Here is a 144179-nt window from a genome sequence, read left to right on the forward strand (position 1 = left end):
ATGGTTCCTGGACGTAGTTTCTACGTCCAGGAACCAAAATAGGCTAAAAGACTTCCGAGGCCAAAATCTGCCCTCAAAACGTAAAAAAAGTTAACTACCTGCAGCTCTAGGGCCAACCCCCCACGTAACAGGCAGCGTGAATCGGAGGGTTGGCCCTAGAGCTGCGCAGCCACAGTAGCGGCTATGCGGACTGCGCAGCCGTGGCCAGCTCTGGCGGCCATCTTCATGCAGGCTGCAGATACCGACCCGGACCATGGGGTCGCAGCCTTTCGGGGGGCTATTGAGCAGAGGGGACCAGGCGATATGGCACGGAGGGCGCGGACGGCGTCCTCCGTGCCTTACAAAGTCATGCAGGTAGTTAACTTTTTGTACGTTTTGGGGGCAGATTTTGGCCTCGGAAGTCCTTTAAGAGGCCAGAGTCTGCCGGTACGGAAGGACTCCTCAGAAAATCAGCTGACCTCCAGCAGAAATGACATCCACATTTATTAGGGATCATTGGCAATAAGTGCCCATCAGCTGATCACTTCCATTGTGGATGCCTCTAACTCCATTTACATTAATGAAATGCAATGAGGGAGTGTGTGCGGTGGGGGTGATGGATTCCTGTCTCACACATAAATCGTCAGCTTGGCTCTGACTTGGGCTATTGCTGGGGGAAATTTTGACACTTGGTGGAAGAATAGCTATATCTGTATTTATTATTTTGTGCACGATCTTCTCCTGACGATGCCCCTTATGGGGGTGAAACAATTGTTGAGAGCACTGTATACATGTTACACTTATGCACCCACTGTATACTTGATACCCCAGTATCCCTTCCGTGAAGGGCAGTTACCTATACCTTTGACCCCTATGGGGTCTCCTGTGTCTGGCTGCCTACAGATATGACCTGTGTGTGACATACATTACCCCAATATCAGGGGGATACACACTCAGGTTGCAGAAGAAAGTTGTGATTGCTATAGGTTATATTTAATTTGAGGAAAACAGAATCGTGACACAAGCCTTTTTGGTAACACTGGGGAAGAGATAGCTGCACCCAACTGTAATAAGTCGATCAGTGTGTGTGTGTGGGGGGGGGGGGGGAGCAGCAAAGACCCTCGTTCCTCAGTGTACGCATTACCATAGACTATCTATACGGTTTATCATTCCTCACAATTTTTGTACAGGAATTCCTACACAAATCATGGCAAGAGAAGTGACGGTTTATGTGTGGGACAGGTTAAAAGGCAACCATTGTTTTTTGATACATATGGTCAAGCCCTTTGGGCAAAGTATAATCATTGATTTATTACCAGTACCCCCATTCGGTGGTGTGGCAAGGTGTGATGGACTCACCTGTGCAGGATGGGCCCACTGCATAATTCAACATTGTGACATAATTTGAGGCATATTTAGGAGCTGCAGGTGATCGCGGCTCACAGTGAGTAACATGCCAAGGTCAATACACCTTTGAAGAGGTTAATGGCTCTTCTAGCTGATCCACAGCCTCAGATATCAATACCCCGACTAGGGGATTGATATCTCAGGCTATGGACCAGCTAGAAGAGTCATTAACCTCTTCAAAGGTATATTGACCTTGGCGTATTACTCACTGTGAGGTGTGACCACCTGCAGCCATGCTGTTCCTAAATATTCCTCAAATTATTCACTTACCAGCTCTCAGCATTCCAGTGATGGGATCTTCATCCGCCTGTCCAGTGTCCTGAATCTATGGCTACAGCAGTGCCTTGTGTGACTTGTTACGTGCTGCCGGGTCACATAAGGCGCCGCTGTAGTCAGAGAGGAAGCAGGAAGTCACATGTGGCTGGCAATCCCATCGATATTCTGCTGAGAGCAGGTGGTTGATGCAGTGCCGGTGCAGCACATACCCGGCATCCTGGGGATCATATGCTGCAGCGGACAGGGCCGGATTTGTGACTTTTTTGCCACCCAAGGCCGACTATCACCACACCCTCCCCCATACACAAACACATAATTTATATGTATCATTTCACCTAACCAGTTTACATAATTTAATAGCCACTCCACCCATAGATTAAAAAAAATAAGTTATGATTATGTGGCCAAGGCTACAGTCTAGAGTTACCTGCGCTCAGTTCTACAAGGCGCCCTCCCCCCTCACAGCTGAGTTCAGGGGAGGCGCTATTGTGCAGCGTTAAAACGACGCTGTATCAGGCTTAGGCAGCGACGATTGCGGCGTAGTTTTATCTACACGTGGTCCTGAAATGGTTAAACAGACCACAGACCACAGTGTTATAATTTAAGTAGGCCTCAGTTACTTGGTCTGAGTTTTATGTAAAAGGCTTGTCCGCAGTGTATGCCTTTAAAATAAATAGAGGTTTTGTGATGCAGGCAGAGGCATCTCAGGGTCTGCGTGTAGCAGAGGATACACGCAGATACTGAGAACATGTTCCTAAGAGAAGGCCATCGGACTACTCTGACCTCAACCACAGGAACAGAAAACATTGGCCATGTTTACTAAACATCCACGGTCCTGCATATAGGCCAAATGCCTCACTGATTATTAATCAAGTAGGTGTGTATGATGACACCACAAGTGGGTCCACCAATAATCTGGTCTAGGGGGTGGCAAGATGATGTCATATTTAACTCTTTCCTAGTCGGTATTAAATCTGGAGCGAGCAATGGAGAACTCACTTCTGCTTCTTCCTTCTGCACTAGCTCGCAAAGCCGACTTGGACCTCTAAGCATGTTATTCCTTTCTGTAATCTGATATAATGTATGCTGTACATAGGTAGTCTAGATGTAACATAGAGTAGATACAAGAAGACCTTGGTATATTCAGTAGGAAGATACTCAAGCAGCTGTAACGCAACATGGAAGTCTGCTTTGCCAGGAGATGAATGTATCTATCTGTATTCCTGTTTCCTGAATAAATAACGTAAACATTGAAGAAGCCTGAGAAAGTCTATATCCTGTTTGCGGTGTGGAGAGTCAAGTGATCTCACAGTCTGTGAGACGATGGTGTCGAAGCAAGGTGATAAGAACAGTTTATAACAGTGGCGCTGAAACCCTTCCCTGCCTAGCAAAACAGGCAGACGGGGCCGGGGCCGAAGAAGTTTTCAAGATATTCCACAGCAAAACAAGCGGAATAGACGGACGCGGACTGTAAAGCTTATCAAGCTGATATTGATAAGCTGGGGTGCGTGTGTGGGAGCCGAGCACACACGGGCTGCAATTCGAGGGAACCAGCGGCGACACTCGTGGATGTTAAACTTTGACTGTAAGTGCACATCAGTCATAGCCTAAACCGGATCGCAGGTGACTGGAACGCTCCGAGGCCGGCTGGCAGCTGCCGCTGGATATCGATCCGCTGAGCCAGTGTGGGTACACAGAGATGACGCTCAGGAGTTCCAGAGATCCACTCAGTGTCGTGAAAAAGTTGCCTTAACCTGGTCGAATTCACAGGCTTACGAAGTCCTCTGCTCAGGCAAGTATGTTTTACGTTGTTATGTTGCATTATCTTTATTGTATGAGAGGAGGATAATGTGTTAATGTGTACAGTCTGTGTTAATTGCAGCGTGGAGGCTGCGTGCTTCATTTTTTTTTGTTCCTCCTATGTTGCTTTTGTTTTTTCTCCCCGTCCAGAGACTGGGAGTGATGCCAGCTGTGTTTTCGCCTAGCAGAGAGCGCCCCGCGGAAGAGATAGGGGGGGGCGGCTGTCGAGCAGGTGGAGGGGGGAGAGAGGGGATAGAGGGAGAGAAGAGGAAAGCGAGTGTCTTTCTGTTTGTGAGATGTTCTGCACGTTTCTCGCATTTCCAGTCGGTGCTGCTGCTAACATGTTTTTTTCAATGTCTGTATTGTGTTGAAGTTCTAGCTGGGATGTTAACAGTTAAAACAGTTACAGTGGTTTGGAGTCGTATAGCTCGCTCGGGCGGTTCTTAGTTATGGCTGAGATAAGCTGCAGGTGATTTGTGGAGAGAGGGAGTTTTCCACGTCCCAGGGATTTCTCCTTAGGTTTTTACGGACATCCAGGAATGTATGATTTTTTTTTTTTTTTTTTACTCTGCATTGTGGATAGATGCTTTGTAATTATGCATAAAATGTTTGTTCTGGGGGGCGCATGCGCGGCGCACTAGCGGAAGGAAGCAGCCCGATGTAGCTCCGCTCAACCCACGCTCATTTAACCGCTTTTTGGGGTGATACAAGCACCGAACTGAGCCCTATCTTTTAGCCACCCCTACCCAACAACCGGGTGTATGTCACAGAGGAGAAAAACGGGCGCAACATCACGGCAGAGAGTGGTAACCGACTACCTCCTTAGGCCGAGAGCCTCCACGATGTCTACCCAAGATGGCCGCGCCTCTCCTACGCACTCTCAAGATTCGCTATCCGATGCTGGAGCTGACTGGCCTAGTGACAAAACAGAGCACCCTCATAGCCTTACGAAGCAGGACCTGGAAGACAGCCTGGAGCGTATGTATACCAAGCTTGCAGGGAAGTTCCAAGCCGAACTCAGGAGAGTTGAAACATCCCTAACTCAAGAGCTGGCTTCTCTCGGTTCTCGAACCGACGTGTTAGAAACGAAGCATGATGGCTTACTCCTGTCGCACAAAAAACTACAGGCGGACCACACTAACCTCCGGGAAACTGTTCGGGAGCTACAGAATCAATCCGAAGACCTGGATAATAGAAACAGGCGTAACAATCTCCGCGTACGCGGCCTGCCCGAGTCATACCAGGATCTAATCCCGCATGTCACCGCCATATTCAAACTCCTACTGCCGGACGCAGCAGCAGAAGCATTCACCTGCGACAGAATTCATCGTGCTTTACGAGTACAACCACCTCCCGAACAGCCACCCAGGGACGTAGTTCTCTGTTTAAAGGACTACCTCATCAAGGAACAGCTCCTGCAGGCCGCAAGAACCACTACCGACCTGAAATATGAGGAACACTCCATACAGATCTACCAGGATCTATCGCCTATAACGCTGGAGAAAAGAAAGAGGATGAAACATATTACAGCTGCACTTTCCAAAGCACAGATCCGTTACCGCTGGGGCTTTCCCTTTAAATTAATTGTCTTGCAAAATGGAATCACCGATATCGCTTGTTCTCCAAAGGAGGGGTCTGAACTCTTGCAAAAGCTGGGCCTCGAACCGCCTTCCCCATCATCGCAACAAAAGAAAGCCCAACGTCCACTATCTCCAATTTGGACCTCACGCTCTCCACAGAAGGACAAGCAATGGAATAGAAAACGGAACCTGGGAACCCCGACATCGGATGGGTGATATATAACCTCCTTCGATTCTCTTTTCTTTACCTCCAAATTCTCGCAGGCACTTTGATTTTAATGCACTATATGATGAAGCTTGTCACTCTCACTTTGATTCTCCTCTTAACAGAAGCTTTTTAGAGCACTTTTTTGTGACGTTTTATATATCTAAGCACACCCGAACAGCTCTGGATCTATATAGCGGTTGCTCTGAAGCTGGGCCCTGTGCTTTCTTGCCTCCCCCCTCAGCCTAAACTTCCAACTATCTGGGCTGCGGTATCTCAGGACTTTTTCCTCACTAATAAGGGGGACTGAGCCTGCAGAATAACACTCTTTATAATATAGAACAACTGAACTTTCAGTTCTAAGTTTAGAAATGTTTTTTGCCTTATATATAGCATTAGGATTGTTTTGTATCTTTAAGTTTTTAGAAGCTGATATCTGCTGTCTGTCTTTTGAGTACACAAAACCAAGTATAACGAAATTGCATGTCAACCCACATTGCACTAGGGATTTGATAGAGAATATCTTACTGGGAAGGTCAAGTCAAGGAACGGTCACGTCCCCTGTTAATCTCAGAAACCCAAAAGCTACCTTTATTCTCCCAAAATATGGCCCTGAATTTAATCAGTCATAATGTCCAAGGGTTCAATTCCCCAAATAAAAGAGCTACCGCCTTTAAACAATATAGGCAGTCCAAGGCGGATATCCTATTTTTACAGGAAACCCACTTCTCAAACTCAAACCATCCTACTTTTCTTAACAGAAACTTTTCTAGGAGTTATTTTACCACATACCATAACAAAACAAGGGGCGTGGCCATTCTTATCCGGAACGGAGTATCTTTTGAGCCTAAACACATCTATAAAGACCCTAACAGCAGATTCATAATAGTCACAGGCATACTGTCTGGCAAGGAGGTTACCCTCTGTAATGTATATGGCCCACACACGTCACAAGCCCAATTCTATAGGGAACTATTTAACAAGCTGCAGAACTATGTTACTAATCATTTAATACTAGCAGGAGATTTGAACTGTGTCTCTAATCCTATAGTAGATAGAAGTTCTAACACAGAATGCAGTAGAACATTCCCAAAGGCCCTGAAAAAGACACTATCTTCATCACAGCTCACTGACCTATGGAGAGCTTTCAATATGGGTGACAGAAGCTACACCTACTACTCACATCCACAAAATGCTTATGCTAGACTGGACTATATGTTCCTGTCACCCATTTTGATGGCCAACGCTCAGTCAGCCTCAATTAATACCTGTGTATGGTCAGACCACCAGATCCTACTAGGCTCCCTGAAAACGCTCGGCACCCCATTCTTGCCCGAAAACTGGAGATTAAATGACCTTTTGTTACAGGATCCCAACATAGTCAATGAAACCCAAGCTGCTCTAGAAGAATACTTTGTGTTAAATGATACAGAAGGAATCTCTCCTTCTACACTATGGGCTGCACATAAGACAGTCCTCAGGGGAAAACTGATGCACTTAGCTTCAAGGCGTAAGAAGGACAGATTAGCCTCCATCACCTCACTAACAGCAGAATTGGAAAGCCTATATAGTAAACATAGTTCCACCCTCGACCAACCAACTTTAGCATTAATTAAAGAAAAGCGACAAACGCTGAATCAATTGCTGCTAGACTCTACCGAAAAAACATTAAAATTCTCCCGGGCCAAATTTTTACTATATGGCAATTCTACAAGCACTATGTTTGCTAGAAAACTCGCTGCCTACCACTAGTGTTGGGCGAACACCTGGATGTTCGGGTTCGGGCCGAACAGGCCGAACATGGGCCAGATGTTCGGCATGTTCGGCCCGAACGCCGAACTCAATGGGAGTCAATGGGACCCCCGAACATGCCCATTTTGGGGGCCCTATGGGGTCGCAGGCATAAGGGGGGAGCATGCCCCGGTCGCGGGGGGGTCGGAAATTCCCCCCACCCCCTCCGCTAGCGCTCCCTTCTCTGCCCGCTTCTCCATACAAAAAGTTTGAAACAAGTTCAATAGTACCTGGGCTGGTGGCACTGGCTGGCAGTGGAGTGAGGAGGAGGAGGAGTCCGAGTAGCAGAGTGACGTTGAGGCCGGGCAGCGGGCGGTTCAGCGCTAGTACCCTTGTGGTACTTCCGCCCTTTCTCTGACCTCACGTCCTCTGCGTGATGACGCATACGAGGGTACGCGTGATGCGTACCCTCGTATGCAGAGGACGTGAGGTCAGAGAAAGGGCGGAAGTACCACAAGGGTACTAGCGCTGAACCGCCCGCTGCCCGGCCTCAACGTCACTCTGCTACTCGGACTCCTCCTCACTCCACTGCCAGCCAGTGCCACCAGCCCAGGTACTATTGAACTTGTTTCAAACTTTTTGTATGGGGAAGCGGGCAGAGGGGGGAGCGCTAGCGGAGGGGGTGGGGGGAATTTCCGACCCCCCCCGTGATCGGGGCATGCTCCCCCCTTATGCCTGCGGCCCCATAGGGGGCATAGGGGGCAGTATTCGGCCGAACAGGGCCCTGTTCGGCCGAACAGGGGCCCTGTTCGGCCATGTTCGGCCATGCATTCTGCAGTTCGGGCGAACCCCGAACAGTTTGGCCGAACACCACCAGGTGTTCGGCCGAACTCGAACATCACCCGAACAGGGTGATGTTCTGCAGAACCCGAACAGTGGCGAACACTGTTCGCCCAACACTACCTACCACAAGCCCCCACATACTTATAAATTACAAAGCCAACAAGGCACAATTGAAACAGTGCCGCATAAGGTGATGGATATCTTTGAAAAATTTTATGCGACACTGTTTTCTTCACAACCCTCCCAACCCACCAATATCATGGACGATTGGCTAAACTCACTTCCTATCCCCTCACTTTCAACTATGGACCTGGAATCACTCAATCTCCCATTCACAGACAGTGAAATCTCTAAAGCAATAGCCTCACTTAAAAACCTGAAAGCACCAGGCCCCGACGGTTACACTGGCCTCTATTATAAAACCTTTGAGCAAACATTACTACCCCACCTAAAATCCTTATTCAACTCAGCTCTTGAAGGAAATAGATTCCCTGGAGATTTAACCCAAGCCTTTGTAACTTTAATACCAAAGCCAAAACTCGATCACACTCTTCCTCAAAACTTCCGCCCAATATCATTAATCAATAATGATATTAAAATATTCTCTAAAATCTTAGCCAATCGTCTATCAGGTGTCATCACAACACTCATATCCCCGGCCCAAACAGGATTTATACCGGGCAGGCAGACAACGGATAATACCAGGCTGGCATGCAACATCCTTCAAGACGCCAAACGCCACAACCAAAGATTTTTAATGTTAGGCCTTGATCTCCACAAAGCCTTCGACTCGGTTCTGTGGCCATACCTGTATAAAGTCTTAGGAAAAATGGGTGTACATGGAGCTTTCATAGATGGAATAAAGGCATTATACCACACTCCCTCAGCTAGACTGAAACTCCCTGGTATTCTATCAAAGCCACTGACTATAAGCAGAGGGACAAGACAGGGATGCCCCTTATCCCCCCTACTATTTTCCATAGCAATAGAGCCCCTTTCCCTAGCCATTCAGCAAAATCCTAACATAAAAGGATACATCAAAAATGGTAAAGAGTATAAAATAAGTCTTTACGCGGATGATGCGTTACTATTCCTCTCCCAGCCTATAACCTCAATGCCCACCTTAATACCACTATTGGACCAGTTTGGCCTTCTTTCAGGCCTGAAAGTAAACATGGCCAAATCCCAAGCCCAAACCATTAATTTGCCCCCTCAGGTAGTAAAATTATACAAAGCCAACTTTGACTTTAAATGGGTCTCTTCACAAATGTCCTATTTGGGCATACAAATTACACCCTCCTATGACTCTTTAATCAGAGCAAACTACCTACCATTGCTTAAATCAATGGAAAACACTCTTAAAGAATGGGATAAATACAAGATACCCTGGCTTGGTAGAATCACGGCTATCAAGATGGTAATCCTCCCTCGCATCTTATACATCATGAGAGCTCTCCCACTTAATCCAACCAAAACTTGGATAATGAAGATCCAAAAAACTATAAACAAATTCATCTGGTGTGGAAAACCAGCCAGATTCAAGAATATATATCTTTATAGATCAACGCACAGTGGAGGTTTGGGAGTCCCAAATCTTTGGTATTATCTGTTGTCTGCACGCTTCTCTCAGATGCTCCCCTGGTTTAACCCTACAAGCCCCTTATTGTGGGTTCAATTTGAAAGAGAATCCGTCTTACCATATAACATAACGATCACCCCCTATATCACTATGAATCAGGCTAGTGGGGTGAAAGAAGGTAATCTATTGGTGTATGATACTTTACTTTTGTGGTACAAATACAGAAATATCATGAAACTGGGCTCCTTAAAACCCCCCAGACTTTCATTTATAGGACACCCTGCTTTCCCTCCAGCATACCCTGACAGCTCTGCATTCTCATGGTGGATAACTCACGGATACACTACCTCCAATAAATTTTGGATGTCAGATAAGTTTATCCCATTTTCACTACTACAGATGAACAGAAACATTCCTAACTCTGAATACTATAGATATCTACAAATTAGAAATGTTTACTCGACCTCATCTGTTCCTAATGCACAACTCAACTGCACCTTTTTTGAAAACCTATATTTACACACAGAACCAGTCACAGGGACTATTTCTAGAATATATTCCTATCTGATAAACCTTGCACAGGAAGACAAGACAAAGCCTATGACTGATTGGGAGGAGGAACTGCAGTTTGACCTACCCCTATCTGAATGGTGCACCCTGGCCCAAAATTTGCACACACTCACTAGAACACCTATGATCAGAGACACCGCTATGAAAATATTTACCAGATGGTATAGAACCCCTCTAAAGCTGCACAAAATCTTCCCTTCTGTTTCAGCACTCTGTTTTAGAGGCTGTAAGGAGGAAGGATCTCTTTCCCATATCTTTTGGGACTGTATCAAAGTTCGCCACCTCTGGGACAAACTGAAGGAAATAATCTCCAATATCTCCTCTACCCAAATTACCATTGAAGCTAAACAAGCTCTACTATTTGCCCCAAATCAAAATGTCCCGAAGAAATTTAGAAGAATCTACCATGTATTTATATGCTCAATTCTTTGGGCCATTGCCCGCCAATGGAAGCAAACTGCGGTTCCTCTCACCATGGTAGCCAATAGAATAGAGGAGATACGCCTTATGGATTACCTATTTCATACTCTACACCACTCCACCCTGAAATACCACACTGAATGGCAATATTGGACCCCTATCTCTGTGGACCTAAATCCAACTCCAGGACCTAGTACTTCTTGACCTCCCAATGTTACTATCACCAGTTTCTAGTGTCATCACACACCCCAGTTATGATAGCCTGTGTAACTTAACATCATTGTGTACAACAGACCTACCGAATCCTTTTTATATGACATACAACTTCTCTATTTGTATAAATATATGTAGCCTCAATTACTGTATTTAGACCAGATTCTATGTAATGCCCACATTATGCCTGTAATACTTGGAATCTTTTTTTTGCAATAAAACAAAGTGAAAGAAAATGTTTGTTCTGTTTGTATTTTGTTTTATCTCCTAAGATATAGGAACGAGAGGCTGCTATGGGAGCAGCCATCTTAGCTGGCAGTCCAGGACTCAAAATGGCGGCAGTGGAGAGAGCCCGCCCCCGAGAGTCATGGCCCCCACACGTCATGGCAGGGGGGGAGGAGGGGCTGGGGGATCCACGTCACGTCAGGCTGTGCTCGCGGCTCCGGGCAGAGCAGCTGAAAGGGAGGGGGGTAGAAATACAGAGACATGCTACGGTGTGTCTCGGGTCTCAAAGTATTTCCCCAGAGGTTTTCCCTGAGTCCGTGGAAAGGAATGCCAGGATACGTGCAACAAGCTATTACTGTATGATTAGCAGGAGCACGGATAGGAAAAGTGTCCCAGCTAGGTGCAGGGACACACGTAGCAGTGCAGGTCAGGAAAGTGTCTGTACTGAGTTGCTTACGGGATTATTCCTGTAAGTGGGGAACCTTAATGGGTGGTGCAGCATGAGTTCCCAATAGAGTATAGGGGGGGACTGTGCATCAGGGGGGTGCCGGAGTTGGAAAAAAGGGAGTTGACCAATTCTGGTTTCCGTCGCCGCTGCTGCAGAGTGGTAGCGATTTTTTCCGGTTTTTGTAGTGGACAGGGCCAGAGCTTGACTGGGAGGTCTATGCTGGGCTGGGGCTGTTTTTTTTTGTGCGTTTTTTTCGTCCACTGATTGGTCAAATATGTTTTTTCCAGCTCCTATCAATTGTAGCACAAAGAACAAAAACTGACCGCAGTTCTTGGGGCAATTATACAGATGATAGAATTGCCATGTACAGAGTGACAGTGTATCAGTACGCTGTTTGCCATGTGACTACCTACCATGTGGGCATTCAGGGATCTGCATACAGGCATGCGACGCTGGTATGCTTAGCCCTGCACCCTGTGTAGTTTAAGTGCAAAGTGCTCCTTCCGACAGGGAGGCAGCCGTTTTTTTGTGAAGTCTGGGGGTAGTGGCACGGCAAACATTGGTCAGGGGGTACAACACACAGAACTTCTAGCAGAGCTGGTATCGCGATGAAGTTCTAGATAAGTAAATGCGATAATGAGTAAGAGCATTGCAGGCTCACCTGCAAAGCAGCATCAGGTGTGGCATCCGTAATCTGGGCATGCGACGGCCGCGCATGGACAGATAAGGGGGGATGTGGAGTGAGCTGCAATGGGGTGAGAGCTTCCAAAGGTGAAGCGAGCTTCCAAAGGTGAAGTCCGCGGGAGCATATTGTAAACAGGTAAGTACTGAGGATAGTACTGAGGTAGGGGGGTGAAGTTTAACTCCAATCTACCAATAAGAGTAAACAGAGTTCATGAGAACCATAAAACAACGAGATCAATTACGGTATATATTGATCATTTTAAAGGGTAAAGAGTACAAGCCGCAGGGCGAATCCCAAATCATTAATAAGAATTGATTTGTTTGTATTTCGATTTCAGGGGTTTGGCAATATGGAATGGAGACAGCTGCAGTGCTGGCAGCAAAGCTGGAGATGTCAGTCGGATAAGCGAAAGGTTCCAGATGCCAATCTAAGTTTGGAAAAACACGAGATTCCTGAAATTGGAAAGAGACTAAAACACGAGATTCCTGAAATCGGAAAGAGACTAAAACCCGAGATTCCTGAAATTGGAAAGAGACTAAAACACGAGATTTCGGAGATCGGAAAGAGACTAACAAAACTGTCTGAGCAAAGCATAATGCAAAGTGCTAATGTTTTTCTTTCCCAAGGTGGTGCTTTTATAATGAAGAGTACCGTGCTGATGGTGATCCTAGGTTGCCATTTCGTCTTAGGAGAACGAAGAGAGGACATTCTCATGTATAATAAGGGGTTAATGAGAATGCAAGGCCCAAACATGTTGATGTTGGGTGACAAAGGTACTGATCCTTTCACACCTCCCTCTGATTGGCACAGATGGACCATGCAGGGACGGAGGAAAAGAGCACTTGTGCCAGGAGAAATCAAATTTCATGGCACAATGTGGGTGAAAGGTCTGAAGGGTCAGGTGTGCGGGCAGTGGGAATTGAATGGCAGTGTAAATCTGCTATTGAGTACCACACTCCCAGAATCGACGCGCCGATCCAAAGGTGTGTTAAAAGGTACATTGCAGTACAATGGGTACATGCAAAAGGTGGAGTGTGTGATTCAGGGGTACCTTGTCTTGGTTATGCAGAGTGAGATGGTTCCAGATTGTAGAGGAACGAGCAGGAGGCGTCAATTCTCTTACCAGAGAGACGCAGGGGACAACATCACACTCTGGAGCTACCAACAGAGAGTGCCTCTGAAACAACTATACACACGTAAAGGCTGGAAAGCCGAGGGTGGGTGGTTCTCGAAACAAGAAGTAAAAATCGAGATCAAGCCACATTTCTAGGTGACAAAGAGGGTGGGGAGAGCGGTCCCGGGGGAGGGAAAGCCCACACAGGGAATCCCATTCACACCACACGGGTCACAACAGGGGACGATATTACACAGTCCATATGCAACAGCTTATCCTCATGATAGTTGGGTAAGTGAAGAGGTACTCTTAATCAAACGATTGCAGAGAGTACAGTCTTCCCGACCTCAGGTACATAGTGTGCCTCAGGACATAAGGGGGGAAGAGGTCCAATCAGGACAGCTGGGGACATATTTTTGTCAGCGAGAGATTGGACAAGGGGAGGTATATTAATTTTTCTGGAGAAGGATCTTTTGCATGGCAGCTTCGAGATGTTTGGGTGAACAAAGGGAAACGGTGCAAGATTCCTTTAAGCACCGCTACTTCCTTAGTTCCCACCTCAACCCGTGTCTTACACCAGGACCTGAGAGGTCAACCTTTTTTGGTGCTAGACGGGGAGGTGAAGCAAGTAGAGTTGTCCTCATGCGGGCAATTCTTGCAGAAGTACCTGCGTTGGCCGGGGCAAGTCAAATTTAGTGAAGAAGCCTGCAGGATCAATAACGCAGAATGCGAGGCTACCATTCAAAAGATCCACCCTGAAGCCCAACCGATAGTTCTGGTGGCTGAAGGAAAGGTTTGGTTTTTTAACATAAGTTCTAATGATACATTCAAGGTATATTCTCATAATTGTTCCGATAAGGGGGAGTTTCCAAGGGGAACATATTGTGGGAGCGGAGATCCCATATGGATCCAGTCATCCAGGTTGGATGATGTTGTTTCTCAAATTGTTAAGAGAACTCTAAAGTGCAAAGTTTCACGGGTAGTTCCCGTCCTGAAAGAGAACACGACATGGGACAAAGGGGAACAGGGTTTGATCCAAGACGACCACATTTTGTTACAAAGGTTAAACAAACAGTACGCTAAGTTAGAGGTAAGATTTCACCATGATACAGGTGATCTTAACGAGGTAGAACACAAAAATAAGCAGGTGAGTGCCAGTCCGACCTGGTGGACAAGGGTTCCGGTGATGTTCCAGGGACACTCGGACTGGGCCTCTGCAGTTCCAAAGTTCTTTCTACACCCACTGGTCGTCTGGATGGGGATGACAACTTTAGGCATCATTATCCAGGTGAGGTTGCGTGTTAAAATTACGTAAAACAAATTAACCTGGTCCAGAGATTGGTGCCTCATAAACAATCTCCTGAACCGATATTTTCAAATTAAGGGATATACAGGGTTACGGGTATAGGTTTAGTAGTACCTGTGATGGAGCTGATTGTATAAAGGCGCTCTTTTAGAAGGCACCTGGCACTGCTCCCTTGAGTAACAACCAAACGAGTTTCACTTTTCTGTGGTCATGCAAGTTTGTGAGTGATACGGAAGTGACGCAAATGCTGAGCATGTGGTATAGAGGGACTTAGAAGTAGGGCCTCCCCAGAGAGCCTGGTTACAGGAAGACCAAGAGGTCTTGCTCTCTCTCTTCCAGGGGTAACCGCCTAGAGCAGAGAAGTTGTGTGAGCACGAACATCGAAAAGTGAAACATAAAAGAAAAGAAACCAGGTACTGGGAGGTTCAGACGCTGGGATCTGCGGGTCAAGCCGTTTTAGGGGGGATTGTTATAATTTAAGTAGGCCTCAGTTACTTGGCCTGAATTTTATGTAAAAGGCTTGTCCGCAGTGTATGCCTTTAAAATAAATAGAGGTTTTGTGATGCAGGCAGAGGCATCTCAGGGTCTGCGTGTAGCAGAGGATACACGCAGATACTGAGAACATGTTCCTAAGAGAAGGCCATCGGACTACTCTGACCTCAACCACAGGAACAGAAAACATTGGCTATGTTTACTAAACATCCACGGTCCTGCATATAGGCCAAATGCCTCATTGATTATTAATCGAGTAGGTGTGTATGATGACACCACAAGTGGGTCCACCAATAATCTGGTCTAGGGGGTGGCAAGATGATGTCATATTTAACTCTTTCCTAGTCGGTATTAAATCTGGAGCGAGCAATGGAGAACTCACTTCTGCTTCTTCCTTCTGCACTAGCTCGCAAAGCCGACTTGGACCTCTAAGCATGTTATTCCTTTCTGTAATCTGATATAATGTATGCTGTACAAAGGTAGTCTAGATGTAACAGAGTAGATACAAGAAGACCTGGGTATATTCAGTAGGAAGATACTCAAGCAGCTGTAACGCAACATGGAAGTCTGCTTTGCCAGGAGATGAATGTATCTATCTGTATTCCTGTTTCCTGAATAAATAACGTAAACATTGAAGAAGCCTGAGAAAGTCTATATCCTGTTTGCGGTGTGGAGAGTCAAGTGATCTCACAGTCTGTGAGACGATGGTGTCGAAGCAAGGTGATAAGAACAGTTTATAACACACAGCATTAAAACTTAAAGAGAACCTGTAACAAAAAAGTTCCCCTGGGGGTACTCACCTCAGTAGGGGAAGCCTCAGGGTCCCAATAAGGCTTCCCCCTCTGCTGTAGCTGCAGGCAATCCAGCGCTGGCTCCCCCAAAGTATCCTGCAATCCACGCTCGACAAACCTTCCCTAGCTCAAGCGGGCCGCTGTTGCAGCTCTCCGCACGGATATAGGCGAAAATAGCTGATCTCTGTCGAGTCCGCTCCACTACCCAGGTGCAGGAGACTTGCGCCTGCGCAGTAGAGCGGCCTGACAGCGATCGCGTATTTCCGCCTATGGAGAGCCAATACTGCGCCTGCGCTGGAGCCGGGAAGGTACATATTTACATTCCTGCTGTTCGGGAATGAGCGAGACCGCCGTGGGACACAGGAGGACGGGGGAAGCCTCGATAGGATCTGGAGGCCTCCCCCTACCGAGGTGAGTACCCCCCAGGGGAACTTTTTGTTGTTACAGGTTTCCTTTAAGCATTAACATACCTGTGTTTGTATGTACGCCACAGGTGCGCTTTAAGCCAAGGGGGAACTTACAAGCCTCCTGTGTATCACCCGTGCTCCTACCAGCAGCATCCTCTATAGCAGGACATGCTGCACAACAGTCGAGCATACCAGAAAATAATTACTACAAAAATCACAAATGGCAGTCAATTCTAATTAAAAGTATATTTTTATTAACATTAAATTATAAAATGGCTTGCTTAGCGATTAAAGCTTTTTTCCTTAATTGTATCACACTTTTAACACAGTGGGGGAGGGGTGATATTGGGTGCACACATTGGGAGAGAAGTATATAAATGGCGACACACAATGGGGAGGGATGATATTGGGGGGCACACAGTGGGAGAGGAGTATCTTATTGGGGGGCACACAGTGGGGTATGATTGGTCATATGGTGATGCACGGTGGGGGAGTAGGGGGGCATACAGTAGAGTAGAAGGGGTGATATTTTACTCAGTAGGGGAGGGCTATATTACATTAGTGGGTAGGAGCTTCTCTTTCACCAGTCGAATTTGGCAGCCTGGTCCTCGTACATAGTTACCTGCTGTCCTGCTTCTTCATACACAGCTGAGCACAGTCAGCAGTAACCAGTACGCCGCTGTGGTGTCTGATTTAGCTACGTCGTCTGATTTAGCTACCTGTAGCTAAATCAGACAGCACAGTGTGTCCGGAAAAGCTACTCTGTCTGAATTAGCTACAATGGCAAAAAACAAACCCTGTGTATATGCTGCATAATGTTGTTTGCCCTTGAGTGATAGGTTACAGATCTTATTTATGTAATAATTATTATGTTGGATATGAAATAGCCAATGTATTGTTCTTCAAGTTCAGCTCATTCTTCTTATTATTATTAATATTGTTATTATTAGCGCTCCCCATTTTCTATACGCTACGCCTCCCACAGTTTTAGGGGTACAAGCGCCAAACTTTCTACACTTATTCGTCCTGTAGCGAAGTATATTGCTTGTGCTTTAATAAGCGATCCCACCCTCCGTGCCCCTGCGGCGGACCCCGGAAGACCCCTTTTTCCGTGTTGACTTTGACAGGGAAAAATTTTAAATCACTGCCACTCGTACAGTTTTGAAGCTACACTCCCCAAACTCGGACCACATATTGTAGGTGTAACCCCAAATAAAAATATGTATTTTGGGGGGGTCACCCTGAAGTGGGCGGAGCTACCAGCGGCCAATGAAAATTTGAAGTTACATTCACCAAACTTGGGTCATTTGTTAATGGAGTGAAGCTGAAGCATTCTGTCTCATTGGGCTCTATTCTCAAAGAGCCAAAAGTTCCGCAAAATTTTACCGCTATATTCCCGCCAGCGGTAAACTCCGCATTTTTTCCACATTCACTAATATTTTCCGCATGTTTTCCGCATGCGGGAAAAAAGATGCGGAAACAGGCATTATTCATGCGGGAATCATGCGGTAAAAAGGTCGCATGAAAAAGTGTTTAAAAAAAAAAGTTAAAGTCCACCAAGCACAGCCCTTAAAGGGGAACTGAAGAGAGAGGTATATGGAGGCTGTCATGTTTATTTCCTTTTAGACAATACCAGTTGCCTGGCAGCCCTGCTGATCCTCTGCCTCTAATACTATTAGCCATAGCCCCTGAACAAGCATGCAGCAGATCAGGTGTTTCAGTGGTTCAGACTTATAAGTCTGATCCGACAAGACTAGCTGCATGCTTGTTTCTGGTTTTAATCAGATACTACTGCAGAGAAATAGACCAGCAGGGCTGCCAGGCAACTGGTATTGATAAAAAGGAAATAAACATGACAGCCTCCATATACCTCTCTCTTCAGTTCCCCTTTAAGCCTCCACACTTCATTAAAGTCAATGGGATGCGGAATATATCACCTACTACTTGTAGGTGATAAAAATTCGGTAATTAACGAAGAAATGATGCGCCTGAACATCTTTGAGAATTGATCTTTTATTGCGGAAAATACCGACTTTTGCGGAAATTTTACCGCATGAATCCCGCACTTTTATCACACTTTTTCCGCATGCGGAAAAAACATGCGGAACATTTTGAGAATTCCAACTTGCCGGTATTTTGGGTGCAAACTTCCCGCATGTACTTTACCGCATGCGGGAAGTCTTTGAGAATAGAGCCCATTTTGGGGACTCCCAAAAGTGGGCAGAGCCATAATCAACCAATCAGATTTTCCCTATTGACTTCAATGAGAAAATGTAAACAGCTGTAATTCTCACTGTATTAAAGCCAGAGTTCCCAGACTTGGCACACTGGGTGACTGGGGTTAAAATTTGGCAAGGTGGGCGGAGCCACATACAGCCAATCAGACACATAGCCAACATCCTGTGGTTTCTTCAGAAACGACACCATCTATTTAATATTATTATTGGTGCCCCCCCCCCCCCCATTTTCTATACGCTACTCCTCCTACAGTTTCACAGGTACAAGCCCCAAACATTCCACACTTATTCGTCTTTAAAGGGAACCAGAGAGGAATGATTTTATAACATATAAAAAGAGTTTATACATACCTGGGGCTTCTTCCAGCCCCATAAGCCTGGAACGCTCCCATGCCGTCACTTCCGGCGGACGCGGCCAATTGTCCGCATCACAGGGGCTCCCTCCATACCCGTACGCATGCGGCTGCGCAGTAGGCAGCCACACGCGTACCTGTATGGAGGGAGTGCCCTGTGATGTGGAGAATTGGCCACGTCCGCCGGCCGACTGGCGGTAATGATAGGACCCGGTATCAGCGGTTCCAGGCAGCGGAGGACAGCGGCGTGGGAGCGATCCGTGCGTATGGGGCTGGAGGAAGCCCCAGGTATGTATACTTCATCCTCTCCGGATCCCTTTAAGCCCCACCCACATGCAGAGTAGCACAGAAAAGGATTAAGATGAAATAGGGCCCTAGACAAGATAGTACTTTTTTGAGCGCTACTCTACTTTAGGGGACCCAGCAGGAAACCTCATAGGGAACTGTTCTCCAATCACAGCATCCTTTACCGCACAAAGCATTGTGAATGGCTGAATAGGGTGGGTGTAGTTTATTACAACCTAGAAGTTCAAGAGCATGCCGTCCCCCCAATCACATTAGCTAGATTTCCCTACTAGGTTTTCCTAGTGCCCATTTTTGTGCACTGCTGATGGTCACCTGACTTTTTTAGTTAGATTTGGTGGGGGTAGCATCCACCAGGCCCCTAGACCAGACGCAAATACTGCCGCTCTCACCGTTTGAAAGCCAGAGGTCCAAAACTTGGCACAGACCATGGCATGGTGGTTAATGTTAAAATTTAGAAAAATGGGCGGAACTTAAAACAGCCAATCAAATGTTACCTATTGCTAATCAATGCCAATATATACGTTGCATGTGCAGAAAGCTCCTGGCGGCAGGAGCGTGATTAAGGATGTGTAATCCCTTCCACCCCAGATTAGATTCTCTTTTAATAGGAACGGTAGTGACAATTACATAATGAATAAAATGGCTCATTGTTTACAATATTCATTTTAAGATTATTTGGTCAGTGTTTGTCATTTGGAAAAAATGTGCAGCCCGATGTACATTCTTACATTTATCGTAGTTAAATTTTTTAGTTCTGCCAGCTGATCAGTGCCAAATGTTTGTTTCTGAGAGTTTTATGCACAGAGGGAGATATGGCTGGCTTGGCAGTTGGAAAAAGCCATTATTTCCCACAATGCAAAAAGGTGCATTCAGCCTCATGCAGCCGCAAGTACTGGGTCCTGGCTTGATGATGTCATCAACCCATGACACGTTACATGAGTCAATATGTAGCTTGGTGTGCTGTACTTCTGGCATGGAATTACTCATTGTCAGTGCAGTGTCTTATTCTGCTCACCTAAGGGTGGGGTGCATGTTGGCCACTACAAATCGGGGAACTACAGTGGAGCAATAATGACCAGTAGGCACCACAGAACACTATAGGTGAGTGAGGGTGCCATCAGAGAATTTTATAAATTAAACATGTTGAGGCCTGCAAATAAAATTGTGACCTTGCTTAACCACTTGAGGACCACAGTCTTTTCGCCCCTTAAAGGGACACTAAAGTCAAACAAAAAAAATGGGTTTTACTCTCCTAGGGCTTCAAATAGCCCCCTGCAGCTGTCCGGTGCCCTCGCTGTCTCCCTCCGATCCTCCTGGCCCCGCCAGCAGCCACTTCCTGTTTCGGTGACAGGAGCTGACAGGCTGGGGACGCGAGTGATTCTTCGCGTTCCCAGACACATTAGCACCCTCTATGCTGCTATATGGTATATGATATATGCTATAGTAGCATAGATGGCACTATTGTGGCCAGGAACTTGAAGAATCACTCGCGTCCCCAGCCTGTCAGCTCCTGTCACCGAAACAGGAAGTGGCTGCCGGCGGGGCCAGGAGGTTCGGAGGGAGATGGCGAGGGCACCGGACAGCTGCAGCAGGCTATTGGAAGCCCCAGGTGAGTAAAACTCATTTTTTTGTTTGACTTAAGTGTCCCTTTAAGGACCAGAGCCTTTTTTTCCATTCAGACCACTGCAGCGTTCACGGTTTATTGCTTGGTCATACAACCTACCACCTAAATGAATTTTACCTCCTTTTCTTGTCACGAATACAGCTTTCTTTTGGTGCTATTTGATTGCTGCTGCGAGTTTTCGTTTTTATTATTTTCATCAAAAAAGACATGAATTTTGTCCAAAAAATGACTTTTTTGACTTTCTGTGCTGACATTTTTCAAATAAAGTAAAATTTCCTATACATTTGAGCGCGAAAGTTATTCTGCTACATGTCTTTGATTAAAAAAAAAAACATTCCGTGTATATTTATTGGATTGGGTAAAAGTTATAGCGTTTACAAACTATGGTGCCAAAAGTGAATTTTCCCATTTTGAAGCATTTCCGACTTTTCTGCCCACCTGTCATGTTTCATGAGGTGCTAAAATTCCAGGATAGTATAAATGCCCCCCAAATGACCCCATTTTGGAAAGAAGACATCCCAATGTATTCACTGAGAGGCATAGTGAGTTCATAGAAGATTTTATTTTTTGTCACAAGTTAGCGGAAAACGACACTTGCAAAAAGTTTCCATTTCTTCTAACTTGCGACAAAAAAAAATGAAATCTGCCACGGACTCACTATGCTCCTCTCTGAATACCTTGAAGTGTCTACTTTCCAAAATAGGGTCATTTGTGGGGTGTGTTCACTGTCACCAGAAAATCGCAATGTGGGCAGCAGACACCAGAAAATCATACAGTGGGCAGCAGTCACCAGAAAATCGCAATGTGGGCAGCAGTCACCAGAAAATCGCAATGTGGGCAGCATATTACTAAGTACTGTGCATATCGTTCATTGCGGCTTTTAATATTGGTGCTTATGGCAGCCCTGTTTTTCACCTGCTCTGCACCTTACCCCCTGCCCTTCCCCTCATACCATGTGCTATCATTTTTCCACCAGAAAAGTTTGGCCAGTACACCTTAAACCCCCCCCCCCCCCTGCAAAGTGGCCAGTATGACTATCCCTCCCAACATTTTATGTGTGCCCCCCCCCCTCCTACTAATCTAGTGGTCGACTTATTCCCCTATGTATAGCCAGGATTTCCCCCCCCCCCCCAAGAAAGAAACTAAGTGGCCAGCATTACTGACCCTCTTCCCTCACCTTCCCCATGTATATTACCTTTCCACAAAGATTGATGTAATTTGAGGCCAGTCTCCCCCCCCCCCACACACACTTTCCGTGGCTGACGTCCCCCCCCCCCTTGCAATGTGTGTGTGCCCCTCCACCTTTGTATGCACAGCAAAGCAGTTTATAACTACATTACACCTTGTCCCCCTCCACCTTTGTATGCACAGCAAAGCAGTTATAATGACATTACACCTCGTCAAGCGCTGTGCATTGCTCCTCTCCTACACTTTCATCAGAGGCGAGCTGCCCAGTGTACTTTGCAGTTCCCGAGTTTGTCACATGACTGACAACTCAATCAGGAGCTGCACAAATACAAATGTGATTGATAGCAGAGGAGCTCTGATGAAAGCAGAGGAGAGAGCAGGGAAGAGGAATGCACAGCACTAGACTAGGTGTGTGCCAGAGATATACACCGCTCTGCTGTGCGAGGAGGACATACATTGCAGCCTTCAGAGGAAGCAAAGCACGTCAGCCTGAGTGTGGGAGTATCAGGTGCCCTGCGAGTCGCGCAGCTGTGTAATAAAGCACAGGAGATGAGCTCTCGGCAAGCCTGCACAGCGGCTCATAGCCACTTCTTCTTTAGCAAAAGTTCTGCACTAGGTTTGCTAGCTTTTCTATCTGTGCGGCAGAAAAGTAGCTATTTTGGACGACCCTCCCCCCTCCTATGACGCGCTAATGGATGTGGGCATGCGCACGCATGCGCAGTGCGGAATGTAGCTATTTTTCGGACGGATAGCTTTTTCAGACGGCACACCGCCACCACACTGTTTGTCTGGAAAGCCAGGCTGAGGAGGGGCGGGTTTATGGGAGCTAGTCTACTTTAGGGGACCCACCGTAAATCCCCATAGAGAATTTAAACTGCTGAAAACGGAACGAATCTCCGCTTTCAGCTCTTTTAAACCCCCACAAGCCATATATCTATGGAAAGCTGAGAATCTGCTCTACCAAATGATGTTACTTTCGGTGAGTAAAAAGTGAAACTCACCGTGTACGAGCCGCCGATCGCGGCTCCGTCGGCCATCTTACATCTCTGCTGCTACTATTTTTCTCCCTCCTCATTGGAGGGATTGTTAGCTGGGGGCGTGCCAGAGGGAAAAAAAAACGTGAAATGTAAACTTCTGTTCGGTAGTTTTAATTTCAGTCGGCCAAACTATTATTTTCTCAGCCCTGAAGGCCGGTAGAGGTGGTAACTTGTGAGTCTTCTAATCCTAGCAATGCCTAGCACTTATTCAGTCTTATTCAGAAGTTGCTGATATTTCCAGGGAGGGAAAGTACAGTCAGTAGCTACTTGTGGGTTTGAGCCTTGTCCGGGGAGAAGGGACAGCACTTTCTGGCACGCCCCCCCAGCTAACAATCCCTCCAATGAGGAGGGAGAAAAATAGGAGCAGTAGAGATGTAAGATGGCCGACGGAGCCGCGATCGCGGCCGTTCGGCGGCTCGTACACGGTGAGTTTCACTTTTTGCTCACCGAAAGTAACATCATTTGGTAGAGCAGATCCTCAGCTTTCCATAGATATATGGCTTGTGGGGGTTTAAAAGAGCTGAAAGCGGAGATTCGTTCTGTTTTCAGCCCAGCTCAAATTCTCTATGGGGATTTACGGTGGGTCCCCTAAAGTAGACTTGTGTAGATTTGTTCTGTTTTCAGCCCAGCTCAAATTCTCTATGGGGATTTACGGTGGGTCCCCTAAAGTAGACTAGCTCCGGGCCGCCTCCGGGTTCTGTACTGTCAGTCAGGCACTGGGAAGGGCAGCCCGGTGGCTCCCAGCATGCAGCGCGGGGTCCTCAGCCTCCTCCACGTGCAGCCGCTGGAGGGACACATGACCCGGAGACACCAACATGCCGAAATCCAAGCGGGACAAGAAGGGTGAGAGAAACCCTCAGCTTGCCTGTATCCTGCACTACTACAACCCCCAGCCTTCCTGTATCCTGCACTACTACAACCCCCAGCCTGCCTGTATCCTGCACTACTACAACCCCCAGCCTGCCTGTATCCTGCACTACTACAACCCCCAGCATGCCTGTATCCTGCACTACTACAACCCCCAGCCTGCCTGTATCCTGCACTACTACAACTCCCAGCCTGCCTGTATCCTGCACTACTACGCTCCTCCCCAGCCTGCCTGTATCCTGCACTACTACAACCCCCAGCCTTCCTGTATCCTGCACTACTACAACCCCCAGCCTGCCTGTATCCTGCACTACTACAACTCCCAGCCTGTCTGTATCCTGCACTACTACGCTCCCCAGCCTCCTGTATCATGCACTACTACAACCCCCAGCCTGCCTGTATCCTGCACTACTACAACCCCCAGCCTGCCTGTATCCTGCACTACTACAACTCCCAGCCTGCCTGTATCCTGCACTACTACGCTCCTCCCCAGCCTGCCTGTATCCTGCACTACTACAACCCCCAGCCTTCCTGTATCCTGCACTACTGCAACCCCCAGTCTGCCTGTATCCTGCACTACTGCAACCCCCAGCCTGCCTGTATCCTGCACTACTACAACCCCCAGCCTTCCTGTATCCTGCACTACTACAACCCCCAGCCTGCCTGTATCCTGCACTACTACAACTCCCAGCCTGTCTGTATCCTGCACTACTACGCTCCCCAGCCTCCTGTATCATGCACTACTACAACCCCCAGCCTGCCTGTATCCTGCACTACTACAACCCCCAGCCTGCCTGTATCCTGCACTACTACAACTCCCAACCTGTCTGTATCCTGCACTACTACGCTCCCCAGCCTGCCTGTATACTATGCGACTACAACCCCTTGCCTGCCTGTATACTGCGCGACTACAACCCCTTGCCTGCCTGTATACTGCGCGACTACAACCCCTTGCCTGCCTGTATACTGCGCGACTACAACCCCTTGCCTGCCTGTATACTGCGCGACTACAACCCCTTGCCTGCCTGTATACTGCACGACTACAACCCCCAGCCTGCCTGTATACTGCGCGACTACAACCCCCAGCGCGACTACAACCCCTTGCCTGCCTGTATACTGCACGACTACAACCCCCAGCCTGCCTGTATACTGCACGACTACAACCCCCAGCCTGCCTGTATACTGCGCGACTACAACCCCCAGCCTGCCTGTGTCCTGCGCGACTACAACCCCCAGCCTGCCTGTGTCCTGCGCGACTACAACCCCCAGCCTGCCTGTGTCCTGCGCGACTGCAACCCCCAGCCTGCCTGTGTCCTGCGCGACTACAACCCCCAGCCTGCCTGTGTCCTGCGCGACTGCAACCCCCAGCCTGCCTGTGTCCTGCGCGACTGCAACCCCCAGCCTGCCTGTGTCCTGCGCGACTACACCCCCAGCCTGCCTGTGTCCTGCGCGACTACAACCCCCAGCCTGCCTGTGTCCTGCGCAACTACAACCCCCAGCCTGCCTGTGTCCTGCGCGACTACAACCCCCAGCCTGCCTGCTTTATTGCACTATTACATCCCCCCAGCATTACCTATACTGTACAACTACAACCCCCAGCATATTGTACAACTCCCAGCCGGCCTGTATACTGTACTACTACTACTAGCATGTGCCTAGACTACTACAGCTGTATGAGAACTACTATACTGTATGAGAACTACCATCATGTCCCTATACTGTACAACTATCACCCATACCATGTCCTATGCTGTACTGTACTAGCTCATCTCATGCTGTCAACAACCTGTCCTCTACTGTATTGCCACCACCTGCTAACCCAGGCTCCCTCTGCTGCCCTTTTGATACTGATTTCTGTTTTTTTTTCAGTGTCACTAACCAAAACTGCCAAGAAGGGCCTGGAGGTGAAGCAGAATCTGATAGAGGAGGTGAGGACTGGGGTCGCCACACTGCTCATTGGCTGCGTCACTTGCGGGAAAACTATCCTATATAATAAAACCCTTTTGGGAAAGGAGGACGTGGACGGACGGCTGGCTTGCCACTGTCAGAAATAACGCCAGTTCCTAAACTTAGCACAGTTTGTCGCTGGGTGAGCGGGATTTATATTCAGGACAGTGGGGGTGAGCCAATCAACCTTCACCTATTGATTTTCAAGGGGAATATTTAAATTGCTGCCATTCTTACACTGTTAATTGCAGAGGCCTCAAACCTGCTACAGCCAATCATAGGGTGACTGGGGTCCAAATGTAGAAAAGGGGGCGGAGCCACAGCCAATCTAGGGTTGTTGGTTTGTTTTTTTTAAAGATAAACTGCTTCCATTGTTACACTATTGATGGCAAGGACCCCAAAGCTTACAAACGTCATTGGGTGACCTTGTCAAGGTTACAAAAAGTGGGTGAAGCCATAAACCACCAAAATTTTCAATGGGAAAATTTAAACTGCAGCCATTCTGACACTGTTAATGGCAAGGCACTAAAACTTGGCACAGTGGGTGACTGGGATTTATATAAAAAAAAAAGTGGGTAGAACCTACATCAGCCAATCAAGTCATCTATTGATTTTCAAGGGGAATATTTAAAAAAAAAATTTGGCTGGGGCCGCCCTTTCCCTGCGCTGGGACAAACTGATCCTCCGGTCCCCCGCAGTGACGTTTTCTATTCCGCTGACTGAGCCAGTCGCTGGCCACTGCGCCTTGCGGCCCTAGCTGCGCACGTCCTTCATCACGCTCCCGCCGCCAGGAGCAGCATCCTGTGCATGCATAGTACAAGATTTTCTCTCGCAAACGTGACCTGTGTGGTAATATTTTTCCACAACGTATACATTGCTATATAATGGCAGACAGCCCCTCATCTGTGCAGTGCGTACGGCGGACACTGTGCGGGCCACCAGAGTGGACAGCATGTCCATGCTACGCACTAGTCACGTGAATTCAGGGAAGGTGTGCACTAGTAGCTGCCGTCTCCTCCCTGTGCTGCTGATAGCAGAGCCAGTGGCTGAGTGCTTCAGTTTCATGACTGACTGGCTGGAGATTGTTGTTACATGACCCTTAAAGGTGAACATACTGGGGGGGGGGTGCATGGTGGGGCTGTGAGTTGGGGGTACACAGGTATATTTGGGGATGACTGGGAGAAATGGTTATAAAACAAATCTCAGCAAATCAGCTTTAGGAGTGGTCGTTTGTCATTTCTCTCCAGCTACGGAAATGTGTGGACACCTACAAGTACCTCTTCGTCCTGTCGGTGGAGAACATGAGGAACAACAAGCTGAAGGATGTCAGGAACGCCTGGAAACACAGCCGGTACGTGCTCCCACCCTCCCTCTGTCCTGTCAGCCAGTGTAACCTATCCTCATGGACACAGTGTCAGTCAGTATAACCTACCCTGATGGACAAAGGGTCAGTCAGTGTAACCTACCCTGATGGACAAAGGGTCAGTCAGTGTAACCGCGTACATGTGAATTTGGCGCTGGTAGACTTGGGCGCAGGATACAGCGGTATATGGCTGATCCTGCTTCTGCACAAGTCCGGGGCGTTTTAATTACTGTTCCCCCTCCAGGCCGCCATGGATAGTGGGGGAAGGAAATAATTCGGCTTCCAGCGATTGCTGGAGGCCGAATTATTGTGTTTTTTAAGCAACTTCGGCTCCGTCTTCTGACGGAGCCGACCTTCCTCACTGAGCGCCGCTATAGACTGATTCCCATTACAGTCTATGGCGGCGCTGGCTGCGCCCAAAGTTAGCAGCGCTGAAAAGCACTGCTCCGGTGTAACCTACCCTGATGGACAAAGGGTCAGTCAGTGTAACCTACCCTGATGGACAAAGGGTCAGTCAGTGTAACCTACCCTGGTGGACAAAGGGTCAGTCAGTGTAACCTACCCTGGTGGACAAAGGGTCAGTCAGTGTAACCTACCCTGGTGGACAAAGGGTCAGTCAGTGTAACCTACCCTGATGGGACAAAGGGTCAGTCAGTGTAACCTACCCTGATGGGACAAAGGGTCAGTCAGTGTAACCTACCCTGATGGACAAAGGGTCAGTCAGTGTAACCTACCCTGATGGACAAAAGGTCAGTCAGTGTAACCTACCCTCATGGACAAAGGGTCAGTCAGTGTAACCTACCCTGATGGACAAAGGGTCAGTCAGTGTAACCTACCCTGATGGACAAAGGGTCAGTCAGTGTAACCTACCGTGATGGACAAGGGGTCAGTCAGTGTAACCTACCCTGATGGACAAGGGGTCAGTCAGTGTAACCTACCCTGATGGACAAGGGGTCAGTCAGTGTAACCTACCCTGATGGACAAGGGGTCAGTCAGTGTAACCTACCCTGATGGACAAGGGTTAATCAGTGTAACCTACCCTGATGGACAAGGGGTCAGTCAGTGTAACCTACCCTGATGGACAAGGGGTCAGTCAGTGTAACCTACCCTGATGGACAAGGGGTCAGTCAGTGTAACCTACCCTGATGGACAAGGGGTCAGTCAGTGTAACCTACCCTGATGGACAAGGGGTCAGTCAGTGTAACCTACCCTGATGGACAAGGGGTCAGTCAGTGTAACCTACCCTGATGGACAAGGGGTCAGTCAGTGTAACCTACCCTGATGGACAAGGGGTCAGTCAGTGTAACCTACCCTGATGGACAAGGGGTCAGTCAGTGTAACCTACCCTGATGGACAAGGGGTCAGTCAGTGTAACCTACCCTGAGGGACAAGGGGTCAGTCAGTGTAACCTACCCTGAGGGACAAGGGGTCAGTCAGTGTAACCTACCCTGATGGACACAGGGTCAGTCAGTGTAACCTACCCTGATGGACACAGGGTCAGTCAGTGTAACCTACCCTGATGGACATAGCTGCAGCTAGGTGTAACCTATCCTGATGGACACAGTGTCAATCAGTGTAACCTATCCTGATGGATATGATGGTCTGGTGAGAATAGACTGGTTACCCTGGCTACTATGAAAGAGGGTGCCAGGAGAAGCCGCTATTGTCTGCTTAACCTTTCTCTCGTACTAACCATCACTCTCTACTCCTAACGCTAACCGACCGCTTTCTAAGCCTAACGCTAGCACTCCTTAAGCTAAACGACCCCTATCTAAGCATAAATCTAGTAGCCTACCACTAAGTATAACACTAACCTACCCCCACCTACTCCTTACACGAATTTGTAACTTGCGTAAGCCGCCGCCGATATCTGCAATGCAATCTCCGCTGATTTTAGCTCTTCTGGCACTTCGGGCTACACTCATTGCCTCCCACGCCCAGATTGTCCAATGGGATGCTATTGCTGTTTGTGCGGCGTTCAAGTTTTATTTGGCATGTTAGCATAGAAATGTCCCAGATCGATAACAGACCCTCGGAAACTGGATGGAGGAGGCGTTTGCGCGCATTAGCAATGTTTTTGCATGTTTCAGCTTAGGTGCCTGACTTTAAATTGTGACATCGGTGCTGGGTTTGTGGGTATTGGATCTCCTCACTTACACATTTTAAGAAAACTATTTATAGCTGGGCCATTTATAGTCCAGCTATATTTTTCTTAAATTTGTAAGTGAGAAGATCCAATACCAGTTGTAATATTTATTATTTAAAACTTACAGAAGTTGACTTTTGAACCATTTTCTCTTATGGCCTCCCGTATCTAGTCTGTTCATCAGACATGTGACCAAGTGCTAGTAGTAGCAGCAGCGGCAACAGACCTGTATGCGTCGCTCAGGCAAGAACGTGTGTTTTGTGACAGAAGGGGGCAGGGGTTGGTTGAAATTACAATTGGTTGGCTATGTTGGTGTATTATCTGGCAGATTTGATTATAGTAATCAAATCCACCAGGTAAAACAGATTAGTGTGTGGTCACCTAGTGATCGTAATCAGTAACGTGCCTTCCACACTGTATGTAGGCACAATGGGTATCTTCAATAGAGGTACTGTAATGGAGTGGTTGTGAATCTTACTTAGCCCTTTAGCAGCTAATTTATTTAGAGGCTTGTAAGTACTCCAGGCCAATTTATTTTAGCACTTTTTTTTTGTATTCGTTACATTTCCCTGCTTCTAATTAAACCGCTGTGATGTGTATTTATGGCCACGTGTCACTAGGGGGCAGTGTGAGACAATAACAGAGGACTTCTGCTTTCAGTTTCTATATTTTCTGCTAGTAGAGAGACATCAAAGCATTCCAAGAATTTACAGCACAAGGAGTTCTGCCGACTGAAGTCAAAAGCATTACTGAACTAGCCAGCACAGCCCAAAAACTCCTTTCATTGTTACTTGAAATGTTAAAAATGCAACGTTTTGGAGGCACGGAGGGCCCCTTTATCAAGGGGTGTACTGCTCTCGGCAACAATCTGTCTGCCGCTCAAAGGTGGATGCAGCTGATTGCTGGAGACACGTCACTGTTAGTGAGTGCAAAGAGGAGCTCAAACTCCCCATCTGACTAAGGCCAATCCACCTCTGAGAGGCGGATAGATGGTTGCCTAGAGCAATTTATGACTTTATAAAGGGGCCCTGCATGTCTCCAAAACGCTGGCTTTTTAACATTGCACGGAATGTACCCGCTACCTGTCTTCTGTTTCACAAGGGGCGTCAACCTCCCCCCCCCCCCCCCCAACTGAAACACACCCATCACAAAAAGGCCCAATCCTATTGTGAGTTGCGAAACCCACCGCAAGTATAGTGAAGTTAAAAGCAGTGCATTTATCTCTAACGAGATAGCTCTATTGAAGTTGCTAATGTGTTAACTATACTCCTCTGCACATGGACTTGACTAATGGTAATCTGCTGGACTTTATGCATTCAGTCTGCAGTCTTATTTGCAATCCATACCTTAGAGAGAACTTGGAAAGGAAATAACTTTTTATGGTGAATACAGAAGTTCCCATTTGAATCAGCCTCTTGTTTCCTGTAGGTTATTCTTCGGCAAGAACAAAGTGATGATCCTGGCTTTGGGGAAGGGGCCATGCGATGAATATAAAGATAACGTGCACCTGGTGAGGCCTTGTGTGAGTCCCTAATGTGACCCCTGACCTTCATCAGCCCTGAATTAACTGATTTCTTGTCTTATTTCAGCTCGGCAAGTGTCTCCGGGGGGAGGTGGGGCTGCTGTGCACCAGCCGCACAAAGGAAGAAGTTACAGAGTAAGATTATAATGTGTATATAGTATACTATATAATGTATAAATGACTCCCGTTTGTCTATTGAAAAGTTAAAACCGATAAATACACAGAGGTGTACAATACAGGCCCTGCTCTGCAAAACACACCCCAGGGGGCAGGAGCAGCGCAGACAGCACCACCTGGGGAGACCATCCACAACTGCCCCCACCACCAAGGAGATTACCCACAAAACTACCTCCCCAAATCATATAAAAAACGCACAGTAGTGAAGAGCATTTCCAAGCAGCACCTGCCTTATAAATGGTGTGCAGAAGCCCATCATAAAATTAGAGGTACATTACGTGCATTCAAACTGCAGTACCAAATAATTCAAGGGCTGAGCTGACCCCAATAACTCCTCAAAATTTAAGGGAGACCCTCAACTTACACCTAATAGGTTAAACTCTAATGAAAAGTTCAATAAGTCTATCGAAAGGTTTTATACCCTGGGCTTCCTCCAGCCTGATTGCTCCCTCGTCCTCAGTTGCCTTCTCTTTCGCTTGCTACTGGCCGCAAAAAAATCCTCCAGTCGGCGCAGTCCGGCCAGGTGCACTCCCCCATCTCACTCCCGTCACCTGGAATATCCTGCACTTGCACAGTAGTACGGCCCAGGAGCAGAACGGTCAAGGCGGCATGAACACAGCGGGACCGCGCGGCCAGGCCATGCATGCACAGTTGACTCGGAGGACTTTTCGGGGCCAATCGCGGAAAAACTGGGAGTCGGATAAGGACTGCGTGGGAGCGATCGGGCCGGAGGGGGCTTGAGGAAGCCCCGGGTATGTATGTTTTATTCATATTCGCCTATCTCAGGTTCCCTTTAAAAAGGCTTATGCCGCAGACCACTTTGCAACCTAATCTGACCCTCCTAGAGTTGGCAGCTTTGGATAATTTAAAAAACAGAACCGATATTATCATTAGCAATGCCGGCAAGTGGGGGAGCAGTTGTAATCCTTAATGTAGAGGGCTATAGATCTGAGAACTTGCGCCAAATCATTGTCCCTAAAACCTATACTCCCTTGTAGTCTGATCCTACTTATCATCATAAATCTGACTACAATCAATTTATTTCAATAGGAGAAACTATGGGGGTCATTAACCTCCTTAGCGGTAACCCCGTGCTACACACGGGGCAGCCGCCGCGGAGGATCACATGGCCCCAGGACTTTGAAAAAAAAAACTGGTGCAATATGCTTTAGCTAGCGGTTCGCTAGCTAAGCGTATGCACAAAGTTTCTCCGGGGTCCCCCGTGATCGCCCGCAATTACTTCTGGTATACGTACCCCCCAGCTTTCCCACGTCAGCGCAGCCGCCCAATCGGCTCCAGGCTTCGCGATGACGTAGATGACGTCATCTCTGATCGTCGCCATAGCAACGCTAGAAGCCGATCGGGAAACTGCGCTTTTCGTGGGATCGTGGCCAGGTACGTATAGCCGGCGACGATCGGCGGGCAAGGGGGGGATCGGAGCAACCTTGTGCATACGCTTAGCTAGCGAAATGCTAGCTAAAGCGTTTTAAAAAATTTTGGGGGGCAAAAAAAAACCTCCTGGCGGACGCAGCCTCAAACTGCGTACCGCCAAGGGGGTTAATAAAAATATGACATCATTTTTGAAGGTGCGTTGTCTAGTCATCCCATTTTTCTACCACCTACCCAAGGTGCACAAGCCAGGCCCCCCACCCCAAGTTAGACCCATTGTTTCTAGTATAGGCTCCCTTGGGGGCATACGTATGAAATCGCCGCCAGGAAACTTGGGCGCAGAATTCAGCTGATATATGGCTTATCCTGCTCCTGCACATCCCGGCGGCGTTAAATACTATTCCCCCTCCAGGTCCATGTGGATGGTGGGGAATGATGTAATTCGGCTTCCAGCGATTGCTGGCGGCTGAATTACAGTGTTTTAAAAGTAGCTTCAGCTCCATCTTCTATGCAATGGGGAGAAAATGAAATGGTCGCGCATCTAACCAAGATGCACCTGATAGGTACTCACTGCATAGGGCTAAAAAGCCTCTTAAAGGCACAAGTGTGCTCATTGCAGTGAAACAGGTGCATTAAGAACTAATGCATCTCACAATACAAACAATGGAAGCAAATCCATGCGTTACACATTATCCGGGGACCTTACCCTTCTCTTATTGAGAGAGACATCTGTTCCACGCTGCAGAGCATGTTAGCAGGGGCGGCTCGTGCAGCCTTCTCTCGGGGTCTCAGCTCCGTCTTCTGACTGCACCGAAGTCACTCACTGTGCGGCGCTATAGCCATAATTCCTATTACGGTCTATGGTGGCGCTGGCTGCACCCAAATCTCCTGCACTGTTATTACAGCGCTCACCCTAGGAGAGCATCTATGGGAATGGCTGGACTCTCACCTTCAGCCCATTGTCCTGAGACTTCCCGGGCTCATAAAGGGCACAAAACATGTCCTCTACAGTTTAAAGCGGAACTGTAGATATAAAATAAACACATTGTTTCACTTCCCCAAGCCCCCAGCAGCCGTCCTGTCCCGAGCCTCCGTTCTCCCGCGGCCAGCTACTTTCGGTTTCGCTGCCGGGCCACTGCGCGGCTTTGGCCATACGTATCCTTCGCGTTCCCCGCTATTGCAGAGGGGAACTTGAAGAAAGGATACGCTTGGAAGGGCTGCACTGGCATCGACGGACGGTGCGGTGGCGGGAGAACAGAGGATCGTGCAGGAATGGCGCGGGACAGGACAGCTGCTGGGGGCTTAGGGAAGCCCCAGGTAAGAGAAACAATGTGTTTATTTTATATCTACAGTTCCGCTTTAAATTCTTTCCAGTGATGTCCGAATTATTTTTGAGTCCTACTGGCTGTAAATGCCTTGTATTCTTAAATACCCAATAGACTGGCTCTCTGGTTGGAATCCTGGCTAGGGGTCAGTACCTATTCAGTAAGAAGTCCATGGGCAAGACTTTTGAACACTGCAGGGTGGCCCAATTAGCGCACCCTTAGTGCCTGCTGTTCTTGAGCGCTTTGAGTCAGACAGGAGAAAAGCACTATACAAATATCGGAATTATTATTATAGAACTCTGTACACACATTGGATGAAACTCCGCTGATAAATCAGAATCCAATGCGTGTATGGCAGACACCAACCGGTTGGCCAGCGAGTCCTGGCGGGTTACTTTGGCTGAGCAACAGCCAAGAGGATTATTCTCCCCACATAACCCACCAGCCACCTGACACAGTGCTGAACAAGGGCAAACAAAGGGGATTTCTTTCCCTTTTCGGCTGGAAACAGTCTGCTAACCGCGTTCGCGACAAGCAGGCTGATCACGGAGCAGAGTTCCGTGAAACATCGCACAGGCGCGCGTGCTTTCACTGCTAAACTACAGCTCCAGGACTTGACGCCAATCGTTAGGCAGTCCTGGGGCTGCTGCCATGTTCATGCCCATGCAAACAGGGCGTAGATTTCAATTCACCGCCACAGCGCGCATCCACCATTTTCGTTGCTCCCCGCCGATTTTGCCGCTGTGTCCCGTCGCAGCTCACTTGCTCTGCCTATCTCTGTGAGAGGGTCAGTAAACCAATTTAATTGGCTCCTGGCCGTGTTTATCAATGTAAGCAACTCTCATAGGCTTGATAGACACGGTCAGGAGCCAATGAAAGCGGCTCCTGACCGGCTCACATGACTCTGCCGTCATAGAGACAGCAGAGTGGGTGTCCTCTGGATCCCGGCGTGGACGGCAGTTGCGGCATGTATATGCGGCGATTCGTCTGTATTCCATCTTTATGTTACCAGTGGTCTCTGGTGCTTAAGGGGGCAAAGACTGTTGGTACTTAAAGGGGAACTTCAGCCTAAACAAACATACTGTCATTAAAGAGAGTCTGAAGCGAGAATAATTCTCGCTTCAGACCTCATAGTTAGCAGGGGCATGTGTGCCCCTGCTAAACCGCCGCCATCGCGCCGCTAAACGGGGGTCCCTTCACCCACAAATCCCCTCGGTGCAGCGTGGGAGCGCTTCCTGGTTGGGGCAGGGCTAACCGCCGCAGCCCTGCCCCACGCACGTCTGTCAGCGCGTATCTCCGCCTCTCCCCCTCCCCTCTCAGTCTTCCTTCACTGAGAGGGGCGGGGGAGAGGCGGCGATGCGCCGCTGATAGATGCGACTGGAGGCAGGGCTGCGGCGGTTAGCCCTGCCTCCAGGAACGACCAAGTCTTGCGGGGGTGGGTTTGGGGGTGAAGGGACCCCTGTTTAGCCGCGGGATAGCGGCGTTTTAGCAGGGGCACACATGACCCTGCTAGCTATGAGCTTTGAAGCGAGATTTATTCTCGCTTCAGAGTCTCTTTAAGTTACATCAGTTATGTTAATTAGAATAGATAGGTAGTATAATTTTTTTACCCACCCTGTTTTAAAAGAACAGGCAAATGTTTGTGATTCATGGGGGCTGCCATCTTTGTCATGGGGGCAGCCATCTTTTTGGTTGAAAGGAGGTGACAGGGAGCATGAGATAACCTGTCCTGATAACCTCTCCCAGTTGCACGCGCTAGGCTTACAATGTCAAATTCAAAATGTAAAAAAAAAAAAAAAAAAAAAATTGCACCTAAACAGCAGAATGAGAACAACATTAAAGGGGAACTTCAGCCTAAACAAACATACTGTCATTAAGTTACATTAGTTGTGTTAATTAGAATAGATAGGTAATATAATCTCTTACCCACCCTGTTTTAAAAGAACAGGCAAATGTTTGTGATTCATGGGGGCTGCCATCTTTGTCATGGAGGCAGCCATCTTTTTGGTTGACAGAAGGTGACAAGGAGCAGGAGACACAGTTCCAACTGTCCAGTGTCCTGATTACCCCTCCCAGCTGCACACACTAGGCTTCAAATGTCAAATTATAAATGTAAAAAAAAAACAATTTGCACCAAAACAGCAGAACGAGAACAACAACATCAGAAATCCCATCATGCTTTGCACAGCATCAGGGGAAAAAAAGCCCGGGCAGTTTTCTTCTGTGCAGCCAAAAATGAGGCTTGTATGAAACAAAGTTCTGATGCTGAACTTTGACAAAGAAACTCCAGGCCTTTTCAGTGCTGCTGAGTCGATTTTTAGTCCGGAGGTTCACTTTAACAGAAATCCCATCATGCTTTGCACAGCATCAGGGGAAAAATGCCCGGGCAGTTTTCTTCTGTGCAGCTAAGAATGAGGCTTGTATAAGAGAAACAAAGTTCTGATGCTGTGAAACTGTTAAATAAACACCAGGCCTTTTCAGTGCTGCTGAGTCGATTTTTAGTCTGGAGGTTCACTTTAAGTGGTTAAATACATTAGGCTGAAATTATGCACCCAACTTGCCTCTCCCAGAGTTAAAGGACAACTATTTAAAGTCAACTAATTCTAAATGCCATATATATTTCCAGTAATTACTAGCAAATAGCAATGTGAAGGCTTTATTTCATCTTCATTTACATGAAGAAAATGACATTTACAGAGAGCAGTTTTCACTGTGTGTCCAAAATTGCCTCTGACCCCTCTCACCCAGCTCACTCCATCTTCCAGCGCATGCCTTCAGGAGTAAGATTCCGGTCAATCGCTACCAAAACCTCCAGACACAGGAACAGCTTTTTTCCTCAAGCGGTAGCCATACTTAATGCTGAACCACGTTAGAGTGGCTAGGACTTGATAGTAATCAGCACAGAACTGTAAATGAACAATTCTCACATTGCTTACTGCCACTATACTTATGTCCTTGACTTGTAATATACACATTGTCTGCCCTTGTATTGTTTTTGTTTGTGTTTGTTAAGCAACTGCCAAGACAAATTCCTTGTAGGTGCAAACTTATTGGCGAAATAAAATTGATTCTGATTCTGAGCACATCCAGCATACAGAAATGGTCCTCACTGGCATCCTGTGACTGAAATGTCTTCAGAACAATAGAAAGCAGATATACAGCATCATATAATGTGTAAATAACTCATCAGCTGCTGCCTGGTTCCTGTGTCTCTCTGCCTCACTCAGTGTAAAGTAAACAGACTGCAGCCAGGAAGAGCTCATTCTGAATGGTGGTTGTAAGCATGCAAGAACAGGAATAAAGTATGGGTCCTTCTCTTTAGAGCCTTTCTCTGTAGTAAAAAAACAAAAAAAAAACCTCTCAACCACCTCCGCTCATATGATTTGTGAGAAAGTAGCGTGTGTGGGGGGACAGGGCAGAAACAAACCGTAAATAATTCCTTTATGAATAGTGACAGGGAAGTGGCACCTGTCTACATGGTACAGCTCTGGCCTAGACGCCGACTCGTGAAGCAGGGACCTGATAGACAAGGCATTCCCTTCACACAGGCTATGATAGGTGGCTGGATAGTGTAATGGTTAAGGGCTCTGCCTCTGACACAGGAGACCTGGGTTCGAATCTCAGCTCTGCCTGTTCAGTAAGCCAGCACCTATTCAGTAGGAGACCTTAGGCAAGTCTTCCTAACACTGCTACTGCCTATAGAGGGCGTCCTAGTGGCTGCAGCTCTGGCGCTTTGAGTCCGCCAGGAGAAAAGCGTGATATAAGTGTTTGTCTTATGATAAGAGACTTCTGAAAAGCCTATTGTTACTCGCTAATAGCTCTATAGGTATGTGGGGTTTATAGAATGACAGATTGATAGTTGTCCTTTAAAGGGCTGAATTCATTATCTATCACTGTAGTCAGAGAAGAGGCAGGAGGTGTATGATGTATTAATCACATGATCTGTGTATGATGGGCTAATCTCATGATCTGTGTTGCAGATGGTTTGATCAGTTTAAAGAGACGGATTTTGCCCGGGCTGGAAATAAAGCCACGTATGATGTGGTGATTGATGCCGGTCCACTGGAACAGTTTACACACTCCATGGAGCCACAGTTGCGGCAGCTGGGCCTTCCTACAGCGCTGAAGAAAGGTGCGTCAGCAATATATCTTTGTCAAGTTGTCACTGTTTTTAAGTAATGTTAGTGCAGCAGGGACAGCCATACAGGAAAAAACACATATCAGTAGATAAATACTTGTTCTACTTAACCTCCTTGCCGGTCTAAAAAATCCGGCAAGGAGGCAGCGCCGCACTTTTTTTTTTAATCTATTTTTTTTTTTTTAAATCATGTAGAGAGCCCAGGGCTCGCTAGCCGCTGAGCGGCGGCATCCCCCCACCCACTCCGATCGCCTTCGGCGATCAGAGTATGCAGGAAATCCCATTAAGAACGGGATTTCCTGCAGGGCTTCCCCGGTCGCCATGGCGTCACCGACGTCATGGACGTCACAGGGAATCCCGATCCGCCCCTTAGCGCTGCCTGGCACTGATTGGCCAGGCTGCGCAGGGGGGTGGGGGGGGGGGCGCGGCGAGCGGCGGCAATTGCGTACTACACGCAGCTAGCAAAGTGCTAGCTGCGTGTAGGAAAAATAAATTATGCAAATCGGCCCAGCGGGGCCTGAGAAATCCTGCGCAGGTTACCCCGAACTGAGTTCGGGATAACCGGCAAGGAGGTTAATATAACCTATGTATTGTACACATTTTGATTTCAGTGAATTTTGTTTAGTAAATAAACTGTTCCAGGCATTTTCCATCTTTACTGCCTCTGAAGCCAATGCTGATGTCCTCTCCTCCCTCTCTCTTTTTAGTCTCTTGGAAACTGCACTGTCATATCTAGCTTGCTTTGGTAAGCAAGCAGCAGTTCTATCTAGCTTGCAATTTTGGTAAAAGCAGCAGATTTCTGGCAGCACTACAGGACAATTACTTGACTCAAATGGTAACTGAACCAACTAGGGGGAATGCGTTACTGGATCTGATCATTTCTAATAGACCAGATAATGTATCAAATGTGCAGGTTCAAGAACATTTGGGAAATAGTGATCACAACATGATAACGTTTGAGCTGGTGACTGATAGGCCAAGGGGCAGCGGGACCACTAAAACTATGAACTTTAGAAAAGCAAAGTTCACTCAAATTAGGCAGGCACTAAGTTTGGTGAACTGGGATAATGTACTACAAGGGGAAGACACTGAAGGGAAATGGCAAGCTTTTAAACTTATACCCAATCAATACTGTAGTATGTATATCCCATATGGAAACAAAATGTCTAGGAATAAAAAAAGGCCTCTATGGATGAATAGAAAGGTTAAAGATAAAATGAAGAGGAAAAAAAATGCCTATAAGGTCTTAAAACAGGAGGGGACCGAGGCTGCACTAAGCAATTATAAGGAGTGCAATAAAAATTGTAAAAAAGAAATTAGGCAGGCAAAGATTGAAGCTGAAAAACAAATCGCTAAGGATATCAACTCTAACCCAAAAAAGTTTTACAAGTACATTAACTCTAAAAAAAGAAAGGTTGACTGTATAGGACTCCTAAAGGATGAGGATGGGAACTCAATGGTGGATGACCAAGGTAAGGCAGAGTTATTAAATGCTTTCTTTGCTTCTGTCTTCACAAAAGAAACAGCACTGTTGCAAACTACAGAGGCGGAAGAGTCTCAATCTTCTAACTGTAATATTAAATACTTAACGCAGGAAGAAGTGAAGGCAAGACTAAATAAATTAAAAATAGACAAGGCACCTGGCCCGGATGGCATGCATCCTCGGGTCCTAAGGGAATTAAGTTCAGTTATAGATAAACCCCTTTATCTTTTGTGACTCTCTTGCAACTGGCAGAGTCCCAGTGGATTGGCGTACAGCCCACGTTTTCCCATTATTTAAGAAGGGCAAAAAATCTGATCCAGGAAATTATAGACCTGTAAGTTTAACATCAGTTGTATGCAAACTATTTGAGGGGTTACTAAGAGATACTATACATGACTTCATAGTAGAAAATAATCTTATTTCTCAGCATCAACATGGGTTTACTAAAGACAGGTCCTGTTTGACTAACATGCTCAGCTTTTATGAGGTAGTGAATGCTAATATGGATATTGGGAATGCTGTAGATGTGATATACTTGGACTTTGCAAAGGCCTTCGACACTGTTCCCCACAAAAGTCTGGTGCAAAAGTTGAGGATGCAAGGACTGGGGAAGAGTCTGTGTTCATGGATAGGGAACTGGCTAATGGACAGAAAACAAAGAGTTGTGGTCAATGGATCATACTCAAAATGGGAGACTGTTAGCAGTGGGGTCCCACAGGGGTCTGTTCTGGGTCCAGTGCTCTTCAATTTATTTATTAATGACCTAGTAGATGCAGTAGTGAGCAATGTTGCTATTTTTGCAGATGATACAAAATTGTGCAGAATCATTAACTCTCAGGAAGATAGTGTCATATTGCAACAGGATCTGGATAGGATGGCTATATGGGCACATACATGGCAGATGAAATTCAATGTTGACAAATGTAAGGTCATGCATTTTGGACGTACTAATGGTCTAGCACCATACAAAATAAATGGGATACAGTTGGGGACATCAAACTTGGAGAAGGACTTAGGAGTACTCATTGACAACAAGTTAAATAATCGTACTCAATGCCAAGCAGCTGCAGCTAAAGCTAACAAAATTTTGGGATGCATTAAAAGGGAAATAAAAACTCGAGATGCTAGCATAATATTGCCCCTGTTTAACTCTCTAGTAAGGCCACATCTGGAATATGGAATTCAGTTCTGGGCACCACATTACAAAAAAGATATTGCAGTTTTAGAGCAGGTGCAGAGACGAGCAACAAAATTGATGCGTGGGATGGAAGGTCTCACTTATCAAGAAAGGTTAGATAAACTGGGTTTATTTAGTCTAGAGAAAAGACGCCTTAGAGGGGATCTAATTAACATGTATAAATACATCAGAGGGCAATATAATACCTTGGCGGATGAGCTTTTTGTCCCTAGGCCTTCTCAAAGGACTAGAGGACATGATCTGCGCATGGAGGAAAAACGTTTTAGCCATTTATTTAGGAAAGGGTTCTTTACAGTAAGAGTGATTAAGATGTGGAATGCATTGCCACAGGAAGTCGTTATGGCAAACTCTATACCTGCATTTAAACGGGGCTTAGATGCTTTCCTTGCGTTGAAAGACATCCATGGCTACAATTACTAGGTAATGCCTAATGATGTTGATCCAGGGATTTTATCTGATTGCCATCTGGAGTCGGGAAGGAATTTTTCCCTTTAGGGGCTAATTGGACCATGCCTTGTAAGGGTTTTTTCGCCTTCCTCTGGATCAACAGGGATATGTGAGGGAGCAGGCTGGTGTTGTACTTTATACTGGTTGAACTCGATGGACGTATGTCTTTTTTCAACCAAAATAACTATGTAACTATGTAACACATGAGCACACCCATATATTGTGCTTCTGCAGAGGGGTGAGGTGTATTTCCCTTCTCAGCCCCATGCCACACTGTACTGCCCTCAGCCAAGGAGCAGTAATGTGGGAGGGGATATATAAAGCTTCCCTCTCCCTGGCAATGTAGCAGAATATAACCAGGCGGATGATTTTTGTACAGACTCCACAGCCCTGCATTTTACTCAGGAAGAAACGTACTTCTAATTTGTATGTGTTTACAAGTATTTAAAATTTAACATATTTGTTTTTCGCGATAGTGGTCCTTTAACAGGTAGTCCCTGGTAACGAAAGAGATGGGGACTGTAGTTAGGGCACCTAATAAATAAAGAAAACAGCAGTTTAACTTACCTGGGGCGTCGTCTAACCCCCTGCAGTCATCCTGTGCCCGCGCTATGATTCCACGATCCTCCACTCACCTGCATCACCCCTCTGTCAGCCGGGCGAGCCACTGGCCGCACGCGCCCTCAGTCCCTGCGCATGTGCAGTACACTGGTTTATGTACTTGGCGATCTATGACACCTATTCTAATAGGCCATCTACATAATATAGCCAGGGGCGTAGCAATAGGGGGTGCAGAGGTAGCGACCGCATCGGGGCCCTTGGGCCAGAGGGGCCCCGAAGGGCCCTCCCTCAACTACAGTATTAGCTCTCTATTGGTCCTGTACTGGTAATAATCACTTCTATAGATACTTTAAATAGTGCTAATCATTAACAAGCTGTTCCCCACCCCCTTCTTGCACCTCTGACACTGTAGTTGCCATTGGCAGGTTTTGGTGCGCCGTGTCAATTGTTGTGTATAGAGTGCTTGGGGGGCCCCATTGTAAAACTTGCATCGGGGCCCACAGCACCGTAGCTACGCCACTGAATATAGCCTTAAATTTGGACTTCCTTTGTAACCTAATAATATGATATCCTAAAGATGGGGAACAAATGCCCTTATTCTCCCATGGGGAACATGCTCTCTCTGAACTGCAAGTGCTCCCCATATGGAAGAATTTTGCAGTTAGTTTTACTCAACTGCCACATGCTTCCCACTCACTAGACATAATTTCTGTACTATCTGATGTCTGTTGTATCTGCCCATCAAGCGTGCGGTAATGCCTACCTCAAGCTTCTATGCTTAGAGATTTACACTTCCAAGGAACTCTTGTTTGTTTGATAAAGAAGTAAATGTAACCAGTAATGTGTGTATAATATTTGTATGTGTCTAATTTTTTCTTATGCCATCCATATAGATGTTATAACATAGCCTCACTTTTTTCTTTCAATAAACTTAAAAGTGAAAAAAGTTTTCTTGTGCTGCGCATGTGCAGAATGCGCCCGTCCATGGGAGCACAATCAGGAGCTTGTGGCCGATACTCAGATATGTTGCTAGATATTTTTGCTATTGGTATACTGTTTATAACCCTGTTGTGTGAAATTTTTGTATATTCTTTCTATAGAAGTACAAGATTACCTTTTTATATAAAAGGATTCTGGTTTAAGACATTAGACCAGAAGTTATTTAATTGGCGATAGCTGTGATACTACAATACATATTTGTTGGTATGACAGTGGCTGAGAGCCCATATCTGACCAACCCTAGGAGAACTGACGCTTAAAGCGGTATAAAACCCTGACATAATATTCAATAAAAACATGTTTTCCTACTTTCTATATGCCATACGTTTAGCACATTTGCTTTTGTGCATAAGTATTATTCATTTAGAAATTATACGTTCCTAAAGTACACTTATTTTACTCTGAGAGCTGACTTTGCATTTATTTATAACTGCTTTATTCATCCTCTAACTTAATCAGAAAGCAAGACTTTGTTCAGGGGACCCGGCAGAGTGAGAGAAGGCTTTGTTTCCATTTCTCACTTGATACAATTAAACACAAGATAACATTATGTAAAGTTCGGAAGCAGCCATCACTGCTGGAAGGGAAGTTTCTAAAGCCTGTGTTAACCCTTTGAATGCAGTTCTAGTAAAAAAAAAAATTGCTGGTTGTATATAATATGCTGTAAATATTCTATTAGAGCAAAATAGAAATGCTGGTTAATGATGATTATTACTCTCCACAGCTGGTTCACCTATTTTATATAGGCATTAAAAAAACAGAACGTCTGCAGCCAGTCAGAATGGTGCTTGCAGGTTCATTTAAAGTTCCATACACACACAAGGCCAGATCTATACTTTTCCCACCCCCGGGCCTAGGCCAACTTTCTTGCATCTTCCCTTCCATGTGCAGCAGCCCCTTCCTAATCCTTCTGCAGCCCTCTTCCATGTGTAACATTCATGTACAGCAGCCTCCTTCAGTTCTGTACAGGTCCCTTGGGCAGCAGCTCTCTTTCCATGTGTTAGTTCTTATTTACAACATTCGCAGCCTCTTCTTCCATATACTGCAACGCCTCTTCCATGTCCAGCCCCCCTCGGCAAGTTTCCGCCCAAGCCCTGTGCACACAGCCGATCAGGAGGAGGGGATATGATACCGTTGTATATGTGACGCCTGGGTTGGCTGATCAGTGATGAGACTCGCATGTTAGCGCTGCCTCATGGAACAGATTATCATTTCTTCGCCCTGACCCGCTCTGCTTCCCCTCTTGCAGGAGTCGTGACCCTCTTGTCGGATTATGAAGTGTGTAAAGAGGGCGACACTCTGACCCCCGAGCAAGCTCGCGTCCTGGTGAGTAACTCATTATCTTACATTGATTGTCCATTGCTGGTCTTAAAGGATACCCGAGGTGACCTTATGAGATGGACACATGTATGTACAGTGCCACGCACACAAATAACAAGGCTGTGTTCCTTTCTTTTTATTACTCTTCCTGATAGAGTTAAAAATCAGGTATGCAAGCGACAGTTTGTCTGGGTCGGGATCATGCCGGACTATAGAGTAACCCTCGCTGGTAAGGAATTACAACCATAAAACACTTTCCTGGCAGAAAATGGCTTTTAAGAGCAGGAAAGAGATAAAAAAGGGCCAATAGTCCATAGATTTAAGATATAAGTGTTATTTGTCTTGTCTAGTATGTATTTAGAGTCTAGCCTGTCTAATTCCTCCTCATTTGTGACTAATCACAAGTTGTAATTGGATCTCGCAGCTGTACCAGCTGGTTGTCTCAGCAGAGCAGCTAATTTGTAAACACAGTATGTGAACCCTATGTCTGCTTTCATGAAAGTAAAAGGTAGACACACTTCAGATTTAGGGCCTGTTTACACTCCACAAGGATTCTGGATGCAGAAAAACGGACTCCAATGAAAGCCTATGTTTACACTACACGTGATTTTTCTGATGCAGATTTCTCATAGGCATTCATTGGAGTCAGTTTTCTGTATCCAGAATCTGCGTGTTGTGGAAATAGGCCCTCTTTGCAGGATTTCTATCAGCTGTAACAAAGATGTTTTATTTAAAGTTTTTATTATGCTATTGCTTATCTTTTCGAGCAGAAAGGAAGTTCTGAGTTCAGAGCCACTTTAAAGTTTCCCAGCAAGCTAGCACTGCAAATAGTCACCTTACCATATGAAAAGATATTTTCTAATTTGCAGTCTAGACCATTTTGCATGGTGTGAATTGTGGGTTAAGAACAGGACTGGGGGCTGATGGGCTTGGTGAGAGGACAACTGCTGGTAGCGCAGCAAATGTATAAGGAGGGCGGAGCTATGTCTGCTCCCTCAGACAGACAGCTTCTGCAGTGTCATTTATAGTTCATCTCTGCCTGCTGTCATGGGGCAGCTGACTGTTGAATGCAGATCGGTTACTTTCCGAAGTTGCCTAATAATGCATGTTTTCTTTTTGTTTCAATACAAAAGTAATTAGTGACAAATGTAACATGATGAACATAATTTATAGAAAATTCTGAGGCATAAGGGTGAGAGAACCCTGTCCTTGTGAGCTTACAATCTAAAGGAAAGGGGGGGGGGGGGGGTCCAGACAGTAAAGCATACCTAGGTGACATCCTGCAGTGGACAGCAGTGTCACCTGATGTGGAATGTGATTGGAAACCAGCAACTTACTGCTTTCTGGCTTCCATGTGGATGGGTGGTGCCAGCACTGCTCTTCTATATGTGTACCAACAATATTTAACCGCCTGAGCGTTACGCCGCACAGGAGGTGATGCAACTTTGTGCCCCCCTGCTGAATAAATGTGCTTTAATACCTGCAAAACCTTCTGCTAGCACTAGGCTAGCTAGTAAATGTGTCCTGCACCCTCCGCTCCTCCCATTTCCCCGTTGGCTGCGCGATCGCTGGATCTAGGGGGGGTGGGGTAATGTATAAACGGGGGGAGCGGAGGGTGCAGGACACTTACTAGCTAGCCTAGTGCTAGCAGAAGGCTTAGCAGGTATTACAGGACATTTATTCAGCAGGGGGCACACAGGAGGACAGATAGCGGTATACCCGACACAGTGTCGGGCATACCGCTAAGGAGGTTAGATGTAGCTGACCGCATCTATAAGTAATACATTTTTTGTCTGGGGGGGCCAGTAAAAAAGCTTCAGGGGGCCACATTCGGCCCATGGGCCTTAGTTTGAGGACCACTGGTTTACAGTATACCTAGAGGGAGTATGTTCTTAGGTTATGTTTATTAACAAGCGCAGCTTGGACAGACATTGGAGGGGGAATGGTCTGAGTTATAGCGTATGCTTGTTGGAAAAAAGTGAGATTTAAAGTAGAATGATGGATGTGTTTTTATAAGGAGATTCCGGAGGGATTACCATGTCCACCTCTACTAGTTACAGGCAGTATGGAAGCTAAAGGGAGCTTTGACTAATAGCACTGCTACCTCTTCTCCTTTCTGTGACTTGAGGCAGTGGGATGGGGAGGCTGAAGATTATGGGACACTCGCTCAGCACCCAGTGCGGCATGAAGGTAGAAGAGGTATAGAGGAGGATGGGATTATCTCTAACTCTAGATCAGGGGTGTCAAACTCAAAATACAAAGTGGGCCGAAATTAAACACTAGGAGACAGTCGCTTGCCACCCTTAATGTCTAGTGACCTCTTCCCTTCCTTATAAAGTTTGCGGATGTCTAATGCCCCCCTCCCCTATACAGTTCCCTGGTGTCTAGTGGCCCTCCTCCTTCCCCTATACCAGTGCTGTCCAACTGGCGGCCTTCTGCTGCGGCCCCCCTGCTGTGGCAGTGTTAGCCTCCGTGTCCCCAGAGCTTTTTTTTTTTTTTTTTTTTTAAAAACCTTTTCCCCCATTCCTCTTATATAATGTAATAAATTACAGCCCCCCTCCGCTAATCTCCCCTAGTTCCCCCGTGCAGCCGCCGCCTCAACTCTCAGACCGGCGGCGAGCAGGAGATAGGAACCAGCTACACCGCGCACGGCAGCCGCACAAGGGACTTTAAATGCGGGACGTGACCGATGATGTCACTTCCTGCATTTAAATTCACCGCGCGGCTGCCGAGCGCTGGTGTGGCTGGTTGCTATCTGAGGTGTGGCGGCGGCAGCACGGGGGAACGAGAGGAGCGGAGTGGAGGGGGGCTGAAAATATTACATTACAGCAGGCAATCTGACAGCGATTTGTGGGGACATCTGCAGCCAATGTAAGTGCATTTTGTGGGGACATCTGCAGCCAATGTAAGTGCATTTTGTGGGGACATCTGCAGCCAATGTAAGTGCATTTTGTGGGGACATCTGCAGCCAATGTAAGTGCATTTTGTGGGGACATCTGCAGCCAATGTAAGTGCATTTTGTGGGGACATCTGCAGCCAATGTAAGTGCATTTTGTGGGGACATCTGCAGCCAATGTAAGTGCATTTTGTGGGGACATCTGCAGCCAATGTAAGTGCATATTGTGGGGACATCTGCAGCCAATGTAAGTGCATATTGTGGGTCCATCTGCAGCCAATCTGACAGCATATTGTGGGTCCATCTGCAGCTAATCTGACAGCATATTGTGGGTACATCTGCAGCCAATCTGACAGCATATTGTGGGTACATCTGCAGCCAATCTGACAGCATATTGTGGGTACATCTGCAGCCAATCTGACAGCATATTGTGGGTACATCTGCAGCCAATCTGATAGCATTTTGTGGGTACATCTGCAGCCAATCTGACAGCATTCTGTGGGTCCATCTGCAGCCAATCTGACAGCATATTGTGGGTACATCTACAGCCAATCTGAGTGCATTTTGTGGGGAAACTGCTGCTAGGGGGGGGGGGGGGGGGTGTTGTCTGCCGGCCCTCCACCATGTGGCCTGGTATCAATCTGACAGCATTTTGTGGGTCCATCTGCAGCCAATGTAAGTGCATTTTGTGGGTCTATCTGCAGCCAATGTGACAGCATTTTGTGGGTCCATCTGCAGCCAATGTGACAGCATTTTGTGGGTCCATCTGCAGCCAATCTGACAGAATTTTGTGGGTCCATCTGCAGCCAATCTGACAGCATTTTGTGGGTCCATCTGCAGCCAATCTGACAGCATATTGTGGGTACATCTGCAGCCAATCTGACAGCATTTTGTGGGTACATCTGCAGCCAATCTGAAAGCATATTGTGGGTACATCTGCAGCCAATCTGACAGCATTTTGTGGGGAAACTGCTGCTAGATTTTTTTTTGTCGGGGGGGGGGGGGGGGGGGGGTGTTGTCTGCCGACCCTCCACCATGTGGCCTGGTAAAAAATCTGACAGCATTTTGTGGGTCCATCTGCAGCCAATGTGACAGCATTTTGTGGGTCCATCTGCAGCCAATGTGACAGCATTTTGTGGGTCCACCTGCAGCCAATCTGACAGCATATTGTGGGTACATCTGCAGCCAATCTGAGTGCATTTTGTGGGTCCATCTGCAGCCAATCTGAGTGCATTTTGTGGGTCCATCTGCAGCCAATCTGACAGCATTTTGTGGGTCCATCTGCAGCCAATCTGACAGCATTTTGTGGGTCCATCTGCAGCCAATCTGACAGCATTTTGTGGGTCCATCTGCAGCCAATCTGACAGCATTTTGTGGGTCCATCTGCAGCCAATCTGACAGCATTTTGTGGGTCCATCTGCAGCCAATCTGACAGCATTTTGTGGGTCCATCTGCAGCCAATGTGACAGCATTTTGTGGGTCCACCTGCAGCCAATGTGACAGCATTTTGTGGGTACATCTGCAGCCAATCTGAGTGCATTTTGTGGGTCCATCTGCAGCCAATCTGAGTGCATTTTGTGGGTCCATCTGCAGCCAATCTGACAGCATTTTGTGGGTACATCTGCAGCCAATCTGACAGCATTTTGTGGGTCCATCTGCAGCCAATCTGACAGCATTTTGTGGGTCCATCTGCAGCCAATCTGACAGCATTTTGTGGGTCCATCTGCAGCCAATCTGACAGCATTTTGTGGGTCCATCTGCAGCCAATCTGACAGCATTTTGTGGGTCCATCTGCAGCCAATCTGACAGCATTTTGTGGGTCCATCTGCAGCCAATCTGACAGCATATTGTGGGTACATCTGCAGCCAATCTGAAAGCATATTGTGGGTACATCTGCAGCCAATCTGAAAGCATATTGTGGGTACATCTGCAGCCAATCTGACAGCATTTTGTGGGGAAACTGCTGCTATACAGTCCAGAAACTGCCCTATACAGTCCATTAGTGTCTAATGCCACCTTCCTCTCCTCTCCTATACAGTTGTAGGTGGCTAGTGGCCCCCCTCCCTCCTCTATATAATTCAGTTCTGGTGTTTAATGGTCCTCACTCATCCCTTATATACAGTTCCTTGGTATCTCAGGTGTGTGTGTCCCCCCCCCCCCCCTATACAGTTCCCTGGTGTCTTGTGCTTTCCCCACCCTCCCCATATGGATTCCGTGCTGATCTAGGGCTTCACCACAAATTTAGCTTGTCTGGTGGTCTAGTGTGGGCCAAACATAATGTAAAGTGAGTAAACCACTTGTGGTTGAGTTTGACATGTATGCTCTAGATTAATAAGATGAGGCTGATGATTGTGTTTTTCCATTCCAGAAACTGTTTGGATACGAGATGGCCGAGTTCAAAGTAACTATAAAAGCCATGTGGGCAGCGGAGACTGGAGAGTTCCAGAAGTTTACAGAAGATAAGAACGATGATGTGGAGGAGATGATGGAGGACAATGCGGAGGAGGAAAATGCAGAGCAGGAGGAGGATTAATATTTCATCAATGATCAGAGACCAGAGAGCTTCCTGCTTCAGTACAGATTATAATACCTCGTCTGGGGGCCAGATGCCAGCTCGAATCGTTCCTCTGAGGACCTCTGTGTGAGAACAAGCTGGAGACGCTGGCAACAGACTATATCCGTGTTCAAGTGGAACCTAAGAGACATTTACCAAGCAGGGCTGCTGCAGAACCGCTTCCAGTGCTGGTGTTTTTATACTTGGAGCAGACCTGTGTGACAAATGAACTATCGATCAGCCTGATCAGGACTTGCCGCTTCTCAGTTTTTTTTATTTGGCATTCTGTAGATTTTAAAAGCCATGTTTTCAGTCTCTTGGCTGGGAACAGGAAGTTGGTGGCTCTGTGCCCTGCCTTTGCCTTTCTCAGCGTATGTGAGAAAAATGATTGGTTCCCTAAAGGTGCCCATTAATATGATCTCCCGAGCTATCAGATTGGTGACCAATCGGATACAATCTTGGGCAAAAATATAATCAACGGGATTGTTCTGAAAAATGGGTTTACTGAATGATCTGTACATCGATAGTTTGTTGTCGGTTGATTAACACTGCCCAATCTGATTGTATGGTCAATCATTTGGAGTGTACTGTGAATGGGCAACATTAAAATGTTCATCTTGCTCCCAACTGTTTTACTGTACCTTTTTCAACTGTAACAAGAACTGGTTGGTTGCTATGGGCAACAGTCACACATCCCACATAGAAGGCCCCTGGGCTGCACGTGTATCTCTCTCTCACAGGAAAAGCCGTTCTAGGCTAACTGAAGACCAGGGCCCACAAATCCTGTCACAGCATCACATGACTTGAGTCCTTGGCCAATGGGAGCAGGAAGGGGCAGGAACAATTTGACATAAAGCAAATAGTCCAATCGTGTAGCAACTGCAGAATAGTTAGCATCTCACCAACCGTCCATCGCCCTACGAAACACATGGGCTTTTCAGAGCCTCTTCTGCGACAAATGTACTGGGAGTCCTTGAATAATGCAAACCAATAAGAGCTTTTGGTACTTGCGTATTATACTGTCTAGCTAGCACATACATGTCAATTTCTGGCCCGTGGTTAAGGGCTCTGTCTTTGACATGTGAGACCAGGGTTTGAATCCTGGCTAGGGTCACTACCTATTCAGTAAGAGTCCTTAGGCAATATTTTCTAACAGTGCAGGGTGACCCCTTGAGCACTCCCTTAGTGGGTGTAGCTTTTAAAGGAGTTATATTGGTAAAAAACAAAACTTTTACTCACCTGGGGCTTTCTCCAGCCCCTTGCAGCCGACTGACCCACGCTGAACTTTCCGCCGCTGTCCCGGTCTCCTCGCATGATGCGTAGCCCGAGGTACTTACTGCACCTGTGTGAAGCACGCTGTCAATCATGACCACTTCACGCAGGCGCAGTAAGGACGGCCTCTGCATTGTGCAAGGAGCCCAAGATGGCGGAGTGGTCTGCGTGGGACAGTCGGCTGCTAGAGGCTGGAGAACGCTCCAGGTGAGTAAAGCATTTTTTTTTTTATGTTTTGCCTGATGACTCCTATAAGTGCTTTGAGTCTAACAGGAGAAAAGCGCTATACAAATGTTAGGATTATTATTGGCTATTCAGGATTTTCTCCTTGAAAACTGAATACTTATGCCCTGTGAACACTGAATATGTATGCCCCGTTGTGTATTAAATTGTTCACAGTGAATTTCTGTATTAACCTCCCTAGCATTCTGAACGAGCTGAGCTCGTCCAGTGACGCTGGAGGGCACCTCTCAGGCCCTGGTGGGCCGATTTGAATAATATTTTTTGAAACATGCAGCTAGCACTTTGCTAGCTGCGTGTTTCTCCAATTGAGTGGCAGGCAGCGCTAAGGGGTGGATCTGGACTCTTTATGCGGTCGATGACGTCATTCCGTTCGTCGCCATGGCGATGGGGAAGCCCTGAAGGAAATCCCGTTCAGAACGGGATTCCCTGATTGGCATGATCGGAAGGGTGGGCAGGAATTGGCAGGTAGTGGGGGGGGGGGGGGGATCATGTAGCAAGCGATAGGCTAGCTACATGATAAGAAAAAAAAAATTAGGTTTAAAAAAACCACACGCGGCCGTGTAGAATCAGGACGCCAGGGAGGTTAAACTAATTTTTCCAACGTGAAATTATATACTGTATTTTAATATACTATTTCTAATACACGTTGCATTCATATGAATGTTTCACTTCTTTCCACTAAGAGGCGCCACAGCACCTGTATTGAACAAGAATGCAGGCTGTGTATGAAAGCGAATCTTCAGCCTCAAATAAAAAAAAACCTCCAGTCTCCCTGAAATAGAGAGTTATATCTACCTGAGAAGTCTTGTCCTGCGAAGCCATCCCGAAGTCCCTGCATCACCTGACTTCTGGCGCCTGGCCCCGCCTCCCCTCTCCGCAGGGAAAAATGCCAAGCTATTTAGTGCAGTAAAGGGGGAGGCGGGGCCAGGTACAGGAAGTCAGATGATGCAGGGTCTTCGAGATCGCTTTGCGGTACAAGACTTCTCAGGTCAATATAAAACTTTCTATTACAGGATTTTTGATTTGAGGCTGGAGATCTGTTTTACTGTAACTAAACCGGGAACAGAACAGTTGCTGTGTTGTGATCAATCAGCTGTTGAAGAAACATATACACTTTTCCAGGCTGTGTAACTGTCAAACTGTCTTCCTGTGTCCTGCTAGACGATATAATACTTAAAGGACCTCTGTCACAAAAATCTTAATTTAAAATATGTTAACACATACAAGTAAGTTTCTTCTGGAGATAGGCCTGGTGCACACCAGAGGAGTTTTTCTGAGCGTTTTGAGTTTTTAAATCTGCTGCTAATGTTATCCTATGTGTCTGTGCACACTGGAGCAAGGAGGTTTTGTAAAAACCCCATAGCATTACATTGGGAAGAGCTTTTAGGTTTCAAAAGCTCTTCCCAATGTAATGCTATGGTTTTTTTTTTTTACAAAACCTCATTGCTCCAGTGTGCACAGACACATAGGATAACATTAGCAGCAGATTTAAAAACTCCTCTAGTGTGCACCAGGCCTTAAAGAGAACCCGAGGTGGGTTCTAAGAATCCTGATAGCAGACAGAGGCTGGCTGTGCATATAATCACCAGCCTGTTCCTATATATCGTCCTTCCAGGACCCCCCTGCGCTCCGTTCTGCCCCCCATAAATCACAGCCGTGCTGTCGACATGCAGAATGTCACCAGCTGACTATTTACAATTGCCTATCAATTTCTGCCACTCCCCCGCTTCCTCCATAGCGCCTGTACCCGCTCGCGTCCCTTCCCTCCCCGCAAAGTTGTGATCACTCGACGCTGATGCACCGCTTTACAGGCCCCGCCCCCCGAGACCCCTTGCGCAGCCTGGCCAATCACCGACAGGCCGCGCTATGGGGTGGATCGGGACTCCCTCCGATGCTATGACGTCTGACGTCATCCCAATCGTCGCCATGGCAAGCCAAACAGGAAAACAGTTCTGAACGGGATTTCCTGTTTGCTGATCGCCCGAGGCGATCGAAAGGGGTGGGGGGATGCCGCGGCACAGCGGCTTTCATGTAGCTAGCGCTAGGCTAGCTCCATGATTTAGAAGAAAAAAAAACTGCTGCGCTGCCACCCTGGTGATTTTAATAGAATGCCAGGGTGGTTAAAAAAAAGTCAGCCTCCATATAACTCTCACTTTGGGTGTGCTTAAAGAGGAACTCCAGTGAAAATGTATAAAGTGCTTCATTTTTACAATAATGATGTATAAATGATTTAATCAGTGTTTTCCCATTGTAAAATCTTTCCTCTCCCTGATCTACATTCTGACTTATCACATGGTGACATCTTTACTGCTGGCAGGTGATGTCACTGGAAGTAGCTGCTGTTTGGCAGTTGGAAACTGCTGTAAACAGTTATTTCCCACAATGCAACGAGGTTCACTGACAGGAAACTGCCAGGACCATGGTCCTCAGTTTCCTGTGAAAGGAGTTTCACCACAATATCAGCCATACAGACTCCCCTGATGATCTATTGGTGAAAAGAAAAAGATTTCTCATGGGAAAGGAGGTATCTGCTACTGATTGGGATGAAGTTCAATTCTTGGTTAGTTTCTCTTTAAAATAAACACAAGATGAGTGTGATAAGAGAGGCTGCCATGTTTATTTCCTTTTTAACAATACCAGTTACCTGGTAGGTCTCCTGATCCTGTGTCTATTACATTTACCCATGGACATTGAAAAAGCGTATGCAGATCAAGTACTCTGACTCTGTTTTACTGGATTAGTAATATGCTTGTTCCAGGGTTTTGTATGAAAGATCAACAGGAGTTCCCAGAAACTGGCATTGTTTACAAAGCAATAGATATGGCAGCCTCCACATCCCTCTCACCTCAGGTTCCCTTTAATAAAGGAGGTGATCCACAGATTTGTTGGAATACAAGGAAGTCTCAGGAAATCAGCCGCTTGCCATATTTATGATATGGACATTTCTCCATATTTATTAGGGATCATCAGTATTAAAGGATACCCGAAGTGACATGATGAGAGAGATGTGTGTACAGTGCCTATAGAGGACCAGTGACTTGGTCTGGAATGCGAAGTGTGGATGCTTCTGGAAAGGGCACCCAGATGCCACCTGCAGGACTGTCCTCTCTCCACACGGATCTTCTCTGGCATCTTCAGCAGACTCCGCTTCCGGATGGTCTTCACTGCAATGCGGTGGCCTGATCGGGAATCTGCTGCCAGCAGGACCTGGAGGAGGTGAAATCACAGGTTACCATCTTGTGCTCCAGCCGCCACCAAACTGGCATGATTTAAGATAATAGTGACATACGTGACACTTTCTGCATAGCTCACAACTGTCCCTCTTTTGGAGCCCTGTCCCTCTGTCCCTTTTCCCTCCTCATTTGTCCCTCTTTCAGGACTTTGTCCCTCTTTCTATGTAAATATATATATTTCTCTACTAAAAAAATGTGTGTGTTTGACTCTAAACTTTATTCCCATCCTTTAAATTAATATATTAATAATTGTAAAATGTTAATTTGAAGGAAAATGAACCAGGGTAGGAAGGAGCAGTGTGGTTTGAATTATAAAACAACATATTTTTCTTATGAAATCTTTATGATATGCATGACTAGGGGTGTGATGGGGGCGTGATAAGGGGTGTGGCAGGGCGTGGCTTAAGTTTCCCTCATTCTCATCTCAAAAAGTTGGGAGGTATGCTTTCTGGGGTCACACAAGCATCTCCAAATATTCCCATCAGCCATATTATTTGTCATCACACCTCCCAACGTTTGATATAAGAAAGAGGGACACTTGTAAGACACACCCCTAGTCACTAAAACCAAAAAGAATTCAGAAGCAAAAGACAGTTTTATAATTCAGCCCACTCTAGTCCTCTCCATCCAGGGCCGGATTTACAGCTCAGGAGCCTATGGGCACAGAAGTTCTGGCGCCCAAAACTCCGCCCCTCAGCTCAGGCCACACACTTAAATGACACTTCCTTTTCTTAGGAAATAAATGATGATAATCTCAAGCCGCTCCGTTCACTTCATATCACTCCCGGTAATCTGGCCAGTCATGCGCTTCCACACATGCGCTGTAGTACTGCACAGGCACAGAATACTGCTGGCTTCGGGAGGACGGGGGAGGTGCACGGCCAGGCTGCGCATGCACAGAAGAGCGTGGCCAGCCAAACTACCAGGAGGCATATTAAGTGAACAGAGCAGACGGAAGGAAAGCGAGGGAACCCACACACCTTATGGGGCTGGAGGAAGCCCAGGTAAGTATAAATACACACAAATATCCAATCTCAGGTTCCTTTTAAGCAATTCGGCTTAGGAAAGGGACGTGGCACCTAGTGGAAATGAGCCCTAAAACACACACATACACACACGCTGTACACCCACATACATGCACACTATATACACACACACTGTACATATGTACACACTGTACGCCAGCACGGTGGCGTTGCAGTTAGCGCTCTCGCCTTGCAACGCTGGGTCCCCGGTTCAAATCCCAGCCAGGTTAACATCTCCAATGAGTTGTATGTTCTCCATGTGTCTGCATGGGTTTCCTCTGGGTACACCAGTTTCCTCCCACATCCCAAAAACATACAGATAATTTAATTGGCTTCACCCCAAATTGGCCCTAGACTATGATACATGCACTACATACATAGACATACGACTGTGGTAGAATTAGATTGTGATCCCCTCTGAGGGACAAATAAGTGACAAGATATTATATATTCTATCTAGATAATATTTATTTTCTGCTTTCCTGGGTCAAGTCGCCTGGTTCCAGCACTGTCTTTGTGGCTGGGGTGAAGGGTTTTCCCCTTGCTTCTAACTTTAACCCCCCCCCCCCCCAGCTAATCTTAAACCCTCCCCTTGGTTAACCATAACCCCCTACCAATACACTCCCAAAACATAGCCAAAATGCAAATTTTGGGGCGCTGCTATTGTCACCCATTGAAATAGCCGTATTTTACATTGCGGGTGGTCCCAAACCCAATGCCCAATATTGCCCAAATTTCCTCTCATTACTGATATTTCCTCCATGAGCCTACATTTGCTGCTAATCGCGGGTTTGGCAGCAGGCTAGGTGGCACTGGGCAGTTGCCCAGGTTGCACAACGGTAAGGCATCAGTGGAGTGCTGAGAGAGGTCTATGTAAGGTGTTTTCATAATTTATAAGACAGGAACTCTGTGTGACATTTCAGATGTGTGTATGTAATTATATACTGTATACAGCACAGTCCCTAACATCTGGCACCGGTGGGGAACGCCTGATGTTGGATACATGTGCTTGCCGTTTGCTTGAGCAACCAGCTAAAATAGCACAAACCTCCCCCCAAATACTTACTGAGACTCCAGTGATGTCTAGCAGCCTTTCCGCGTCACCTAGCGGGCTGCTAGCGGCTTTCCGTCTTCCCCTGCACAAGTAAGCCGGCATGTCAGCTGACCCGGATCGGGTCACTTGACACGCCAACTTGCATGCCCGGAGGTCGGAAGCTGCTAGGAGCCCACTAGGTGATGCGCAAAGGCTGCTAGACATCGCTGGAAGCTTGATAAGCCTTTAGCCTCAAAACCTCAAAAAAGCAAAGCCCCCTGTTAACAGGGACTTTGCTGTATAGTGTATACATGCTAATGAAGTGTTTCCACTTACTTTTCCATAAATCCCAGAGCCGAGCTTCCGCAGAAACTGGAGCCGCATCAGGTCGCTGGAGATGCGGTCTGGGATCCAGTGTGGCCGACATCCACTTGTTCCTATTGGGGTGAGAAGAGAATATCACAGTCAGTAAATGACAGAGATTATGGATGGAGGAAAGCTTTCTATAGACACAACATAAACCTTCTGTTGAGACAATCTGTAATCTGTATATGTAGATTGTACATCCTGCCCTCCCCTCTCCCCCAAAGCCGCTAAACCAGGGGTGTCAAACACAATCACATAGGGGGGCAATATCTAAAACATGGTCTGAGTTGTGGGCCACGTTGTTCATTAAAATTTAATGAGGGGGAGGGGGGAGTCTGAAGGGCAACCTAAAAATGTCAGGTGCAAAACCAGAATGTGGCCCCTTACAGCAAACCGGAAGCTATCATATTTTTAGGACAATAAGAATCACATTTTCTTCCCTAAACTTGGGGAAAAGTGGGTGCAGCTTATAGTCCGAAGATATGGTAAATAGATGCAGAGTGCGCAGGGAGGACTTATCCATCCAGTGCCGTGCTCCTCTTCCCCCTCTCTGGTGGTCTTCAGTGTAGTCAACAGGCTCCTTTTCTCCTCTTGCAGGTGCCTCAGCTTCGTCAAGTATTTCATGCTTCCTTTCGCTGCCACACTCCACTTCGCAGTGTCATTACTGTAACCACAGCGGCGCATGTAACCACTTTGCGACAGAAGATGGAAGCCCAGAAGCATGGAGGAGACGAAGGACCCAGTGGGCAGAGGAGACAGAGAAGCTGAACCGGGAACAGTGTCCTGCTGGCTGCAGAAGAGGTGCCTGTTGAAGACCACCAGAGAGGGGAAGTGGAGTGCGGCGGTGGCAGGAGGAAGCATGGAGGACCCGGAGAAGCTGAGGCGGCCACAGGAGGAGAAGAGGAGCCTGTTTACTGAACTGAAGACCACCAGAGAGGGGGAAGAGGAGCGCAGTGGCAGGATCAGGTGCAGTATGGAAGTGTCAGTGTAGTGTGGTATTAGTTCATTGTTTGTGTAGTGTTAGTGTAGTGTTGTGTTAGTGTAGTGTTGTGTAGTGTTAGTGTAGTCAGGGGCGTTTCTAGGGTCCTTGGAGATCAGTGGCACCTGTGGGCACCAGGCGGGGAGGTACATGCGGCGCGCGCATGAACTTAGCAGCGGATAACGGGCCTGCTCATCGAAATATTGGACGGAGCCCCCTGTCCTTTATTTAGATCATTTACAATCAGTATAGGCATAGATCAAAGATGTATACGCACATACAATTTTGATTGGTCAATCACTGACCCCCAATTTTCCCACCCCCGTGCAGTAAGTGGGCCAACAGACAATGAATTTTATGAACAGAGCTAAAATTGGCTAATCAAAATTGTATGTGTGTACCAGGCTTTACAGCTAATACTGTACATACTGAAAGTAGCAGGGATCAGCATACAATACAGCTGGTTTACAATCAATAAAGGCACAGAGTAACACCTTACACTGTACACACTGGAGGTAAATCAGCACACAGTGCAGGCACTAGAGAACAGCGTATACTGTACATACTGTAGGCAGCAGAATTCAGCACACTGCAGCTAGCGTGCCAAAAATATGACGATCACGTTGTGCGGCGTGATTATCGCGCCGCACCAAAAAATTGGTGGGCCATGGACCAGAATATAGGTGTGGTAACGGGTGGAGACAAATTTACATGAACCTAGCAATGGTGGGACATCAGATTAGGACAGTGGTGGCGAACCTTTTGGAGGCTGAGTGCCCAAACTGCAACCCAAAAGTCACTTATCTATCGCAAAGTGGCAACAGCAATTTAAACTAAATACTGTACAAACGTTTTAACTCATACATGAACATTATGGAAAATCCAAGTTGAAAATAAACTGTGAAGATAAACAATTTCATCCATCCCACTCCTGAAAAATGTATTCAATTTTTTAGAACCTCCCAGTTTTATTTTCTGTTTTAAAACGCTAAAAAAGTAGGTTTAATGCTATTGTCTCATATGATAAGGATTCAGCTTTTCCCATAGTCTCGCAGTTAGCAATCATGTGACCCCCAACAAGACATATTCAGCAATCATGAGGCCCCCAACAAATCATGAGGCCCCCAACAAGACAAATTCAGCAATCATGAGGCCCCCAACAAATCATGAGGCCCCCAACAAGACAAATTCAGCAATCATGAGGCCCCCAACAAGACAAATTCAGCAATCATGAGGCCCCCAACAAGACAAATTCAGCAGTCATGAGGCACATAAATAGACAGCATTTCACATAAATAGGCAGAATGCCCCCTTAATATGGTAGCCCCCCAAGTTAGGTAGTGAGTGACAGGGACCCCCAGGTTAGCTAGTGAGTGACAGGTGCCTCCAGTTAGGTAGTGAGTGACAGGGACCCCGATAGTGAGTGACAGGGAGCACCTTTAGGTAGTGAGTGAGTGACAGGGAGCCCCTTTAGGCAGTGAGTGAGTGACAGGGAGCCCCTTTAGGGAGTGAGTGAGTGACAGGGAGGCCCTTTAGGGAGTGAGTGAGTGCCAGAGAGCCCCTTTAGTGAGTGAGTGCGTGCCAGGGAGCCCCTTTAGGGAGTGAGTGAGTGACAGAGAGGCCCTTTAGGGAGTGAGTGCGTGCCAGGGAGCCCCTTTAGGGAGTGATTGAGTGACAGGGAGGCCCTTTAGGGAGTGAGTGAGTGACAGGGAGCCCCTTTAGGCAGTGAGTGAGTGACAAGGAGCCCCTTTAGGGAGTGAGTGCGTGCCAGGGAGCCCCTTTAGGGAGTGAGTGCGTGCCAGGGAGCCCCTTTAGGGAGTGAGTGCGTGCCAGGGAGCCCCTTTAGGGAGTGAATGAGTGCCAGGGAGCCCCTTTAGGGAGTGAATGAGTGCCAGGGAGCCCCTTTAGGGAGTGAGTGCGTGCCAGGGAGCCCCTTTAGGGAGTGAGTGCGTGCCAGGGAGCCCCTTTAGGGAGTGAGTGAGTGCCAGGAAGCCCCTTTAGGGAGTGAGTGAGTGCCAGGGGAGCCCCTTTAGGGAGTGAGTGAGTGACAGGGAGCCCCTTTAGGGAGTGAGTGAGTGACAGGGAGCCCCTTTAGGCAGTGAGTGAGTGACAGGGAGCCCCTTTAGGGAGTGAGTGCGTGCCAGGGAGCCCCTTTAGGGAGTGAGTGCGTGCCAGGGAGCCCCTTTAGGGAGTGGGTGCGTGCCAGGGAGCCCCTTTAGGGAGTGAGTGAGTGCCAGGGAGCCCCTTTAGGGAGTGAGTGAGTGCCAGGGAGCCCCTTTAGGGAGTGAGTGAGTGACAGGGAGTGAGTGAGTGCCAGGGAGCCCCTTTAGGGAGTGAGTGAGTGCCAGGGGAGCCCCTTTAGGGAGTGAGTGAGTGACAGGGAGCCCCTTTAGGGAGTGAGTGCGTGCCAGGGAGCCCCTTTAGGGAGTGAGTGAGTGAGTGAGTGACAGGGAGGCGCCCCCTCTAGTCGCCGCCGCTCCCCCCCCCACCTCTCAGCAGACCTCAGGATCAGTGGCGACCCGACCAGATGTACGAGCGGGCGCTGGACGCACCCGCTCGATATGCGGAAGTGATGTCACTTCCGCATATCAGTGCAGGCGCTGGGTCCTAGCGCCCGCACGATTGGTCGCCGGCTCGCCGCCTGATCCTGAGGTCTGAGACTGTCAGTGACGAAGCGGCTGGAGGGAGCCGCTGAGTCTTGACAGAGGGGGCGGCCGGGCGGAGATCCGTGGCACCCCAGGACAGATTGGGGGCACGTGCCCCCCTAAAACAGGGCTAGCGACGCCCCTGAGTGTAGTGTTGTGTTAGTGTAGTGTTTGGATACTGTATAGTGCAGTGTTGTGTAGCATGGCTGGTGGGCCAGCAGGGGTTAGTGTAGTGTTGTATGAAGTGTAGTGTAACTGGTGGGGCCAGGAGGGGTTAGTGTAGTGTAGCTGGGCAGAGTAGATTAGAGACAGATTAGGGGGAAGAGATCCATAAGATGCCCTTGCACTATAGACACACCAGGTATAGTATTTTTCCCCTGATTTCTGGCCTCTAAACCTAGGTGCATCTTATTGTCCGGAAGGTCTTATAATCCGAAAAATACGGTACATATGTATTGTTGGATACCCAGACCGGTGGATGGGGTTGGAGTGGAGGGGTGGGGTGGCAGCTCCAAACTGCTAACAACTGTCTCACTTTAAAAAAATGCTTGCTTGCAGCTATTGGCAGTATGGGTGAGAACAGCAAAGACAACATGCTTTTAAATGCGTATTGGGAATGTCTGCAAAAAGTAGACCTATGCAACAAATCAGAATGGGAGATGTGGAGGTTGCTTGTATATACAGATATAACTAAAAAAAATGTAAGAATGGGCGCTGTCACTCACATGTATTGTCCCTTTTCCAGAAAGTTAGTAAAAAAAAAAAGATAAAAAATGGTGCACATGTGTACAAGGCAAACAATGGCATGCGGGTACATACATCTACCTGCCATATAAATGGCCTGCCATCTCCATGGGAATGTCAAAGAGCACCAATACAATCACACGTGTACAGAAAGGAGTCATTTCATCATCTCTTTTACTCTTTAAAATCATGCAGATTTGAAGCTCTTGAGGGCCACATAAAATGGTGTTGCGGTCCGAATTTGGGAGGTGGAAAGCAACAGATATTTGACAAAATCCCTGACTGAGCATTCAGTCTGGCTTTGCTATAATGACTCAGCTATAATGATTCCTGAGCAAAGCCAGACTGAATGCTCAGTCAGGGATTTTATCAGGGTGGATAAGAAGCAGGCTGAGCAGTGAAGGATGAAACAGAGAGCAGGGTAGGTGTTTTCTCTAATGTTCCCACTGATATATATGGTAAAATACATGAGGGTGCTTCATCTCTGGTTCACTTTAAGGACCACCACAGTGACAAATTGTATAATTTAAAACAGATATTTATAAGTACCTTTCTTCCAGGATAAAATGCGCTATAAATTAATTTTCTTCTATGTCACTATTGCTTACAGTAGGCAGTACAAATCTGACAGGTTTTGGACTAATCCATCTCCTCATGGGAGATTCTCAGTATTTACTTTAGTCTTTAGATTAGCGCTCTATGGAAAAGAACCTAAATAAGGATGCCGGCCAGCCTCCCTACTCACTTGTACACTATTTTGTACTATTTTGGCAGTTGGACGGAGCAACTGGTGATCAGCAAGCGCTTTTAATAAAGCAAAAACAAAAACCCTGAGAATCTAGTCCAAAATCAGATTTTTACTGCCTAGTGTAAGTGACAGCAACACAGGAAAAAAGTATGTGATAGTGCATTAAACTCTGGGACAATTGCACATCTTATACTGTACATATACATACACATATACTGTATATGCACACATATACATGTACTCAGAGCCAGGACAAGGTCCTCCGGCACCCAAGGCTGAGACACCAAAGTGCGCCCCTCCATCCCTCCCACCCCAGCCGTCACACACTGATTGCTATAAGAGTAAGAGGTGCCCCAGAGCCCCCAACCCCCCCAACACCTTAATCTCTAGTTATCTGGCTTGCAGTCACTGCCATGTATCCAATTTTCTTATTTCTCTCTGCTTTAACCACTTAAAGAAATACTTAAGGGAAAAAAAATGACATTTACTCACCCGGGGCATCCCTCAGCCCCCTGAAGCTGGATGGTGCCCTCGCAGCCCCGTTCCGATCGTCCTGTCCCCGCCGGTGGCTACTTCCAGGTTCGGCGACAGCCGCCGACAGGCCGGGAACGCGGCTGATTTTCTGCGTTCCCACTCGCTATATGCTGCTATAGCGTAGCTATATGGTATGTATATAGAGTGGTGTATACTACTGCATTAGCTAGGCCTATTTTTAACATTAAGTCTCAAGCAACCAGAGAGCACATCAACCAACTCCCCATCCGTGCCAGATAATGTATCTGTACAGCACTATGGGATATGTTATACATGATATCTGTTCTAAGTGGGTGAAATCCAGGCACCTCTATATTGGGGAAATGTGGGCTAAATGATATAGGTATTTAATGAGCCTAATCTGGGTATATTCTAATGGGGAAAAAGTGAGCTGCATGATCTGGGTATGTAATGGGCATAATCTGGGTCCATCCTTTTTACTAGAAATTTGTAAAAGGCCATTGAAGAGTAAAGTAATACAGTCATCTTTTCTGTTAAATTGGCTGTATAGTGTATTAAGGGCTCTTCCTGTTCAGTAAGCCAGCACCTATTCAGTAAGGAAACCTTGGGCAAGACCCCCTAATGCTGCTACTGCCTACAGAGCGCAGCCCAGTGGATTTGAGTCTGCCAGGAGAAAAGCGCAATAGTTTTCTCTGTATGTCTGTATCTTTTCTGTTAAATGATCTCACCTTACTTATTAACCCCCTGGTGGTAAGCCCTAGCCCCCGGGAGCTCTATGCAGAGCAGTGCAAGCAGCGGACATTTTTACTCACCTCCTGGGGGATCCAGACGTCGGTAGCCGTTCTCCTTCCTGTCCTCCAAGGCTCTGAATCACTCTAGTGAGATTGCCGTCAGTGATCTCACTACATAGTTACAGCGCCACCTGGAGGACAGAGGGAAAATTGCAGCGCTGGAGCCCAGGGGTGAGTGAGACACACAGCAATTGATTTGCAACCAGTAGTGTGCCATCTTTATTTGTGTGGACGTTTCCAGGGCTGTGTGAGCAATCCGGCCTGAGACTTGGCACCAGCCTGTAGCCAGGTTTTGTATACCTGAGGAGCAGTTTTCCCTGCAGTACATTGTGTGGGTGAGTAAGTGCTGGGGCTGCTGCTGGCTTTCAGGCAGCATGATTTTTTTTCCTGATTTTAGAGTCTGAAGCAAGCTGAAAAGACCCTAAAATCTGGAAATAATCATACCACCAGGGAGGTTAACTCACAATTTATCTTTCCTTGAAGCAGGGGTCACACAGAGAGCAGGATCATCCACCAGGCAACCTAGGCAGGTGCTTGGGGCCTAGTCTGTGTCAAGGGGCCCACCTGCCACCCTCTCTGACCTCTCTCCACTTAAGCTTACCAAAAAGTCCACAAGGGGGTCCCAAATCTACTCTCTTGCCTAGGGCCCTATTACATCTTAATCCATCTCTGGTCACACTTGTCTATTCGTTTTTCTGCATGCGTTTTCTGCACACCAGCCGTTTGAGCTAACGTGTCCACAGAAGCTAATGTGATTTATAGGAAAATGCATACCGTTCTGCACTGCTGTCAGTTCTGCTTGGGAAAAACGCATTCAAGTGTGAACTAGCCCACTGATTAACATTGAGGGCAGGAGCACACTAGGCAGAAACGCCAGCATTGCGTAAACCGCTAGCGTTAACTAACGCACATAATGTAAGTTAATTGCATTCTGCAATGTGCGTTTTTGAAAACGCTGAACTTGAATTTTTCCAAAACGCATCAAAAATGCACATAATGTTTGTCAATGGTGACGCAGAGGTATACCTTTTTATTGCGTTTTTTTATGCTTCTTTTTTTAAAAAAAAAACAAGTTTGATGATGTATTTCCGCTTCCTGTTGATTTCCTAGTGATGAGCGTAAAACGCAGACTTGTGATTCATATGTTCGAAACGCAAATGCATTAATTATGCAAGCAAAACGCATGTGTGGAAGCGCAAACGCACTCAAAACGCACATAAACCACACAAATGCATATGCAGCAAAATGCAACCTTTCACGCAAAGCCTAGTGTGTTCCCAGCCCGATTCTTAGTATATGTGTGCAAAAAACGCGCATAATAGCAGACAAGTGTGACCGCTGCCTTAATGACTTAACTCGTGATTTATTTCTCCTTATTATTGCTATTACTATTGTTATTGATTTACAAAGTGCCAACATATTGTGTGGCACTTTGCAAAGTAAGAAACAAACATCGTGTACATACAGTAATAATACAGACAATGGTGTACACCAGGGCTGCCCAATAGGTCGATCGCGATCTACCGGTAGATCGCGACCGCCTGATCGGTAGATCGCAGCCTCATGGCCGCGTCCTATTGAATTTTGTGGCCAGCAGCTGTAGGTCCGATCAGATGCTGCTGCTGGCCGCTGAGGGGGAGGAGAGAGGCCAGGGGCGACGCTGGAAGCAATACTTCTGCCTCCACTCACTCTGCCTGCCGGAGCTCTCCCTCAGTGAAGTGAAGACCAGGACGCCACCGCTGGAGCTGGAGGGAGGTAAGTTATAACATGTACCTGGGCTCCTACACCCAGCTACCTATACTGAGGCACATATACCCAGCTACCTATACTGATTTGTGGGAAGGGTAGGAGGCGCCTGGTAGAACGGAAAATAGTATATTCACTCTATATGGTAGATACAGCATTCAATAAAAAATGGTGTGATCCTACCTTCTAGGTGTCCCCTTTCGGGAAGTATACAAACGGGAGTTTATGCAGACAGTGAACAGAGGCACTATCATTGACCTGAGGAAGCGGCTCTGACCGTGAAATGCGTTGTCTTGTTCAAAATAAAACTCCCGTTTGTATACTTCCCGAAAGGGGACACCTAGAAGGTAGGATCACACCATTTTTTATTGAATGCTGTATCTACCATATAGAGTGAATATACTATTTTCCGTTCTACCAGGTGCCTCCTACCCTTCCCACAAACCCCTAACCCTACCCTAACCCCTTCTCTTAGGGGAAGATCTATAACGGAAAGCTTACAATAGATCTATTTTTTGGAGCAGCGACCAAGAACAAAGGCTGAGTGGGGACGGAATTTCCCCACAAGCGAAAACGAGTGGTTACCTCACCCAGCAACCTACTGTTGTGAGTATAAAATCTACTGTACTTACTAAATATCCCCGTACCAACTAACATATTGCACCAGATTGGGCTTGGATAAAGTGAGGGTGACAGAAGAAGTGCTGCCTCCTGCAGGGCAAAAGGGAAGGCACACAGCTGCACAATAAGTAAATGGAGCACTGCTGGATCTGCAGGCAGGGTACATTCAATGCTATGCCAATGTACATGGCCCCAGGAGCACCATCACTACATGAACCTTACAGGCTGAGCCATCACACCTTACTTTTACAGAACATCTCAAGGGGCACGGATCATCCAGATTCAAACTTTTTTACTTTAAAACCATCAATATGCAGTTCAGATATAAATCCTACTTGTGTCTGTGTGTTTCTCCTTCAGGCCTGGTGTGGTGGAGCCAACATTGTAGCATGCAAAAAAAATTCAGGTGCACAGAATGTGTCTATGTACATGGATCACAACATAAAGAGTATGAGCTGCCCAGCACTGTGAGAAAGAGTATAAAACATAATCAGGCTACAAAAGCTGAAAAAAACAGTTTCTGGTAATAAAATCCTGCGTTTCAAGCCCTACTCCATAGAGCCAAATTAATCCATGTCATGCACTGATGAGGATCAACCAATCCAAAACAGTCTGTATGCATATTGGATTATTATGGCTCTGTGCACCTTAACAAGCTGACACATCATTGCATTCCAGCGGATCTGTAGGTGTGCTTAGCTTCTAAGGGCAACAATGGTTAGTTTGCATATATTCAGCAGTGATGCACTGGGAGATATCTCGGATGCTCACTCCAACCTGAATTATCGCAAATTCATTCTGTTTTAAGAAAGCAAACTTTTGTTTTCCTTGGTAATAAAATGACACCTGGGGAAAACAGCTGCACATAGATAGACACAGAAGTATTGCAGCAGTTAGCAGTTCAGCCACTAGATGTCGCTGATGTAATCCTCATAGGAGAGATGGATGGGAAGGCACTGTACCTACAGACAAGAGTCCTGGCTTAGGAGTTGAGGCTGGCAGCCTGGGAAATAAGGTGCAAACTAGTGTAAAAAGATATTCTATGTAGTCCTATTTTATCTTCAACTGATCCATTATTAAAAACAAGTATTGCACTTGAATTCTTGGCCATATCAGAGTCACTTTTTCACATGTTAAACACCAAGTGGGTAGTGGGTGACACAAGCTGTTGCCGCCATCTCCTTGCAGAATTCTTCCAGTACTATGAGACCGAGGCAAAAAGTTTCATGGCCCAGCCTGAGGAAGAGGTACAGAGATAAATATTGTAGTGCTAAAATATCACTGAAGTACAGACAGCATCCAGAAATGAACAACCATTTGCTTTCATATGCCACAAGATATTCCTTCCGTGTAACTTAACTTGCTTCTATCAGGTTAATCTCCTTTCTCCCTGCAGAATGCTGGTAACTGCTTGTCCAACAGCATCAACATGAAACCCCTCCCAATTCCTCCAAATCATAGGTGAGGAGTGTGATGCTACTACAACTAAGGGATTGAAAAACCTTGTAAAATGTATGAAATTAGGGAGGTGATTATGTGGAGAAATAATCAGACGATACAGTGTCTATTATAAAATAAATGATAGGTTTACTTTATAGGATGGAAACAGCTGTCACTTTCCAGGTGACCCTCGTATTTTGCACTTCCAGCAATTCAAAATTTATTAGAAAGAATAGGCTGACAATTCATGGTTTGTGACCCCTAAACCTTGTTTAAAAGTATACCAGAGCTGAAATTAAAGAGTGTTCTTTTACTAACCTGGGGCTTCTTCCAGTCCCCATAGGCTTGTATGTAACTCCCAGTCATCTTCATCACTCCGCTGTTTGGCCCGCTACAGCAGCTAAGTTGCCCAAGCCGCATAGTACTGCGCACGCACTGGCCCAGCGGCGGGCACCCTTGATCGCGGTCCTGTAGCATTCTGGGAGTGGGAGCATTCTGCGTATATGCACAGCTACGGGGCTTGATGTAGCACACATGGGGGAGCATGATCATGGACCCATGCCAACAGACCAGTCCAAGCACAGTACTGTGCAACTTGGCCGACTCGGCTGCTGTAGAGGGCCAAACAGAGTGAAGAGCACCACTGGGAGGACAGCGAGGGACATACACATAGGCAAATGCAGGGGGGGGGATTACAGCTGCCCAGAATCCCCCCTCAGACCCGGGCCGGTGCAGTGTCTGGGGACCTGCTACAGTTGACTTTGGATGTAAAACGCAGCAGCGTGTGTACAGAGCATAAAGCAGCTCTGGAGAACTTAACAGAGTCAGGTATGGGCACAGCCCTATGCCCTGCTGTATGAATGCTTCACTTTCCCCTTCATTAGCAATGTCAGCTGTCCTCATTATTTTCTGTATCCAAACTGCTCCTGCTCAATCCCATTCTCGATTGGACATTTAGGAAATAATTGTCAGATCCTGTCAGTGGGGCATTATGTGTACCCAGCATAATGTCCTACTATATTATTATACTGTATTGTGTGTGGCTGAGGGAGACCTTTCAGGAATCCCCCCTTTGAAAATCCTGGGTTTGACCCTGATTCACGCCTACAGGGGCTGGAAGAAGTGCCAGGTAAGTAAATTTCAGCTGTGGTATCCTTCAAAGCAATTATGTGTCACAGAAGTGCATAATACAGCCTCTTACACACACTAGAGGGGTCCTGGCTAGTGTTGGGCGAACAGTGTTCGCCACTGTTCGGGTTCTGCAGAACATCACCCTGTTCGGGTGATGTTCGAGTTCGGCCGAACACCTGATGGTGTTCGGCCAAACTGTTCGGCCATGTGGCCGAACTAAGAGCGCATGGCCGAACGTTACCCGAACGTTCGGCTAGCGCTGTGATTGGCCGAACGGGTCACGTGTAGTGTTGGGCGAACATCTAGATGTTCGGGTTCGGGCCGAACATGGCCGCGATGTTCGGGTGTTCGAGCCGAACTCCGAACATAATGGAAGTCAATGGGGACCCGAACTTTCGTGCTTTGTAAAGCCTCCTTATATGCTACATACCCCAAATTTACAGGGTATATGCACCTTGGGAGTGGGTACAAGAGGAAAACATTTTTAGCAAAAAGAGCTTATAGTTTTTGAGAAAATCGATTTTAAAATTTCAAAGGGAAAACTGTCTTTTAAATGCGGGAAATGTCTGTTTTCTTTGCACAGGTAACATGCTTTTTGTCGGCATACAGTCATAAATGTAATACATATAAGAGGTTCCAGGAAAAGGGACCGGTAACGCTAACTTAGCAGCAGCACACGTGATGGAACAGGAGGAGGGTTGCGCAGGAGGAGAAGGCCACGCTTTGAGACACAACAACCCAGGCCTTGCACGAGGACAAGAAGCGTGCGGATAGCAATTTGCATTTTGTCGCCATGCAGTCATAAATGTAATACAGATGAGAGGTTCAATAAACAGGGACCGGAAACGCTAACCCATCACAGATGTTCATTGTTCATGTTACTTGGTTGGGGTCCGGGAGTGTTGCGTAGTCGTTTCCAATCCAGGATTGATTCATTTTAATTTGAGTCAGACGGTCTGCATTTTCTGTGGAGAGGCGGATACGCCAATCTGTGACGATGCCTCTGGCAGCACTGAAACAGCGTTCCGACATAACGCTGGCTGCCGGGCAAGCCAGCACCTCTATTGCGTACATTGCCAGTTTGTGCCAGGTGTCTAGCTTCGATACCCAATAGTTGAAGGGTGCAGATGGATTGTTCAACACAGCTATGCCATCTGACATGTAGTCCTTGACCATCTTCTCCAGGCGATCGGTGTTGTAGGTGGATCTGCACGCTTGCTGTTCTGTGTGCTGCTGCATGGGTGTCAGAAAATTTTCCCACTTCAAGGACACTGCCGATACCATTCCCTTTTGGGCACTAGCTGCGGCTTGTGTTGTTTGCTGCCCTCCTGGTCGTCCTGGGTTTGCGGAAGTCAGTCTGTCGGCGTACAACTGGCTAGAGGAGGGGGAGGATGTCAATCTCCTCTCTAAAGTCTCCACAAGGGCCTGCTGGTATTCTTCCGTTTTGACCTGTCTGGCTCTTTCTTCAAGCAGTTTTGGAACATTGTGTTTGTACCGTGGATCCAGAAGGGTATAAACCCAGTAATTGGTGTTGTCCAGAATGCGCACAATGCGTGGGTCGCGTTCAATGCAGTCCTAGGCCGAAGAGGTCATAGCCTAGGGTCACAAAAACCTGTTTATTTGGGCAATTTCAATGGTGGCGAGTCTGACGTACATAAATCACAGCAATGGCCGTTAGCAACGTCTAAATCTCACGAAATGTCTCATGCAGGTAAAAGACATATTGTTAGACTTGGGCTCCAAAGATGGGTTCCCTACATCTCTGCAAACCAGAGTTACAGGGCTCCAAATTTGGTAAAATCCCCCATAGGCTTTCATTGGGCCTCCTATTTACAGTTCCAAAATCTCACATCTTTTCAAAGGGCAATTGCTCAGCAGTGGCAAATTTTCTAGCATTGTAGGGACCCTTAGGGGGAACGTGACTGGTGAGTTTCGGGCCCCTAGGCCGAAGAGGTCATAGCCTAGGGTCACAAAAACCTGTTTATTTGGGCTATTTCAATGGTAGTGATGGTGACGTACATAAATCTCAGCCATGGCCGTTAGCAACGTCTGAATTTCACGAAATGTCTCATGCAGGTAGAAGACATATTGTTAGACTTGGATTCCAAAGATGGGGTCCCTACATCTCTGCAAACCAGAGTTACAGGGGTCCAAAATTGGTAAAATCCCCCATAGGCTTTCATTGCCTCCCTATTTCACTTTCCAAAATCTCACATCTTTTCAAAGGGCAATTGCTCAGCAGTGGCACATTTTCTAGCATTGTAGGGACCCTTAGGGGGAACATGACTGGTGAGTTTCGGGCCCCTAGGCCGAAGAGGTCATAGCCTAGGGTCACAAAAACCTGTTTATTTGCGCTATTTCAATGGTAGTGATGCTGACGTACATAAATCTCATCCATGGCCGTTAGCAACATCTGAATTTCACGAAATGTCTCATGCAGGTAGAAGACATATTGTTAGACTTGGATTCCAAAGATGGGGTCCCTACATCTCTGCAAACTAGAGTTACAGGGGTCCAAAATTGGTAAAATCCCCCATAGGCTTTTATTGCCTCCCTATTTCACTTTCCAAAATCTCACATCTTTTCAAAGGGCAATTGCTCAGCAGTGGCAAATTTTCTAGCATTGTAGGGACCCTTAGAGGGAACATGACTGGTGAGTTTCGGGCCCCTAGGACGAAGAGGTCATAGCCTAGGGTCACAAAAACCTGTTTATTTGGGCTATTTCAATGGTAGTGATGCTGACGTACATAAATCTCAGCCATGGCCGTTAGCAACGTCTGAATTTCACGAAATGTCTCATGCAGGTAGAAGACATATTGTTAGACTTGGATTCCAAAGATGGGGTCTCTACTTCTCTGCAAACCAGAATTACAGGGCTCCAAAATTGGTAAAATCCCCCATAGGCTTTCATTGGGCCTACTATTTACCGTTCCAAAATCTCACACCATTTCAAAGGGCAATGGCTCAGCAGTGGCAAAACTCACCAGTCATGATCCCCCTAAGGGTCCCTACAATGCTAGAAAATTTGGTACTGCTGAGCCATTGCCCTTTGAAAAGATGTGAGATTTTGGAAAGTGAAATAGGGAGGCAATAAAAGCCTATGGGGGATTTTACCAATTTTGGACCCCTGTAACTCTGGTTTGCAGAGATGTAGGGACCCCATCTTTGGAATCCAAGTCTAACAATATGTCTTCTACCTGCATGAGACATTTCGTGAAATTCAGACGTTGCTAACGGCCATGGCTGAGATTTATGTACGTCACCATCACTACCATTGAAATAGCCCAAATAAACAGGTTTTTGTGACCCTAGGCTATGACCTCTTCGGCCTAGGGGCCCGAAACTCACCAGTCATGTTCCCCCTAAGGGTCCCTACAATGCTAGAAAATTTGCCACTGCTGAGCCATTGCCCTTTGAAAAGATGTGAGATTTTGGAAAGTGAAATAGGGAGGCAATAAAAGCCTATGGGGGATTTTACCAATTTTGGAGCCCTGTAATTCTGGTTTGCAGAGATGTAGAGACCCCATTTTTGGAATCCAAGTCTAACAATATGTCTTCTACCTGCATGAGACATTTCGTGAAATTCAGACGTTGCTAACGGCCATGGCTGAGATTTATGTACGTCACCATCACTACCATTGAAATAGCCCAAATAAACAGGTTTTTGTGACCCTAGGCTATGACCTCTTCGTCCTAGGGGCCCGAAACTCACCAGTCATGTTCCCCCTAAGGGTCCCTACAATGCTAGAAAATTTTCCACTGCTGAGCAATTGCCCTTTGAAAAGATGTGAGATTTTGGAAAGTGAAATAGGGAGGCAATAAAAGCCTATGGGGGATTTTACCAATTTTGGACCCCTGTAACTCTGGTTTGCAGAGATGTAGGGACCCCATCTTTGGAATCCAAGTCTAACAATATGTCTTCTACCTGCATGAGACATTTCGTGAAATTCAGACGTTGCTAACGGCTATGGCTGAGATTTATGTACGTCAGCATCACTACCATTGAAATAGCCCAAATAAACAGGTATTTGTGACCCTAGGCTATGACCTCTTCGGCCTAGGGGCCCGAAACTCACCAGTCATGTTCCCCCTAAGGGTCCCTACAATACTAGAAAATTTGCCACTGCTGAGCCATTGCCCTTTGAAAAGATGTGAGATTTTGGAAAGTGAAATAGGGAGGCAATAAAAGCCTATGGGGGATTTTACCAATTTTGGACCCCTGTAACTCTGGTTTGCAGAGATGTAGGGACCCCATCTTTGGAATCCAAGTCTAACAATATGTCTTCTACCTGCATGAGACATTTCGTGAAATTCAGACGTTGCTAACGGCCATGGCTGAGATTTATGTACGTCACCATCACTACCATTGAAATAGCCCAAATAAACAGGTTTTTGTGACCCTAGGCTATGACCTCTTCGGCCTAGGGGCCCGAAACTCACCAGTCATGTTCCCCCTAAGGGTCCCTACAATGCTAGAAAATTTGCCACTGCTGAGCAATTGCCCTTTGAAAAGATGTGAGATTTTGGAACTGTAAATAGGAGGCCCAATGAAAGCCTATGGGGGATTTTACCAAATTTGGAGCCCTGTAACTCTGGTTTGCAGAGATGTAGGGAACCCATCTTTGGAGCCCAAGTCTAACAATATGTCTTCTACCTGCATGAGACATTTCGTGAGATTCAGACATTGCTAACGGCCATTGCTGCGATTTATGTACGTCAGGCTCGCCACCATTGAAATTGCCCAAATAAACAGGTTTTTGTGACCCTAGGCTATGACCTCTTCAGCCTAGGACTGCATTAAACGCGACCCACGCATTGTGCGCATTCTGGACAACACCAATTACTGGGTTTATACCCTTCTGGATCCACGGTACAAACACAATGTTCCAAAACTGCTTGAAGAAAGAGTCAGACAGGTCAAAATGGAAGAATACCAGCAGGCCCTTGTGGAGACTTTAGAGAGGAGATTGACATCCTCCCCCTCCTCTAGCCAGTTGTACGCCGACAGACTGACTTCCGCAAACCCAGGACGACCAGGAGGGCAGCAAACAACACAAGCCGCAGCTAGTGCCCAAAAGGGAATGGTATCGGCAGTGTCCTTGGAGTGGAAAAAGTTTCTGACACCCATGCAGCAGCACACAGAACAGCAAGCGTGCAGATCCACCTACAACACCGATCGCCTGGAGAAGATGGTCAAGGACTACATGTCAAATGGCATAGCTGTGTTGAACAATCCATCTGCACCCTTCAACTATTGGGTATCGAAGCTAGACACCTGGCACAAACTGGCAATGTACGCAATAGAGGTGCTGGCTTGCCCGGCAGCCAGCGTTATGTCGGAACGCTGTTTCAGTGCTGCCGGAGGCATCGTCACAGATCGGCATATCCGCCTCTCCACAGAAAATGCAGACCGTCTGACTCAAATTAAAATGAATCAATCCTGGATTGGAAACGACTACGCAACACTCCCGGACCCCAACCAAGTAACATGAACAATGAACATCTGTGATGGGTTAGCGTTTCCGGTCCCTGTTTATTGAACCTCTCATCTGTATTACATTTATGACTGCATGGCGACAAAATGCAAATTGCTATCCGCACGCTTCTTGTCCTCATGCAAGGCCTGGGTTGTTGTGTCTCAAAGCGTGGCCTTCTCCTCCTGCGCCACCCTCCTCCTGTTCCATCATGTGTGCTGCTGCTGGGTTAGCGTTACCGGTCCCTTTTCCTGGAACCTCTTATATGTATTACATTTATGACTGCATGCCGACAAAAAGCATGTTACCTGTGCAAAGAAAACAGACATTTCCCGCATTAAAAGACAGTTTTCCCTTTGAAACTTTAAAATCGATTTTCTCAAAAACTATAAGCTCTTTTTGCTAAATTTTTTCCCTCTTGTACCCACTCCCAAGGTGCACATACCCTGCAAATTTGGGGTATGTAGCATGTAAGAAAGCTTTACAAAGCACGAAAGTTCGGGTCCCCATTGACTTCCATTATGTTCGGAGTTCGGGTCGAACACCCGAACATCGCGGCGATGTTCGGCGAACGTTCGCGAACCCGAACATCTAGGTGTTCGCCCAACACTAGTCCTGGCCAGTTGGGGAACTCTCTTCCGAGAAACTAGCAGGTGTAAAAGCATCGCTGAGAGATCCGGAGTGGCGGATCATATCGGTGGAGTTGACTGTTCTCCTCCTTACCCCTCCCACACTAAGCCACTCCATTGTCTCCCCCCATCCTCCAGAGCAACTGATGCCTCCTTAGGCTGGGGAGGGACTGAGTCCTGATCCCTGTGGGATGACAGTAAGGACCCATTCACACTTAGGCGATTAGCAGGCATTTACTGCTTATTGCCAGTGATCGCAAGCGCAATGTTAACTACATGGCAGTGATCTCACTGCTGCAATCACCAGCGATTCCCGATTAGCGCTAAACGCAAACACGCATTTTATTTATTTTTTTGCATTTTTTGAGCGATTGCTATTACACTGTATTTCAATCGTGAATCACAATCAATCAAAAAAACGATAAAATGTCCTGTGAAAGATATGCGTTTTATGGCGTAAAAATCGCTGGCACAAAATACTAGCACTAATCGCTAGCATTTTGCATTTCTAAGTGTGAACGGGGCCTAATTGTGCGTGTGTATGCATTCACCGATAAGTAATGATAATTATAATTTGCCTACTTTGTGATTTTTTTTACAGCCTTTAGATTTTATAATTCATGTTTTGAATCTCTGACGAGTATAAGGAGTCATTTGCCTTCCTCAGTGTATGTGACCACCATGAATGTCGGTTGATTGACATGTTTATTCTGCTTCCAACTGTCATTTTACAGAACTGATTTTTAAATGAAACTGTTTTTTCTGGGCAACAGATGAATACATGGGGCTTGATTCACAAAGCGGTGCTAACAGTTAGCACGCTGGTGAAAAGCCCTTTATCACGCCTAAACTCAGTTTAGGCATGATACGTTTAGGTGTGATAAGTTTAGGCGTGATAGGTTTAGGCGTGATAACTATAGCACCAACTGGGTTAGCACCGCAGTGCACAGCTGATCAAAAGTTTTGTGCTAGCAAAGTCTGGTGCACTTATCACGCCTAAACTGGCTTTTCACCAGCGTGGTGCAATGGTTATCACGCCTAAAGTCTTTTAGGCGTACTAACTGGGTTAGCACCGCTTTGTGAATCGAGCCCATGCTCTTCACACAAGACTCTGAGATACAGGTTTATCTTTCTCACTAGAAGAGCTATACTAGACATACTCAAATCATCCACCACCAATATCACATGACTGGAGAACAGGTGTTATAAGGTTGCTAAGTAAACAGTATCCTTTTATTTTTAAAAAATGTACAAAAGGTTACTATAAGGCCCAGTTCACACTTGTGTTGAAGTGGCAAATGGATCCGTGAAAACGGATCTGATCACCGGACGATTCCGTTTCCCCACATCCCCCCAGAATCCCACCCCCAAAGTGTATTTTTCTATTTAGAACGGTCCGTTTGTTCACTAGTGTGAACAAATGTTCCAGTTTCTCATTATCCCCAATGCAGTGCTTTAGCTTCTGTTCCGCTGGGCTCGGCTGTCCGGAAAAATTAGTGCAGCAGCTAACTTGCGGTCCATTCAGCGGATCATGTAGAACAGACCCGTTTGAACGGACGGATATGAACGGATCCATAGGTTAGCATTGGCTCCATTTGCATCCGTTCTCTTTCGATCCGGAAACAGACCAGGTTTTTTTTTTAACTCTAATGTAACCGGGCCTCACTGCTTTAAAAGGATACATAAGGCAGGAAAACACTATAAAAACTTTTACCTCCATGTATCCAGGGTGCTAGGCAGTGGTGGCCCGCATCCTCCTTTTAACCCCCCACCACCACCACCAACCCAGTGCTGCATTTTTCCATACCTCCCAACTTTTTGAGATGAGAAAGAGGGACACTTAAGCCATGCCCCTGCCACACCCCTGATCACGCCTTTAGTCACACCTCTAGTCAGTGTCACGCATACCATAAAGATTCCAAATATGTTGTTTTATAATTCAAACCACAGTGGTCCTTTCTATCCTGCTTCATTTTCCATCATATTAACATTTTAAAATTAGTAATATATCAATTTAAAGGAAAGAAATAAAGTCAATAAAACACATTTTTAGTAGAGAAATATATATATTTACATAGAAAGAGGGACAAAGTCCTGAAAGAGGGACAAATGAGGAGGAAAGAGGGACAGGGCTCCCAAAGACAGTTGGGAGCTATGATTTTCTAATAAAAAGTTTTGCACTAGGCCCCAAATGTCCTTGCTCTAGCGCATAATTATATGACTATCACGCTTTGTATCTACTTATCTAAAGTGACCAGATTTTTGTGGGTCCAACCTGGGACGGGGAGGGGGGGCGCGGGGGGGGGGGGGGGGCGAAAAGTGGGGAGGACTGAGGAGCGCCGCGGCGGAAAATGGGCGTGGCCATGACATTGTATGGGCGGAGCTAACGTAATGATGTAACAGCGAGGCATAAGAAAGCAGTGTTTACGCCATGATGTGGACAAACGAGACTTTGCTTCATGGGTGTGCAGAAACTGTGTGATGCTAATAGTATACCAGAACCACAAAGCAGCAAACATAGCCATCTATGACCATTAAATAATAAATGCAGTAACAGTTACCCCGGACACCAGAAAATAAACGCAATGGGCAACATGTCAGCACAAAATAAACGCAATGCGGGCAAACATGTCAGTACAAAATAAACGCAATGCGGGCAAACATGTCAGTACAAAATAAACGCAATGCGGGCAAACATGTCAGTACAAAATAAACGCAATGCGGGCAAACATGTCAGTACAAAATAAATGCAATGCGGGCAAACATTTCACCAGAAAATAAACGCAATGCGGGCAAACATTTCACCAGAAAATAAACGCAATGCGGGCAAACATTTCACCAGAAAATAAACGCAATGCGGGCAAACATTTCACCAGAAAATAAACGCAATGCGGGCAAACATTTCACCAGAAAATAAACGCAATGCGGGCAAACAATTTACCAGAAAATAAACGCAATGCGGGCAAACATTTCACCAGAAAATTAGCGCAATGCGGGCAAACATTTCCCCAGAAAAGAAACACAATGCGGGCAACATGTCAGTACAAAATAAACGCAATGCGGGCAAACATGTCAGTACAAAATAAACGCATTGCGGGCAACATGTCAGTACAAATTAAAACGCAATGCGGGCAAACATTTCACCAGAAAATAAACGCAATGCGGGCAAGCATTTCACCAGAAAATAAACGCAATGCAGGCAAACATTTCACCAGAAAATAAACGCAATGCGGGCAAACATTTTACCAGAAAATTAACGCAATGCGGACAAACATTTCCCCAGAAAAGAAACGCAATGCGGGCAAACATTTCCCCAGAAAAAAAACGCAATGCGGGCAAACATTTCCCCAGAAAAGAAACGCAATGCGGGCAAACATTTCACCAGAAAAGAAACGCAATGCGGGCAAACATTTCACCAGAAAAGAAACGCAATGCGGGCAAACATTTCACCTGGAAAAGAAAGCATTTACTCACCTGGCAGAAGTCTCCGGCCTCTGACGCGCTGCTCCCGGGACCACCTTCCTCCTGCTCGTCTCCCGCGCTGACAGGGCTATGGCAAGATGGCGCCCGAAGCCCTGTACTGGAGACACAAATAGTCTCCAGTACAGGGCTTCGGCAGCCATCTTTCCGTAGCCCTGCTCGCCTGCCGGTGTCGGAACAGACACCGAAGACTAAGGAGGCTGGAGCGGGGCTGCAGGCAATGAACTGGCACGGCGTCTATAGACGCCGCTGCCAGTTCATGAGGATAGAGTGGCCAGAGTCCCGAGGCCGGGACGTCCCGCTGCTGAAAGCGGGACGTTTCCCGGGACCTCATGCAGCCTGGGACAGCGGACCCCGAATCCAGGACGCGTCCCGGGCAATCCGGGACATCTGGTCACTCTGGACTTGATGCAATTTACCCTATTTGTATAGTTTCCCCTTTAAAAGAAGAGTGTTCAGATATTTTTGGGCTCACATGGTCTCTCTCTCCTCCTTTCTCTATCCCTTGATTTAGTTTATAGTAAATCGAAGGAACCCGCTTCTCCGTATACCAAGCCAATACCCTTATTTGGCCACAAGATGGCAATGGTGCAAACCAACATACAGGCCAAAATAAGGAGGTTTTGCTGCACATCATTGCTTGGCAACCACCTTGCGAGACAGAGGCCTGAAATGCAGCACGTTGAGTGGCGAGGATACGCCAAAAAAGACAGAAGTCGGCAGCACGTGCCACACTGGAATCCAATGACACGCTGGTATGAGGGCCCTCATCTGGAGCTCTCTTCCACACAGGGTTGCCAAGCGTCTGTCAATTCACGGACAGTCAGTAAAAAATGAGGCAAATTAGTCCCGTCCGTACTGCCCGTATTTTTGCACTGTGTGTCCGTTTAATTTACTTAGCAAGTCGGCATGTGCATTCTTACAATTGTGATGTACTGCAGCTCCTCCCTCTTGCTGAAATACATCACTCAGCCTCACCCCTTGCAGCCAGTAAGATCCCTTATCTCTGTAGTCTGTACTGGCGTCCTCCAGCGTGCCTGGCTCCGCCTCCAGCCTCGTGAGCTTTCTTCAGATGACTGGGACAGCATGGGGACAGAAACAAGTGAGTCACAATTGGGCTCACTACACCTCGGAGGGTCTGGCCAGCATGCAGCACAGTAGCTGGCTCAGTAAATGCTGTCCCTCCTCACATTCCATCGGGGCTGCTCTGGTCTGGCTGACGGTGTGGTGAAATGTTTTGCAACTTTATCAGATTTTGCAACCGGTTGCACTTATTTATAGGTATAGCTATCAGAAAGTGTAACCTAACCATTGACTTTAACCTATCTGTATCAGAAAATGCAACCCAACCAAACCCTATTCTCACACAGAACCCTTCCCTCTTGCTCAACTAATAACCCCCCTGGAGGGAACAATCCCCCCTCTTGCCCAACTAATAACCCCCCCTGGAGGGAACAATCCCCCCTCTTGCTCAACTAATAACCCCCCCTGCAGGGAACAATCCCCCCTCTTGCTCAACTAATAACCCCCCCTGGAGGGAACAATCCCCCTTGTAGCTCAATGGGATCTGTGGTTGCAAAAAATTACAGGCGTGTTAACAGAGAGGAGCCACGCCTACACAGTCATACACTGTCCTCTATGGCAAGTTGCAAAATATGATGGGTAGCTAAATTTTTCACTACAGCGGCTGTCTGTGACCACTGACCAGGTCACATATAGGCCATTCATGCCTGTATTCAGCATCAAATGCAGAGCAAATTCACAGTTCCCTCTATTCAGGGGTTTCCTGCTGCAGTGTATGTGTGAGAGGTGAGGAACAGTTCAATCACTGCTAAATGAGTGGAAAAAAAAAATATATATATATTTTCAATGTGTAGTGGCATTGTTTTCTCCCATCCTGCCACTTCTGCCAGCATCTTTCTAAGGCGTTTGTTCACTGCTCTTTCTATACAGTATAGCAGACCTCCGCTGTGGCAGCGCTGATGAATTCAGGGACATGAGCGTATTATCTATCGTGACAGGAAACTATGAACTGCATCAGCAAGGATCACTTATTATTTAGCATTTATATAGTGCTGATATCTTCTGCAGCGCTTTACAGAGTACATAGTCATGTCACCGATTGTCCTCAGAGGAGCTCACAATCTAATCCCTACCATAATCATAGTCTAATGTCCGACCATAATATTATTATTATGTATTTACATATGTATTCATATAGCACTGACATCTTCTGCTGCACTTTACAGAGTGCATAGTCAATGCTACCGACTGTCCTCAGAGGTGCTCACAATCTAATCCCTACCATAGCCTAATGTCTTATAATAATATTATTATTATGTATTTATATAGAAGTAACATATTCTGCAGTACTTTGCAGAGTACATAAGTCATGTCACTGACTGTCCTCAGAGGAGCTCACAATCTAATCCTACCATAGTCATAGTCTAATATCTTACCATATTATTATTATTATTATTATTATTATTATTATTATTATTATTATTATTATTATGTAGCATATAGCACTTACATCATGTTTCTTTTATGGGTAAACAATTCTTCTCAGTTCAGTAGGGCTGTTTCACATGACCTTTATGCAGTAATCACTTGCTTTAGCTATGTTTCTTCTTCCCGAAATAAACAATAAGTTCTCTAAAAAGCCCGCTACTGACTCCACCCTTGACTCCGCCCCCTGTCCGTCCAAAATTTGGGGTGTCCAGATTTTTTTACCATTTTGTCCAGTAAAAATGAGAAATTGGGTTGGCATCCCCGCTTCCACAGCCTGTTCGTCATGCTCCAAACCTGGCAGGGGAGGACTGGCCCAGGGGGACGGGGGGCAACTGCCCCCCGGGCCGCCCGAATCTTAAGTAATTAGGGCCAGCCGCTGCTATATGCAGCGGCTGCAGACATACCACAAGTGACAGGTTCGCAGTGGGGATCGCAACCTCGCGCGATATTTCCCGGCAAGTTGAAGTATCCAATCAGAGAAGGGGCTTAGGCGGCCGGCTGTGGTGTGCCCTTGTGCGTGGCTGCACCTGCGGTGGATGTGAGCGGCACAAGGACACAAATAGCTTAGGTCCTCTCCGGCCCGGTGGGTTGACCCTGCTTGACTCCGCCCCCCGCCTGGAGCCATTGCCGCCCGCAACGTGCTGCTGTGCCTGCGGTGTCATCGGAGTGAGCTGTCTCACTCTTCAGCTTTCTGTGCTGGGGGGGCTGGGGGCCTGGAGCTGTGGCTACGAGTGGCTGGCTGGCCTGGCTGGAGGAGTCGGACACAGTCCTCCCCTGTGCTGCTGTGCCTGAGGTGTCGTCGGAGTGAGCTGTCTCACTCTTCAGCTTTCTGTGCTGGGGGGGCTGGGGGCCTGGAGCTGCGGCTTCGAGTGGCTGGCTGGCTGGCTGTCTTGGCTGGAGGAGTCGGACACTCTGGGGGCTGGGAGTCGGAGATGCCACCTATAGCTGCTTGCTGCTGTGGAGGAGGAGGAGGAGGTGTAGGACTGAGGAGACAGGAGGATAGAGGAGGTCGGGTCCAGGTCGCCAGAGGAGAAGGTGGTTTTTATAAATTTTGTTTCTGTACTTCTTCTCCCTTCTTGTCACTGAGTTACTCACACTTTGCTGCCTGCCTGCTACTGCTGTCAAATTCAATTCTCTGCCCAGGCCAGTTTTTTGTGTGATAATCATCCCCATTCTGACCCTGGCCTGAGGGGGAACGTTTTTTCTTCTTGTGGTGTGATTGGCGGCAGGGGAGGGGGGAGGCAGGCAGTTAGGCACTGTCAAACAGGTAGTTGGAAGGGGGGGGGTTAGGTGTCAGACAAGTAGTTTGTACGGTGGATGGGCAGGAGTGGGGTTAGGCATCACCAGGTAGGTAGGTTTGTGTGTGTGTGTGTGTGTGTGGGGGGGGGGGGGGGTTGTTTACAGGAGTTATCAGGCATTTTTAATGAAATAAGTGCTACTTACCCGGGGCTTCCTCCAGCCCCACGCTCCCAGCATGTCCTTCGCCGCAGCTCTGCAGTCAGCCATTCGCTGCCGCTGCCTCCCAGTCCCCGGCGATGGCACCAGTCCGACCTGGATGTCGGCCTGTACTGCGCCTGTTCAAGCAGCACTGTCAATCACCGCCACATAGACCGGAGTGTACTGCGCAGGTGCAGTAGTTCTGCGTCTGCACAGTACGCTCTGGTCCATGTGGCGGTGATTGACAGCGCAGCTCGCACAGGCGCAGTCGGCCTGACGTCATCGCCGGGGGCTGGGAGGCAGCGGCAGCGAACAGCTGACTGCAGAGCAGCGGCAAGGGACATGCTGGGAGCTTGGGGCTGGACGAGCCCTGGGTAAGTAGCACTTATTTTCATAAAAAAAAAAAAAGCCTGATAACTCCTGGTTAGGCATAAGACACAGACAGGTAGATTGTGCGGAGAAATGGGGTTAGGCATCAGGTACATAGTGTGTGTGTGTGTGTGTCTGGGGCTGGGGCTGTTAGTCATCACAATTTGAAGATTTGCACACAAGAAAGATATGGCTTTGGGCTGGGGATGCCGTGAATCGGGCCTCTAGTTTGTGTTGTCCCCCCAGGCCAAAAGGTCCCAGTCCTCCCCTGAAACCTGGCCATCTTCCAACGCACTCTTAAAACACACTTTTTCAGACAAGCTTATAACATTTTATAGCCCCCTATTTACTTACTGTTCACAATCTAATCAGAAGCAAAGGCTCACTGCCTCATCTAGGCCCCCCCCCCCCCCCATCTAGTGTGTCCCCTGCCCCCACAACCCTTTAGATTGTAAGCTTGTAAGGGCAGGGTCATCCTCCTAATGTTTACTGTTTTTGTTGCAATAGTGGTGCTGCTTGAGACTCTGCTGTACATTTTTTTGGGTTGTACCTATGTTCCCCTTGTCGTCTTATTGTGCTTTATAAAGCGCTACAAAATATACTTGCGCTGTATAAATAATAATAACACAGCAAGTGAGCACTTCACTCCCTTGGACGAAATGGCTGTTAGGTTGCTCCGTCCCTGGCACAGACTAAGTAGATGCCATCAGGCCCGCCATCAGGGGGGTACAACCGTGACTTCCGTCACGGGCCCGGGCCGGGCCCAGGGCCCGCAGCCTCGGGCCCCCCCGCCAGGCATCAACCTGCTGTCTCTTCCGGCTCCCCCTCCCCCAGCGGCCGTCGCTGTTAATACCTTCACAGCGGCCGCTCTCCCCTCTCCGGCGCCTGTACTTTCCAGCAGCATCTCTCGGCTGCTGTGTGTGTGATGATGCGACAGGAAGCATGGCTCGGTTCCCATAGTAACGGTGATACACATCGCCGTTACAGGAAGCCGCTGCTCTGGTTCCTGCTGCATCATCACACACAGCAGCCGAGAGATGCTGCTGGAAAGTACAGGCGCCGTAGAGGGGAAAGTGGCCGCTGTGAAGGTAACAGCGGCGGGGGCGAGCGGGGGGCACCACCTACCCATACTGGGGAACTATACTGGGGCACTATACTGGCTATACTGGGGCACTACACTGGCTATACTGGGGCGCTATACTGGCTATACTGGGGCACTGTACTGGCTATACTGGGGCACTGTACTGGCTATACTGGGGCACTATACTAGCTATACTGGGGCACAATAGTGGGGCAACTATACTAGCTATACTGGGGCACTATACTAACTATACTGGGGAACTATACTAGGGCACTATACTGGCTATACTGGGGCACAATACTGGGGGCAACTATACTAGCTATACTGGGGCACTATACTATACTGGGGCACTATACTGGCTATACTGGGGCACTATACTAGCTATACTGGGGCACTATACTGGCTATACTGGGGCACTATACTAGCTATACTGGGGCACTATACTAGCTATACTGGGGCACTATACTAGCTATACTGGGGCACTATACTGGCTATACTGGGGCACTATACTAGCTATACTGGGGCACTATACTAGCTATACTGGGGCACTATACTAACTATACTGGGGCACTATACTGGCTATACTGGGGCACTATACTGGGGCTCTAGACTGGCTATACTGGGGCACTATACTAGCTATACTGGGCACTATACTAGCTATTCTGGGACACTATACTGGGACACTATACTGGGACACTATACTGGGACACTATACTGGCTATACTGGGGCACTATACTGGCTATACTGGGGCACTATACTGGCTATACTGGGGCACTATACTGGCTATACTGGGGCACTGTACTAGCTATACTGGGGCACTATACTAGCTATACTGGGGCACAATAGTGGGGGCAACTATACTAGCTATACTGGGGCACTATACTGGCTATACTGGGGCACTATACTGGCTATACTGGGGCACTGTACTGGCCATACTGGGGCACTGTACTAGCTATACTGGGGCACAATAGTGGGGGCAACTATACTAGCTATACTGTGGCACTATACTAGCTATACTGGGGCACTATACTGGGGCACTGTACTAGCTATACTGGGGCACAATAGTGGGGGCAACTATACTAGCTATACTGGGGCACTATACTAGCTATACTGGGGCACTATACTGGCTATACTGGGGCACTATACTGGCTATACTGGGGCACTGTACTGGCTATACTGGGGCACTGTACTGGCTATACTGGGGCACTGTACTGGGCGTGCACAGCAGTCTGTAGGGGGGCCCAGGCTTGATGTTGTGTGAGGGGCCCCAAAATTTCTGATGGCGGCCCTGGATGCCATCCTTACACACCGCCAATCCACATCTAAGAGATGCAAGTATTATGGAGGCTTTCACCGCACAGCTCCACTCCATGTCAGCATGCTTTGCGATATACCTGAATGTGTTCACAGTATATGGAATAGGGTCTTTTGAAGAAACACAAGTAAAGAGGTGTCTTTTTATCCATCTTGTGCCTGCCTTGTCTTTGGTACTTCAGCAAACAGAATGTGCGCTCACTGCTCCAACGTGTGAGACATGGATCCAAAACCAGTTCTCCAGGACGTGCTCACAGCTACAAGGAGATCCAGGCTGGACAGTGAAGCATACATGAACAACATTCGCCAAGTACAGTCCAAATGCAGGTCATTTATTGAAAAGTCCTATGCAATTCCCTGTCATGCATATGCATTAATACTGGATTGGTGTGTGGTGCAGAGATGTGGGTGCTCAGGCACAAAGGATTGGCAGAGTAGACCCGGATGTCTCCCCAGACCCTCCACAGCAGAGTAACGCAGCAGGCAGCATTACTCTCCATCTCCAGCGTCCACTCTCCAAGTCCGGAAACATCTTCTCTTCCAGGCGTCTCCCCCTAGCATCTGAGAATTATAGGATTTCTAGCGTCTGATTCATTCTTAGACACTAGTGGGAGAGGCCTGCAAGAAAAGATGTCTACAGACTCCGGGGACTAAGCGGCCGGAACAGCTGAGTATTGCAGCCTGCTGTACAACTCTGCGGGAAAGGGGGAGGGGAGAACATCCAGGGCACCCCAAAATAGATCAATGGCACATGCTATCACTGGCGTAGTTAAGGAGCTGTGGGCCCCGATGCAAGTTTTACATTGTAGCCCCTCAAGCACTCTATACATAACAGTTGGTACGGCGCACCAAAACCTGCCAATGGCATTTACAGTGTCCGAGGTTCAAAAAAGGAATGGGGAACAGTTTGCTAATGATTACCACTATAAAAAGTATCTATAGAAGTGATTGTTATGAGCACAGGACCATTAGAAAGCAAACACTGCAGTTGAGGGAGGGCCCCTCCGGCCCAAGGGTCCCGATGCTGTAGCAACCTCTGCACCCCCTATTGCTACGCCCCTGCATGCTACACAGACAGATCTATTGCACTTGCTTGGTGCTTTTAGTAAACTTCCAAGCCTTCTTACCGATTGCGATTTTGCATTGCAGTATTCTGCAATTTTTTGGTAAATACATTTTGTGACTCTCATTTTAGTGAATGAGAATCACAACACAATCACTAGGAAAATGTTACATGCAGCACGTTTGCGATCGTCAAAAATCACAAGCATGCCGTAATCACAGCAGTGTGAGTAATCCCATAGGATTATTCATATAGCAGCACTTTGCTGATCACCTGCAGTCACCAAAGCACAAATCGCAGGCCAAAAGTGCCCGAGGGTGAAGTCAGCCTTCAGATGTTTTGTCTGTCTACAACTACACAACTATACACTTTCAAAATAAAAGTTGGTTGTTGGTTTTAAGACTGAATCTCTTCTATAACACTGGTCAGGGCCGCCATCAGAAATTTTGGGCCCACCCACTGGTTGCTGTGCCTGCCCACTAGCCACCCCACCCCGGTGTCTGTGCGTGAAGTGTGCTGCGGCAAAAAATGTGCATGGCTCCGATACTGAAGAAAGCAGTATGCACAGCGTGATGCGGCAAAAAGTGGGCGTGACCATGGCATGTTGTGGGTGGAGCCAAATACTAGCAAAATACAGGTAGTCCCCGGTTAACAAATGAGATAGGGATTTGTAGGTCCGTTCTTATCCTTTATCCATTCTCTTTTGTCCCCCTCTTATCTTCCTGTGCATCTTTTGTCCACCTCTGTCTCACCTCAGTTTGTGCCTCTTTTGTGTCCTTCTGTGTGACCTCATGTTCCCATCTCATCTCTTTTCTCCCTGTGCCTCTTTTGTCTGCCTCTGTTCCCCCTGTGCCTCTTTTATCCCCCTGTGTTACCCCAGATGCCCTGGGCCCATCACTGCAGTGTCAGTTGTCCCCCCTGATGGCTGCCCTGACACTGGTACTTCATTCCTCTTTGGGCAAAGACATGTAGGACCACAAGCGTGTCTGCTACTCCTTATTGGTGGGAGCTGCCCTTCCATTTGTTGTTGCTAAATTGTATCTTGTATACATTAAATTACAATCTCAGAATGTAATACAAAAAGACAAGTTACATTTTTTATTTCATTATTTTATTATAACTATGTAAATAGTATAATGCTGTTGCCCAAGTGAGTAGATGGTGGAAGCTGGTATGTGTCCCAAAACAACTCACCAACCCTCACTGGCAAATTATATACGACTTAAAGCGTTCAGCTTCTATCTGGCGGGACTTCTGTGCCTCAGATTTGTGATATCCAGCACAGTTATGGTCTCGCTTGGTTTTTCCTGTGGTAGTTCTGGAATGGGGGCTGCGCCTCTCCGGACTCCACAGCTTTCCAGTTTATGCGGCTGAGGAACGGCTCTTCCCTCAGGTTTTTCACCAGTTCTTTACGGTCTTTCTGTTTTTTGCACAGGAGCTTCTCTAGGAAGTCTTCCAGCGTGAGGTCCATCACCTCTGAGAAATCTGGTAAATCGTTACAAATGGAGCGTCTAACGGCAGATTCTTCATCATAACAATCCACCATGAATGGGTGTTTGTTGCATGCCATCTCACAAAGCACGACTCCCATAGAGAAGTAATCTATGGTGTGGCCGTAGTCCATCTCTAGGCACACCTCCGGGGCCATATAGTACACGGCCCATTCACGTGATCCTTTAATCGTGTCGTGCTCAAACACGTTTTGTGCTGCTAGGCCGAAGTCAGCGATCTTTATATTCCCGACTCCGTCCAGAAGGATGTTATTTGGCTTGATGTCTCGGTGGATTATACCCTTGGAGTGGATGTACTCCAGGCCGATGATCATCTGTGCAGCAAATAGTCTGATGGAAGAGAAATAAAATAATTATTAGCATAACATGTTCAATACACAAATAAAGCAGAAAGATGTATCCATGTGGCTAGGTGCACACATAGCAAAAACGCTAGCGTTGCGCAAACCGCTGCGTCTTATGCACCATGGGCCGCATAAAAAAAATGCATGGGTGTGCGTTTGTACTTTAGCATTTTTAAAATCGCTAGTTTTGTTGGATATTATGCATGAACGCATCAAAAACGCACATAATGAAAGTAAATTGAAACGCAATGTATTAAGTTATGTATGCGTTTTTGATGCTTTTTGTTTTAAAAAAAAAAAGATATCTGATGTATTTCCGCTTCCTGTTGTCTTCTTAGTAATTTGCATAAATGGAAATATTAAACAGCATAAAATATGCATACAAATCTCACATGCGTTTTGTACCTGCAAACCGCAAATGCATTAAAACGCACGCAAAACGCTTGAAAAACGCATTTGCGTTAAAAATCGGAAACGCACCGAAAAATGCACACAACTTAAAATGAAAACATGACAAAATGCAGCCTTTTTTAACGTTATGTTGTGTGTGCACCCAGCCTTACTCATTCTAAAAAGATCTAATACAAATTTCAGTGTGTGTAAAATGACTTCTCCACAGTGATGTGATGTAAATAAAGCATTTTACCACAACCTTTTCTAATAAGGGTAATTTACAATATGGAATAGTTGTAACAGGAAGACTAGCAGATAACCCCCCCCCCCCCCACACACACACACACACACACACACACACACACACACACACACACACACACACACACACACCACATACCACACACACACACACACACACACGCACGCACACACACACACACACACACACACACACACACACACACACACACACACACACACACACACACACACACACACACACACACACACACACACACACACACACACACACACACACACACACACACACACACACACACACACACACACACACACACACACACACTAGTATGCAGAGCAGTGCAGGAAGAAATGTATGCTACCTGCTTGCAGCACCATGTTGCTCTGATATCCTCTCCACAGTGGGTGGCCTCTGTGCTGCACACCTCCACATGGCTACTGGCTCCTCTTCCATGTCATGTGACAGGTATGCAGCATAATGCACAGCTGCTGTGAGGAGGGGAGTGGCACAAGAACAGGTAACATACGCTGCTCCCTGCACTGCTCTGCATATTGGGGATGGGGAGGTGGGACCCCATGGGCTACAGGGGCTTTTATTAACTCCCCAGAGGGGCAGTTGTTAGCTTTATAAAATAGCAGAGCAACTTACCTCAGGGTTGTTTGGTCAAAGCGCTCGTCAGCAACTTTTAGCCGTTCCATCAGTTCCAACAGTTCTCCCCCGCTCATGTACTCCATGGCAATGTAGAGGTAATCCTGTAAAAAAATGGCAGAACAGAAGACAGGTTAAGCATATTATACGGCTATTTTCTCTTTCTGAGGGGTTATATCAAAGACAGCACCAGCACATAAAGGAATGGAGCAGAGGTGATTTCCTTACATTTTTTTGAAAAACAGCTTAAAGGGAACCAGAGAGGAATGGAGCCTGGAAAATAGAAACAGCTTTTATACATACCTGGGGCTTCTTCCAGCCCCATAAGCCTGGATCGCTCCCACGCCGCCATCCTCCGCTTCCTGGAACCGCCGGTACCGGGCCCGTCACTTCCTGCGGACACGGCCAATTGTCCACATCACAGGGGCTCCCTCCATACCCGTAAGCATGAGGCTGCGCAGTAGGCAGCCTCATGCGTACTTGTATAGAGGGAGCTCCGTGTGATGCGGAGAATCGGCCGACTGGCCGACTCGTGGCAATGACGGGACCCGGTGGCTGCGGATCCAGGCAGCAGAGGACGGTGGCGTGGGAGCGATCCATGCGTATGGGGCTGGAGGAAGCCCCAGGTATGTATAAAAGCTGTTTTTTTAACCCTGTCTGGTTCCCTTGAATAGTTGTAATTTTACATTGTGTTCATACAAACATTGAAAATGTTGTCTGTCAGCTAATCTTGATGGAGACTTCTCCCTCTAGTGGTGAGATGCAGCACTGCACCGAATAATATGTCTGAGCAGGTGTCCCATGTGCAATTATTATAACCAAGTCCAGATTTCTGTAAAGCAAATTTATACAAGAAGACGCAAACCATGCGGGATTGTGAGGTGTAAGACCGTAGCCAAAGTCCAAGAAATTTCAAAAGGTCCGCACACTCAGTCAGCTCAAATAAAGCTGTTTATTAACCATCAGGTATCAAATGAACTGACAGGAGGTTTTCGGGGCCACAGCGGGTCCCCTTTATCAAGGCATGTACAGAATAGTAACTGTTTGGTTGCAGTGCTGTACATGCCTTCATAAAGGGGACCTGCTGTGGCCCCGAAACATCACGTTGGTTTATTGAATGGACATTTGGCACCTGATTGGTTTAATGAACAGCTTTGTTTGAGCTGACGGAGTGTGCAGACCTTTTGGAATTTCTCAGATTTCTGTAAAGGCCACAGAGGCCCGGGCCTTGGGTGGCTCCCGCCTGAGGTGGCATGGCTGGACATGGAAGAGAGTTTTCTGCATATTGTAGAGGAGGCTGCAAATAGAATATGAAGGCTGCATGTGGGCAGCAACAAGTGGAAGAGGGAAGATGCCGCCTTAGGTGGCTGTACAAGAAAGAGAAGGGCTGCTGATCATAGAGGGGCTATAAGAAAGCTGGTCTAGTGCTGGAAAAAGTATAAATCTGGACTTGGTTATACCATTGCAGCACCAGGATAAAGGGGTCTCCTACTACACAAGGAGGGCATGTGCAGAGCTGGCACACCTCATGACAGGTATGTAAGTGCCAGCTGGGCATTTATGCTGGATAATCATCTGTTTTACAGAGTGCTGTCTTTATACATTTATCTCTATAAGCTCTTGGGGAATGGAAGGGATGCATGGGTACGGGATCTGGTGAGAGAGCTGATAGTAGAACGGAATAATACTTACCTCTGACTGGAATGTACCAAATAGCTGGGTGATGAAGGGACCCTTCCTAAGGGTCTCCAAGACCTGACATTCCCTGAAGATGAGCTCGGGGTCTTTCTTTTTGACCATTTTTATGGCCAGTTGTTGGTCACTGGCTAGATGGGAAGCAAGGTGAACCTGGAAGAGACAGAGAAGAAAACTTATTGTTCTATAGATAAGATGGACCGTCACAATACAACAATGCTGCAGGCCGGGGGCTGCCTGTCTATATCTAGTTCCACTGAGACCAATAAAGATGACTATCTAAAGCCATATCTGGTCTGACATCCCCTCCCCCTCCCTCCAGGGAAATCTGTCCAATTACTCACCTTGCCAAATGCTCCCTCTCCAAGACGGTGATGGATCTTGAAGCTGTCCACAGTGAGTGGCGTCCTGATGGTCTGGATTCCACTCGGGCCTTGGAAAAGAAAGAGAAATCACATTAATATCATCATCTACTGAGATTTCCTATAAGCCAAAGCGTATACATAATCAAAGCTTATACATGATTGTAAAGGTAGCCCTACACTGGCAGATGTCTCGCTGAGATTAATAGGTAGTGAGAGATCTGCTTGTGCTCATCCACATCTTTCCTGCCGGGACCTTCTCACACTTATCTCCACTCCTCTATATGTCAGCCAGCATTCTCCTGCATGTGGCCTCTGTGAAATAGTGATGAACCTTCTACCCTAGAATTTCCCCTAAAGGAGAGGTCATGGAGAAATGTGATGGGCTGGTCATGTGATCACAGTGCATGGGCTGTGTTACCCGGGGATAACTTACCTAGGCCGCCACCTCCATTCTAAAGCTCACCATGCCGCTCTTCATCTTCCGGCACTTCCACCTCCTACACTGGAAGTCCTTCTGTAAAGGAAGTGTCAGAGGATGGAGAGCGACGTGGAGCACATCAGAAGGCAGGTGGCAGGCTAGGTGAGTTAGCCCTTGCTTACACTGCCCCACTCACTCCGGGACAATTATTTTTTTTTGTGTGAAATCAATTGGACCAATCATACTGCCTGATTGGGCCCATCACATTGCACAATTTGACCAGTCACATAGCACAATTAGACCAATCAGATAGGACCAATCAAATAGCAAAATTGGATCAATCAGTTTGGACCAATCAAATTGCATGATTGGGCTAATCAGATTGGACTAATAACATTGCACAATTGTATCAATCAGATTGGACCAGGCACATTGCATTATTGGACCAATCAGATTGGACCAATCACATTACATAATCAGACCAATCAGATAGGACCACTCACTTTGCACAATTGGACCAATCAGAGTGGCGCAATCAAATTCCACAACTGGATATATCAGATTGGACCGATCAAATTGCATGATTGGACCAATTACATTGCATGATTGGGCCAATCAGATTGGACCAATTACATTGCATGATTGGACTAACCACATTGCACAGTGAACCAATTAGCTTTAGGGCTGTACGGTTGGCGGCAATTGGATATATCAGATTGGACCGATCAAATTGCATGATTGGACCAATCAGATTGGACCAATTACATTGCATGATTGGACCAATCAGATTGGACCAATTACATTGCATGATTGGACTAACCACATTGCACAGTGGACCAATTAGCTTTAGGGCTGTACGGTTGGCGGTAGTTTGAAATTCTCCAATTAAAATCTATGAGACAAAGTTGGGTCTTTGGTGGGCTGGCCCAGGGGCATGGAGGGTGGAACCATTAAAAAAAAGTGCAAGTAAACCTAAACCGCTAAAGGCCAAAGATGTGCAAAGTTTCACAACTATCCTCCTAAAACTGTAGGAGAAAAAAAGTGTAGAAAATAGCTATATTTTTACTGGCTGGGTTTTTAGCCCCGCCCACTTTTGGGTATCCCAAATAAATGTCAAAATTTCCGCATCAAAGTCAATGAGGCGAGTGCAAAGCACACACAGACACACAGATGCTGGCTGGAAGTTATTACGAAATGATGAACCCCTTTTTGAAAGATGTGGTTTACAGTGTAGATTTTTATTAGAAAAATATTATTTACAATTATAATACAAATAAATAAATAAAATAATTTGAACAATTAATCAGACCAATTGTAACAAAAAACAAGATCAAAGAAACAAGAAAAAACAATCAATTCTGCATATATATGTGCAAATAAACGCAGGACTTCTATGTCCAAAAACAACAAAATCAAGATAACATTATCATACAATATTAATCTGTTATGAAGACCTGAGCAGAAGAATGCTCAAACATACCACCGATTCAACCAACGAGACATGACTAAACAACACAGACCCAACACCTGAACATATGCAACAAATGACAATAACCAACACCACACAATACCTGACATCACCTAACAGCCTAGAATCATGACTTTGTACATGTAGAACACATTAAAACCACTTCCCTACCACAGGTTATTTCCCCTTAACAACAAGGTTAACCTGTTAGCGGGGGTTAAAGGACAACTGTAGGGATCGGGATATGGAGGCTGCCAAAGTTATTTCCTTTTAACAAATACCAGTTGCCTGGTAGCCCTGCTGGTCTATTTGGCTGCAGTAGTGTCTAAATCGCACACCAGAAGCAAGCATGCATCTAATCTTGTCAGATCTGACAATAATGTCAGAAACAACTGATCTGCTGCATGCTTGTTCATGGTCTATGACTAAAAGTATTAGAGCCGAGGAAGAGGATCAGCAGGATAGCCAGGAAACTGGTATGGCTTAAAAGGAAATAAATATGGCAGCCTCCACATACCTCTCCCTGCAGTTGTCCTTTAACTCACCTAGGCCGCCGCCTCACTCTCGGTGCGCTCCATGCCACTCTTTATCTTCTGACACTTTCATCTTCTAAACTGGAAGTCCTGCTGTACAGGCGGAAGTGTCAGAAGATGGAGAGCGACGCGGAGCGCATCAGAAGTGAGGCGCCGGGCTAGGTGGGTTAGCTGTTGCTTACATCCACACACACTCCGGGACGATTACTTTTTAGTGAAATCGATTGGATTAATCACATTGCACGATTGGACCGATCACATTGCACGATTGGACCAATCACTTTGCACAATCGGACCAATCATATTGCATGATTAAACCAATCAGATAGGACCAATTACATTGGACAATTAAACCAATCAGAGTGGACCAATCAAATTGCAAGTGTCTCAAGGAAATAACACACTATACTGAGCACAGGGCCAGTGCTTCCAGAGGGGAAAACAAGGCAATTTCTCAGGGCCCTAGAGCAGGCTAATGCCCCCCCAGGTCTATCCCCAAGATAATAGTGTCCACTCCCTCAGGGTCCTGTATTGATGGTCGGTGCACTATTAGGACCAGCAGACCTGTCTCCAACAGCTAACTTGTGCACTGGCCCTCGAAGAGGAATACACTAGCAGGAAATACAATGTAGCAGCCCTAATAAGGGCTTAGCTATTCAAGACAATGTGGTGGCAGCAAGAATGTGCACTGAGAGGACACAGAACACAGGCCTACCTAACTCTCTCCCTGTCAGCAACACACTGCCCCTGCTCTCACTAACACTGCAGCCACAGAAAGAATCTATCAAGGCTGACTTCCTGGCATTTTTATAGGGGATTGTGGTCCAAAAGGGGGTGCAATCTGATTGGCCAGCGCACATGCACGGCACATGGGCAGACGTTAGGAAGAACATGAGGACAGGGAAGGGGGGGGGGTGATCGAGTGTGTGCTGTGCACGGTGTGCGGGCGTGTACGCTCTGACCTGCGGTTGATGCTGCGGCGATGGTGACGAAAAGAGCGGGAGGTGAGGGGGGTTGTGAGGAGTGTAGCGACAGAGGCCTAGTGCCAATTATCGTAACGGGCCCAATGCCTATTAACAGATAATGATGTAATGCTTACCAGCTTCCTCTGCTGTATCAACATAAAGGGAGATATCCGACAACTGATATCCCGGCGCTGGATTCTCAGCTACTTCCTCCACCACATGACCGGAATCACCTGTGAACACATAGATAAAAACAATGATTAGCCTAGAATCATGACTTTATACATGTAGAACACATTAAAACCACTTCCCTACCACAGGTTATTTCCCCTTAACAACAAAGTTTACCTGTTAGCGGGGGTTAAAGGACAACTGTAGGGAGCGGGATATGGAGGCTGCCAAAGTTATTTCCTTTTAAACAATAGCAGCTGCCTGGTAGCCCTGCTGGTATATTTGGCTGCAGTAGTGTCTAAATCACACACCAGAAGCAAGCATGCAGGTAATCGTGTCAGATCTGACAATAATGTCAGAAACAACTGATCTGCTGCATGCTTGTTCATCGTCTATGGCTAAAAGTATTAGAGGCAGAGGATCAGCAGGATAAGCCAGGAAACTGGTATGGCTTAAAAGGAAATAAATATGGCAGCCTCCACATACCTCTCCCTGCAGTTGTCCTTTAACTCACCTAGGCCGCCGCCTCACTCTCGGTGCGCTCCATGCCACTCTTCATCTTCTGACACTTTCATCTAAACTGGAAGTCCTGCTGTACAGGCGGAAGTGTCAGAAGATGGAGAGCGACGCGGAGCGCATCAGAAGTGAGGCGCCGGGCTAGGTGGGTTAGCTGTTGCTTACATCCACACACACTCCGGGACGATTACTTTTTAGTGAAATCGAATAGACTAATTACATTGCACGATTGGACTAATCACATTGCACGATTGGACCAATCACTTTGCACAATCGGACCAATCATATTGCATGATTAAACCAATCAGATAGGACCAATTACATTGGACAATTAAACCAATCAGAGTGGACCAATCAAATTGCAAGTGTCTCAAGGAAATAACACACTATACTGAGCACAGGGCCAGTGCTTCCAGAGGGGAAAACAAGGCAATTTCTCAGGGCCCTAGAGCAGGCTGATGCCCCCCCAGGTCTATCCCCAAGATAATAGTGTCCACTCCCTCAGGGTCCTGTATTGATGCAGTACTTACAGTGAAGCACACTCACCTCTCCAGCCGACACGCCCCCTTCCTATGTTCTGCCGTTTCCATCCCCGAACACTGGCGCCTGCCCTATGTGACCCGCCAGCATGTACATACTCACATAGCATGCTGCCGGGTCAGAGACAACAGCCTCCAGTGTTAGGGGATGGTGACAGAAGGACACAGGAGAGGTCTGGCTACTGGAAAGGTGAGTGCACTGCTGCCATTCTGCATCAATACAGGGCCCTGGATGACCACTATTAGCTTGGAGGGGATACCTTGGGATGGGGCAATAAGCTGGCTCAGGGCCCTGGGCGACAACACTATCTGGGGTGTGGGGAGCAAAGGGAACAACTATTGCTGCATTGGAAAGTGTAGAAACATTATGTAATGTGCCTTGATAATAGCAATGAGTCAGCACTCATTATTGGTGTTCCTGCTGTACACTCATTGCTATAGATTCCTCAGTATTAACCTACATAGTTGAGATGTGTAATAACCAATAATGATGTAGTACTTACCAGCTTCTTCCTTCTCCTCCACATCCACAAGAGGAGAAGCATCAGACAGCTGATTTCCTGGCGCTGGAGCCCTAGCTACTTCCTCCACCACATGACCAGAAACATCAGCTTCTTTCTGCTCCTCCACATCCACACAAGGTGGAGCATCCGACAACTGGTATCCTGGCGCTGGATCCCCAGCTACTACCTCCACCACATGACCAGAATCACCTGTGAACACAAAGATAAAAAAAATGATTAGCCTAGAATCATGACTTTGTACATGCAGCAAAATGCAACCTTTATTATCATCATTATTATTATTTATTGTATTTATAAAGCGCCAACATATTACACAGTGCTGGACAATTTATCTATATCTATATATATCTATATATATATATATAAAATCGGATGTGTGTGTATGTATGTCCGATTTGAACAAAACTTGGTATACCGATCCCTTACTACCTGGGATGATAATTTCTGGGGGTCTTGCGTCCCCCCTGCACACCTGGGCGGAGCTATAAACAGCAAATCAGATTTCAACCATTCATGTAAATGGAAGAAATGTACAAGGCTGCTATTCTCACAGAAATCAAGCCAGAATCCCCACACTTAGTCATTTGGTGACCGAGGTTAAAAATTCAGAAAAGGTGGGTGGAGCATAAAAAAGCCAATCACATTTCAGCCATCCATTTTAAATTGGAAAATGTAAACAGCAGCCATTGTTACACTGTTAATCACAGGTTTTTCAAACTTGGTACATTAAGCCAATTAGATTTTCTTGGTGGATAAACTTCTTACTTTCACACATTTTTGATGCAAGGAAAGAAAAGTTCACAGACTTGGTCATTGAGTGACTGTGTGTCAAGGTTACAAAAAGTGGGCGGAGGCAAAACTAATTTCACTGGGAAAATATAAACTGCAACCCTTCTTACACTCTGAATGGCAGAGTTCTTAAACTTTGCACAGTTGGTCACTGGGTGACTGGAATTCATATTCAGTAAAATGGATGCAGCCTACAACAGCCAATCAAAATTCACCTGTTGATTTTCAACACGAATATTTAAATTGCTGCCTTTCATACACTGTTAATAGCAGATGCCTCAAATCTGGTACAGTCGGTCACTAGGTGACTGGGGTTCAAATTCAGAAAGGGGTGGAGCCACAAACAGCCAACCATATTTATTTAATTTCAATGGGAATATACAAATTGTTGATACCAAGGACCCCAAAGGTCATAAACTTGGTAATTGAGTGACTATAGGTCAAGGTTAGAAAAAGTGGGCGGTGCCAACAACAAAATTTTTGACATTGGAAAATATACACTGCAACCATTCTTAGGCTCCCTGCACACTGCATGCAATTCCGATTCCAATTTTTAATCGTTTTTTTACATCCAATTCCGATTTTTAATCGTTACTGCATGCTGAGTTTTTTCCTCCCCCTTTTTTTGTTGATTTTATTCAGGGAAAATCGGAATTGCAAATCGGAAACGTAATCAGAATCGGAAAACTGATTTTCAGTGTGCAGGGACCCTTACTCTGTTAATGGCAGGGTTCTCAAACTTGACACAGTTTGCCACTACTATCTATTGATTTTCAAGAGGAATATTTACATTTCTTCCATTCTTACACTGTTAATAGCAGAGGCCTCAAATCTGGTACAGTCAGTCACTGGGAGAATGGGGTTTAAATTCTGAAAAGAGGGCGGGCCACAAACAGCCAATCAGATTTGTTTAATTTCAATGGGAAAATGCAACTTATTAATACCAAGGACCCCACAGCTCATAAAATTGGTCATTGAGTGACTGTATGTCAAGGTTAGAAAGAGTGGGCGGAGCAAAAAACAACTAACTTTTTACATGGGAAAATATAAACTGCAGCCATTCTTACACTGTTAATGGCAGGGTTCTCAAACTTGACACAGCTGGTCACTGGGTGACTGGGATTCATATTCAGAAAAGGGGGTGGAGTCTTAATCAGCCAATCAAAGTTCACCTATTGATTTTCAAGAGTAATATTGAAACTGCTGCCATTCTTACACTGTTAATGGCAGAGGCCTCTAACCTGCTACAGTCAAAGGGACTGGGGTTAAGATTCACTGAAGGAACAGAGCCACAAACAGCCAATCAGATTTCTTTGCTGAATAAACTGCTTCCATTCTCACAATTTTGATGCCAGGAACCCGAAAGCTCACAAACTTGGTCATTGAATAACTGTGTGTCAAGATTACAAAAACTGGGTAGAGTCAAAACAGATTTCCCTAGGAAAATGTAAACTGCAGCCCTTCTTCACTGTTAATGGCAGGGTTCTCAAACTTTGTACAGTTGGTTACTTGGTGACTGGGATTAATATTCAGAAATATGGGTGGAGCCTAAAAAAGCCAATGAAAATTCACATGTTGAGGGGAATATTAAAATTGCTGCCATTCTTACACTGTTAATGGCACAAGCCTCAAACCTGGTACAGTTAGCCATTGGGTCACTGGGGTTCAAATTCAGAAAAGGGTGCGAAGCCAGAAACAGCCAATCAGATTTGTTTCATTTTACGGGGAAAATACAAATTATTGATGCAAAGGACCTCAAAGATCACAAACTTGGTCATTCAGTGCTTAATCATGCAGAGGTATAGCGTTTTATTGCATTTTTATTGCGTCTTTAATGTGGTTTTTTTTCTAAACCAAGTCTGATGATGTATTTCTGCTTCCTGTTGACTTCCTAGTGATGAGCCAGAGAGGACACCGAAAAGGTGTTTTTATACCGGTCACATTCCCAAAAAATTGCATAAAATGCATATCGAAAACGCAAACAAAACGCACAAAAATGCACTTGTGACTCATATGTGGGAAACACAAACACAGTAAAACGCAAGCAAAATACAAGTGTGAAACGCATCTGCGAACCGCAAATGCACTCAAAATGCACTTCATTATGACAAAAAATGCAGAAACACATATGCAGCAAAACGCAACCTTTCACGCAACGCCTAGTGCGTTCCCAGCCTGCATCTTCTGACACTTTCGCCTTTACAGCCGTAGTGTGCCCCTGCTAACTCTGGGATGATTTCATTTTTTGTGAAATAGATTGAACCAATCAGATTGGACAAATCACATTGCACAATTGGACCAATCAGACTGGACTAGTCACCTTAATGGTGGCCACTAATGATCCAATCTTTTTTGTCCACTCTTACCAAATCTATGTAGTAGCAGGTAAACTGAGTGTGAATATATTGAATGGATACTTTAGGCACTCCCTTACATTACATATAAGTGGTAAGATTGGATGAAAAAGATTGGATCATTCATCGCCACCATTAGATCAATTGGGCAACCTTTTTACGCAATGCTAGCATTTCTTCCTAGTGTGTTCCTACCCAGAGAGCAGCATAATGGGAGGCGGCGGCCTCATCAGAAGGGAGGCGGTAACCTAAGGGATTTAACCCTTGTTTACACTCCATGATAAGGTTCTTTTTGACCTCTACATTGCTTTCAATTCATGGTTCCACATTCCAGGCCAATTTTTTTTTATCTATTTGTTCACATATAACATATACCAAACTCACAGAAATACTTAGGATCTTTTATCTCTTTATAATTATACAAAAATGATCATAGCAGCAGTTGCTTGCGAATTTTCGCCAACATTTTTTCGCATCAAAAAAATAATTTTCGAGAATAGATTTTTCACAAAAATTAGCTTCTATTTTCACGTTTTCCATGAAAACGTGAAAACGATATTCTTACCACGAAAATTTGAAAAATGTATATTTTACCATGAAAAATGCCACAACGCAGCAAAACTATATTTTTACCGCAACAATTTTAACAGTGAAAACCTGAAAAAATCAATACTGATTGGTGAAACAGCACGAAAACCACAAAAAATAACTGAACACTTTGTCAATGGAATTTCACTCGATAATCAAATTATTTTTGCAAATTGTATGCGAAGAAAATATTGGCATTTTCGCTCATCACTGCACAGCATCACTGGGGCGGGGGAAGGTGGGATCCCTGGTTGGCCTTCTATAAATTTGGCATCATAAAAATTTACATTAGATTTTTGATAAGTAGGGACTGGGAAATGAGAATCTGATCACAGCTTATCACTTCTTTGTAAATAGACCCCTAATGTATATAGTCCTTACCTGCAGCAGCAGCAGTAGCTCTAGACCGACGGGCTTTGCAGCAGCAAAGTCTGCCAAAAAAAGCTCTGAAACGGCCCACAAATCTGCTAAATCTACAGAGCTTCAGATGATGCTAGCTCCGCATGCTGCTGCTGCCCTGCTGGTCTCTGTCTCCTGTAGTGACGGCGTCACTGTAGGAGACAGAGACCAGCAGGGCAGCAGCAGGGCCGGCCTTAGGTTTCACAGCGCCCTGAGCGTAACCAGATTTTGGTGCCCCCCCCCCATTCATCCTGCACGCACGCGCGCACAGTTCGAATCCCGGCCAGGGCACTATCTGCAAGGCGTTTGTATGTTCTCCCAGTGTCTATGTGGGTTTCCTCCGGGCACTCCGGTTTCCTCCCACATCCCAAAAACATACAGATACGTTAATTGGCTTCCCCCTAAAAAATTGTCCCTAGACTATGATACATGCTCTACACAATACATACATACACATATGACTATGCTAGGGACTAGATTGTGAGCCCCTCTGAGGGACAGTTAGTGACAAGACAATATATACTCTGTACAGCGCTGTGTAATATGTCGGCGCTATAAATACTTAAATAGTGTATATATAATATATACACTAAGGGGGATCTGCCTAATATATATACACTAAAGGGGGGATCTGCCTACATATACAAGACTAGTAGCCTATATACACTAAGGGGGGGGGGTCTGCCTATTATAGTCAGATCCCCCCCTTAGTGTATATAGGCTACTAGTCTTGTAGGCAAGTCCCCTCCTTTAGTGTATATATATTAGGCAGATCCTTAGTGTGTGTATATATATAATATATACACTAAGGGGGATCTGCCTATATATACACTAAAGGGGGGATCTGCCTACATATACAAGACTAGTAGAGCCTATATACACTAAGGGGATGGATCTGCCTATTATAGGTGTATATAGGCTACTAGTGTAGGCAGATCCCCCCTTTAGTGTGTATGTATATAGGCAGACCCCCACTTAGTGTGTATATATATGACCCCCACTTATTGTGTATATATATGATCAGTATGCAGTATGATCAAAGTAAATTTAACACAACAGACAGCACAAATATATATATATATATATACATATATATATATATATATATATATATATATATCCTGGGGAGCGGAGCCTTACTTTTACTGGTGTGGGGTCCAGTCAGTTCGGGAGATGGCCAGCCCGGGTTTCGAGGGACAGTCACACCCAGTCACCCACTGTCACACAGCCAGATCAGGGCAGGGTGGCTGACACTGTGCCACTGGCTGGCACACCGCGCGCTTCCATCCTCCTCCTATCACGGGTCCAGCAGCGCGGGGGGAGACTCTCACTACCTCCAAGAGTTTGCCGCAGTTGTTGCTGGTCTTCGCCCCCATCACCCCCAGCGGCACCAGGGGGCGGAGCCAGAGGGAGACAGTCGGGTGGCACAACCAAGCCGGAGCCCGCAGCCGCAAGTGAGCAAATAAATAAACAATATGCAGCCGGGCGGCATGAGAGCGGAGCGGCGCCCCCCCTGGAAGCCAGCGGCCGGCGCCCTGAGCGATCGCACAGGCCAAAGGCCGGCCCTGGGCAGCAGTGGCATGCGGAGCGGAGCTAGCATCATCTGAAGCTCTGCAGCTATTCTACGCTCGCTGCTGGCTGCACTTATGGAGGAGGGGGGTGTGCGCGGAAGGGGGGGCCCCTAGGTGAGGGAGGGGGGGGAGGCTTCCCCCCCTCCCCGCCGCTCTGTGCCCAATTTCCCCCCTTCCAAGCTGTGCCCCCCTCCCTCTTAGCTCTGGGGCCCCCAGGAGGCGGGGCAGTCGGGGCCCACCGATGGGACCATCGGTGGTTTGGTGGCTCAGTCCGAGCCTGGCTACTGTTATAAAGGTAAATATGAAACCTTACATGCCGCATGTCAGTGGTGGTGACAATGGCTAATAAGCATAATTACATACCCAGCTTTTCAGTCTGACTGGGTATCATCAGTCCCAAGAGTTTTTTCAGATGGGGCCACTACAGATACCAAACGGAGTGAGTCCTTTTTTGGACTCGGCGCGCTACTGCGACATCAGCACTGTTCTGTGTGCCGGGTTTTTCAAACCCGGCACACAGTAGTCAAATATCAGACCACAGTAGTCAAATATCAGACCAATTTTCCTGCGAGTCATCCAATGTTGTATACATGATACGCTGCATGAAATGCCCCTCAAGAGGAATCTATATAGGAGAAACAGGACAAAAACTGCGCACAAGAATGAACCATCACCGTTTTAAAATCAATGAAGGTAAAATGGACACACCAGTGGGCCAACACTTCTGTGAACCAGGACACAGCATGCAAGATCTCAAAGTACTTATTCTTAAGGGTAACTTCAAAAATGAACAAGCAAGAAAGATTTCTGAGTACAAATTTATGAAAATGTTCAAGACATTAACAGAAGGTTTAAATTGTGGAATGGGATTCATGACTCCTTATGTAACATGATTGACTTGGCTTCACTATCTTCAGAAACCTGCTAGATTTCATGTTTGCTTGCATAGGCTCACTGGCTCCAGCCTGCTGATCACCTGATATCTAACTGCTAAACAGCAACCAACTGTCATCTTCATGTTTGCCATTTCCCTGCATCAGTGTTTTACTACAGCTAATATCTGGAAATACGCCTGAAGACGGGGACTAGATCCCAGAAAGCTTGCATTATTCAACTTTATCAGTTAGCCATTAAAAGGTATTACTTTTACAAGACTTTGTTTTTTTCAACCTTCCTATATAACATAAAATCTGATGGAAAGTGCCCGGAAGGTCCCATCTGCTTCCATCAGGCCCATCTGGTGATGTCATAATAGCAGCCCACGCCCCTCTGGTGATGTCCTAATAGCAGCCCACGCCCCTCTGGTGATGTCATAATAGCAGCCCACGCCCCTCTGGTGATGTCATAATAGCAGCCTGTGCATGTAAGCAGGCGCTGAGCTTCCCTGATATCACCAGAGGTATACAGGCTGCTATTATGACATCACTTTCCTGACATCACAAGAGGGGCCTGGTGGAAGCAGATGGGACCTTCCGGCACTTTCAATACTGGCCACATTCCAAAAAATTGCATAAAATGCATATCAAAACGCAAACAAAATGCACAAAAATGCACTTGTGACTCATATGTGGGAAACACAAATGCAGTAAAACGCAAGCAAAATACAAGTGTGAAACGCATCTGCGAAACGCAAATGAACTCAAAATGCACTTCATTATGACAAAAAATGCAGAAACACATATGTAGCAAAACGCAACCTTTCACGCAACGCCTAGTGCGTTCCCAGCCTGCATCTTCTGACACTTTCGCCTTTACAGCCGTAGTGTGCCCCTGCTAACTCTGGGATGATTTCATTTTTTGTGAAATAGATTGAACCAATCAGATTGGACAAATCACATTGCACAATTGGACCAATCAGACTGGACTAGTCACCTTAATGGTGGCCACTAATGATCCAATCTTTTTTGTCCACTCTTACCAAATCTATGTAGTAGCAGGTAAACTGAGTGTGAATATATTGAATGGATACTTTAGGCACTCCCTTACATTACATATAAGTGGTAAGATTGGATGAAAAAGATTGGATCATTCATCGCCACCATTAGATCAATTGGGCAACCTTTTTACGCAATGCTAGCGTTTCTTCCTAGTGTGTTCCTACCCAGAGAGCAGCATAATGGGAGGCGGCGGCCTCATCAGAAGGGAGGCGGTAACCTAAGTGATTTAACCCTTGTTTACACTCCATGATAAGGTTCTTTTTGACCTCTACATTGCTTTCAATTCATGGTTCCACATTCCAGGCCAATTTTTTTTTTATCTATTTGTTCACATATAACATATACCAAACTCACAGAAATACTTAGGATCTTTTATCTCTTTATAATTATACAAAAATGATCATAGCAGCAGTTGCTTGCGAATTTTCGCCAACATTTTTTCGCATCAAAAAAATAATTTTCGAGAATAGATTTTTCACAAAAATTAGCTTCTATTTTCACGTTTTCCATGAAAACGTGAAAACGATATTCTTACCACGAAAATTTGAAAAATGTATATTTTACCATGAAAAATGCAACAACGCAGCAAAACTATATTTTTACCGCAACAATTTTAACAGTGAAAACACGAAAAAATCAATACTGATTGGTGAAACAGCAAGAAAACCACAAAAAATAACTGAACACATTGTCAATGGAATTTTCACTCGATAATCAAATTATTTTTGCAAATTGTATGCGAAGAAAATATTGGCATTTTCGCTCATCACTGCACAGCATCACTGGGGCGGGGGAAGGTGGGATCCCTGGTTGGCCTTCTATAAATTTGGCATCATAAAAGTTTACATTAGATTTTTGATAAGTAGGGACTGGGAAATGAGAATCTGATCACAGCTTATCACTTTTTTGTAAATAGACCCCTAATGTACATAGTCCTTACCTGCAGCAGTAGCTCTAGACCGACGGGCTTTGCAGCAGCAAAGTCTGCCAAAAAAAGCTCTGACACGGCCCACAAATCTGCTAAATCTGCCTCCCTTCCTAGCTCTTGGCTGGGGGTCAGCAGAGACATCATCAGTGGGCTGGAGCTCTGGTTCGGCATCCTGTCCTTCCACTGGATCCACAGGAAGGGCAGGCTCATCTTGAATGTTAGCAAGATTTGCACTTTCCTCTTCCTGGATCTCCTCCAAAGGTTCAGCTTCCTCAAGGATGGTAGAGAGAGGTTTCAGCTGAACCTTTTCATACCTGGCCCACAGCTGTAGAGCCAAGGGTGTGCGCCTCATTAAGAGGGCCATTGGTACCTGATTGGTGGTAATCTCAAGTACCAGATCCTCCTCCATACTTGGATGAGGGTTGTTCTGAAAAGAACAGTTGGGGTGTGTTCTGAAAAGAACAGTTGGGGTGTGTTCTGAAAAGAACAGTTGGGGGGTTGTGTTGTGAACACTTCACTAGCAAGTAGTAAAGCACGCTCAAGCAACGCAAGGAAAATCGCCTTCACTGTACAGTGAAAACAAAGCAAGTGACAGCTGGTCTGAGTGACCAGGTATATATACAGCAGGTCAGCATTGTGACATCATCACTCAGCCTTCCTGGGCAGCTTCTGATTGGCCAGCAGCAGTGCCCTGTAAGCATTGTGACATCATCAGCTTCCGGTATGTTCTGGTGGTCTCACCTGCTGGCTGTTTTCAGGCTTTCGTATTCTATATAATGATAGTAAAGATAAACCAACCCACGGAATGTTATTTATTACAGGAAACCACATTAACAATGAGAACACTGTATTTATTTTTAAATTGATATTGTAAAGATGATTGTTAGTAATAAATACATGTCTGTATTTAGTGACAGCTCTGACTCCATGTAAAATGTGTAATGATCAGAGGTGTAACAGCTGCTGTGTCCTCCCTCAGTGGCACACGGGCGGCAGTTGATGCTGGTGCCACATCTCTAACCGCTCTGAATATTTTACAACTGTAAGAGGGGAGGGGTAACGTAACCTCAGCAGCAGTTGACCTGTGTGTCTCGCCTACTGCAAATACTGCTCAGCCAATGGGAAATGTTCAAAGAAGGATTTAGGGCCCTACTCCACTGTGTGCTGCCATGCGTCTTGCAAGACGAATCCCTCTAGTTGTGCCATGCATGGCTATAGGGAATTTTATGCGGGATGCAGAAAAATGACACATGCCGACCAATTTTTTTCCCTGCATGCAAATCAGGCAGCAGCCTATTGATTTCAATAGCCTGCGTTTCCCCATCCTAATTCACATACAGGGAAACACAGTGAATTCAACTAAATAGAAAAAGGCCCAGAGGCCTCGCTCACATTGGGTGCGTTCAGTATTTAAGCGCATGACAAAGAGGCATATATTGTTGCGCGTTTCATAAGGCATTTTTAGTAGGCTGCACTTCTAAGCGGAACCCACGCGTTTTACAGGCACCTAAACACTCTTGAGCGCATTTTTGTTCAGCACGTTTTGCTTATTTGATGTAGCAGTTGTCAATAAAGATTTGTTTTCATTTGAAAATGTTTTTGTTTTTAATCAGGGGTAAAAAAACGCATCTCCAAAGCGCATTGCTATTCTTGTCTATGGACAAAAAAAGCACACCCATTCCCAATAACCAAGCGCATAGATGTGAACGTGGTACATTAGAATTAATGGAAAAAGCTTGTCCCTAGCAAAGCACACAGTGCAATGCGCTGGGAAAAGAGTACAGCAACGTCCCTAGTGTGAGCCAGGCCTAAGGCTTGGTGCACCTTATACACATAACAACTGATACACAAACTGTCTAGAAGTAACACAGCCGTGGCAGGTTTTATTTCCCTGTTGCAGCCACTTTCACAGCCTGGTCACTACAGTGAATGATGCTGTGCAGATAATTGACATAAAGCCACACCTGCACGCAAGTTTCACAACCAGAAACTCTAATCTCATGTAGATAGAGCTGTCCCATTGGAATACACTGAAGGACGTTTATTCATGGGGTTTCCACCAGACGAGAAATTGTGTACAAAAACAGACACAAAGAAGAATTATATGCACATAGCTATGAACCCATCTAAATATACAGCATTCTGCTACTTCTCACTACGTCAGCACTATAGGCTATTATAGCATGATAGGTTATTAACAGAATTTTAGGTTAGCTACTGTCAGGGTCAGACTGGGACACCAAGGGCCCACCAAGGAAGTTTCAGCCTGGGGCCCGCCCCCCTCTCCTCCCCCCCCCTTCCCATTTTGGGCTCACATACACATGTACTCTAGAAATTTTGCACGACTGTATGGTAGGGAATAGATTTTGAGCAATTCTGAGGACAGTCTCCAATAGGGATATGTCTAAATGCGGCGCGCGCAGCGCGACGCAGCAAAACTAAATGGGTGTCACCATGCACTGGAACATCGGCATGGTCATGATGAGTCATGGGCAGACTTAAAAAAAAATACAAAGCACAAAATAAGTAGCGGTGTTATTCACAGAGATTAGGTCTGACCAGATACATTTTAGATAAAATATTCAAGTAGTTACATGCCTCATGATAGTTCATAAAGTAGTCAAATGGCAGCAAATACCCCCACAAAATGCAAACAGGTTGGCTGCAGATACCCCGACAAAATGCAAACAGGTTGGCTGCAGATACCCCCACAAAATGCAAACAGGTTGGCTGCAGATACCCCCACAAAATGCAAACAGGTTGGCTGCAGATACCCCCACAAAATGCAAACAGGTTGGCTGCAGATACCCCCACAAAATGCAAACAGGTTGGCTGCAGATACCCCCACAAAATTCAATCAGGTTGGCTGCAGATACCCCCATACAATGCAATTCCGGTTGGTGGCAGATACCCCCACAAAATGCAAGTCCCCCTCAGCTTGGAAGGGGTGTCAGCGGGCACAGATCAGCGGGGAAGCCTCCCCCCTCCCTCACCTAGGGGCCCCCCCTTCCGCGCACCCCCCTCCTCCAGAAGTGCAGCCAGCAGCGAGCTGAGAATAGCTACAGAGCTTCAGATGATGCTAGCTCCGCATGCTGCTGCTGCCCTGCTGGTCTCCGTCTCCTGTAGTGACGGCGTCACTGTAGGAGACAGAGACCAGCAGGGCAGCAGTGGCATGCGGAGCGGAGCTAGCATCATCTGAAGCTCTGCAGCTATTCTCCGCTCGCTGCTGGCTGCACTTCTGGAGGAGGGGGGTGTGCGCGGAAGGGGGGGCCCCTAGGTGAGGGAGGGGGGGAGGCTTCCCTCCCTCCCCGCCGCTCTGTGCCCAATTTCCCCCCTTCCAAGCTGTGCCCCCCTCCCTCTTAGCTCTGGGGCCCCCAGGAGGCGGGGCAGTCGGGGCCCACCGATGGGACCATCGGTGGTTTGGTGGCTCAGTCCGAGCCTGGCTACTGTTATAAAGGTAAATATGAAACCTTACATGCCGCATGTCAGTGGTGGTGACAATGGCTAATAAGCATAATTACATACCCAGCTTTTCAGTCTGACTGGGTATCATCAGTCCCAAGAGTTTTTTCAGATGGGGCCACTACAGATACCAAACGGAGTGAGTCCTTTTTTGGACTCGGCGCGCTACTGCGACATCAGCACTGTTCTGTGTGCCGGGTTTTTCAAACCCGGCACACAGTAGTCAAATATCAGACCACAGTAGTCAAATATCAGACCAATTTTCCTGCGAGTCATCCAATGTTGTATACATGATACGCTGCATGAAATGCCCCTCAAGAGGAATCTATATAGGAGAAACAGGACAAAAACTGCGCACAAGAATGAACCATCACCGTTTTAAAATCAATGAAGGTAAAATGGACACACCAGTGGGCCAACACTTCTGTGAACCAGGACACAGCATGCAAGATCTCAAAGTACTTATTCTTAAGGGTAACTTCAAAAATGAACAAGCAAGAAAGATTTCTGAGTACAAATTTATGAAAATGTTCAAGACATTAACAGAAGGTTTAAATTGTGGAATGGGATTCATGACTCCTTATGTAACATGATTGACTTGGCTTCACTATCTTCAGAAACCTGCTAGATTTCATGTTTGCTTGCATAAGCTCACTGGCCCCAGCCTGCTGATCACCTGATATCTAACTGCTAAACAGTGGTGCTCACCGCCAGGTCGTGATCACGCTTACGCGTGGATTCACGACCATTTTGACGCATTCCGCCTCGGACACGAAAATCCGTGAATAGATTTTCAACCACGAAAATCTACTTCGGCTTCGCGTGAATGCGGACAGAAATCCGCATTCACGCTCGTGAAACCCGGGGCTGAAGTCGTGGTTTGCGGAAATGCGTCAAACTATGCGGAAGTGACACAATCAATCAGAGTGCCCCAGCCAGGCCCTAGCAACCAATCACAGGAGGGGAGCTATGCCCTCCCCTCCTGAATATAAAGCGGCGGCCATGATGGAAAAGCTCTGTCCTTGCTACTAGACTGTGGTGCTGAGAGGATTATCTCCAGGCCATTGTTGTTTGAGCAAGTGCATTTATTGTGTTAAAAACAAAGCGTTTTTTTTGCTAACACTGCTCTTATACTGTACACAGTTAGCTAGTCAGTGAGTGATTGCTGTAGTTAGTTGTAGTCAGTGTAGTGTAGTGGGAGTGTGGGAGTCTAGTGATTATTTAACTGTGTGTAGTGCTGTGCAGGCAGGTTCAGTGCTGCAGTGTAGTGGGAGTGGGGATTATCTGTGTGTAGAGTGCAGGCAGGCAGGTTAGTGCAGCTGCAGTGTTCACTTGTATATTCCAGTGACAGTTATACACTTGTACTATTTGCAGGCAGCCAGTCACACCGCCGGCGCCGCCACTCTCTGCCAGCGCTGTTCATTCATTCTGTCAGTGACCTTGTGCCGTGCCCAGTGCCCACTGCTCGCTCACTCGCTGGCATATGAGCATCTCATTACACAGTGTGACATCCTTGTGTGCCCACTGCATCCTTCAGTGACGTAGTTGTATATCCAGTGCCCACTGCTGTGCCCGCTGCATCCTTCAGTGACCTTGTACTGTGGCCACTGCATCCTTCAGTGACCTAGTTGTATATCCAGTGCCCACTGCTGTGCCCACTGCATCCTTCAGTGACCTTGTACTGTGGCCACTGCATCCTTCAGTGACCTAGTTGTATATCCAGTGCCCACTGCATCCTTCAGTGACCTTGTACTGTGGCCACTGCATCCTTCAGTGACCTAGTTGTATATCCAGTGCCCACTGCTGTGCCCACTGCATCCTTCAGTGACCTTGTACTGTGGCCACTGCATCCTTCAGTGACCTTGTACTGTGCCCACTGCATCCTTCAGTGACCTTGTACTGTGCCCACTGCATCCTTCAGTGACCTAGTTGTATATCCAGTGCCCACTGCTGTGCCCACTGCATCCTTCAGTGACCTTGTACTGTGCCCACTGCATCCTTCAGTGACCTAGTTGTATATCCAGTGCCCACTGCTGTGCCCACTGCATCCTTCAGTGACCTTGTACTGTGCCCACTGCATCCTTCAGTGACCTTGTACTGTGCCCACTGCATCCTTCAGTGACCTTGTACTGTGCCCACTGCATCCTTCAGTGAGCTAGTTGTATATCCAGTGCCCACTGCTGTGCCCACTGCATCCTTCAGTGACCTTGTACTGTGGCCACTGCATCCTTTAGTGACCTAGTTGTATATCCAGTGCCCACTGCTGTGCCCACTGCATCCTTCAGTGACCTTGTACTGTGCCCACTGCATCCTTCAGTGACCTTGTACTGTGCCCACTGCATCCTTCAGTGACCTTGTACTGTGCCCACTGCATCCTTCAGTGACCTAGTTGTATATCCAGTGCCCACTGCTGTGCCCACTGCATCCTTCAGTGACCTTGTACTGTGGCCACTGCATCCTTCAGTGACCTAGTTGTATATCCAGTGCCCACTGCTGTGCCCACTGCATCCTTCAGTGACCTTGTACTGTGGCCACTGCATCCTTCAGTGACCTTGTGCTGTGCCCACTGCATCCTTCAGTGACCTTGTACTGTGCCCACTGCATCCAGTGATTCATTACTAGCAACATGTCTGGCAGGGTTTCGCGGGGTGAGAGGAAAGGGAGTTCAATTGCCTCAGCCACTTCTGGGACTGCTCCACGTCCAGGGAGAGGACGCCCAGCTGTACGTGGTCGTGATGCAGCAGAAAAGGGGGCAGCAAAGCCTGGGCCGAGTCAGCGGACGCCATTGTCCAAATAATTTAAAGTTTCTGGTCCCCGTGTGGTGGTTGAGCAAATGGAACCTGACGTACTCATGGACATCATGACTTCCTCCCAGACCTCTACTGTGAGCACCACTCCAAGCAGTAGCAGCAGCAGCCAACATCCCACGCTTGTTGTGACATCCACCCCAGCACCCACTGGTCAGCAGCCCTCCCAGGATGACAGCGTTCTGTCCCTCAGTCCGGCATCTGGGAACCTGCTGATGCAAGAAGCACAGGACTTACTGGGGACTGATGTGGCAGAGATTGAGATCGGGCCACAATCACAAGCGTTGTTGAGTTCTGGTGATGAAGAAGAGGGGTCTGTGTCTGGGGATGTAGGGACAGAAGAGGAGGCGGGGGAGTCAGAGGAAGAGCTGGATTATGATGATGCTGCTGATGATGACGTTGTGGACCCTAACTATGTGCAGCCTGCTGAGTCCGTGGAAGAATGGTCAGAGCAGGATGACGAGTCACCTCGGCCTAGGCAAGGATATCGCCATATGTCAGGCAGGGGCATCGGCAGCAGTGGGCGTGGAGGAAGTAGACAGGACACTGCTTCAGCCGGCACCACCACCATGCAACCCCCGGCAACTACTACCACACATTGCTCAGCTGCACCCTCTGCTAGTGGGGGCCGCAGTAAATTAAAGTCACCAGTGTGGGATTGCTTTGAGGAATGTACTGATGACAAAAGGTATGCGGTGTGCAGGTTATGCAGCAAAAGATTGAGCCGTGGGAAAAGTCTGAGCAAGATGGGTACCTCATCCCTCCAGGGCCACCTGAGAAGCCGCCACTGCCGCGAGTATGCGGACTTTAAGAGGAAGCAGGCACTGCTGGCAGGGGTTCCTGAGAGCAGAAGGCCCACCAGCGCAGCAGCATCCTCCCTCCCTCAGGGTCGTGAATCCCCCACAGCAGCAGCAGTAGTAGCACGCAAGCGCTCTTCCACCTCGGCTGCTCAGGACACAGACATTGAGGCTGGCAGCCAGTGTTCGTCTCTCTCCTCTGTCTCCCCTGCATCCCAGCGTCGTCAGACCCTGCTGAGCGACACCTTTCAGGGTCTGACCAAGCCTCTGCCTCCAAGCCACAGGCGGATCCGCAAACTAAATGGCTTGCTGGCCCGGGCCATGGCATCACAGCTGCTTCCCTACTCCCTGGTGCCGGAGGGGAGCGCCATGCGGTCGCTGCTCCAATTTGGCATCCCCGAGTGGCAAGTCCCCAGTCGCCACTATTTCAGCAGGAGCGCGATCCCAGCACTCCACAAGTTTGCGGTGGAAAACGTGGCCCGTTCCCTGGACTACTCTGTGGACAAGCGGGTCCACGTGACCATGGACTCGTGGAGTAGCAGATTTGGGACAGGTCGCTACCTGTCCTTTACGGCCCACTGGGTGACACTGATGGAAGGGAGGGAGGACAAGAGCGCATCAGCCCAGCTAGTGGTGCCACCACGCGGGATCAGGGGGGATGCAGAAGGGTCCTGTCACGACACTCCCTCAGCACCCGGAAAGCAAGCCCGCCTCGGCAGCAGCAGCGCCAAGCCTCGGCACTGCCAAGCCCTTTTAAAATTGGTGACCCTGGGGAAGGAGAGGCTTACGGCCACCAACGTCCTGGCCGCCCTCAGGAAGCAGGAGCGGAGGTGGCTGACCCCCAGAGGCCTGGAAGTGGGGTATGTGGCAGCCGATAACGGGGCCAACCTGGTGGCAGCAGTGCAGCAGGGAAACCTCCAGCACATCCCCTGCTTGGCCCACGTGCTCAATCTTGTGGTGCAGCGCTTCTTGCGCACCTACCAGGGGATGAGCGAGCTGCTGCAGGATGCCCGGGCGGTGGTACACTTTTTCCGCCTGTCAGCCACTGCCTCTGCACTCTTGTCCACCTTACAGCAGCAGCAGGGGCGTAGCAATAGGGGGTGCAGAGGTAGCCACCGCATCGGGGCCCTTGGGCCAGAGGGGCCCCAAAAGGCCCTCCCTCAACTACAGTATTAGCTCTCTATTGGTCCTGTGCTGGTAATAATCACTTCTATAGATACTTTGAATAGTGGTAATCATTAACAAACAGTTCCCCATCCCCTTCTTCCACCTCTGACACTGAAGTTGCCATTGGCAGGTTTTGGTGCGCCGTATCAATTGTTATGTATCGAGTGCTTGGGGGGCCCCATTGTTAAACTTGCATCGGGGCCCACATCTCCTTAGCTACGCCACTGAGCAGCAGTATGGAAGGCCACAACACCGGATGATCATCGGCATGCCAGTTCGCTGGAATTCGACTCTGGCCATGTTGGAGCGGCTGTGTCAGCACAGGCTGGCTCTTAGGGCCTACATGCTAGACCCAAGTGTCCCCAGCAACCAGCAAGTCCCCATGATTACTGCCACTCAGTGGACACTGATGCAGCAAGTATGCCTGGTGCTGAGTCCCTTCCTGGAGGCAACCAAGATGGTCAGTGAGGAGCGGGCCTCTGTGTGCCAGTGGGTGCCCTTGGTTTGTCTACTGGAGCAGGCAATGGACAATTTAATTGAGCGTGGGGATGAAGCCCTGAGGCAGTTGGAAGAACAGGAGCAGATGGCAGCACAGTCCAGCTCAGAGGAGGGCTCACAGCAGGTAGTGGAAGAGTTGGAGGTCCCTAACCTGAATGAGGAGGAGGAGGAGGAGCAGAGTGCAGCAGGCGTTGTACGTGGATGGCGGTTTGAGGAGGACAACGACATGGCACAGGAAGAGGACAGGCATGCGTTATGGGACAATGGCGAGGACGAGGAAGATCTTGCTGGCAGGGCCCACTTGTTTCCCATGGCTGTGCACATGTTGCGCTGCCTTCGCAGGGACCCCCGGGTGATCCAGATGCGTTCAAGGGAGGACATCTGGATTACCTTGATGCTTGATCCCCGTCTGAAGGGGAAGCTGGGAGACTTAATGACGCCATCCACCACCGAGCAACGCACAAGGGAGTTGAAGGAGGCCCTTGTGCGCAGACTACTGGAAGCATTCCCCCAGCATTCCACCCCCACTGTAACTGCTCTGCCAAGCCAGCAAGAGGTGCCTGCCATTGCCACTAGCAGCACAACAACAACCACCAGCAGCAGCAGCAGCAACTGGCGCCCCGGAGACCTGAAGAGCCTAAGCAAGAGCCTGTATGCAGTGCAGCAGCCCAGAACAGAGGTGCCCGCCACAGCATCCACCACCAACCAGCACAAGCAACAACTGACCACCATGGTGTCTGACTATATGGGGTCATCCAGCGGGCTCAATGACACCGACAGCCCCGTGGACCCCTTGGAGTACTGGGTCAAGAGACTGGACATCTGGAGCGAGCTTTCCCAGTACGCCCTGGAACTCCTATCCTGCCCTCCTTCCAGTGTCCTCTCAGAGAGATGCTTTAGTGCGGCCGGTGGCGTGGTCACAGAGAAGCGCTCTCAGCTCTCCCACGCCTCTGTGGACAAACTCACCTTCCTGAAAATCAACCAGGCTTGGGTGGAAGGTGAGTTCCTGGCCCCTATTGTCGGACACAGGGGGACATGAAGTGGCTGCTGCATGTGCTGTTGTTAACTATGCCTGCCTTTATAAAGACATTTACTACCTGCCTAGTGCCTACCTTGGTTAATTTTTTGGTGTTATGGTACTACTACCAGTAAGTTGCCATGGTCCTCCTTCTGAGCTGCTGAACTGACCGCCCGCTTTGTCCTCCTGACTCAGTCGCTACTACACTCTGCGTTCACACTGCCCGGGTCGCCGGGTGCATTTAATTTTTTGGCCAGCACTATGACGCTGTGCTACTACTACTGTGCTGCTGCTGCTGAACTGACCGCCCGCTTTGTCCTCCTGACTCAGTCGCTACTACACTCTGCGTTCACACTGCCCGGGTCGCCGGGTGCATTTAATTTTTTGGCCAGCACTATGACGCTGTGCTACTACTACTGTGCTGCTGCTGCTGAACTGACCGCCCGCTTTGTCCTCCTGACTCAGTCGCTACTACACTCTGCGTTCACACTGCCCGGGTCGCCGGGTGCATTTAATTTTTTGGCCAGCACTATGACGCTGTGCTACTACTACTGTGCTGCTGCTGCTGAACTGACCGCCCGCTTTGTCCTCCTGACTCAGTCGCTACTACACTCTGCGTTCACACTGCCCGGGTCGCCGGGTGCATTTAATTTTTTGGCCAGCACCATGACGCTGTGCTACTACTACTGTGCTGTTGCTGCTGAACTGACCGCCCGCTTTGTCCTCCTGACTCAGTCGCTACTACACTCTGCGTTCACACTGCCCGGGTCGCCCGGTGCATTTAATTTTTTGGCCAGCACTATGACGCTGTGCTGCTACTACTACCACCAGTATGTTGCCGTGGTCTTTCTGTGCTGCTGAACTGACCGCCCGCATAGTCCTTCTCCTGACTCAGTCGCTACCACCACTGCACTCTGCGTTCACACTGCCCGTGTCCACTGACAACTCTGCTGCGATGTCATTGCTAATTGCTGCAAAAAAAAAAAAAAAATTACAAAAACCTCTCTGGAGCCTTTTTGCCGTCAGCCACTCATCCTCCTCCAGCGGTACCTTCGCCGCCAAGTGCCATTGGAACTCGCCTTCACCTCTTTGACTGCTTAACGCGTATATCCCTTTTTAAAACCACTTATTACCAATTAATAGCCCCATTTAAAGTGTTGATTTCACTTTAAAATCCATTTTCTCTAGAAAAAAATTTTTTGGGGGAATTTTTTATGTTGAAGTTATGTTGCCCCTTATCACCTCGATAATCAATGCTATTTGGGGGACTGTAGCATGTATGGGGGCTTTGTTATTAACGTTAAAAGAAAATCCGCCTCCGGGCGTGAATCCGCGCGTGATTACGCCATTCACGGGAAAAATCCGCGTGGTTGCGTGGACGCGGACGAAAATCCGCATGCGGCGGGGCTGAATGCGGATTTTTTTTTGCAACCACGCGGATTTCCGAATTCGTGGATGAGGCACATCCGAGCATCCCTGCTGCTAAACAGCAACCAACACAACTGTCATCTTCATGTTTGCCATTTCCCTGCATCAGTGTTTTACTACAGCTAACATCTGGAAATACGCCTGAAGACGGGGACTAGATCCCAGAAAGCTTGCATTATTTAACTTTATCAGTTAGCCATTAAAAGGTATTACTATTACAAGACTTTGTTTTTTTCAACCTTCCCATATAACATAAAATCTGATGGAAAGTGCCGGAAGGTCCCATCTGCTTCCATCAGGCCCCTCTGGTGATGTCATAATAGCAGCCCACGCCCCTCTGGTGATGTCCTAATAGCAGCCCACGCCCCTCTGGTGATGTCATAATAGCAGCCTGTGCATGTAAGCAGGCGCTGAGCTTCCCTGATATCACCAGAGGTATACAGGCTGCTATTATGACATCACTTTCCTGACATCACAAGAGGGGCCTGGTGGAAGCAGATGGGACCTTCCGGCACTTTCCATACTGGCCACATTCCAAAAAATTGCATAAAATGCATATCAAAACGCAAACAAAATGCACAAAAATGCACTTGTGACTCATATGTGGGAAACACAAATGCAGTAAAACGCAAGCAAAATACAAGTGTGAAACGCATCTGCGAAACGCAAATGAACTCAAAATGCACTTCATTATGACAAAAAATGCAGAAACACATATGCAGCAAAACGCAACCTTTCACGCAACGCCTAGTGCGTTCCCAGCCTGCATCTTCTGACACTTTCGCCTTTACAGCCGGAGTTTGCCACTGCTAACTCTGGGGTGATTTCATTTTTTGTGAACTAGATTGAACCAATCAGATTGGACCAATCACGTAGCATGATTAAATCAATCTGATTGAACCAACCATATTGGTCTAAAGGTGCCCATTAACAGAACTTTTTTTCATCAGATGCGATCTTTTAATGCATTTTATGACCACAAGTAATTGGAAGTTAATTATCGATTGTTCAGTAAGGGTTTTTTCTCTTTTCAGATGTGATGATAAAATCCAACTTTCAGATTGATTACATTTTCTTGTCCAATCAACCAAAGAATGGTTTCACATCAATTTTCGCCACACACTGTGCAGTTTTCTGTACATTGTGATCATAAAAAGTGTGTTGAAAAAGCGCATTTGTTGATAAAATAGAGACCTTAAGATTATACTAATCACACTGCATGATTGTGCTAATCGGATTGGACCAATCGGACTGCATGATATGGCCAGTCAGATTGGACCAATCACATTGCAAGGTTAGACTAATCAATTTAAACCAACCACATTGCATGATTGCACCAATCAGATTGAACCAATCAAATTGCACTGTTGGACCAATCAGATTGCACAATTAGTCCAATCAGATTAGGCCAATCACATTGCACAATTGGACCAATCAGACTGGACTAGTCACCCTGATGGTGGCCACTAATGATCTAATCTTTTTTGTCCAATCTTACCAAATTTATGTAGTAGAAGGGTAAACTGAGTGTGAATATATTGAATGGATACATCAGGCAGTCCCTTATATCACATAGAAATGGTCAGATTGGATGAAAAAGATTGGATCATTAGTGGCCACCATTAGACCAATTGGGCAATTTGATTGGTCCAATCTGATTTTGTCCAATTGTGAGCTCAGTCACCCTATGGCCGACTGTGTTGTATGAGGACCCTACCATTAGCAGTCTAACAATGGCTTCAGATTAAAATGTCCTATTTAAAATGAATGGCTAAAATTTGGTAAACTGTTTTAGGCTCCACCCACTTTCCTGAATTTTAACCCCAATGACCGGCCGTGTCAAGTTTGGGGAGTCTGGCTTCAATACTGTGAGAAAGACAGCTTATTTGAAACAAATAGATGTTGCGCTCCTCCACAATCAATTAACTAAAATATCTAAGACTTAATCCTCTACCGGTTCGCATACACAATCAATCGTCACATATATAATCCAGTATAGTGTGTGCGCTCAATACGGTTCCACAAGGTGGTTCCCAGTTAGACAGTTCCAATCCAATCAATGTTGCCAAATAGTGACAGTTCCAATCCACTCTGTAATATGTATCTCCGTTCTGGCTTTGTGAATACCTCAAGGAGACATAAGCAGATAAAGGCCACAATAGTGTAATATGCCTTAATTCAATTGCACCTCCACCTTTATCTCATAGAGATTAATATTAAACACCCAGTAATAGTAATGCCAGCCGCTCACCAGATGGAGATGCTGCCTGGTTACAAACAGCTCACTGCACTTATATCATAATCCACATATCTTCCTCTGCTCCATTTGCCCTCATCAGTTTGTTGGTGGATGTTACCTCAGGAAATAAAACACACAATAATGGTGCAGATCTTCCAATTATTTTTCAGCCTCCACCATGGACACCCCTCAATAGCAGTGTCTTTCCCTTTATAAGTCGCTTCACCACACCGTGAATAGTTCCACTAGTTTGGGCCACCCAGGTGCCGATGCAATTCGCACTCACCAAACTTTCTGGCTGCTCAATTACAAACAGCACTCTCGCATGTGGTTATATCAAATGTCAGTCAACTCCTGAATCCTCTCCCCCGTATGGGCGTCCTCCTTAAAAAGTTTCCGTAGTTTTAAAACAGCATTGTACAATGAATTCCAGCGTCCTGGAAACAATCCTCTCTACCTCCGTGTGCCGTCCCAAGCTCCGCCCAACGCATTTCGTCACATGGACTCATCAGGGGCTATCCCTGATGAGCCTGCGCAGTACAGCCCGGAGGACGTCCGATGACGTCAGCGCGCCGGCGTGGAAGCACAATGGAGCGCAGAAGAGGCCAGACCTGGCCGCCGGCCTGGCCAGGTCGGGTCGGCCACCGGAGACCACCGGGAGCCTGCGGAGCGGCGCCGAGGGCACCTCCTGCCTGCCACGGGCTGGAGGAAGCCCCAGGTAAGTGGATTCAGATTTTTATTTTTTTCCAACTGTCCCTGAACCTTCCCTTTAATGGCAGTTGCTAAGTCTTTCTGCCAAAATAGCGTACAGGTGAGTATGGAGACTGGTTTAGAGTTTTTTTGGTAAAATTAGTCAGCGATTGGCCAATCATAATTAAAAGTGTGTACTGGGCTTTAGTGAATTGAAACCAATGTAGCGGTCAAAAAGAACCTCATCATGGAGTGTAAACAAGGGTTAAATCACTTAGGTTGCCGCCTCTATTCTGATGAGGCCGCCACCTCCCGTTATGCTTCTCTCTGGGTAGGAACACACTAGGAAGAAACGCTAGCATTGCGTAAAACTCTAGCGTTAACGTGTATAATGTAAGTCAATGGGCCGCATGAAAAACACATTTTTTTGTGTTTTACAATGTGCCTTTTTGAAACGCAGAACTTTCTACATATTTTTCCAAAATGCATCTAAAACACACATAACCTCAATTGTGACGCAGAGGTATAGCGTTTTATTGCATTTTTATTGCCTTTTTAATGTATGTTTTTTTCTAAACCAAGTTTGCTGATGTATTTCTGCTTCCTGTTGACTTCCTAGTGATGAGCCAGAGAGGACATTGAAAAGGTGTTTTTATACTGGCCACATTCCCAAAAAATTGCATAAAATGCTTATCGAAAACGCAAACAAAATGCACAAATATGCACTTGTGACTCATATGTGGGAAACACAAACGCAGTAAAACGCAAGCAAAATACAAGTGTGAAACGCAGCTGCGAACCGCAAATGCACTCAAAATGCACTTCATTATGACAAAAAAAATGCAGAAACACACATGCAGCAAAACGCAACCTTTCACGCAACGCCTAGTGCGTGCCCATTAACAGAACCATTTTTTATCAGATGCAATCTTTTGATGCATTTTTATGACCACAAGTAATCGGAAGTTAATTGTTGATTGTTAAATAAAGGTATTTTCTCTCTTCAGATGCGATCATAAAATCCAACTTTCAGATCGATTACATTTTCTGGTCCAATCAACCAGTTTTCTGTACATTTTGATAATTAAAAGTGTGTTGAAAAAGTGCATCTGTTGAAAAATTGTACCAATAATAGTCAATTGGGCCTAAAGGCTCATACACACATCAGACTATAGTCTTTGGAAAATGAAAGATCACAGACCAATCTTGCCACCCTTCATGTAGTATGAGAGCCATACCTACACGGTCTTTTCTATAAAGCTGAACTCCCCATCACATAGAAATCTTTGCAAGATGCTGCACACAAAGATGCTGTACAGACACAAAAGATCAGTATCTACAAAAGATCTGTTCCTGCCAAAGATCCGTTCCTGCAAATTGCATTCATAGTCTATGAGATCTGCAGATCCTCATACACACCTTGTTTAACTGACATTCATATGCAGATCAGACAATCATCTACAGATCTAAAATCCATCCTGGTGGATCTGATCTGCAGATGAATGTCTGTTAAACAAGGTGTGTATGATGATCTGCAGATATCATAGACTATGAATGCATTTTGCAGGAACGGATCTTTTGCAGGAACAGATCTTTTGCAGATACTGATCTTTTGAATGTCTACAGCATCTTTGTGTGCAGCATCTTGCAAAGAATTCTGTCTGATGGGGAGTTTAGCTCCATAGAATAGACTGTGTAGGTATGGCAATCATACTACATGGAAGGGGATAAAATTGGTCTGTGATCTTTCATTTTCCAAAGACTATGGTCTGATGTGTGTATGAGCCTTAAGAAATAGCAGGTGCCAATAAGTTTGCACATGCGCAGTAGCACAAAGAAAAAAACTGTGCATGAGCAGCTCTGTGCTACTGTGCAGGCTGTATTTTGCACATGCACAATGCGACCATGCTTGTACACGGATGGGAGCGCGTGAGCAATTTTAAATGTTGAGGATTGTTTAGAGGGTCACAGCGCAGAGCAGAAGGGGTGTAGGGAGACTGGGGTAGCCACTGGACCACCCAGAGGCTTCCTCCTACTGAGGTATTTTTTTAAGGTTACAGGTACCCTTTAAAGGAACCCCAAACAACGAAAAAAAATGCCATACTGAACTTGCCTAGGTCTTCCTCCAGTCCCCCTTAGTCTGAGAGATCGCTTAGAGTCCTCTGGGCTCGCTCCGTTATCCTGCTGAAGGCTCCGTTAGCTGCACGACTTTGCCGGGAGTTGTGCGCAACTGCGTATGCGCGGCCCATCCACACGCCCGTTGCCATGAACATGCTCGGTTCTTGAAAAAATGAACCACACATTTGCAGAATTCTCAGGTCGACTGATGCCCGGACGGGCCGCAGCTAATAGAGCCACCAGAGGGAGAACGGTGGGAGCCCAGAGGGCCCCGAGGGACCTCACAGGCTACAGGGGGCTAAAGAAAGACCCAGGTAAGTTCAATATGGCATTTCTTTGTTGTGTTCAGGTTCCCTTATAGAGAAACCATAACCAAGAATTGAGCTTCATCCCAATCAGTAGCTGATACCCCCTTTCCCATAAGAAATCTATTCCTTTTCACAAACGGATCATTCATCGGGGGGCTCTGTATGGCTGATATTGGCTGATATTGTGGTGAAACCCCTCCCACAGTGTGATGTCAGGGAAATGCATTGTGGGCAAAAAAAAATAGCTGTTTACAGCTGTTTCCAACTGGTAAAAAAAAAAAGCAAGCAGCATCTCCTTCCACTGACATCACCTGCCAGCAGTAAAGATGTCACCATGTGGTAAATGTCAGAATTTAAATCGGGGAGAAGAAAGATTTTACAATGGGCAAACACTGGCTAGATCATTTATACATAATTATTGTAAAAATGAAGCACTTTTTTATTACATTATTTTCACTGGAGTTCCTCTTTAGGGTGTTTCCGAGCTTAGCTCATGTACTCATTATACACATCTTCCTGATGTGTAGTTCACATCTTGCAGGACCAGCAGGAGGAGGAAGGAGCTGACTAGTAACATTTCTGCCTGGAAAGAGCCTTTAATGCACTGGGGAATTTATTTTATGTGAACACATTAATTGTCTGCTTAAATAAAAACCCGGCACACAGAACAGTGCTGATGTCGCAGTAGCGCGCCCCGCCGAGGGACCGCTAATGTGGCCGTGCGCTTGATCGATTTTCTGGCACTCCAATTGACCCTGCCAGTGATCTGTTAACCCTTGTGAGCTCGATCGATAAACTTCCGATCAACTTCACGCAAATTATCAATCAGAAGTGTAATCAGACATGGCATTACATTTTGATTAAGCGAACGGGGGGAGAGGGGCATGGAGACAATGGTCGCATAGCTTTGTACAGCTTTGAGTGGCGCATTAGCTGTGTTTCCATCAATTCCAAATCCGTTTTCTGCTCAGATATGAGATCAAGTGGTGCAAGGTGCCAAATAGATCACTAATATATGGCTGATTTCTGATCAAGGTGTGGTCAATCATTTTTCAGAGTTCAGACAGTTGACAGCCGAGGGGAAGAAGCTGTTCCTATGCCTAAAAGTCCTGGTGGACATGGAATGGAACGAAACATTCAGCCTGAAGAAAACCGACTAAAGAAGCAAAAGCCTGGGTGTAGGTTTGTGAAGGAAATTCGCTATAGGCTATCAACGGTTTGCCACTTCTGCCCACCACCAATTAATGTAGATTTTCCGACCTGTTCAATCAATACTTTCGATTGATTTTTGGTCAAAATCTAATCTAATGATTAGACATTTAAAGGAATTGATTTCCATCCGATTCGATCACTGATCGAATCAGCAGGGAAATTGGATGAGTATGGGCACATTTAGACAAGATTTCTGCTGAAGTATCGATAGGTGCCCATACATTACTTGATTTTCTTGTACAAGTGACCATTTGATTCAATCATTTTATAATCAATTCAGTGGAGAATCGATTATGTTCCTTTGTACTCGCTCGATGGAAATTGGACGATATCTGGTCCAATTGACCAATTTATTTGTTTGAGCATGATGGAAATTATCAGTCAATTGCAGGGTTTTGGAGTCGAAGTCCAGGAGTCGGAGTAATTTTTGGTTAGTTGGAGTTGGAGGTTTCATAAACTGAAAAGTCTGAGACTCGGAGTTGGATGATTTTTGTACCCACTCCATAGCCTTGTAAGGGCTGTGGAGGACATTTCTGGCCGAAATTGGTTGCCTGTATCAATGGGTCCTGCTGCAAGATGTAGGGCCGACATGCTCGATTGGGTGCATGGCGGTAACGGCGTATGATATCGGGACGAGGAACACGATGGAACCCCTGGCACTGTCCCGCCTAGTGTAAAATGTACCCCCAGGTGCCCTGTGCTGTATAGTATACTTTAAGAGTCGGGTCGATGTCTAAGCAGGCAACAGATCTCTCCCCAATCAGACAGAGATCTGTCTCCTGGTCAATCTGCCCATACATATCATTGATTCGGCGCAAAGTTTTGCGGTGAGCGTCATACGCTGCACCGGGTGCGATGAAAACGTTGCACTAGGCGAACCCGGGCAACGTAATGCGGGCACCGCGCAGCGCTAACAGCGTGCAAAACTTTGTGCGTCCTAAAGGGCTTTAGGCGTGCTAAGTTAGCACCCTTTTGTGAATCAAGCCCATAGTCTGATGTATGGCCAAGTAGCAGAACAGGGAAACAATGTACATGAAGAATGGATCAATAGTCTCCTGATCTACCACTGCTTCAAATCCCCCTCCTGCTGTAAACCTCTCATTACTGCCTGGCGCCTGCTATGCCTTGCCTTTCCAGTTACAAGACATTCCTATGCTATAGTATAACAGGGCGCTTTCCTATTGGCTGCCCTGGGGCTAGCACTCCTTCTATGCCCAGCACACAGAGGTTAACCCTGCAGCCCACAGCACTTTACTGTAAGTGGGTGTGTCCGTCTTGCTAGTGTAGCCACGTCAGCCCTCGGCTGACTGTAATCTAATAAAGTTATGTACACTTTGAAGGAGCTAGTAGTGCTGGGAGTTGTAGTTTGGAGTGGCGTTGATCTGCTGCTGCTGCTGCTGGGCTGATCGCTGGCACGGAGCTGAGTGCAGGAGGTGAGAGATGAGTCGGGCGGGCGGACACTGCAGCGGATCCAAGGCTGGAGGATGTTGCTGATCAGGGAGAGGGATCGCTGGGATTTGTCACTGCTGCTTGTAGGGGGGATTGGGCAGGACAGCAGGCTGCTGCCACTCACACAACTCAGGGAAAGTTATCCGAGTCGCCTCCCCCCACCCCTCTGCTCCCTCCATTCATTCTGCTTCTAGCACAGCTCTGCTGGGGACAGGTAAAGCTATGGGGGGAAACTTTCTGCCAACTCCCTACTGTCCCTCCTGATCACACACTTTATTTATGGGTTACCCCCAGCAATGATAATTGCAGCAGAGCTGAAGACTTGTACAGGGAGCTGCCCAGCATATAGAGCAAAGTCCTAGTTCCATTTTCGCTATAAAGGGGAATTCCAGAAAGAGAACATTGGATTGGGCATGCCATAGGTATAGCATTTGTCATTTTATAATTGTTAAAAACATTGTGTCTTTTGGAAGTAATCTTAAAGGGAACCTGTAACATAAAAAAGGCATACCAAGATAAAGCAAAGCCGCTGCGACGCCAGTGTTATTTGGTATTTATATAGCGTGGAAATATGACACACCGCTGTACAGAGAATATAGTCTTGTCACTGACTGCCCCTCGGAGGAGCTCACAATCTCATCCTTACCATAGTCGTAAGTCTATGTATGCATCATGTAGTGTATGTATCGTAGTCTAGGGACAGTTTTAGGGGGAAGCCAATTAACTTATCTGTATGTTTTTGGGATGTGGGAGGAAACTGGAGTGTCCAGAGGAAACCCACATGGACATGGGGAGAACATACAAACTCTGTGCAGTTAATGCCCTGGCTGGATTTCAAACCATTGTTGCCCAGTGACACAGTGTATGGTTGAGGTGAGCCAGCAAGAAAGTCCACAGGGAAGCCAGTGAGAAAGTCAATAGGGAAATTCTGCTAATGTGATTGGGTGGTCAGCGCCCCCCTCGAACGGCGAAGTTTCTGATAGGTTGTGGTAATAATATACGCCCACACTATTCAGCCAATTAAAATGCTTCAAGTTGTAGACGTTGCTGTGATTAGAGGACTGTTCCTTATGGACTTTCTCCCTGGCTTGCCTCATCCATACTAGCTTTGTCTCTGGACTGTACTGAGGCTACCTGATCCTTCTTGGAGCCCACCACTGCTGTGCAGGAGCCCTCCAATCATATCTGATATGATCTGGTGGTTACGCTGTCCTCTGTGCAAGACTGTGGGCATAAAGCACCTGCGCATCAAACCAAAGCCACTCGTTCACAAGTATATCCGCGTTCAAACACAGCAGGAGGGTGCAGTCGCGAACTAGAATAGGGTCCTTGTCAGCGGTGGTGGGGTTGAGGAGTGTATGGGACCATCCAGAGGTTTTCCTCTATGTGGGTAATTATGTAACTTTTTGTGGTTTTAAAGTTACATATACGCTCTAAACCAGGGCGGTGGAGTTGAGGAGTCTGAGCCAGAGCAATTTTGGGTACCTGGAGTCGGAGTCGGTGGTTTCATAAACTGAGGAGTCTGAGTTGGATGATTTTGGAACCAAATCCATCGCCTTTGTAAAAATTAGACTAAGGAGTCTGAGTCGAGGAGTCTGAGGAATTTTGGCTACCTGGAGTCGTAGTCATGGTTTCATAAACTGAGGAGTCGGAGTTGGATGATTTTTGTACTGACTCCACAGCCCTGCTCTAAACGCTTCCTCCAGCCAGCTATATAGCTCACCCTATTTGAACAAGAAACAGATTTATCTTTAAAGACAGTAGAATGGCTGGGTACTTCCTGTGAGAAGCTACTTTCAAAGCTTTATCCTATGGGATTGTGGCTTTGCTGTTTTTACGTGTACTTGGTTGGTGTAAAGGTGTATACACACCTTTGACTGATGTCCCCTGCTGGGGATCTGAAACCCAATTCCCCCGGCCGACATCGCTGGGCCGGCCTGTACAGACACTGAGTTAGCTGTGAAGCTGATAACTATTTCTGTTGCTATGTGGGGGGGGGGGGGGGGGCAGAGGGACAATGGGGCAGCGCGAACGTGACATCACATCCGGGGAGGGGCGCGCACAGAGGAGTTGGCCATCGCTCGGTCAAGTTGATCCGCCGAGTGGACCGAAGTCCTGTTCGGGGACCTCTTTACATACGTCTGACCATAGTCTAAGGCGGTTGTTATCGGCCACTGACTTTAGTCATGCATGTGTACGAGGCCTAAAGGCCCGTACACACGCCGTACTAAAGGCAACGACGGGTCCGTCGTCACCTCCCACTGGGCGGGTTTTCAGCAGACAGTCCGGCGTGTCTACAGTCTGTCGGCGGACTGATAAGGCTGTTTCTGAGTGATCCGCCAGGCGGGTCGCTCAGAAACAGCCTTATCAGTCTGCAGACAGACTGTACACACAACGGACTGTCGCTGGAACGCCCGGCCAGGGGGAGGTGACGACGGACCCGTCGTTGCCTTTAGTACGGCGTGTGTACGGGCCTTTAGGGTGGCCAAACTGGTTTATTGTGGCCAACAGATAGATCCCTCTTAGGTCATAATCTTATAAGAAAGCGATCTGTCTGATTGAATCCGTCCACACACTGTACACAGATTTGTAATAGATTTCGGCATGAAATCCTATTGAAAATCTGCAAAGCTGTGCACTGCCTTCCGCCCCCCCCCCCCCCCCCCCGCTCTACCCCCCTCCCGAGCTGTGCAGAGTATAGGACGCTGTCCGCTGGCCCGTTTCTTTTATGCATCCCCAATGCTCTTCCATGTCTCTTCTTTCTTGGAGTGCCTGTGTCCTGTGACAAGTGCTAGATGCCGAACACTAGAGGTCCGGTGGCACTTACCTTACCTGACCACGTACACACCAGGCCTCTAGTGTTGGCCTCCAGGCAGGGCTGTGGAGTCGGTCCAAAAATCCACCGACTCCGACTCCTCAGTTTAGGATTCCACCGAATCCGACTCCTCTAATTTGCATATTACAATTTTGTTGATTAACAGTATGTAACGTGAAATTCATCTCTTAACTGCCAACACTTAGGAATTTTACAAGACAACTGAAGTGAGAAGGATATGTAGACTACTATATTTATTCCCTTTAGACTAAAACTAGTCCTTGGTAAGAGTAATTGTAAAAGGTACAGATCGGAACAAAGAACATCTATCAGGCCCTAGGCAATGTAAGTGTGGGAACATGTAAGAATGATGTGCAGGTACTCTGCAGGGGAATGAGGAGATTCTTCCTCTAATACACATTCTTCATGCACAATCTGAACAAGGTTTATGGGTGACAGACAACACCTCTGTGTTCAATGTGCACAACATTCTCAGTGGATTCCCTGCAGCTCTGTGGGGAATGCATATGTAGAGTACTACTGTGTAACAAAATAAACCTGAGACAGATAAAATTAAAGTTTTATACATACCTGGGGCTTCCTCCAGCCCCCTTCAGGCTAATCAGTCCCTCGCTGTCCTCCTCTGCCACCTGGATCTTCTGCTATGAGTCCAGGTACTTGAGCCAGTCTAGCACAGTGCGCATGCACACACTCCCCAGCACTATTGCGCAGGTGCAGAATTATCTTGGCTGTGGAAGCGGCACATAGCCAGACTGCTCTGACTGGCTGAATTACCGGGACTCATAGCAGAAGTTCCAGGTGGTGAAGGAGGACAGCGAGGGACTGATTAGCCTGAAGGGGGTTGGAAGAAGCCCCAGGTATGTATAACACTTTTCTTTTCATCCGTCTCAGGTACCCTTTAATTTGTAGTCACCAAACCAAATTTTACCAACATAGCAAGTTATTTGATTTCATGAGCAAAGGGAGTGCATACATTTGCATAAACCAGCATCAATGCAGAATTATTTCCATCTCATTGACCATCTCTATTAGTGACACGGCTGCACATCAGGCTTTATTCTTACAGCATAGACGTTATTTAGTATATATAAGAGATTCCTGTGTACACATCATATATACTGTACAGTCACAATCAGATATGTATATCTGACTTTAAAAATACGGGGACTGCTTTATTGAAGCAGCACAAGTAACTAATTTTGATTAGTTTATTTCATTTTTGTGGACTGAACACCGCTATTACTGTATATATACTGTGTATATATACATTATTTTTAATGACTATTATCTGAGAAATAGAACATTTTATCATATTTTCTATTTTAATTACAGTTACAAATTCATTAGGAGTCGGAGTCGGTGCATTTTTTCCCGACTCCGACTCCAGGCACCCAAAATTGCTCCGACTCCGACTCCACAGCCCTGCCTCCAGGTTTGAAACACTACCGGTAACATTTTAGGCCTAAGAAGGTGATCTTTTTTTGTTTGTTTGTTTTTTGTTTTGTTTTTTGTTTTGGAGCTGAATGAACCAGATTCTAGTCACACTGTCATGGTTGCTGTTTAGAATTCAGTGTAAGAAATTCTGCTTTCAAACTGATAATAAAAATATGGGATTCCAGGGAATAGTCTGTTTACCAGACTGTAATATACATACAATGATCTCATAAGCTTATATAGGTTCAGGTTTAGGGCTGGTTCAGACAGGGGCTTGGGCACACGATCAGACAAGAATTTGGCATTGGTTCCTGTCGTTCAGCAAACGGCTCACATTTTTACCCCCACAGGGGGGACACAGCTGCGCCATTCCGGGTCCATAATGAAACCACGGCTGTCACTTAAGTAACAAGCGCCGCAATCGTCATTTAATGCTGGTTCAGTGCCCATCTGAACCAACCCTTAATTACCTAGTAATTTCTGAAGAACAACCTGATTATTTCATTACTATTCTCTAGTTAAAGCAGACCTGAGAGTTTAAAAAAAAAGTTTAAAACATACTATCTAATGCAGAGCACTCTCCAAATCACCATGCGCTCATTTTCACAACTCCTTGAGGCAATTTCCATCTTTTTCCTGGACTTTAAAAAACTTCTCTTGCAACTCAAAATTGCCATGACTCCAAAAGTACTTCCGGGTCATTGCACATGCCGGGCACATTCGTAGCATCTCAGCTGTTTTACTGCGTCTTAGCTGAGATGCCTGCAGCAGTTGGGGAAATGGCGTTTCAGAGGCTGGAATGGGAGGGCTATGGGCAGGGCTGTGGAGTCGGACTCGAGGAGTCGGTGCAATTTTGGGTACCTAAAGTCGGAGGCAGTGGTTTCATAAAATGAGGAGTTGGATGATTTTTGAACCAAATCCATAGCCTTTGTAAAAATTAGACTAAGGAGTCGAGGAGTCAGAGTTGGAGCAATTTTGGGTACCTGCAGTCGGAGTCGGTGGTTTCATAAAATGAGGGGCTGGATGATTTTTGTAGTGACTCCACAGCCCTCGCTGAGGACGTTGTATTCCAGCAAAGGACGCCCCTTCCTGTACCATAAATCTGACAAGTCACTTGTTGGAAATTACAGAATGACAATATGGTCACCAGGGCTGTGGAGTTGGAGCAATTTTGGGCAGGGCTGTAGAGTCAGAGTCAGAGTTGGAGTCGGAGTTGGAGCAATTTTGAGGAATCGGAGTCGGAAAATCCACAGCCCTAGTAAGTATTAGACTAAGGAGTTATTTTGGGTACCTGACGTCGAAGTCGATGGTTTCATAAACTGAGGAGTCGGAATCTGAAGATTTTTGTACCAACTCCACAGCCCTGATTTTGGGTACCTGGAGTCTGTGGTTTCATGAACTGAGAAGTCGGATAATTTTTGTACCGACTCCACAACCCTGACTGTCACCCGAAGGGACAGAGAGTGGCGACGAGGAGATAGTTATGTGGTTACCTGCTTCTGTGTTCAGTTTCATGTCTTAAATCCGGCTTGGGTTCATTTTAACGTACTTTAAAATAGTGAAAGCTTTAAATACAGTGGAAAAAGTTTATTTTGTTCGACTCTAACTCCTGGTGATGCAGGGTGTAAAGATGGCACCTATTTGTGTATGTACAGTGATCATTTCTGTACTTGATGCATTAGCTGCCGTGGGACTTGTGTCTATTGCACAAGCTCCTTCCATTGTGTAGGATCCTTTCAGCAGGTTAAAGACTCTGTAACTTTAAAAAATGCCCCCTGTGGGGGGTACTTACTAGAGATGTCGCGAACCTCTGATTTTCGGTTCGCGAACAGGGTTCGCGAATCTTTACGGAAGGTTCGGTTCGCATAAAAGTTCGCGAACCGCAATAGATTTCAATGGGGAGGCGAACTTTGAAAACTAGAAACATTTATGCTGGCCAGAAAAGTGATGGAAAAGATGTTTCAAGGTGTCTAACACCTGAGATCTTTCAGTGACTACAAGAGGGGGGAAAAAAAATTCAAAAATACCTTATAGTTTTTGAGAAAATCAATTTTAAAGTAACTACTTCTGACCGTGGGAAAATTAAGCGCCCGCCGACTTTAGCAGTTAATAGCAAAGCCGCTTTAAAAGCTAGAAACCCCAAACTTGCAGAAAATGTTAAGAAGCACAGTGGGAATAAGAGGAAAACATTTTTTTTCAAAAAGACTTTATAGTTTTTGAGAAAATCAATTTTAAAGTTTCAATGTAAATTCTGCTTCTGACCGTGGGAAAACATATCCCGCCGACTTTAATGGTTTATTGCAAAGCCCCTTTAAAAGCTAGCAACACCAAAATTACTGGGAATGTTAAGAAGAACAGTGGGAACAAGAGGAAAAAATTATTTTTCAAAAAGACCTTATAGTTTTTGAGAAAATCAATTTTAAAGTAAAAAAAAAAAGAGTTGATTCATAAAAAAAATAACCGATTCATTAAAAAGATCAGGCTCATTCATGAGCCGTTAGTATAGCAGAGAATGCATCCTCGGAAGGACGTGAAGCTGCTGGCTCCCGCAGCTGTTTCTCCCCACCTGCCTGCACCTGTCAACCCCCACCTAGGCTAGTACCCAGCGCACCCATGGGTGCACTGGGTGCCAGCCTAGGTGGGGGTTGACAGGTGCAGGCAGGCAGGTGGGGAGAGACAGCGGGAGCTAGCAGCTATGCATCCGAAAGGACGCATTCTCTGCTATGTGGGTGGGGGGCTTCGGAGATCTTCAATCAACTTAATAGAAGATCGCAACATAAGAGGATACAGTTCGTTGGATCAATTACCGTGGATATTGGCGTGGGAATTTTTTTTTAAAGGTACAGGTAAGTATTTCTGGTTAATTAAGAAAATTAAAGGACTTTTTTCGTGGTTGTGTTTTTATTTCATTTAACCCTTTGTGGAAATGGGTAAGGGGTACTTTGTACCTCTATACTCATTTCTCCTGGGAGGGGGTGGGCATCTGGGGTCCCCTTCTTAAAGGGGACTCACAGATGCCACCATGAACCCCCCAGGGAGTCGTCGCCCCCACCTCCTCCTGGGGCACCGGAGGTGGGGAAGAGCCCCTTGTCCATGGATTGGACAAGGGCTCCGGGGGGGGGGGGGGTAGGGGAAGGCTTGGCTGCCCCCCCCCCCAAAACCCCCATACCATGGACCATGCGGGCTGGTATAGCTCAGGGTGCGAAGCCCCAGTTGTCCGGGGCTCCGCATTCTGGGTATTCCAGCCTGCATGGGGGACAAGGGGTTACAGAGGCTCGGGAGGGGGGACCCCACATAATTTCTTTTTCAGATTTCCCACACTCAGCACATACAAATAATAAATAAATATAATATATATATATATATATATATATACATATATATATATATATATATATATATATATATATATATATATATATACACATATATATATATATATATATATATATATATATATATATATATATATATATATTATTTTTTTTAAAGACTTACGAGGCCACAAGTATGAAAAAAGTTAAATACCATTTCAAAATCCAGATCCATGGATTCCGCCATGGCACCCGCAGTAATACCGGCCCCGGTCGGGTCCCGACCCCTCCAAACGGGTCGGGTTCTCATCCCCCCCTCAATATGGCCGCCACAGATTGCCGCGGCTGCGCAGTCCGCATAGATGCGATTGCGGCTGCGCAGCTCTAGGTCCTCCTCCCGATGCGTCCGATGTGTGCACACATATTGATGATGCGGCAGGAGGAGGCCCTAGAGCTGCGCAGGTGCAATCGCGTCTGTGCGGACTGCGCAGCCGCGGCAATCTGTGGCGGCCATATTGAGGAGGGAATGAGAACCCGACCTGTTCGGAGGGGCCGGGAGTCGGGACCCGACCGGGGCCGGTATTACTGCGGGAGCCATGGGGGAATGAACGGGAGGGCGCGGATGGCGTCCTCCATGGATCTGGATTATGAAAAGGTATTTAACTTTTTTCACATTTGTGGCCTCGGAAGTCCTTTAAATATTGTTTCCTGCTATCTTTTTAACATATCCTGCAAATTTGGTGTTACTAGGATGTAAGGGGCCTTTGCTATTAACTGCTAAAGTCGGCGGGTGATGATAACCAACCAGAATTATAGGGGTGCAAAAGTGCTGAATTCTGCTAAGGCTTCCATTAGGCTCCCTATTTCACTTTCCAAAATCTCACATCTTTTCAAAGGGCAATTGCTCAGCAGTGGCAAATTTTCTAGCATTGTAGGAACTGTTAGGGGGATCATAACTGGTGAGTTTCAGGCCCCTAGGCCAAAGAGGTCATAGCCTAGGGTCACAAAAACCTGTTTATTTGGGCAATTTAAATGGTGGCGAGTCTGACGTACATAAATCGCAGCCATGGCCGTTAGCAACGTCTGAATCTCACGAAATGTCTCATGCAGGTAGAAGACATATTGTTAGACTTGGGCTTCAAAGATGGGTTCCCTACATCTCTGCAAACCAGAGTTACAGGGCTCCAAAATTGGTAAAATCCCCCATAGGCTTTCATTGGGCCTCCTATTTACAGTTCCAAAATCTCACATCTTTTCAAAGGGCAATTGCTCAGCAGTGGCAAATTTTCTAGCATTGTTGGAACTGTTAGGGGGATCATAACTGGTGAGTTTCGGGCCCCTAGGGCGAAGAGGTCATAGCCTAGGGTCACAAAAACCTGTTTATTTGGGCAATTTCAATGGTGGCGAGTCTGACGTACATAAATCGCAGCAATGGCCATTAGCAACGTCTGAATCTCACGAAATGTCTCATGCAGGTAGAAGACATATTGTTAGACTTGGACTCCAAAGATGGGGTCCCTACATCTCTGAAAACCAGGGTTACAGGGGTGCAAAATTGGTAAAATCCCCCATAGGCTTTAATTGGGCCTCCTATTTACAGTTCCAAAATCTCACATCTTTTCAAAGGGCAATTGCTCAGCAGTGGCACATTTTCTAGCATTGTAGGAACTGTTAGGGGGATCATAACTGGTGAGTTTCGGGCCCCTAGGCCAAAGAGGTCATAGCCTAGGGTCACAAAAACCTGTTTATTTGGGCAATTTCAATGGTGGTGAGTCTGACGTACATAAATCGCAGCAATGGCCATTAGCAACGTCTGAATCTCACGAAATGTCTCATGCAGGTAGAAGACATATTGTTAGACTTGGGCTTCAAAGATGGGTTCCCTACATCTCTGCAAACCAGAGTTACAGGGCTCCAAAATTGGTAAAATCCCCCATAGGCTTTCATTGGGCCTCCTATTTACAGTTCCAAAATCTCACATCTTTTCAAAGGGCAATTGCTCAGCAGTGGCAAATTTTCTAGCAATGTAGGAACTGTTAGGGGGGTCATAACTGGTGAGTTTCGGGCCCCTAGGCCGAAGAGGTCATACCCTAGGGTCACAAAAACTTGTTTATTTGGGCGATTTCAATAGTAGCGAGTCTGACGTACATAAATCGCAGCCATGGCCGTTAGCAACGTCTGAATCTCACGAAATGTCTCATGCAGGTAGAAGACATATTGTTAGACTTGGACTCCAAAGATGGGTTCCATACATCTCTGCAAACCAGAGTTACAGGGGTGCAAAAGTAGTAAAATCCCCCATAGGCTTTCATTGGCTCCCTATTTCACTTTCCAAAATCTCACATCTTTTCAAAGGGCAATTGCTCAGCAGTGGCAAATTTTCTAGCATTGTAGGAACTGTTAGGGGGTCATAACTGGTGAGTTTCGGGCCCCTAGGCCGAAGAGGTCATAGCCTAGGGTCACAAAAACCTGTTTATTTGGGCAATTTAAATGGTGGCGAGTCTGACGTACATAAATCGCAGCAATGGCCGTTAGCAACGTCTGAATCTCACGAAATGTCTCATGCAGGTAGAAGACATATTGTTAGACTTGGGCTTCAAAGATGGGTTCCCTACATCTCTGCAAACCAGAGTTACAGGGCTCCAAAATTGGTAAAATCCCCCATAGGCTTTCATTGGGCCTCCTATTTACAGTTCCAAAATCTCACATCTTTTCAAAGGGCAATTGCTCAGCAGTGGCAAATTTTCTAGCATTGTAGGAACTGTTAGCGGGATCATAACTGGTGAGTTTCGGGCCCCTAGGCCGAAGAGGTCATAGCCTAGGGTCACAAAAACCTGTTTATTTGGGCAATTTCAATGGTGGCGAGTCTGACGTACATAAATCGCAGCAATGGCCGTTAGCATTGTCTGAATCTCACGAAATGTCTCATGCAGGTAGAAGACATATTGTTAGACTTGGGCTCCAAAGATGGGTTCCCTACATCTCTGCAAACCAGAGTTACAGGCCTCCAAAATTGGTAAAATCCCCCATAGGCTTTCATTGGGCCTCCTATTTACAGTTCCAAAATCTCACATCTTTTCAAAGGGCAATTGCTCAGCAGTGGCAAATTTTCTAGCATTGTAGGAACTGTTAGGGGGATCATAACTGGTGAGTTTCGGGCCCCTAGGCCGAAGAGGTCATAGCCTAGGGTCACAAACACCTGTTTATCTTGTTGGGGGCCTCATGATTTGTTGGGGGCCTCATGATTTCTGAATTTGTCTTGTTGGGGGCCTCATGATTTATTGGATTCCTCATGATTGCTGAATTTGTCTTGTTGGGGGCCTCATGATTTGTTGGGGGCCTCATGATTGCTGAATTTGTCTTGTTGGGGGTCACATGATTGCTAACTGCGAGACTATGGGAAAAGCTGAATCCTTATCATATAAGACAATAGCATTAAACCTACTTTTTTAGCTTAAACAGAAAATAAAACTGGGAGGTTCTAAAAAATTGAATACATTTTTCAAGAGTAGGATGGATGAAATTGTTTATCTTCACAGTTTATTTTCAACTTGGATTTTCCATAATGTTCATGTATGAGTTAAAACGTTTGTACAGTATTTAGTTTAAATTGCTGTTGCCACTTTGCGATAGATAAGTGACTTTTGGGTTGCAGTTTAGGCACTCGGCCTCCAAAAGGTTCGCCACCACTAATCTAATGTCCCACCATTGCTAGGTTCATGTAAATTTGTCTCCACCCGTTACCACACCTATATTCTGGTCCATGGCCCACCCATTTTTCGGTGCGGCGCGATAAGCACGCCGCACAACCTGATCCTTATATTTTTGGCACGCTAGCTGCAGTGTGCTGAATTCTGCTGCCTACAGTATGTACAGTATACGCTGTTCTCTAGTGCCTGCACTGTGTGCTGATTTACCTCCAGTGTGTACAGTGTAAGGTGTTACTCTGTGCCTTTACTGATTGTAAACCAGCTATATTGTATGCTGATCCCTGCTACTTTCAGTATGTACAGTATTAGCTGTAAAGCCTGGTACACACATACAATTTTGATTAGCCAATTTTAGCTCTGTTCATAAAATTCATTTTCTGTTGGCCCACTTACTGCACGGAGGTGGTAAAATTGGGGGTCAGTGATCGACCAATCAAAATTGTATGTGCGTATACATCTTTGATCTATACCTATACTGATTGTAAATTATCTAAATAAAGGACAGGGGGCTCCATCCAATATTTCGATGGGCAGGCCCGTTATCTGTAGCTTACACCGCTGCTAAGTTCATGTACATTTGGCCCCACCCATGGTCACGCCCACTCACCTCATGGCCACGCCCATTTTACCTCCCCACCTGGTGCCCAGTATATATAGGCAGGGGTATATGTGCCCAGTATATGTAGGCAGTGGTATATGTTCCCAGTATATATAGCCAGGGGTATATGTGCCCAGTATATGTAGGCAGGGGTATATGTGCCCAGTATATATAGCCAGAGGTATATGTGCCCAGTATATGTAGTCAGGGGTATATGTGCCCAGTATATATAGGCAGGGGTATATGTGCCCAGTATATGTCGGCAGGGGTATATGTGCCCAGTATATGTAGGCAGGGGTATATGTGCCCAGTATATATAGCCAGGGGTATATGTGCCCAGTATATATAGCCAGGGGTATATGTGCCCAGTATATGTAGGCAGGGGTATATGTGCCCAGTATATGTAGGCAGGGGTATATGTGCCCAGTATATATAGCCAGGGGTATATGTGCCCAGTATATATAGCCAGGGGTATATGTGCCCAGTATATGTAGGCAGGGGTATATGTCCCCAGAATACGTAGCCAGGTGTGCTCCAGCAGGAGGGGAGCAGCGCAGTGGAGGGAAAGCTATGGGCTCAGTGGTGAAGGGCGGACGTCTTCCCCCCCCTTCCCTCACCTTAGGGGGCTCTCCCACCCTCGCTCTCCCCTCCGGAACGAAGTGTGCAGCGGCTGGAAGTGGGCGGAACTTACCACGTCTCTTCGCAGGCGCCGGATGGATTAGCCGCTACTCTGGTCTGGTCCAGACCAGAGTGCGGCACCAGAACTTCGGGCGCAGGAGCGAGATGAGGTAAGTTCTGCCTGCTGCCAGCCGCTGCACACCTCGTTCTGGAGGGGAGAGCGAGGGAGGGAGAGCCCCCTAAGGTGAGGGAAGGGGGGGAGACGTCCGCCCTTCCCCACTGTGCCCATAGCTCTCCCTCTCCTCTGCGCTGCTCCCCTCCTGCTGGCTGCACAGGCACGCGGCCAGGGGGGAGCAGCGGGCGGCCAGGGTCGGGCAGATGCCCGGTTTTGCCATATGTGTGGACACCCATGGGTATTGCCAAAGCAAGGGAAAAAGGGGGATATGGAAGGGGGGTGGGGTAGGGGGACAATGGTTAAGCAGTCTGTGGACATTTTTAGGTTTACAGTTCTGTTATGCTCCCCTCAGTCTGTGGCATGCTGTGACATAGTGCGCAGCGATTGTCACTGTGGATTCCTCTTCTCCCAGTAGGATATATGTTTTTCGCTCATCTTCTAAAGTCCTGACATTCAAGTTGACAGAAAAATGTTCCTCCTTTGTGACCATATACACTTTACAGCAGCAGAGGGCTGCAGAGAGCAAATTTTTACTTTTATATTTATTCTACAGTACAGATGATTTGGTGTTCCCACAGTGCCTGACTCCTGACATTTTACAGGGAGCATTAACCACTTAAGGACCAGGGGATTTGGCGCAGATCTGTGCTGCGTGGGCTCTCCAGCCCACAGCACAGATCAGGAATCAGCCAGGGCGATCAGATTTCCCCCCTTTTTTTCCCCACTAGGGGGATGTCCTGCTGGGGGGGTCTGATCGCCGCCGGCTGCTTGTGCCTTGCAAGGGGCTCTTCAAAGCCCCCCTCCGCAGCAATTCCCAGCCTCCCCGTCCTTCCCTCCCTCTCCCGCAGGCTATGGGCGGCGCAGGAGATCCGTCCTCTAATAGGCTTCAGCCTATCAGTATGCTGCGATCCCCGGCCAATCTCATTTACAGCGCTGCTTTACATTTCGCCTGCGAGCCGCGATCGGAGGCTCGCAGGTAGTTCACAGAGACACCCTCCGTGAACTGACATTCCATGTAAAACCACTTAACACCTAGGTCCGCCGATCGGCTGACCATGGTCGTTAAGTGGTTAAACAATCCATGTAGTTACTGTACCACTGAGGCATTGTCAGATGAAAGTTCCTGCCCCACACTAAAGGGGCCCATACACTGGTCGATTTCAGCCATCGATCGATTCTATAAAATCGATCAATCAAAAATCGATTCTGTTACATCTATTGATTTCGATCGACTTTGATGGATTTGATCTATCTGACAGGATGGAAGATCTAGGTCGATCTGTTGCTGGTAGCAGACCCATGGCCTATAGAGTTGCATTGGATCTAATGGTCCAATAATGCATTTAGATACAGTACATTTGCAATAGATTTCATTCTGAAATCTTTTGGAAATCTGATCCTAGTGTGTGGCATACATCAGATAGATTCCTGTCAGATCCGACTTGACAGGCATCTGACAGAAATCTATCTGTTAGTTGAACCTGCTGCAAATCTATAAGTGTATGGCCACCTTAAGGCCTTTTTTCTGAGAAAACCAGTTACAGTGGGATGCGAAAGTTTGGGCAACATTGTTAATCGTCATGATTTTGCCATATAAATCGTTGATTGTTACAATAAAAAATGTCAGTTAAATATATCATATAGGAGACACTCACAGTGATATTTGAGAAGTGAAATTAAGTTTATTGGATTTACAGAAAGTGCGCAATGATTGTTTAAACAAAATTAGGTAGGTGCATAAATTTGGACACCACAAAAAATGAAATCAATATTTAGTAGATCCTCCTTTTGCAGGAATTACAGCCTCTGAGGGCTGGTGCACACCAGAGCGGTTCTGAAGCATTTTTTTAAAACGCATCCAGAGGGAAAACCGCTTGGCTAATGAAAGTGAATAGGATGCTGCACATCAGAGCGGCTCGTTTGTTCCCCAAACGCAAACTTAGGGGCTGCAGCATTTTTTAGATTTCTGAGGTGTTTCTGCCTCAATGTTAAAGTATGGGAAAGTGGAAAACAGCTCTGAAAAACGCTAGATCTGAGCGGTTTTCCAGGCGTTTTTGTTACAGAAGCTGTTCAGTAACAGCTTTACTGTAACAATATTTGTAATCTGATACACAAAAACGCTCCAGAAAACACTAGGCATGTTTAGAAAATGTCTCTAAACATGCCTAGAATCGCTCTGAAATCTGCTTAAAAAACCTCTAGCGTTTTGCAGATCTGCTAGAAGTTTTTGCTGTGCACTGGGCCTAAATGCTTCCTGTAGGTTCCAATGAGAGTCTGGATTCTGGTTGAAGGTATTTTTCACCATTCCTCTTTACAAAACATAGCTCATTCAGGTTTGATGGCATCCGAGCATGGACAGCTCTCTTTCACTCACACCACAGATTTTCGATTATATTCAGGTCTGGGGACTGAGATAGCCATTCCAGAATGTTGTACTTGTTCCTCTGGGGAGCAACAGCTAAGATAGGGGAGGGACACCTTTAGGGCCCCTACAGGCTCTGGGGCCCTGGGGCAATTGCCCATTTTTTCCTATGGTAGCTCCGGCCCTGGTAATGAGGAGAGAAGAGTAGATAGAGGGGGACACATTTATTAATGAATGCACCATGGCTCCCAATTGTACCTTTTTCGGACATTCCCTCTTTTGCATTCAATACCTCTGTCCCTCTTTTTTCCATATTTGTCCCTCTTTCTTCCTTATTTGTCCTACTTTCATGTTTGCGGTACGGTACATATTTGTGTAAATGTATTTTCCAACTAAAAATATATTTATGTGACTTCAAAGGGAGTCTGAAGCAAACTTCTGCCCATGCGCAAGCACACTCTCTCACGCACGCACAGTACAGAGCTGCCTGTCCTCAGGAGCAATCGGGCTCCTGAAAACTTCCGAAGCCTCTCGCGGCGGGGGATTTAAACCAGGGATGCAGAGCTGGAATGGGGGGAGGAGAGGGAAGGCTCTATAGGACCCAGAGCCTTCCCTCTCCTTACCTGAGTATCTGCTTCTTGTTTTTATTTTCGCTTCAGAATTACTTTAAACTTTATTCCCATCCACAAAATTGATAAAATGCGTTTTCAAATTTAAATATGGAGGAAAAGCAGTGATTGTGGAAAGGACCAGTGTGGTTTAAATAATTTAATGATGCTTTTTGTAAATTCACTCTTTGTGGTATGTGTGACTAAAGGCCCATCTACACGTTACAATTCCAATTCGAATTTGGTTGGATCGATTAAATCCGACATGTACGATTGGGACTCGATCTATAGTGTGGTCGATTTTGCATTGATAACTAACCAAAATCGACCACACTATCGATCAAGTCCTGAACGGACATGTCGGATTTAATCGATCCAATCTAATTCGATCCATCGCACGTGGAATTGTAATGTGTAGATGGGGCTTTAGAGTGTGTCCCTCTTTCGCATTTCAAAAAGTTGGGAGGTGTGATTACACTAATAAAAGCATATCTAAAGCAAACCTATTTACACACAGGTTCTGTTTTGAAAGGTTGTTGTAAGCCCAATTTGTTTGTATGTCCAATATGTTTGGATGACGAATCATGCATAACTCCCAACTGTCCCTTTTTTGGAGGGACAGTCCCTCTTTGGGAACTAAATCCTTCTTTTGTCCCTGTTTCAGGACTGATGTACAGATCTGTGTAAACCAGTGGTCCTCAAACTAAGGCCCGTGGGCCGAATGTGGCCCCCTGAGGCTTTTTTGCTGGCCCCCCATGCACAAAATGTATTACTTATAGATGCAGTCAGCTACATCTTTAAATATTGGTGGTCCGCATATAGAATAGCAGTGCTGGAACCACCTATCCACATGGAAGCCAGAAAGCAGTAATTCGCTGGTTTCCAATCAAATTTCACATCAGGTGACACTGCTGTCCAATTGACTGCAGGTTGTCACCTGGGTATGCTTCACTGTCTGGCCCGCAAAGAATTCTACATCATTTTATGTATACTTCGGCCCTCCAGCAGTCTGAAGTATGTTGACCCGGCTCTTGACCGAAAACATTTGGGGACCCCTGGTGTAAACAGATGTATTTTTCTACTGAAAAATGTGTTTCACTGTAAACTTTATTTCCATCAATTAAATTGATATATTTCCTATATTCAAATGTTAAAATGAGGAAAAACTAAGGATGATAGAAAGGACCAGTGTGGTGTTACGATCTCACCTGCCTCATGTGCCCGGGACTTCCCTGGTATTTCCGGGTATCGGGCCATGCGGCTCGACTCCCGCTCTAGTGCTCACGGCATCTCCCAGGCTTCTGTACACCCTCCTAGTGGCTGCAGAGGAACCTGCACCCATCCTACACACTGAGGCAAAGGAGGGACAGTTAGGAGCTATGAATTTGGGAAACATACTCGGCGATCAACCTGCTGAGAACTGACACTCTCCGTTCTAGTAGGCTTTCATTGATTCCCTCGACATTCGCTTCGCCCCACTGGCCCGGAAAGGTTGAGCAGGACCCGTATTTGCCGTCTGCTCATCGGAATGCATCGTTCTGATCTATTCTGAACACACTGATGGAAATGGATCCTATTGCTTTGGATGGTATCTGTTCTCATGCCTGCCGATTGGTTCCATCACTTTTTTTCGTACAATGTGAACAGGGCCGGTTAAAGGGGCCTCGGGGCCCTGCGGCAAACTGAAACATTGGGGGCCCTCCTCCCTGCCATTACCCCACTGCTCTCCAGAAGCCCTGCAAGTGTAACCGCTGCACTAATTACTTATCTGTCTCGGCAGGCGGGCAGCTGCTGCACAGTCCGTGTACTCTGAGGAACGCTGTCTCCCTCCTTCTCTATGACCCGCCACATGTTTACACATAACGCGCCGGGTCATAGAGAAGGAGGAAGACAGTGTGGTTAGAGTGCATGGAATGTGCAGCCACTGCCCGCCTGCCAAGATGGATATAGTGCTGCGGTTACACTTGCAGGGCCCCGAGGAGCAGTGTGACAGAGAGCAGCAGCAGGGACGACGGTGTGGGGGCCCCTGTGGAGGTTGGGGCCCCGAGGCAATGCCCCCTTTGCCTCTATGGCAGCGCCGGCCCTGCCAGCCTCACTGAAGAACCTGACAGTGGCATTGAGGAGTTTCTCCTGAAAAGTATGTGTGAGATTTAAATTATTTTTTTTTTTAGAAAATCTCGGTCAGGCCAGGCACCCACTACAGATTGCTAATCGCGGTTGCTCAGCGCTTATGGTGCACTTTTGTAATGCCATTTCAGCATCGACTCCCAGCATGTTTTGTAGCAATTTTTTTTTTTTGCAATTTGCAGAGCGAATGCAATTTCAATTTTTCTTTTTGGTGGTTTGGGTAGTAAAATAGCCGCAAAAATTGCTCTTGTACAGCGATTGCAAAGTGATTTTGCAGTGATCCTATACTTAACATTGAATCACAATTGCAAAAATGCTGCAGGGAGAGCAATTGCGATTTGTCAAATTGCAATCACTCCAGTGAGCTCACCTCCATCCACTTTCATTGGCATAGTGATTCTTGGAGTCTTCAGCAATTCCAAATTGGACACACACACACACACACCACTAACCACACACACACACACACACACACACACACACACACACACACACACACACACACACACACACACACACACACACACACACACACACACACACACACACACACACACACACACACACACACACACACACACACACACACACACACACACACACACACACACACACACACACACCACTAACCACACACACACCACAGGACTAGGTCCTCCAGCTCCCAAGGCTGAGACACCAAAGTGCGCCCCTCCCTCCCTACCACCCCTGCCATCGCACACTGATTGCTGTTAGACTCATTTCCACTAGTGCCGCGCGTGGCTGAGAGACGCGCGGCGGCACTTCCTGGTCTGCGGGAACAGTGACGAATCCCATAAGCCGGATGGGCTGTTCCTGAGTGGATCGTTCAGGAACAGCCTTTTCAGTCCGCCGACAGTGTGTTCACACACACTACTGTCTGCTGAAAGTCTGCCCAGCGAGAGGATGCGGCGGACCCATCGTTGGCTTCTGTAGTGCGTGTGTACGCACCTTTAAAGATGAACTGTAATCAAGGATTGAACTTCATCCCATTCACTAGCCGATATCGCCTTTCTCGTGAGAAATCTTTTACCTTTTTTCAAATGGATCATCGGGGGACTGTATGGCTGATTTTGTGATGAAACCCCTCCCACAATGTGATGTCAGGACCTAGGTACTGACATCACACTGTGGGAGCCTTGTTGCATTGTGGGAAAAGCAGCTGTTTCCAACTGCCAAAAAAGCAGCATCTCCTTCCACAGACATCACCTGCAGTAAAAATGTCACCATGTGATTAATTTCAAAATCACTCTAGTGGGTTCCAGCCCTAAGAGATGGAAATGATTCTTGTCATTTAGGAACATTTTTATCAAAGTAATAATCAGCAAAGTACGTACGCAAAAAAATGCTTCCTCCACCACAATCAGCAAAGTGCACAGAATGAATGGTTCCATCAGTCAGAGTTGTCATTCGCAGAAATATCAGAAATAGTCCCACTAATCCCATTTCTCAGATATAAATTTTATTCTGCTGCAAAAAAACGGCAATAAATACAAAAAACCCGCATTGACCTTGCGCTGGCTGTCAGGAGGAGAGCGATTGACGGCCTTTATTCCAGTTCTCAGCAGCACGAAGATTTTCCCTGAGCCAAAGAATTGGGCTATTTGTCTTCAGTAAATCGCAAAGGCCTTTCATTTATAGTGAGGGCTGAGTTTAGTGTTGGGGTTACGGCAGGCTCAAGGCAAAGCAGTTAGATCCAGCGATGTTTATTATTATTATTTATTTATATAGCGCCAACATATTCCGTGGCGCTGTACAATGTAAGAAAACAAACAAGGGATACATAATGATACAGACAATGATATACAGTATATGTACAGGCAGTGCGTAATTAGGTGTATTAGTGGTTACATGGCCTAAGCTAGAGAATATGCTTGTCGGAAAAGGTGGGTTTTGAGGGAGCGCTTAAAGATTTCAAAGGTGGGGGAGTGGCGGATGTGTTGTGGAAGGGCATTCCAGAGGAGGGGTGAGGCACGTGAGAAGTCTTGTACACGTGAATGTGAGGAGGTAATTGTAGAAGAGGATAGAAGAAGCTCGTGTGCAGATCTGAGATTGCGGTTGGGTTGGTATCTGGATGTTTAACTAAGCTCAGAGTCCGACTAAAGCAGTTACTGCAATTCACCTTCCCTGCAGGTCAGTATCTTTATTATCAGGCTTAAGGTGGCCACACACCATACAATTTTTAAAATATCTGTTCAATTTAAGAATTGCAATCAATTTTTCTGACTGTACCACACACCTATGTTCATTTTTTCCTCAATTATGATAAAAATTATTGGAAACTCTGAGAAAATTGCTAGGGTGTGTATATTAATACACTAACAATCCAACACACACCATACAATCTTTAGTAGAAATTGAACAGAAATATCTGGCATTCTGGATCGATTTAAATAGAAAAAAACTGAAAATCCGACCGGATTTTTCAGTCGAATGAAAAAAAAAAGCTTTCGATTTTTTCGAGAGATAACGATCGTTTTTATCGAATTGCTGTAAAATCGGATCATTTTATTGTATCGTGTGTTGCCACCTTTAGGGGGAAGTCACAGAAGTTTAAGGGAGGGAGCAGTATGAGGGTTTATGTGAGATTAACGCGTACGTACAAAAAGGGCGCCTGGACAAAAAGGGCGCGGGGTGTAAACTCTAAATAATAATTAATCATTAATAGGGTTTATAAAAATAGTGTGCTATATTTCGTTTACAAATAAAGTTTAACAAAATTATAAATCATTAAATAATGTTTATAAAATCGGAAATTGTGAAAACGTTAATCTTCCCTATTTGTAAAGTTAAACTTATAATTACGTTTATTAAAAAAACAATAATATATGTTTAATTGTTATAATTGTATATTATTGTGAATAACCTTCATTTATGGTTTGTTCTTATAATAAAATCTGAAAATATTCTTTATAACGATGATATAAATATAAGTACGTTCGTAATAAGTGTTGTAAAACATTAGTAATTATTACTAAAATTTTACTAAAACTATACCTAAGCCTACTCTTACACAGAACCCTCCCTGTACCTATCCCTAACCCCTAGACCCCCCTGTTGGTGCCTAAACCTAAGACCCCCCTGTTGGTGCCTAAACCTAAGACCCCCCTGTTGGTGCCTAAACCTAAGCCCCCCCCCCTGTTGGTGCCTAAGTAACCCTCCCTGTACCTACCCCTAACCCCTAGACCCCCCTGTTGGTGCCTAAACCTAAGACCCCCCCTGTTGGTGCCTAAACCTAAGACCCCC

At 46.7% G+C, this 144179-nt stretch overlaps 2 protein-coding genes and 1 long non-coding RNA gene across 5 annotated transcripts; 1 reads left to right on the top strand and 2 right to left on the bottom strand.

The window, feature by feature from the left end:
* Positions 1-22107: 22107 nt before the first annotated feature.
* LOC137521878 (mRNA turnover protein 4 homolog) lies at positions 22108-49775 on the top strand. Of its 3 annotated transcripts, none has more exons than XM_068241736.1 (8): positions 22108-22187; positions 25553-25611; positions 26878-26981; positions 30568-30649; positions 30729-30796; positions 37533-37684; positions 43628-43704; positions 48963-49775. In XM_068241736.1, the coding sequence occupies exons 1-8, from the start codon at positions 22169-22171 to the stop codon at positions 49125-49127; spliced, it is 726 nt and encodes a 241-aa protein (XP_068097837.1). In that variant the 5' UTR covers positions 22108-22168; the 3' UTR covers positions 49128-49775. The 3 variants fall into 3 exon arrangements, with proteins under 3 accessions (XP_068097837.1, XP_068097835.1, XP_068097836.1); XM_068241734.1 differs by lacking the exon at positions 22108-22187 and adding an exon at positions 22847-23241; XM_068241735.1 differs by lacking the exon at positions 22108-22187 and adding an exon at positions 23254-23659.
* Positions 49776-53329: 3554 nt separating this feature from the next.
* LOC137522991 (uncharacterized) lies at positions 53330-82488 on the bottom strand. The gene is made up of 3 exons (XR_011022496.1): positions 82414-82488; positions 56291-56391; positions 53330-53870 (listed from the first exon to the last, which is right to left on the bottom strand). It is a non-coding gene; the product is annotated as an uncharacterized lncRNA (long non-coding RNA).
* A 3673-nt stretch (positions 82489-86161) lies between these two features.
* Positions 86162-90175, bottom strand: LOC137522990 (protein kinase C theta type-like). Its single transcript, XM_068243164.1, has 3 exons — positions 89873-90175; positions 88181-88284; positions 86162-86860 (listed from the first exon to the last, which is right to left on the bottom strand). The coding sequence occupies exons 1-3, from the start codon at positions 89978-89980 to the stop codon at positions 86305-86307; spliced, it is 768 nt and encodes a 255-aa protein (XP_068099265.1). The 5' UTR covers positions 89981-90175; the 3' UTR covers positions 86162-86304.
* Between the last annotated feature and the right edge of the window lie 54004 nt (positions 90176-144179).

This window comes from Hyperolius riggenbachi, chromosome 6 (genome assembly GCF_040937935.1).
Source record: "Hyperolius riggenbachi isolate aHypRig1 chromosome 6, aHypRig1.pri, whole genome shotgun sequence".
Lineage (NCBI taxonomy): Eukaryota > Metazoa > Chordata > Amphibia > Anura > Hyperoliidae > Hyperolius > Hyperolius riggenbachi.

What these genes read in the sequence shown, in the direction of transcription:
- LOC137521878 (XM_068241734.1), top strand. Translation starts at nt 23,196, where the DNA reads ATGGCCGACGGAGCCGCGATCGCGGCCGTTCGGCGGCTCGTACACG. An exon ending in CGTTCGGCGGCTCGTACACG is followed by an intron (nt 23,242 to 25,552) that starts GTGAGTTTCACT and finishes TTTTTTTTTCAG; the next exon opens with TGTCACTAACCAAAACTGCC. An exon ending in CCGAGCAAGCTCGCGTCCTG is followed by an intron (nt 43,705 to 48,962) that starts GTGAGTAACTCA and finishes TTTCCATTCCAG; the next exon opens with AAACTGTTTGGATACGAGAT.
- LOC137522990 (XM_068243164.1), bottom strand. Translation starts at nt 89,980, where the DNA reads ATGGTCAAAAAGAAAGACCCCGAGCTCATCTTCAGGGAATGTCAGGTC. An exon ending in TTGGTACATTCCAGTCAGAG is followed by an intron (nt 88,285 to 89,872) that starts GTAAGTATTATT and finishes ATTTTTTTACAG; the next exon opens with GATTACCTCTACATTGCCAT. An exon ending in TTTGACCAAACAACCCTGAG is followed by an intron (nt 86,861 to 88,180) that starts GTAAGTTGCTCT and finishes CTCTTCCATCAG; the next exon opens with ACTATTTGCTGCACAGATGA.